This window comes from Lissotriton vulgaris, chromosome 11 (assembly GCF_964263255.1).
Source record: "Lissotriton vulgaris chromosome 11, aLisVul1.2, whole genome shotgun sequence".
Taxonomy (NCBI): Eukaryota; Metazoa; Chordata; class Amphibia; order Caudata; family Salamandridae; genus Lissotriton; species Lissotriton vulgaris.
This window is the reverse complement of record NC_141699.1, coordinates 1,093,259,209-1,093,381,104: the sequence shown is the minus strand read 5'-3', so window position 1 is coordinate 1,093,381,104 and position 121,896 is coordinate 1,093,259,209. Positions and strand designations below refer to the sequence as shown.

At 46.5% G+C, this 121,896-nt stretch overlaps 2 protein-coding genes across 2 annotated transcripts; both read right to left on the bottom strand.

Moving 5' to 3' along the window:
- Positions 1-14,476: 14,476 nt before the first annotated feature.
- On the bottom strand, positions 14,477-78,929 carry LOC147684206 (organic solute transporter subunit alpha-like). The gene is made up of 9 exons (XM_086944608.1): positions 78,789-78,929; positions 60,799-60,893; positions 40,341-40,495; positions 38,492-38,565; positions 35,756-35,914; positions 32,498-32,609; positions 27,942-28,088; positions 22,948-23,053; positions 14,477-14,879 (listed from the first exon to the last, which is right to left on the bottom strand). The coding sequence occupies exons 1-9, from the start codon at positions 78,821-78,823 to the stop codon at positions 14,734-14,736; spliced, it is 1,029 nt and encodes a 342-aa protein (XP_086800734.1). The 5' UTR covers positions 78,824-78,929; the 3' UTR covers positions 14,477-14,733.
- LOC147684207 (uncharacterized) lies at positions 62,141-64,358 on the bottom strand. Its single transcript, XM_086944607.1, has one exon. The coding sequence runs from the start codon at positions 64,266-64,268 to the stop codon at positions 62,757-62,759; it is 1,512 nt and encodes a 503-aa protein (XP_086800733.1). The 5' UTR covers positions 64,269-64,358; the 3' UTR covers positions 62,141-62,756.
- Positions 78,930-121,896: the final 42,967 nt, after the last annotated feature.

The following is a 121,896-nucleotide window of genomic DNA, read 5'->3' as shown; positions in this document are numbered from 1 at the left end:
AGATCGCCACAGCAGGTGCCAGGAGGCAATGACCTCACAATATGAACCAGATAAAACAAAGGCGGTCCCACTGCAGAATGACAAATATCTCTCGCTGCAGACTTGTCTTGCTGGTACAGTGCTTCTTGCTTCTTTGCTTGCATTCACAGCTGCCTAGAGACTTTCCATGCCCATGGTTGCCCAAACTGAGGATGTGTTTGGAGCATGTGTGTACTCACAAGTGAAGAGAAGGCGCATGCGCAGTTAACCTCACTGCCATCTTATGTTGGCACCCATTCAGGATCTGTCCACTAGAGGGTACTGTTCTTGCATCTTCCGAAATAGAGAGGTTTATGGCTGTGAGTACAGAGCTTACTCTGTAGGGATCTCACTTGTTATTATCATACATTTAAAATCAGCACGCTTGAAGCTAGAGTGACTGTGGTTACACTACAGGACAGAAAATAATAAGTAATGTATACCAGTCCCAGAAAGGAAGCACTATCTGTCTAACTGTGCCATTTGATAGGGGACACAGTGCCCCAAATACCCACTCTTTGTGCCCTTTAAATTGTATTTATTTATAAAGTTTTATATAGCACGAACATGATCCCGAAGGATATCAGAGCGATTTACAATAGGGTGGAAGGAAGGACATGCATGCAACATCGATAACCAGTGATAATAAGAAACGAGAATGATTGCATAATTACAGGACAATTGAGTCACGCAGAGTAATACAATAAGCATGTATATAGCGGGCCGCGAAGGGGGGCACCCTCTGCTGTAGAAACTAGCAGTTTTAAAAGATGGTAGAATGGTCGTAGGATCAATGACTTCGAGCAGGTGAACCCAGCCCAATTAAGGTAAGAATTTTTTAATTAAGAATCTTTTGGATTCCAGTTTGAAAGCCTTTGTTGATGAGATTCTGCGTACATCCGGTGGAAGAGAGTTCCATATCTTTGGAGCAGCGCCAGAGAAGTGTATAGTCCCACCGTGTTCAGATCCACTTTGCTTCATGATAGCGGCTGCAGAGCACGTTGTACAAATGCGCCTCTATTGCGAGATGGCGAAGACGAAGAGTTGTACATGGGTGAGCACAACCTCACTTCAGGGTCACACCAAAGTTCAGGAGTTACACAGAAGCCCATCTCGAACCCATCCCTTCTTCCCTGGCTCTCCAGGCTCAGCCTCCATCCTTCCATCTTGTCAGTCTCAAAAGCCAACCTCCTCCTGGGTAAAAGAAGCCGCGAAGTGATACGGGTCCTAACTCCTGAAGATGGTGCCCCAAGGAGAATGTCAACAAAACAGATCCACAGCACCATCTGTAAACAGGTCATCAAACTACAAATGGAGAAGAAAAGGAAAGTCCCTGAGCGCTCTCGACCACTAGGCCACGCAGAACTCTTCGATCCTTCTCAGCATGTCCTGCCTTACCTAGTGAATCTAACAAACTCTAGAGAAAGAAATTCTTTGCACGAGCCAGAAGTGGCCAGCTGCCGCTCTTCTAAGTAAAAAATAGCCTACATCTCTGGATACCACCTCCTGTTGAAAATCTGACCCAGTTTCTGCTCCACCACCCATTGACTATATGCTCCTCTCATCGCACAATTTTTTTCTCTCAGGATTTTCAAAGCCGCAAGTGAAGTATTGAGTCAACGTCATGCTAGTTTAAAGGATAATATGTTACTCAACGCCATATGGATTTTTGTTCTGCGCACACTCAAAACAACAATATATGATGGCTTAATGCACAATGTAACACATAGTTTGTTATTTTATAAAAACTAATAAACAAGTTCTTAAAATAAAGTAAGGGCGACACCTCAAAAGGCATACTTAATCAAGAGAAACTGAATAACTTGGATAAAGTACCTTTTTTCTGCTCATCAATATCTCGCAGGAGATAACAAAACAGAAATTAAGATTGCTTGTAAGAAGTTGGGAATAAGAACTTGAAAAAAATGATGTCCCTATAGCAACATAGGCCATTACTGGTGAGGCAGAAGCGCAGAAGATCTGACCCTCTGTTTAATATAAACAGATTTCTAAATGGTAACCAGCAGCAAACACTAACCGTGATCGCTGCAAGCAAAATTAATGGGAAGATGGCTGTTTTTTTATTTGTGCATGTTTACTTTCTTTTGTTTTTCATATTCATAGTTGTACTCTCATGTGAGAAAGTCTGTTCCTTTTTTAGTTTGAGTTTATTAAGAACAACAAGAAAAAAGAACAGCACTGTAATAAATCCTATTTGACATAGAGATCAAAAGAAAAATAAGAATATACAACGGTTATAACTAACATGCTGTGTACAAAAAAGAAATCATATTGATAATTGGACTGTAGACGGGGAAGGGGGAAGGGGGAGAGGGAACAATATTGAATTACTCTAGAAAATTGAAACTAAGAGATTAAAACACTATAGGCATAATAATACAAAAATTTCAATAACATAGTATAAAATATATAAGCATTAAACAACTTCTAATATGCTAAGAAAAGACAACGTGGCGAGGTTATGGTGGCTTCCGTACATCATCTGATACAGTAATAACTTTAACAGCAGAGGAAGCCGACAAAGATAAGTATGTGGTTAGTGGAAGCCATAAAAGATCTGTTTAAATCGCTAAAGAAATAGGGGAAACATAATTGGTGTCAAGTCTATGATGAAAACATACAGCGTTCCACCAAGCCCTAAAAGTAACTTTATCGGTTTGTTTCCCAGTTAGAGGTTATTAAGTGGAAAGCAACAGCTAACAATAAATATAACAACTTAAAACTCGATGATGATTGAGGCCATTGGGGTGATGAGGATCCTAAGAAAAAATTGTGTAAAGAAAAGGGTGTATGAACTTTAAAAATCTTTTGAATTTGGGACCAAACTAACAGCCAAAACTGATGGATATTAGGGCAATCCAATAACATGTGTTTTAGATCGGCAATAGAACAGGAACAGGACCAACATGTAGAAAGGTGCATTTGGTGAGAAAGATGCTAATGTCGCAGGAGAAAGAAATAAGCGTTGATAAGCAAAACAAGCATTTGCAATGCAATAGGTCTCTTAATAGAAAAGTTTGAGCTTTTGGTGTGTAAAATGTAAAAAAAAAAAAATTGTTTGTTTTTCAAAATATAAAAGTATTAATTTTGTTATTAGAAATGCCAATAGTTATAAAGTTAGCAAATGTTACATCTATACCATTAGTAAAGGTACATGTTTAGTTTTCCCCGGTCTTACATGTATTGATCTGACAAATCACAATGTTTTAACAAGAACAGAAGTGAAAACATTTGATTTAACATCTTTTTATGACATTTGTAATAAAGCTTGAAACATTGACATAAAATATTTGAACCAGTTGTTGTTGAATGGTTGCACAGATTGATGCTGTGGTGGCGCTGAGTGATGTTGTTTTGGGGACAAGTGATGCTGTGGCGTTCAGTGATGCTGTTGTAGTGCATAGTGATATTGTGGTGCCCCTGAGTGATGCTGTAGTGGTGCGTGGTGGTGCTGTGGTGGAAGTGTGCACTGCCGGCTGGTGGTGTGTGTGCCTGGTGGGAGCGTGCACTGACGGCTGGTGGTGTGTGTGCCTGGTGAAAGCGTGCACTGACGCCGATGGTGTGTGCCTGGTGAAAGCGTGCACCGACGGCTGGTGGTGTGTGTGTGCCTGGTGAAAGCGTGCACTGATGTCTGGTGGTGTGTGCCTGGTGGAACTGTGCACTGACAGCTGGTGGTGTTTGTGCCCGGTGAAAGCATGCGCTGGTGGTGTGTGTGTGGCTGGTGAAAGCATGCACTGATGGCCGGTGGTGTGTGTGGCTGGTGAAAGCGTGCACTGATGGCTGGTGGTGGTGTGTGTGCCTGGTGAAAGCGTGCACTGGCGGCTGGTGGTGTGTGCCTGGTGGAAGCGTGCACTGACGGCTGGTGTTGTTTGTGCCCGGTGAAAGTTTACACTGACAGCTGATGGTGTTTGTGCCCGGTGAAAGCATGCACTGACGACTGATGGTGTCTGTGCCTGGTGAAACTGTGCACTGACGGTGTGGTTGTGTGTGTGGTTGTATGTGTGGTTGTGATTGTGTGTGTGCTTGTGTGTATGGTTGTGTGTGTGGTTGGGAGTGTGGTTGTGCGTGTGGTTGTGGGTGTAGTTGTGCGTGTGGTTGTGTGTGTGTGTGTGTGGTTGTGTGTGGTTGTGGTTGTGCTTGTGGTTGTGCTTGTGGGTGTGTGTGTGTGTGTGTGTGTGTGTGTGTGTGTGTGTGTGTGTGGTTGTGTGTGTGTGTGGTTGGGTGTGTGTGTGGTTGGGTGTGTGTGGTTGGGTGTGTGTGGTTGTGTGTGTTTGTGTGTTTGTGTGTGGTTGTGTGTGTGTTTATAAAGACGTTTTAGCTTTCAGAAGTAAGCAGCTCCAAGGCAGAACGCCTTTCTGTATAACAACTGTATCACATGTCGGATATTGAACAACGCAGGGTGTCACATATCTAATATCAACAAGCATGCCTTTAATCGCATTAATTAATGTATTTAATGCAAGGCACAGGCAGTCACAGAGTTCTATATTAACGTCAACACAACAGGGCTGTCAGATAGCAAGGTCCGAGGAAATGTGTTCAAACTAGTGGATGTGGAGACAAACGGGGAATGATGCGTGTTATCACCGATTTAAATGGCACTCACCTGTGGAAGGCACCTCGAGAATGGTGTAATCACTGTGAGAGCTGTGGGTCTTGCGTATCAAAGTGTACAAGATATCTATCTAAGTCTTCAGCTACAAAAGCAAACTAGAATAGGAAACCCGTACAAAATTGTAAATTGCTGTCCCATTAGCTAGCATTCTTTGGTTTTCTGTAATGAGGAATAACGAGAGCACAAGATGACTATATATACAAGCTACATTCACCCGATGTTAAAGATCGGGGCCTTTGAGAGTCAGCATTTTTAATGATCGGTATGCTCTGATAAGTGGCAGGCAGTGGTAGGATGCACCAAAATCGATTCGCCAACGCCACAATTGTAAGGTAATTTAAAAATCCAAAAAGACAGTAAAGCTATTATACAATTATGCTTACATTTACCAGTGTTTTTTTCCATTTCTTGACATCAATGCATGGGTTGCGGTGTGCAGCAGCGGTCCTGCAGAATGTATTGTTTGCATGTATTTGCTGTTGGCCATATTAAGTGTGTTGTAAGTCACCCGGGTGCCTTTGTGTTACCAGAAGCCATTACGATCTACGCACTACAATCGCTGGGTGTGGTGGGCACTGGCAATTTCCTCGGCTCACCTTTGGGTCGTATTACCACCCATCGCTGATGCTCAGTGGCGTGAGTAGGTGTGTGCGCTGGGAAGACGAGGCAGGGACCCGCTTCTGGCACATTGCTGGACAAGAGAAACTAGGGTTTGTACCATTGAAGCGATGTGAAGATATACCCCGGAAGTCCACTCTCGCCCCGACATTAGGACTCTGGCTGAGTGGGCAGCTGTCAAAACGGTAACGTAGGGAACACTGTCTGTGCAGCAGGGGGTGGCGCCCCAGCGGAATGCGTGGGATGTTTACATCGATAAACTGCAGGCTAAAGCACACGAGAGACTCCCTGAGAGCTAGCTTGGTGACAGTACGGAGTGCTAGCAGAAGTGAACATCGCAAGCAATATGGCCGCATATAATGCAGCGATCGTAGTGCATAGCGTATGCAACTCTTGTGTACATGCCGGAGCAACAGGTCAGCAGTTTCAGTGGGTGATGGGTAAAGCACTCACTTGGATATAGCCTTTCTCTTTACGTAATGTGACTTCGTGCGAGTTAAACTAACAGCACTTAGCAGCAGAATAAGGGTGGCAGAATAAGCCGGTTTAGAAAGTCTTAAGGGCATTCTTGTTTAAAGCAAGGTCATTGAGTAACATTTCGTCCAACAAGACATGCATGGGAAGTGGGGGGCGGCCGGGAAACTGAAAGTACGGCCGGCCGGCCGGCCATGAATAATTTTGGGAGGAGAAGCCACAGAGCAGGGCCGGCCGGCCAGCCGGCCATGAATAATTAGGAGAGGAGAAGCCCTTTGATGTGGTGCCACGGCCTTGCAGCCATGAACAAATGCAAGAAAAGAGAACACATGGGAGGGGTGGGGGGGAGCAGGGGGTGAGCCTGAGAGTGGCTGAAGCAACAATTGGAGGGCAGAAGTAAATGGGTACCAGAAGCTAGAGAACAATATAGATGGTGCAGGGAGAGCAAACATGCAATAGCAAGGTGGAGCTTGAGAAGGATGCAGACATGAAAGCAGCGTGGGTTGGGGGAGCACACTAGGGAGAGCGCATCATGGAAGGGCGCAGGGGAGAGCCACACGGGCGAAACAAGGCAGGGAGGAAGAGAAGCATTACTAGGTAGGCAGATAAAGAAAACGTGCGCTTTGGCGAGCTAAAACAAACAAACATGCACTGGAATATTGTGCAAAGCATCGCAGACTGTCAAAAAATAACCACGGTGCACATTATGTGGTGGGGCAAGCTCGTATGTGGTGTGCGAGGCGGGCAGAAAGGACGGCCGTGGGAGGTGGGGGGGGGACAGATGCTGATGTCAGATTAGCTGCGGAGCGGATCTCTAGCTAAAACAAATAGAAACATGCACTGGAATATTGTGCAAAGCATCGCACACTGTCAAAAAATAACCACGGTGCACATTATGTGGTGGGGCAAGCTCGTATGTCGTGTGTGACGCGGGCAGAAAGGACGGCCGTGGGAGGTGGGAGGGGGAGAGATGCTGATGTCAGATTAGCTGCGGAGCGGATCTCTTTCAAGTAGTTCACGGCCTCGAGGCTGTGAAAGTTAAAGCAATTAGGGGGGAGGGGGAGGGAGGCTGATAGGCAGAAGGCTCAGGCAAACTCGTGCACGAGGACGTGCACTTCTCGAAATCCGCTTTTTGGGAGCCTTTTGAGGGCCTTGGGTTTAAGTAGTGGTTTAGCTGCATTAGACTCGCATACTCATTCCTGCGGAATGGAGTAGGCGAGACCTAATAAAGGGTCTGTGAAGTCTTATGAAGTTTAAGCCATAGACTATCCCAAAGCCAAATTGGAAACCAGAAATAAAAACATCCAGTCTTACATTAGTTAGGAAGGGTTCCAACGCTACAACAAACAATAAAGGTGATAAAGGAGCGAAAGGCAGTTTCTAATGCTGAAAGTATCTGTTAAATAAATTCAAATGTTCTACAGTCACGAGTAGAAGATTTCTGCAGTCGGAAAGAGACAGTCTTCTGTGCATTGGCACATATCTCACGTACACTCCCAGTGCCATAAATAATGCATGTCATCGCACACCCTCGGGCTTCTAGTAAAAGTGAATTCTGGTGAAGGCTGTGAATACCTGCACGTCCGCATACATAAACCTGTCTTTCCTGTTCCTGGCAGTACGTTTAGCTGCACATCTTGTAGACTGCTGCCAAAGTGGGGCGGGGCAGAGCTCGCTTTGTATAAAACATAATAAGTGTGATGGCTCAAAGATGGTTTTAGGAGGGGCTGCAGGCACTACCAAGGGCTTGGGTTTGCCGCATACCAGGAGTGCCTCACCTTGATTCCACCAAATACTGCTTTCTTCCACCACTCTATACTTCCCGTCTCTTTATCTCATGAATTCAAAGGCTGCCTGGTCTTGGTTCCATCTCATGCCTCTTTCTTCCACCCCCTACACCTCCCGTCTCTTTATCTCATGAATACAGAGGCTGCCTGGACTTGATTCCACCTCACTCCTCTTTCTTCCACCCTACAGCTCTTGTCTCTTCATCTATTGGATACCGAGGCTGCCTGGTCCTGATTCCACCTTACGCTTCTTTCTTCCATCACACTACACCTCCTTTCTCTTCATCGCAGGAATGCTCAGCTGCTTAGAGTTGATTCTGCATCATGCCTCTTTCTCGCTGCACCTGACACTTCCTGTCTCTTTATCTCACTCTTGCAGGTTCTTTTTCATCCATGCTTTCACCACGTGTCACCGTTTCCCTAACTTCATCTTCCTCCTTCTTTCTTCCTTTGTCTTTTGTTGTGTTTCAAAGTCGTAGTCCCCAATGATAAGTGCCGTCGCCCATGATGTGCAATCACCGACGCATATTAAGCACTGGGGCCCTCCAACTGGAGAGAATGTTAATTTTCTTAATTCCTTGTCATTTATGTGTGCATGTATATTGCGTTCCATTCCAATATTGGAGATTGAAGTCCTCCACTCCCTAGGTGACTTAGGAAAGGAATACTCACAGGTACCTGGACGCAGTGAGTCTGGCTGTACGGAAAGCTTATCTAGCGGTTCAGTTTGGTGGGTGTGTCCATTCTCCATATATAAGATTTAGCCAATGAGGGAACACAGATGTGTTTACTTTAAAAACATTTCTATAAAAATTAACTAAGAAAAATGTGATCATTTAATTGTCCATTTGGAAAGGGAGATGCATTTGTTTGTAACATCTCACAGTCAACACTGTCAGGCCATCATGTGATCAAAAGGAGTTTAACCCCTCCCATGCTGGTGACGGAACCGTTCCGTCACAGCCCGCTCGCCGCGCCTGCGCGGCATGAATTCCGCGCCTGCGCTGACGTTCTAAAGAGCAGGCGGGGCCATAACTGAACCGTTCCGTCACAAGCATAGCTCACCCACGGGCCGTGACAGAGCAGTTCCTTCAGGAGCACAGGAGCGCTGCGAGGCCCAGCCTCCCCCTTAGCGATGCGGCGGAATTGCTGCCGCAGCGAAGGGGTTAAGTCCTGCAGCCTTGGGGTTGACTGCTGATTGAATCTTGAAAGACCTAAGACCTGAATCCCTCCTCCATACCAGTCCAGTCCATCAATCCCAATTATATTGCATTGTATTGCAGCCTTTATAGAGCGCTTACTACCCCTATGTGGGGCGCTGAAGTGCTTGTCTACATTGGTAGTACGATACACCTTGTAGAGTGTGTAGTTGTAAGGTTGTTATGTTGTCTTTGTTATGATCCTATGTGGGAAGTGTTTCCATGTTGTGGGTGCTGACCACCGAGGTGCTGTTCTCGTGTTATGGGTGGCAGCGTGCAGCAGTGTGGTGGATGTTGAACTGTAAAAGACAGGCGTGCAGTTTTATGTTTTTCAGTATGCAGGTAGCTTTGAACAGCTCTGCAGGTCCCTCTATGGTATTTCTTGATATAGTCGGCTTAGCGGGTTACTTGGTTGTCCAATCTGAAATGTGTATAGTTGTGGTTCTGAGCAGACATGCTTGGAGGGAGAGAGAAGGGGAGAGATCTGGTGGGACGCACATTTTATCATCCCATATATGAGTATCTTGGTGAGATGTAAGACGCAGCCAGATGTTATAGATATATCGGGCACTGCAGTTGTGAACTATATTAAAGTCCTTCGAATCATCCATCAATGTGTGACCGATTGCTTCAGTTGTTCCATGCCTGCTCATTTGGTGATGTTTGTTTTTTGGCTGTACCGTGCTGGTGATGGACAACCCTCATAGCAGATATGTATGATGTGAATTTAAGAGGTTTAGGTTACTACTTGCTGCTGACCGCTGCATATTATGGTATTAGCATTTTTGTGTGCCATGAATTTTATGTATGCAAGTACATAACCTTCTAATCAAAAGAGGGGAGGTGGAAAATCGATCCATTCATTTTCCAAATAGATATATGTAATCAAAGGAGAAAGGATCACTTGTCCTGCTCAACCTTAAGTATACAGGACTGGCAAAAGGTGTCCCAGAAAAAAGACCCTCATGCACGTGATGGGTATGGTGGTTTCGAAGCGGTATATCTTGGTTCTCCGCTTATAGATCACGTGTGTGCATAATCATTAGGTCTATTTTGTTATGCAGCCTCCACCCGGAGGTTCTTACCCAAGGTTGGTGCAGTAGTGAGCCAGAGATAAAAATTGTAAAAAACCAAAAACTAAGAGATACAGAATTTTATTCTGTCTGGTTTTGGGTCTGGTAAACTCTATTGTAGTGCATCTTGTAAACTTGATAATGAGTAATAGTTGCACTTAGAGTAACAGAATTGAGAAAAAGGGGGTGATTAAAAAATTGGTCGACATGTTTCTGCCTTGGTTGCCTGGATTCTAGGGCTTACGGGCATTCATCAGGACCGTTAGTGAGATAACGTGAAGGAATATATAAATAAAGTGCTCAAAAGGTGAAAGAAAAAGGTTATTGACCTGTTCCTATGTTTTGGAGGTCTTATGGTACCTGTAACGAGTAAACTCAAGTTTGCAACACGCATACAGGGAGGGGGGTGTGGGGACACACGTTAAGCAGTGATTGCTACTTATTTCTATCAATTGATAGACGTTAAACAACTAAAAAATGGCAATACTTTACAAGACCGGTTTTCATTCATGGCAATGTCAACTCTCTCTTATACTTTCCTTACTCATGCAGTTGACTATGGCATGCTTCTGGGTGAATCAGCATGCATGTGTTGGCAAACGAACGTGGTTTGTGTAGCAATACCTGTGCAATACTAATGTTGCTATCTGCAGTGATTGTGCCTATTTTGTCACTCATTGTGCTGTGACGTTCGCTCAGGTGGCGTAGTCAATAGAGTAGGTCTCGCTTATCAGTGCGTATTCCCCTTAAAGGGACACCTTTTGCCAGTCCTGTATACTTAAGATTGAGCAGGACAAGTGATCCTTTCTCCTTTGATTAGCATATGCAAGTACATAACTACATAATTCCCAGGTGAACTATAGATCAGCCCTTTTTTTTTGCTTATCTGTATTATAAAAGCAGTTTTTTTGTTGAGTTGTTTGCAATTTGTGGGTTGTAAGCTGTGGATTACGCTTGAGAGTGTGACTATTTTCTTGGCTTTGTTGTCAGGATGTGGGTGGTGCCCTTATCTAGGAAAAAGCCATGGTTTCAACTGTCTTCGGAAGTGTATATGCTCTTGGATACTTCTAATGTTGGCTGGTAGTGAATTCCAGAGCTTGGCGGCTTGTACGGAGAAAGCAAGTATTATATTAAGTGGTGCATCCCGGGAGCGCAGTGTTTTGTTTAGATTATACTGCTTGAATTTCAGTTGTAGGTATAGCATTCCTTTTCCTTGGGAGGATCTGTGGACAATGCAGAGTGCCTTTTGACTTGGCCTTCTCACAGGACCGGAGTTGTGTGTTCTCTTGGGTGAAGGCAAAGAAGAAGCCAGTGGCAGCATTTTGGATGAGTTGTATTTTGTGTATAATAAATGCGGGTGCGCCATGTTGCAGGCTGTTGGCTATTGGCATAATCAAGCTTTGAGAGTACGAGTGTGAGGATGGCTTGTAGTTCATGTTGATGTGCAAGAAATGGGAAGGAGTGACGTCCTGTTTTCAATGTGTAGAAGGCCTTCTTTGTGACGTTGTTGGCATGCAGTATCAATGATAGGTCTGAACCCATGGTTTCTCTTAGGGTTCAAACTTCTTTTGATGTTGTTGGAAAGGCTTCAAGATCCTTAAGCCTTATGGCGGTAGACTGGTACTTTTGCCACTGTCCACAATTCATAATCTCGGTCTTTGCAATATTCAGCTTTAGATGGTTAGTCATCATCCTTGTATTTATGGCATGAATGCAGTCGACGAGTTGTGCATTGTGGAGGTCGATCCATTTGCAAAATTATTTGGGTGGAACTGGGGTTAAGGTAGATTTTAAATAATAGAGGGGACTGAGGATGTCACAGTGTTGTGTGTGAGGGGATGATGTGTAAGTTGGTAGGAAGACTACGCTTTGTCTGTGAAATAAGAAGCAATCCTTTTTAGAGCATTTTCATGGATTCCGAGGTCGTGGAGTCTTTGCAGTAGTGTGTGGTGGTGGACCGGGTCAAATGCAGCGAATAAGTCCAATAGCAACAAGTCTGCTACTCGGTTCTTGCACATTGCGAGTTTAGCTCATCCCAGATTGATGTGATGGCGGGCTCTGTGCCTCTGGTCTGAAACTGGACTTTTCGTCTGATATTAATCCATAATATTCTATAAAGTTAGAGCTGGGTAAACTCTGCTCTTACAAACAAAAACAAATTCCTAAGAATGGCCTATTTGATATGCTGGTCCTGCTGGGTTTAGGTTGTTTCATTTTGAGGAGAGGTCTAGTGTAGGAGGTTTTGAGCTCTGGTGGGAATGAACCTAGATCTAAGGACTTGTTGAGTAGAGATTCTGGGATTGCGACCTCTCAAATCTCAGAGAGCTCCCGAGAGAACCGTTCTCCAAAATGTTTGGATCCTTCGGCATATCCAGATCTTGTTGGCGAAGGAACCTACTCGTGCTCCGTATCTCCGGCACTCCAGGGATGGAGATCAGGCCATCCTGAATAGACTATCTTTACTATAGAAGACTCGATGCAACATTTTAAGTTGTAGGAGCTGCAGGGTGGCTTTGATCACCACCTCACGAGGGTGCATTAGGACCGCCTCCCAGTCTATTTTATCCATACTGCCCGCATTCGCCTCCCATGGAGCTCTAAGTGTAAGTTGTCTGTTCTATTGTTTAGGTGTGTGCGATATGCGCTGGAGACCACTTTCCTAGTCAACTCTCCCAGCCATATACTATTTTCGATGATGTTATTATCCTCCAGGGCCTTCTACTCTGTGTTCTGCTTTCACTGCATGCAAGATTTTGAAAACGTGAGATGGGTGAAGATCATATTCTCCCTGCAACTCCCCAAACGACTTCATCCCATCCGCCTCTGCTAGATCTTCCAGGGTGGATTTCCCTACCCAGTCTCATTGTTTCAGATTTGACAAGTTCTGCATTTCCCTCAACATGTAGCCCTTCGACAAGGGGTCACACAGGAGAGCCTACCTCGCTCCCGGCATAGTGTAAGGCCTTGTCTGAGGCCTCTAATGAGACCATAGAGGGTCCCAGTAATGCAGATCGAAAGGGCCTGCAGTAGAAGTAATGTATGTATGTGTTCGGCTCCATCAGGGATCTCTCTAACCTCATCGGCAGATCATTTCTGGGGGAGAATCCCCACACATTTACAGCTTGCAGATGGGAGGCCCAGTAGTATAGATAGAGAGATGCCCCCATAATAGACAGAGCGTTTTGGTATTGCAGTGCTATCCAGGGGACCTCACCATCCCAGAGTAAGGAATTCACCGTACCATATATTTAGTTAAAGAAGGACTCTGGGACAGGCCAAGGAATATTCTGCAGGGGGCATAAGAATTTGGGCAAAGTGATCATCTTGAGCAATACTTTTCTACCCAGATGGCAAACGAAGTCTGCCTGGAAGTCGTGGTGGACAGTCTCTAGGTTTCTCTCCAGGAATCGTGACCGACGAGGTGTCACCTCAATGCCCAAGTAGCGTGAACCCTCTGTCAACATCCTTATCCTCGGTGGGATCAGAATTCCTTCACTCCACCTCCACAATTTGTAAAATAACTATTTATCCCTGTTGATCCTGTAGCCGGCACATTTTTCAACATTGCGAAATTCCACTGATTAGAGCAATAGAATAAGATATCATCTGCATAGAGCGAGACCTTCTCCGGCTCACCGGTCACGTCAGGTAAGCCTGTGACGTTCCCCCCTCCACAACTAAATCTTGTGAATCCAGCTCCATACAATGTCCTTCAGCTTCTGAAATCTTTACATATTATCCCAACTGCACCTTACAATTGTCTTTACAGAAACCTGTGCAAAATTGCAGGACCTTACTTTCCCTACAGTTCGTAAAATGTGTTGGAATATTTTCCAAAGCTGCAAATGTATTTTATTTGTAATTTTTGAAACCTTAAAATTGTTTTTTTGTTGTTAAAGTTTTCTAAAGAAATACTTTCTAGAGCAAATAAAGCATTGGTTTATTTACTAGGAAATAAAACAGCATTTCTCATTTATTTTGGCTAAACAGATATTCTGCTTTATTTTTTTTACCTCTGTAGGACATTTTCGCAAAGCAGCCTATTGTAATTTCTTTTTTGAAAAACATTTGCAGGTTTGCTTCAAGCTCAAAAAGACCAAGAGACATGGGCAGGCATTAGAATGTATTGTAAAAGCATTACACAACTTCCTCGTCCTGTAGTGCCTTGTACCTGGCCAATGCAAACGGTGACACCCTCTCTGCAAAATATACTTTCACCTCAGCCACCCTCTTGTTACAGGTATATTTGTTCTAAATCACTACTCAAATGTATCCTTTAGTCGTTGAAACATCTGAGGATATGTTCGGTGTCTCTAATCTTGCGGTTGAATCTTTTGATGTTTGTTGTATATGTGGTCCATCATCGCTTTGGGGATGGACTTCAAGGAGACTGGAGTTGGGTTAGGGTTCGACACTGCCAGGATGTTGTCGGTGGGACCGTGGAGGAGCCGGTTCATGGGACAGGCACTTATCGAAAAGGTATGTGGTCAGCAGACAGACATTTCAGCTGTAGGGCTTAGAGGTGGGCGTAGTCACCTGACACGTTTGTGTATAAGGCATCTTGCAAACCCTATCCACGTTACTCTAATTCCACTCCTCTGGAACGTGCTCACATTCTCAAATATAATGATTCGTTATCTGAATCCATCAGCAAAATAATCACATTCTCTGGGCATTTAAAGAAAAGACTTTTAATATTTTATCAAACATAACCTAATAAGGAAATGTAAATCTCAAAAACATTGCTAAAGAATTTAAGGCGGGTAGTTGCAGAAAAACGTATGAGACTACATTCTCGATTATTCCTTCCAAACCAGGTGCACAGAAACAGTTTGTCAGCCAAAATAGGGGATATTCTTGTAATGTCTGAGCTCCTTAGGTTATGATTCCTTTATCCAGGTTTATTTACAATCCAAGTGTGATCATGGTCAGACGGTCATTTCTTGGCGAGCGTGATCTGCCCCGGGTTTGGGTACGGCGGCGTAGGATGTGTTGTCGCTGTGTCTTCTGTAGAACACCCTCACCACGACAGACACAATGAACATCTCCACGATGAGCAGATGGTTGTTCATAACTGAGAGAACGATAGAAACAGAAAGTTAAAAATCTCCATCAATGTTCTAGCATAAAAAAAAAATTCATAGCTATTGTGATTCCATTCAGCTAACTCAGGCCCTCAAAGGATAACATATCTAAAAAGAACACATCTAGAAACCTACCACACAAAGTCAAAGTCATATGGTCTTCTATAGCACAACATATCACTGTTAGGTCTCAAGGCGCTTGCGGACACAGTGAGATCAAAAGCTATTAGTTGGGAAATAGCCAGGTTTTTAGTTCCTCAGAAAAGGACATGTGATCTAAAATGGAAGATATATGTGGGGGGAGCTTGTTCCAGAGATGGGGAGCAAGATATGAAGAAGACCGTCCACCTTGTCTCGTGGTGCGCACTCTCAATGGTGTTAAGAGAAATTTAGAGCTAGATCTCAAGGTTCTGTTCGGTTGGTATTTACACAGTTTTTGGTCTAGGTACCCTGGGCCAGAATGGTAGAGGCTCTTATGTATGAGGCAGAGAGTCTTAAATTTGCTTCTCAGCCTAATTGGTAGCCAGTGTAGGAATTTCAAATTGGCACTGGAGGATGATCTCCTGGGTAGATCCAAAATGAGTCTGGCAGCAGTGTTTTGCAGGATTTGTAGCTTGGCATAGAGATTGTCATTTATGCAGGTCAATAGTGCATTACCATAATCCACTCGGCTCATAATTAGTCCCTGGATCAATGGTTTACGAGAATCGATTGGTAACCACTTAAAACTCCTGCGCAGATTGTGTAAGATTCCATAACAAGTGCCCACGACCCAGTCCACATGAGCTTTCATCGACAGTTTATTGTCGATGATGATCCCCAAGTTGCAAACAGTTGATTTTGGTGGTGGGCAGGGGCCCAGTGGTTGTGGTCACCAGTCACTGGACCAATGATCTTCCGCTCTGCCAAACAGAATTATCTCAGTTTTGCTCGTATTCAGTTGCAGTTTATTTTGACCCATCCAGTTATCAATGTGGGTCACACATTTCTTGAATCTGATGATAGTGTCTGAGGGGTCAGGGCCAAAAGTTATCAGCAACTGGGTATCATCGGCATACGATACCGTTTCAAAGCCATACAGTTTGATTATTTTGGCCAAGGGAGTCAGATACAGATTGAGGAGCATGGGGCTCAAAATGGAGCGCTGCGGTACTCCAAAACTCACTGATCTACTACATGATGCCCTAAGACCAAAGTGAATCGAGGTCGATCGGCCTTTCAAATAGTTCTTAAACCAGTCCAAGGCCTTCTCCTGAACCCCCATCTCCCAGAGCCGTTGTAACAAGATGCATGGGAGATGGTGTCAAAAGCGGCCGATAGATCTAATAGCACCAAAATAGCTGATTAGTTCTTGTCTAGGGCAAGCCTGATGTTATCGATCATTTCCACTACCGCTGTCATGGTGCTGTGCGCTGCCCTAAACCCTGATTGAGAGGGATCCAGCAGATTCTGTCCTTCGAGATAGCCGGTTAGTTGTCTATTTACTAAGGCTTTAAGAACTTTCCCAAAGTAAGGCAGCAATGAGATAGGACGATAGTTAGCTAGTTTACTAGCATCTGAGGTCGGCTTCTTCAGGATAGGCCTGACAAGGGCTTTCCACCACCTAGCAGGAACGATGGCTTGGTTCAGAGAAAGATTGAATATCCCAGTGAGCCTTGGTATCAGAGAGGGAGCCAGGATCTTGATCATTCGAGGGGGGAACGGATCTGTAGGAGATCCGGATTTGATTTTAACAATAGCCTCCGTGACCTGCTCCCTAGTTACTGGTTGGAATTCAGTCAACAGGGTAGTTTGTAAATCGCCACTGGTGGTTGTCTGCGCATAGGTCCCATCCTCCGGCGGGAAGGATCGATATATAGCCCTGATCGTATCCTCGAAAAAGAAGGATGATTTATCAACCCACTCCTGGGAAGGCGACACAGAGGATTGAATGGTTTCAGGGGTGGTGAACTCTTTCATAATTTTGTAGAATTCTTTGCTTGAATTCGCAGCATTAATAATCCTCCCAGCTAGAAGTGGGCATAGTTGTCTAACATTTCCACAAACAGACACAACTCATCGCAAAGTCTGATTTTGAGATTGGGAGTAATTAAAAAATCCTTTAAAGAGAAAAGACCAATTTCCCTTTCAACCTATCATGCAGTTTATGTCGGGAACTGCACCTGGAGATCAGGAGACGCCGCACACCACTGGTCAGTACCGGCTACACTCCCTGTCCCTCGTCAGAAACTTCTGGATCTCCCTCCCTCCGAGAACGTGCTGGGGTTCTCCTCCTGGGCAGTCTCTCCTCTTGCAGGGCCAGGCACTCTCCTTCCTTCTGAAGAGACAGGCAGGCAGACTTCCAGAGACTTAGGCAGAACTTCAGCTTAACCAGTGGGTGGCAGAGGTAGGGCGATGCCCCCTCACTCCTGGGAGACTAGTTGTCATGAGGATATCAGACTGATCACACAACAGTCCTTCCGTTTCTCTGAGGGGCACTCCCTTCCTTGGTGAGGAAAACAGTGGAGCTGGAACAAAGTGGGTAATATGAATCTCAGGCCTGAGACTTAGTTGCGTTCTTATTTCAATTTTTCTAAGTGTACAACTTTTTCAGACAGGGGAGGTGCATCCACTGTCTAAGGCTTCAGAACCAGTTTGGGTTGGTTATTTTCTATATGTCATTTCTGGATGTTCCAGATAAACAAAAGGTGATGGGAGGAATTCTCGCAATTTGTATAACCACGGTCAATCATTAGGGGTAGCATTGCAACTGATTATACTTTGCCCACAATGCCACCTCAATTTGGGCCCAGCCATATGCAAATCAGTCTTGAGCAGTCCAGATCTAAGTACGCCAGGCCAGGACCTCTCTGAACCACAACACAACCAACCCAAGACCTGTTCAGCCCTGATTGGCCCTCAGACGAAGCCTTTAGTGCAAGGTAATGGCTCTCACAGGAGGTGACAATGCCACTGGCTTCCAGCAGGTATATCCAACTCAATGGCACAATGGAGTGTGTGATCTCTTGCACCAGCAGTCATCAGCCTTCCTGAAGTGGAAATCATGGACAGGAAAAAGGGAAGGGCCTGCCTAGAAACTTCATCACCTTAACAGAAACTGCAGTCTCCCACCTTGCCCCGTACCATCTACGGACTGACAAGGGAGGCAAGAAGAACTTTCAGCAGCTCCTTGCTAACAAGGCCCTCAATGAATCTATCATGCCAGCACTGTCTCGACTCTTCACTTAAGCGTCTAGATCTTCACTCTCCCACTACAGGAATGCGAGCACAGTTTCACTGCGTGGGGGAAGCTGTCCGTATCCTCCATCTTGAGCCATTCAAAATGGGTCCCATTGGCCCAAATGCTCACTCTCCCCACATGTGTCAGGCACCTTTTGCACACACACACACACACACACCCAACATATACACAGAATGCCAGTGAATGGTTTGGGTTCATATTCAAAGCCTAACTTTAGATGAGAAGGCTCAGTAGACAGTGCTCTTTTCTGACACAGAAGGAGGTCCAGGATTCTTTGAAAGCACCAGATTAGCATGACACCATGGTCAAACAAAAGGTCAGGATAGCAGTTTCACATACAGTTGAGCAGTCAGGGCACGGGTACATACCAGTTCATCATGCAGGGGACATCCCTATCCCAAAAGTAATATTATTTCCAACCATTGGCTTTAATGTTAGGACATATGCCGACAACATAGGGCATGCCTGTGTGTGCATGTGTCCATTCCATAAAGCCATACATATTGGTTTTGACACTGCTTGTTTGTTTTAAGGCTATACTGGGAACATTTTGGGCTGAATCCTGATCCAAACAAAAACATTTGCACAGGGACCAGAATTACAATTTGTGTGATATTTATCAGTTTTCCCCAGATAGATTCCGAAAGATGCTGAAATTTACTGGGGAAAGTGGCCCACCAACTAGTCAAAATATGAAAATTTGATGACTTAAATACCGACTCTGCATGTTATGCCCCATTTTCAAGTCAGAAATCCACAATATGAAGTAGTTACCATATGCGGTAAATACCTCGCCCAGGGGTAGTGGCAATTACCCTATGTGGGATACACCCAACCCTATTTCGCCCAACTTGTAATGAAAGCTATAATGTGCAAGAGATAAACTGCAGCTAAGGGGGGCTCAATCTATTGCCAACAATGTGGGACATGAGGAGGTGCACTTCTGTGCAGAATTTAAGAGTTTAAGCCCATATAACGGATACGCCGACACTATGTCGGAGTAGAGTGGGCTCTCTTGCACCCTATAGTATGTAATATAGCCTTATAGCCCGCCGTTACGGGCTATACCGGCTATTAAAAGCCTGCGGCAGGGTTAAAGGCCCGAGCCGAAGGCAAGGGACTTTAACAAGGCAGCTGGACTTTAATCGCCGGTATAGCCCAGCTACGACCGGCTATAAGGCTATTAGAACATTCTGCCACTAGAGGGAAGAATGGTCTAACAAATTAAACAAAGCCTTCAGGGATCATGAGGGGATTCAAATCTCCTCTGAATCCCTGAAGCCTTTGTTCACAGTCGTGTGAACATAGAAGCATTGGAATGTTGGAACGCTAGGCTTGTACCAACCATTATAAGCCCGGAGCACTCCATTGTTTTTCTAATACGTAACATAAGAGGCTGTTCGGATGCCACCGGTGCGACCACCGAAAATAACCGAGTAGTCTGGAGTGAAGAATGACTAAACTTGGTCAGGCTCATATGAACACTTGGTAACACAGTGTAGCTTATAAAAAAAGCATTGGCAAAACCAGTTTGTCTTGCCTACACTAGGTCTTGGCTGTATCAATGTTTTTAGCCTTGTTGTACAGAAGTGCTGCGTCTGTGCAGCATGGCTGGGCTGGAATGTAAAAATAAAAGTGCAATGACGCAGCCAGCAATGGACGCGTAATAGTGTATTTTTTATTGCTGAGAGATACGGTAAGAAACATTGAGGGATGGCGATGCTCGGGATTAGACTGCACCAGACATGGCGTGACCTGAGGAAGGTTTGCGTCCCTGACCATGAGTCAATGACATGACTTCTTCGGGTCATACAGGAGCAACATTCCTCCCACAGGTGACACTTAAGATAAGCACCGTCAAAGAACCAACAACCAGGACAAGCTCAAAGAAAAAAATAAGTACCTTCGAAAGCACAACCAGTGGAAGGACACACACTGGAGAAGGAAGCAGTACTTCGGCCATGCTCCAGAAGATGGGCAAAACATGAAGAGGAAGTGAAGCTGGGACAAAATAAGAGAGTAGAGCAAGAGATACAAGTGAGAGTGATAGAGGGTGGAAAGAGAGAGGGGAGGGTATGGAGAGTGAAATCAGAATGGGAGGAGAAAGATAATGGATGTATGGGTAAATGGGTGGATGGGTGAATGGATGGACGGATTCGAAGGCCTCATGCTAGAATAGTAACAGGGGAATGCTCCCCTTATGCTCCCTCTCTCAGCACTATGTGGTCTGGCTTGAACATTTTTGTGAAGGCTGTTTTAGTTTCCCAGTCTGGCAAAGCTGCTATGTTTGGGGGTTGATGGGCTGGGAGTGTGATCTTAGATACCTCCACACTGTTGGAGCCCTCGTGCACCTCTCATGCTCTGGGGGACCTGCAGTGCACGTGGCAGGGGAAAAGTGGAGACTGCCCCTAGATAGGCATTCCGATCTCACCTCTACCGAAAGACAGACCGCCATACCTGGTTCGGTGGAGGGTTTAGATTTAAGACCGGAAGAAAATGGTGCTCAAGCAAGTTCGCAATGGAGTTTGAGGTGTGAACAATGAACACGGTGCTGCCTGGTCAGGGGAAACAAACCCAAAAGAACCTCTGCAAGTATGTAGGTCAGGGCCCACACTGTAAATTAGAACCAAGTCCTGTGCACACGTATTAGGGTATTAGTTTTAGAGTAAAAACCACTATTCAAAGTACTATCTGTCCAGAAATTATGAAGGTCGACACCAGGAGTATCTTTATGATGATTTTATAACAGGTTTCTTTGATAAATACAGAAAGAAAAACCAGCCGACACGTGTTTCATCACTAGGGAGTAATCCTGTGACTCTTCAGGGCTGTAGGAAAGAAAATCAGATGTGCGAAAGTCGCTGGACCGGTGATAATTCCAACCCGGTCGTAACATGGGTTCAACACAAATGCTACGATGGAAGGGGAGGACAAATCTGTCCCTCTTGCCCGGTTTTCTCTTTCCAACAAAAAACACAAACGAGCGGATGTGTAAGTCCGTCTGACAGAGAGATCTTCGCTCCCTGGTCTAGCGGGTGACTGTTGTGTCTCGATACCCGGAAATCGAGAGGCAACAGTTGACCGTTAGACTAGGGAGCGAAGGTCTCTCTGCCAGACGGACTTACATGTCCGCTTGTTTGTGTTTTTTGTTGAAAAGAGAACACCGGGGAAGAGGGACAGATTTGTCCTCCCCTTCCATTATAGCATTTGTGTTGAACCGTGCCACGACCGGGTTGGAATTAAGGCTGCAGTACCTGGCTGTGGGTGGAGGAGAGACTCTTAGTGAGCAAAGAATGCACACACACTGGTCGAGAACAGGTATACATCAAATCTGGCTTTCCAAAAAAGCAAGAATCGAATACTGCACTTGCAGTTCTCTGCCTGACACCTGCTCCACTAGAAATTAGGGGCCAAATTTACGGCCAAGTGGCACAGCGCAGTGCAGTAAGTTCGTCGCTGTGCTGCGTTGCAAGGAAAGGTCAGGAATGTAAATAATTAATCCCATTACGGCACATTCCTGTCCTTTCCCCAACACTGTTGCACAATGGGCTACCTAGTTCCAACGCAGGCACCCTTGCACCATGGTGCAAGGGTGCCTCTGCTGCATGCACCGGATCAATCAATGAACTGGGATGCGGACCCTGAGTAAATACCAGTGGCCGAGATTGATTCTAGCTTTCTACCGTCACGTTTTTGTATACTTCGTTGATAGCCTTAGTGGGATATATATGACCAGATGTTGGCCCTGTGCACACTGTGCCACTGGAACCAAGCTATACCTGACCGATGAGCCCAAAAAAGGGCAAAACCGGTCTTGGTTGCATGTGTTTTGGTTCAGGGAGGGCCTGGCCTTTAGGTTCGGGCTGGACTGTTCCTGCTGGAGCAGGGTCAAGACTGATTTGAATATGGCTGGGTCCAAACTGAGGTGGCATCATGTGCAAATTAGCAATGGACTGAGATGCGGCCCTGAGTAATTACCAGCACTGAGATCAATTCAAGCATTTTCTCCATCACTGTTTTGTATTCCTCATTTCTTGGAAATGCCAGTCTTCTGGGGGAGTAGCTGCAACTAGACCTATATCAATGCCTATCCAAGATGGCTACGGCTCCAGTGTTTATTTCTTGAAGTTCCCAATCCAAGATGGTGTTAACCTTTTCTCTGTGATGTAATTTCCTGCTTTTTGCATACAGAAGTCTTTTGGGAGAGAAGGTTGCATCACAGCACATTCTTTCCCCTATTTTTCCCAACATTTGTTGCACATTCAGATACATTTGTGTCCCTAATTCCTCGCTCTTTTTTCCTTCAGCAGGATTCCTTTGGATTCTTCCTTTTGCAAGACCTAATGCTTGGCTTTTTCTCAACCTTGATTCGGGGAGATTTAGGTGCTTTGCTTTTCAATCTCAGCAGTAACTATCAAGGACAATCAAGAATTGCCTATATTGCCAAAGAGTTTTTTTCTGCAGGTTATGGATTTTTCCTCTTAGTTGAGACCCTCTTAAGGAGGCACTTAAGGCCTTTCACATACAGTACAGCATGCGGGGTGCCACCATGACATACAGGAGGTCGAGCCCTTTCCTCGGGCAGTCAATGGAGGAACCAGGGAGACCTTCCCTGCATCCAGGCCTTGACAAATGCATCTCCACCTGGCAAAGATGGACTACTGTTTATCCCAAATGTTTGCAGGAAAAAGTAATTTTCTTGATGCATATATGAACCTTTTAATCCACCTCAGTGATTCATGTAAGGCTGGTGTAGGATACAATTTCAGACAATTATGCCTGGATCATGCTTAGACTTGCCCCTTTCGTATACTCACGCTGTGACCTTGCTTTGGAGGAGTACGGAGGGGCGCAGGCCACTGTGCCGGTGTTGGCCAAGATGGAAAAGATGGAGGTCTGCAAAGCACTGAGAATGAGTTGGATCTATAGGGGCAAAAAAGGTTAAAAAGAGTGTAAACATAGGCTCACTTCATGCATCAGTTTGGATCACTTCAGCAGTCCCACCTTAAGTGATCACTCATTTGAGAATCCATCCACCCTAGCATTCATCTCCAAAACTGTTAATATAACCTTCTTTAAGCACCTGCCACCTTTTTCACCCAGGTCAGTTTCCTCAAATACCAGCTCATACTCTTTTCGGGGTAGCCTCCTTCAAAATCTACCCCCTTACGCACCCATTTTCTATAGCCCCCCGCTTCCTTCAGCACCCACCCATTTCAAAACCCAGCAAATTCAGCACTGGTTCACTTCAGCTCCAGCCCTCTTCATACCAATCAACTTTAATAGCCACCTAGTACACCACTCACTGACAACAGCATATGCTTCTTTTATCTTCTACTCGCTTCCACATCAATGCATTGTCCTCATCCACCCACTTTACCATTTTTTGACTCATTGTCCACTCACTTCATCGTCTATCTGCCCAGAGGCTGACCTGCTCACAGTGTTTGCCAATGCCAGTCCCGCCACCACCACCGCCCGACTCACCACCTTATACCCTTGCCCCTATCCACACCCACCCACCTCGGCATTCACACACCTGATCTTCCAGCTATCAATGCTCACCACGTCTGGGACTCCACACTTCAGTGGTGTGTTTACCAAGATTTAGCACTGTGTTTGCGTCACAAAAGTTATGAAAATTGATGCAAAATCCTTTTTTTTACTTTCCAGTGCAAAACTTGTTTAGAAAAATGGATGGTAGCACAACTCTTGTGTACTTTGTCTATCTTGGATAGGTACTTGCACCTGGCGTGCAGGGAGGACTCGGTCTGCCACGACTGCAGGAACCTCAAGGGATTCCTGCTGATAGTGGACTGCATGACAGGAGGTCTACGAAGCTAACTTGAAGAGTCAGAGGAAGGAGCACAAGCTATGGAGGATCAGGGATGTAACAAGGGTCAGTGGCAGGAACTCAATATTTTATTTCCCTTCTTGTACATGCTCCAGCAGGGCATGCCCATGTCCCTAAGAAGGGGTGTGTGATTTAGCCACATTTCCACTCCTAACCAAGATGGTTGTCATTATAGTTTGTGCTGCTAGAACTCCCCTCTCAAAGATGTGGCCACCATTTTTAAAGATTTCCTATCCTGCCTGACTCATAGAAGAAGAGGCTTTGGTCTGAGAAGGATGTGGTTCAATCCTTTCACATCCTCTACTTTTCATCGCTCACCTTAGACACTTTGGGGCACATTTACAAGCCCCAGGTGCCGCCATAGCGACACTTTTTGTGATATGGAGTAAGGCAAAGCAGTGCAAATCACTGCGTTGCCTTACTCTGTGCTAGAGAGGTGTTCCATGGGCGTTGCGATTGGTGTTTCCACGCAACACCCATGGATTTCGATGCAATCCCAGATTTACAAGACCATGTAACCCTGGGGATGCACAAAAACCTTATGGCTCCTAAGGTGAGGCATAATGAAGAGAAATACCCTTATTTCACCTCCTTGTTTCCTCTTTCTGCATGGACTGCATTCTGCAGCTCGCACAGAACAAGGAAAAAGCCTCCCAGTGCCCCTTCCTGCACAAAAGCAATCCTGCCAACAACTCGGGCACCCTTGCCTCATGGTGCAAGAGTGCCAGCGTTGGCGCTAGTCTGCCAAACGACACCAGTGCAGGGAGAAAGCACAGGAATGCACCGTATATCATAAATACAGCGCATTCCTGCCCTTTCACTTTGAGGCAGCCCAGCAAGATGATTCGCTGAGCTGCCCTACGCCAAATCCCCATAAGTGAGCCCTTCTGTGCGTGACTTTTGCTCTTTCTCTGTAGCTGTATTTCCTACTCTCTTGCCTGGCAGCACATTTGTTGGACTCGACTCTTCTCTGTCTCAGGGTAACTTTGGTGCTTTGATTTTCATCTTCTGCAAAACTCATCATCTTTTTTCAAGAACTACCAACATTGCTAAGGCGTTTTCTCTGCCATTTGTGCGAATTCCTCCAACCAAGGGCAATCTATCGGGGACACGTGACACCCTTCATGTGGCTCCATGAGTACAGGGAGGAATCTCTCTTTTCTCAGGCTATAAAGAAGGCATTCAGAGAAACCCTATTTGTTGTAATTCTTTCATAGACCCCAATGCCAACAACTCTTTAGGTCTTGGTTTAAGCCATGGGTCCTTCCAAGACCTGGGTTAAGAGTTACAACAATTTTGCCTTTAAAATACAGCCCTTACGCATACCCTAGCGTTATGTTTTACTGAGATCCCAGTACCGCCTTCTGGAGCCTCCCATTTTACAGGATTACTCCTGGAATTAGGGGACTTTTTAAAACTTTAGTCCCACCTTCAGATCCACGCCTGGTGAGTTAAGCAACATTTCTACGCACCATCAAGAAAATGTTTGAACTCCCTGATATTCAAGAATCCACAGAGGAGGCTTGTTGCGATATCCTGCAAAATAGTACGGCGGTGCAAACATCACTCATTGTAGCCTATCGGCAGCCTACATCGCCGTGATCGAGAGGACACGAAGGACACTATTTTCAAGAATGAGTCAGTCCGATCTCATCGTTCCATTTCCTTTTCTGAACTCATTGATATGACCCTGTTAATTGAAAATAGACTTCAAGAGCAGCAACATCATAACAGAAAGAAGTGTTGCTTCCTTGCTTGTTTGAGGCTCTACAAGAATCTATCCCCTTCAACGTTTGATTCTTTGGAAAGAATATCCAACCAGTGAACGCTCTTTGGAAGATGCTTCTGAAGATCAGGCCCCATGTTGGTTTATTCTTCCTTCCAATATCATCCCGATACACCCGTAGCGTCCACAGGGTGGCATATAGTTAACCCAGCAGAAACTGAACTCTCTAGAGTGGTTTTGGTTCCATGGTGGCTGAGTGGTCATATAGCCCCACACCCGTAGCCGCACAGGCAGTTTGCCTCTCTTGTTTTCTATTCTCTCTTGGAGGTCCTCATTCCTGGTCCCAGGACCATGAACCAGTGATGGCAAACCCACATCCCACTGTCAGTAGGAAGCCTTGGTGGCTTCCCTTTGGTGGCGGCTGGCTCAGCCCACAGTCTAGGAGGAAGGGCCGAAAGTCATGAGAAGGGGCATGAGGATAAAGGGGATAAGAGCCTCCAAGTTGTTCAAGGGCAGAATGTCACACATTTGGGCCAGATTTACTGATCTTTCACCAAAGCAATGCAGCAAGGGGCCTTCCTGGCTGCGTTCCTTGAAAGGAAGAAAGAAATGCACCCTGTCTACTAAAATATGGTGCACTTTTGCCTCCTCCTGAAGCTGGCGCACTGTGCGCAGCCGAGCAACAACACAGGCGCCCTTGCGACATGCTGCAAGAGTGTCTGCTTTACGAACAGGAATGTTTTTGTACACGAAGGGACAGGACACCTTCCTGCACAAAAACAATCCTTAAAGGCATTTTTCTTTTTCTATGTGTCATGCATTCCACATCGCGGATAGAAAAAGCAAGTAACAAGGAGAAATAAAGATAGTTCTCCTTGTAACACCTGGGTATGGAGTCCCCCATTTTGACGCATTCCCAGTTCTTTGTAAATCTGGAATACGCCACAATCCATGGATGGATGCGTGATAATGCCCATACCCCACACATGGAAGACCTCCCTGGTGGAAGGTAACGCAAGGCAGCGATACCTTTTTTCTACTTTTAATTTACTGAATTACACAAAGCCACACAAAAGGGCTTTGCATGGCTTAGTAAATTCCAGACAAGGGCGTGCATTGCGTTGCAATGACTTGCAGTAAATGTGGACCCTGGTTTCCTTCAGGGGCATTCATACATGGGCAATGCCATGTTCCTGGGAAGGGGAGGGTGGGTGGCCTCAGATCCAGTCCTAACCCAGATGGTTTGCGTTGCTAAAGCTTGCCTTCCCAAGATGGCGCTCAACCCTTTTCCAGCGATCTCATCTCCTGATTACCTCCTAGAAGGTGGCACTGGTCTGAGAACAATCCATCACGATAACTTTCAAATCTTCTATCTTTCATTGTGTTTATCTCCCATTTAAATGCTTTTTGGCACTGATGTTCACTGTTTTATTTCTGGAGCTGTATTTTCTATTACGTTCTTGTGCCAGGAAGAGTATTTTGTAGGACAATTCTCTACTGTGTCTCCCAGCAGATCTGGTGCCTTGCTTTCAAAATCCTGTAAGATGTTCTGCCATTTGTCTCCTTTTACTCCTGAGACTCTCCTAAAGAGATAGGCAACAACTTTCCTATGAATATTAAAAACAGGGTGGCACCATGGCTATTGGGCGGAGTTGCCTTTTCCTCAGGCAGTCATGAAGGGAATGAGAGAGACCTTGACAAAACCAATCTCAGTGCTCACCCGCTTGAATATCACCACATAGTACAGTTACCCACTTCAGCACTCAACCACTTCCACTCTCTTCAAAGCCGACTTACTTTAGGATTTACCCAACTCAACGCTGGCCTCCTTCAGTGCCCAACAACTTCAAAAGCAGCCACTCACTTCAGAGATTACAAACTCCAAAGCAACCCATCTGAACAGCCACCATTCTTTATGCCGACCCACCGGAGTATTCACCCTCTTGTGCATTCGCCTACTCCAGCAGCAACTCTTGTCAACTTAGTGAAGCATCCCTCGCTTGCTCATCCACACATTTTCGCACCAAACATTTTTGGGGTTTTTAGTGTTTAATTCCTTTCCCACTCAATGTGTTTCTGGGCAACTCATCCTTGGATAAACTCAAGAACACCTTTGGTCTTCTCCAGGATTCTTAAGGCATCGACTGTCTCTACAATATGGACCTAGTACTATAGTTTCCATTTCTTAGGTTCTTCGCTGAAATTTGACAAGAAACCGTAATCTTTTGTACCTGAAAACAAGCAAACTTTGCCCCTATGTTTTGCTCAGCCAGATGTAATTTTGCTTCCCGGAACAGGATACCGAGGGGCCAGAGGGCGAAGCAGGTGCTCACACCCAGGGAGGTGTTAATCCACAGTGCGGTACTTGTTGATGAGACCTGGAACACAAGAAGGCGGATGTAATATGTCATGCTCTCTTATAAGCAGTTGGTATACGTCAATCTAACTAATCGCTCCACATAGGGATCACAACAAAGGGGGTGGATGGGGCACACAACAAATTTACTGCACAAAAACTACGGGGCATATTAACAACGGCCAGCGATAATCGTCGCTGGCCGTGCTTAGGGATAATTGTATTATCGCAGGCTATCTCTGGTATTAATCGCTCTGGTTGCGCGTAATTAACGCGTTACTCCAGGGCGATAAAAATTCCAGAGATAGAGAGGTTATCGCCCTTTTGCAGGGAACATCGCTGGTTTTCCAGCGATGTTCCCTGCAAAAGGGCGATAACCTTGCTGATACGACCCACAGGGTCGTATCAGCATAATCCACCCTTTATGTTAGGGATGGCTAAATCAGGATTTTATCAGATGTTAGATTTTGGTGAAAAAATCAAATGTGTGCTAAAATCATGTGGGCTGCCTTGTAAATATCGCAATGTAAACATCAGCGATATTTGCAAGGTAGTCCATCCGGGGTACGCCCAGTAACGCCCACTTTGCATCTCATTGGAGATGCAAAGGGAGGCGTTGAGAAAAATGGTGCCAACATGCAATTATGCATGTTAGCACCCTCTTGTAAATAGGGCGCTGGTTTTATCTCTGCTTTTTTGGCTTTGTAAGCCAAAGAAGCGGAGATAAAGCCCTTGTAAATATGCCCCTCCGTCTGTTCTCAATAATATCCATCAGATCAAGTTTGAAATCTATGAGTCCAGAAGACCACACGTGATTCTTAAAGTATTCTTTATTTCATATCACAAAACAATGGAAAACACCGCCAACGCGTTTCTGTCCTAGAGGACAATTGGGACTTCTTCAGGGCTAAAGTAAGCTCTTCAACAACAGTTAACTTTCATGATTTCAGAAAAATAAATAAAAAAAACATTTCACAAATCCAGCAGTCCCCTTTTTAAATTTCGAACAGCACATCAGATTGTCACCTCAAAATGTGGCAAATAGACGTCATTGTGTTATGTTCACACTGGTATGAGTCCCTGCATGGAAAAACGAAGCCACATGCAATTTAATCAAAATGGCGTTCTAGCTGTGCTTTTCATCATTTTGTCATATGAAATAAACAATACTTTTAGAACCACACGCGGTCTTCCGGACTCATTGATTTCAAACTTAATCTGCTGGATATTAATGAGATAAAACTCTGTCTTGGTGCAGTAACTGTATTTTGGAGCGCAGACACATATGCCACAACCATTCAAAGCAATAGCTCTAAAAAGGTATTTGCTCCACAATGGATTGTCAGTCTTTGGGTTGGAAAACTTTTTTCCTAAAATTGAAGAATGTGTGTAACCTTGCATATTTTGACTGAAAGAGACTATCCCAACTTTTCAGGAATCCTATTGGTTCAGCCCCCAACAATTAGGGACAAGGACTTGAGTGCACACTTTGACCCCTGCTGAAGATCGGATCTGAAACTTCCACCTGCTTGACCCGATCCACTATAACATCAGGTGTTGTTTCAACCATGTTAGTAATCTTCAAGAACTGTTGCATCATCATCAGTGATGCAAAGTTGCGGGCCATCACAGGTTATCCTTTTTACAAAATAAGTAAATACAACATTGAACATGGTTGGCATGAGCAGCAATACATCTGCCTAGCTTACTTCTCAGACACTTCAGTGTCTTCTGGATATTCTGGGGTGCCCATGCCTGGCAGATCCTGGTACCCCCTGTTTCGTGTAACTGTCCTGCCAGAAGGATTTAATTCGGGCACAAGATGAATTAAACAGAATTAAACGGCTCTGCTTTACATGGTGGAGCACCTTCGCTCCGTGCTTGACGCGGGACAAACGGCAGCGCTTGTGCTATTAGATCTGAGCGCTGCCTTTGACACCGTCTCGCACCCGATCCTTCTGCAGCGCCTAGAGGAGGCTGGTGTGACCGACATCGCTCTCCAGTGGTTCCGGTCGTTTTTAGCAAACCGGGCCTTTAGCGTGACCGTCCCACCTTATCAGTCCAAATTCCATCCGTTGAACCTGGGGGTCCCCCAAGGCTCCTCGCTGAGTCCTACGTTGTTTAATCTGTACGTAAGGCCGCTAGCTGAGGTCGTCAGGCAATGGGGTATGACGATGGTGTCATACGCCGATGACACCCAGCTAGCGGTCACGATCAGCGGGGATGCCGAAGTGGACGCCCCCAGGTTTCAACAAGGACTGCGGGCGGTCGCCAGCTGGATGACGTCCAACTGTCTCCAGCTGAACGCTAGTAAGACCGAGGTCATGGTTTTTGGCAGACAGCCGGAGCTCTGGGGAGAGAGATGGTGGCCTGGGGATTTGGGTCCTGCTCCCATCCCAGTCGCCGAGCTCAAGAACCTCGGGGTCTGGCTGGACCCTTCCCTCACGTTTGTGTGTCACACCAAACGCACGGCGGCATGCTGCTTTGGCATCCTGCGCGGGCTCCGTCCAGTGCTTAAGTTCTTCGATGCCCCCACCAGGCAACTCATGATCCAAGCCACAGTCATCTCGAGGCTGGATTATGCTAGTTCCTTACTGGTTGGTTTGAATCAGGCGGAGATTGGGCGCTTACAACGGGTGCAGAACGCCGCAGCAAGAGCGGTGGTAGGCCTTCCAAGATTCTGTCCCACCTCCAGTACCCTGCGGTCACTGCATTGGCTCCCGGTGGCCCAGCGGATCCAGTTTAAGGTCCTCTGCGTCGCCTATAAAATCTTGAAGGGGTCCCCAGCTATGATCTTGATGGCCCTCCTCGCCCATTACACCCCAGCGCGACTTTTGAGATCTGCGACCTAGAACTAGCTGTGGTGCCGCGCTTCAAGCGGAGCAGAGCTGGAGGACGCTTGTTTCGAGTGCGTGCGGCGGTCATGTGGAACTCCCTGCCCCCGGCGATTCGTGCTATGAGGGATCTGTTTTCCTTTCGCCGTGCGCTGAAAACCTTTTTATTCCCTTAGTTTGGTTACACTGTTTGTCTATTGTTTAGTTGTGTTGTGCAGCTGCCTTGTCGGGCGCCAGGACGCTCCTTAGCTGGAGCATCTGTGTGCCAAATAAAAACGCATAACATAACATAACATAACATAACATTACATAACCAAAACATCTCCTTTATAGAGCAATGAAAAGAGTGGACATTCCGGTGAGCAAATGTATTTATACCAACTCCACGTGGAGGGGATTTGTAAAACACAAACACACTGATTTTATAGACAAATGTGTATACTGAAAATTACAATTACATTTTATACTATGCCAGAAGATGTGTTCATATCCCAGTGAAGGTGAACTATTTTGCAAAGCTGAAGGTCTGAGATTAAAGTGAATAAATAATGTAGTGGTGACCTATGTCAAGTCTGGAGATACAAATCAATTGATCAAGATGTCTTTGAAAGGTATGATTAATAAAGTAAGAGGTTTAACTTGTCGCCCACCGGAGATATACCTAGAGTATAAATGACTGTATGAGTTGAGGTGTATTAAAGTGTGGCAATGTATGTGAATATGATCTAGGAATATGATGTTTGTCAAATAATGTTTTCAAATTAAATATTAAGTAGAACAAAATATATAGAAAATATTTTTTTAAATAACGTCTCAGTATATATATATATATATATATATATATATATATATATATATATATATATATATATATATATATATATATATATATAGAGAGAGAGAGAGAGAGAGAGAGAGAGAGAGAGAGAGAGAGAGAGAGGGCGCTGTGTGAGATTTTTAGCACATTACAACATTACAGTTATGGTGAAAGGCCTGAGAATGAGAGTGTTGAAATATTGAAATATCATTAATTACAGAAGAAGCAGCAATATTTCATTCAAATCCTCAGGCATGCAGACATATTCCTTCCTAAGAGGATTTCTTGATATATAGATTTATGGAAGATATTTGCGTGTACTTCTGCAGCATTCCTTATTGTATAATGTAATTATTTCCCTAACATTTAGTTATTACAAAAAAAAGTACTTCATCTGTAGTTTAAACTGTTTGATGTTTTCACTTCTGCATCCTTTAAAACAACTTTACCTGGAAGGGTGCTGCATTGTTGTCTTTTTTACACTTGTAGGCACACATTAGTTGCATTCGAAGGGCATTGATATTTCACTTACTTCAATAATAACATTACACTTTATGTGCAAAATATTTCAGTGTCTGAAAAAAGGCATGCTTCTCTGATCATTTTTGAGAGCGAAAGTAATATTACTCAGCCAAGTTGTGCGCATTTTGTCTTGGTCAGTGCCCACAATTAAATAAAGGGAAGTGGTCAAAAATATTGGCCATGCTTCCTATAACTTTATCGTTTAATATCCTGTTGTCCTGCCATTGTTAAATACGTGCATTTTAAGACCACACTTACATCTTCTACATCGTAGATTCCATCTGTCCACAGTATTAGACCGATAAAGGCACAGAGGGGCTTCAAAAAGGAGAACTGGAAAACGCCAATGATGAAGAGCTTGAGCTTCCACCTGTGAAGATAAATATGTGACTATTAGGCTTCTGGAAAACAGTTTCACATGATCTTGCAATCTTAGTAACCACATGTTCTGTAGGGTCTGGTGCTTCCTTATGTGGCCAAACAACTAAAACGTGATGCCAAATCCATCATGGCCTCTTTGGCGTAGTGAGGGGTAGGTTTCCGGCAAGGCAGCTGCGTCTAAACCGAAGTTAATAGTTTTACCATACCCTCTGCCTGTTCCTCGAAGGAGCCAGTTGACCACCCTAATTGGGTTGGTCTACTTATAAGGTACCCCATAGTTAGGTTGCTTATAGTGCTTGGTTCACATTTGACACTAACATTGGATTTGGAGCCCCACTGAGCATCATTTAAGCACTTCCCACGGGAAGGTGTTGATTCCATGTCTGAAAATACAGCAGCTGATTGGATGGTTATATTACACTGATGTACCGTGCTACTGAACAATAAAGGTTTTTGAAAAATAAAAAAAAGTGCCAATATTGTAATTTACAACTGAAAACCAGTTTCTATTTTGTGAGCTGTAGGTTATTTTTAATTTAAAATACACATATATGCCTATGTCAAAAACAAAAGCACTTCCTGCACAAATCCCTCACACCTTTCACCCACATCTACACCACAAGGCCCTATACCCACACTGCACAAGACGGCTTGGGACAAAAAGATCTCCAATAAAGAGCTCCTCATAGGATGCCCGTCAGGAACTGCAGCTCCGGCCTGACGTGGAGCATGCTTTATGATGAAGCATGCCACCCAGCAGGATGTGTGAGGGCCCCATTTCCCAAATTGTCTCCATCATAGGGTTAGGGTGTTAGAGCGACCCAGTCTCTTCATCTTTCTCTCCAATGAACTGCATACCACTTCTGCTTGCTTTTTACCCTAGGGGCACATATGCTGGACCTATAAGTGCCCCGTGTCCCTCCTTTGTTGAAATAGCATCATAGTCAAAACTGTGGATGGGGCTCCCCTCCTGTGGTCACACACTTGTCAAAGAGTCGGTTCCGGTTGCAACACCAGTCTACTGTATCGTACACGCACTTACGATGCTATTTAACAGTGACACCTCAGATGTGGGTGTCTAAATGGAATAGCACAAGACATGCATGTGAGCCTTACGTCTCATGAGTATGCATGGAATGTATGCAGGAGTTAGGCAGAGAGTTGTTAGACCTTGAAGAAAACCGTTGACCCTTTTGGGCTTAGATATCGCTCAAAACATGTTGGCAAAAGAAGTGGATTAATGAACTACAGCACTTCATCGTAAATCCACCTAGACAATATTTTACCTATACCAAGGGCATCCATCAATAAAGAGAACTCCTAGGGTTTACACTTAGGTATTTTTACTTACCCCTGGATCTCTTCTACAGTCCACGCAAACAATTATTGAGGAAATCTCTACACAAGTTTGAGTCTGCTGTAGTGGCATTCACCTACTTCGGTACGGAGAGGACACAGATGAAGAAGTATGCCACTGTACATGGGTAAGACGTCCTTTCCAATATCTTTTGGATCTCTTCAAGTTTTATTGATTAAGGAAAATTAAGACACAAAAACGTTGCTATGGGACAATTCTCCCCACTCGAGCACCATTTGTGATATTAATTGGAGGTTTTTTGGAGGCCCGCATCCACCAAACTCTAAATGAGACCCCTTTTTCCCTAAAACACCCTTTAAGTTTGTTTTAATACAATAAAACACATTTATTAAACTCAAAATATTTTACACACTTTAAATACATTTTCAAGTCAAATTGTTAAAAATTCTCAATTTTCTTTACATAAATGCTTAAATGTTTTAATATGTTCATTTGACATGTTTAATGCAGCAAAAGTTTGGATTATATTCTGAAAAATAACTTTTTTCCATATTTTGTAAACAAGTGAAATGTTCATACAGTTCCTCTTAAGTTATACCATATCAGATGAGAACAACGAATCCATTCCTGTGTTTTTTTTTACATTGCAATACTTATAACTTTGCACTTTCCATTATAAATCTAGGAACACAGAATACGTTGGTGGAGATGGTACTCCATTGCGGTTGCGACACAGTACCTTCTCTGCCAAGCTCTAAATTTAGCGCTAAATCCTTAACAGTTGATTAACCTTAATAATGCAATAGATGCTACAAGACACTGAAAGAGCGGAAAACTTCACAACCAGTAGTGCCGCTTGAGGAATCAATGATTTGATTGATTTGGGTCAGTCGCTTCAACAAAAACTCACTATGAACTTCGGGCCTGATTATGATCAGGGTAACTCCGTCACAAGCGTGACGGATATCACTTACTCCAAATTACAATTCCATTATATCCTACAGAACTTGTAAAATAGCGGACTGTATATCCGTCCCGTTTGTGACGGAGTATCCCATTCGCCAAAGTCGTAATCAGGGCCTTGGTCACAATAGGAGAACAATCCCAGCCCATGTCCACTTTGACAGATGTTTACACTCACACTCACTACTCTGCTTTACTGCTGTTGAGATCAATATCTTCCCAAACAACCAATGAACTATGAGTGTCAGTAAAGAAGAAAATGCACATCTTTTATCTTTGAAGATAATTGCCTAAACTCAGGGTTAAATAATGGATTTAACATTGATTGAAGAAAGCCAAGGATGAAGAAATTAAGGATTAAACAAGAGATGACGAGAACAACGCAGAGTGCCCTCTAAGGTAACTGTAAGACCAACAAATTATATCCATTATTAAAGGGGAACTATTCCAGACGCTAGAATAGAGTAAATGTAGCAACGACTTCAAGACAAAGCAGTTGCTGACTTGTTTCCCCTGCAGCATCACCGACTGTGGAGGAAAAGCTGCTTCCCTTGCTGCAAATATTGTCATTAAGAAAGACTGGAAATATCAAAACACAAAGAAAAGTAGCAAATATCTAAACACCAAGAAATTCTACAGTGTTGTAATCAGAAATAAAAGCTACAACTATCTGAATAAAATCAACAATAAAACTACCAGAAAGCAAACAGACCACAAATACTATAATAAGATAAAAGAGTACCGTTACTACAAATATTGGAAAAGGCAGGACTGAATGAACCACTCGAGTCTGAAATGGGACAGTGTGAGCTCTCAAGAGGTTCTGTTGGGTCTTAGACAAGGTGCTCACTTACTTGGTCATCCTGGTGGGCGGCAGGCAGGGGCAGCAGCAGCAGCAAGGGCCGGTGTTGATTGGCAACAATTTGTCCTTCAGCCTTTCCACTAGGGCCACCTTCCCGCCAAAGCCCTGGATCATCACGAGGAGCAACAGGTAGAAACAGACTGAAAAATACCTGTGGAAGAAGAGCAGAGCTGAGCACGGCATGCGTGGTGGTCCCCGCAGCCTCCCGCAAGAGAGCGGACGCTGGCCTCCGATTGAGAAGTAGTTAGACTTCTAATTTGCAAGCGTGCAAATGTAAATTTAGAAAATTCACTAACTGATACATTTCAAAAAGCTTCAAAGCAATTGTCCTACCACAATGCATTTATAAAAGCTAATATTCAGAATTCAAAAATATAATTTCATCAGTAAACAGATGGCCAAGTGTGGTAGGAGAGCCGTATGCTGCGGTTAATATGAAAGCCTTATACATACAGACCCAAGATACCAAGCTCTATCGTGATAGTTAGGGATCCCTGTCATGATATGAATCCATCTCATGACAGATAAGGATCTATGTCATTTTATCTACATGCTTTTCGCCAATATGTCTACTTATGGTTCATGCTTTATTGCAAACTGTTTCACTTCAGTGGCGGTTTATGCTATATTTAACTCTAACTGGCGGAAGTTTGAAAATTAATGTAGATTCACAAATAAGTATTTCACTCTACCGCTGATCCATTGCTCTCAAAGAATCATGTGATCTGACCTAGCCCTAAGCCCTAATGTTTGACTTTACCTAACCAATAAATTGACCATGTGCCTGTACCCCAATCTATCCTTAATAGTGGCTGTGAACTAGAGCCGATACCTCGACCTCAAGCTGCACTCTAACCGTGACCTTAGATTCTCACTTTATCGATGGCCCTGACCGGGCTCCCGCTTGGACCCAAACCATAACCTCAGATCTGATTCAATTTTGGCCTCATTGATGACCCTGAGCCTAACTCTAGCCTTAACGCTAAACTACGTCCTGGCCCTTTCACTAAACCTGCCCCTAACTTGGACCCTAACCTTAAACACTTTAGTCCTTAGGTTCAATCTTTATCCCAGATCTGACCCTAACTAACTCCAAACCATAACCATTCAACTAACTCCAAACCATAACCATTCAACTAACTCTAAACCATAACCATCCAACTAACTTCAAACCATAACCATCCAACCAACCTTCAGCATAAACTCTGATCACCACCCACAGAAAAGAAGGGATGGGTAAAGTGATGCATTTGCCGGCCATCAGGCAGTAGTAATCGTTTACTACATGTTCTACCAAGCACTCAATTGAGGGCGACAATTCAGTCCTAAGCCCATTGGCCTTGAAAAAATACATCTCCAGTCCCTCCCTGCCAATCCTTCTTATTAGCTCTGCGCTGTAGCATTTTTTTTTAATACAACACAACTTACTGATGTTTTTCCTTATCTGTGCTTTCAAAATACCATGGGCCATATGTAGCAAAATCAGAAATACCGACTCCTAATTACCGAATTTTACCGATTCGGTAATTAAGAGTAGGTATTTCTAATGTAGGTATCAATTCGGTAAATTTTACCGAATCGGTAAATACCGAATCGGTATTTGCTATTGAATCCTATGGGCCTTGAAGCCCATAGGATTCAATATCAAATACCGATTCGGTAAATACCGAATTTTGCAAGGGTGCAGGGGGTGTCACTTTGACACCCTCTGGCACCCCTGTATTAGGCTTGTGTGCCACATGGCACAGGTGTACATGCACAGATGTGCATGTACACCTGAATCTGTATTTTACCATGCAATTGTATTGCATGGTAAAATACCGATTTTGAAAGCCCTGTGTCAATGTTAAAATTGGCACCTACATACCAAACATGCATTTTCGGTAATTTTACCGACCAGTATATTTACCGATTCGGTAAAATATACAGAATCGGTAATTTATCGAAAATGCATGTTTTTTATCCCCCTACATCTCCATGGCCATTTACCGGTCGGTAACGGCCGTTACCGGCCGGTAAATGGCCAAAATCTCCCACCTACATCTGGCCCCATGTGTTTTCCCAGTTTAGTTCCAGATTAACCGGTATTCCTCGACGGGATATCACTTTACCCAGTTATAACTGGCGTGAACACCAGACCTGGTTTTACTGCTTAAGAATAAGGGGCGAAAAAGTAACCCTGAGACCTGGGTAGAACAAGTAATTAAGACACACGGGTAGCTCTTGACTTCCACTGCAATAGGTACACAAACCTGGTTTTACTGGGCAGAGAGCCGAGCCTGGAAAATCACAATAGGTTGAGATTGCAAACGTAGCCTGGCCGTGACCCCTAGCCCCCACCTGACCCCCTTCGACAGGATGGGGGGGAGCTGACAATGCTCCTATCTGCCAACAATGATGGCGCTGGTCTTTGAATGACATAGCAATACATAACGTTGTTCATTAACAGTGCAAATATCAGTGTAAAATTGTTTGGTACCTGTGAAATGTACACAATTTATCCTCTACTTCCCTTCTTCTCCCCATCGATCAGGAAGCAACAATAGTTTTTGTTCCTCCTGCCGGCTACACCTTTTAGGGGCTTCAACCCATTTTTTACCAATTTTAAACCCACTTGTTTCTTGGTGATTTTTTTTGCTTTTTGTCTTTTTTGTATATTTTTCGCTAAAACCCCAACAATTTGCGCTGCCTTTGGAAAAACAGACAGCAACATTGACATGTTACTTACACACTGATTCCCAATTCAACAAACATCATGGAACGTGGTATCCAGAGGCCAAAACATGAGCAGGCCGCGATCACCTGTGGAGGGAATGACATGGGAGCGTAAACCAGTGACATAGACATGTGATACAAATTACAACTTAATTGACTTTTCCAATCCTTCACAGTTAAAATTGTGGTTATGCCAAAAATATAGGATTTCGACCCAAAGAGAGTCGGACCTGTCCAGATAAGTAATTCCACATCTGAGTCCATCAGGGTCCCACTACACTTCATCCTCTACCAGTCGTCTTCGAACCTTGCATGAGGCCTCTAGGAAACCTTCTGGGTGGTAAGAAGTCCATATCCGCGAGGATACGGATCCAGAAGATTTCATTTGGCCATGGCTTTGACCGAGTTGCCACCATCCAAGCCTGGATGTCTAAGACGTACCTCAGAGCTGCTGTCCAAGCTCTGTTCCTGTCCTTCCTGGGAGGGGGCACAACTCTGCTGGGTGGCCTTGATGATACTTATTTAATACCCCTTCAGAGTTTTCTTCCTGCTTTCATCATCAAAGATCTACAAACTTTTGACAGACGTACATCAACACTCAAGGGTCTGCATAGAAAGGGCAGGAATACAGCATATTTAAGGCAATACATCGCATTCTGACCTTTCCCATGCGCTGGCGCACAACGGGCTGCCTAATGCCAACGCAGGCGCCCTTGCACCATGGAGGTCTCCACCACCGATGGTAAAGTATAGGGAAAAGAATAACGTTTCTTACATTTTTTTTTTTATTAGTAAAAATATTTTCTGATAAATCTTCATGTAAATTTATTTTATACACCGATTTCAAAAGTAGAAAACAATGCCGCAGCACTAATAACTTAATTATTGAATTAAATATTTAATGATTTTAAATGTATTAAATTAAAATATTTTTTTAAAGAATTATCGGAAAACTAACTATAGAAATGCATATCCCTTCCTAAACCCCTCCTTACACCTCCTTTAGTAGCTTGATGCACCTAAACCTCTCTAACCTCCTCCCATTTAGTAGTAAATATTCCCATTTTCCAGCCACTCCATACCACATTTATTACCAAAACGTTGGCATGTGTGTGCGTGAGGATCGCCACAGTCGCGTGAAGAAATCAAAGTCAGGAGAGGCAGAGGTGGAGTCCACCGCACATACGTCTGTGAATAGCATTTTGTAGTATGTCAGTGTACTGTTGTAGTTCTACCAAGCATACTACAAAATAATGTGATGAAATAACAGGCGGAAACACTGAGGATATGACTGGTTGTTCCCATAGACACTGAGGAAGTACTATGTGAGCACTAAAGACATAAAATCACATAATAGAAAATATAGAAAGACTGCCAGTAGCAAAGGCTATTGATTTATTGCTGGAACACAGCTGGCCAGTAGTACTCTGGAGGTAGATGAATTCTGACATTTTCCTCTACATCACATCCTCCTTATCACAAGAGCTCCACTGGTGACCTGCAGATGTGAAATGAACCCAAAAACCCACATTACTCAAATTGAATGAGCAGGGAGTTCCTTCTAAGATGATCCCGCAAAGGCAGAGCGCGTAAGTGGGGTGCACTGAAACGAGGCAGGATGTTTTCAAGGTACCATTTATTGAAGAATGCTCCAATTCCTGCCATGAGGTTCATGGAGGGGCTTCCTTCCAACTGCACTTCATCAGAAATACAGACTCAGATGGTTGTGCTCCACAGCCACGACTGCACAGTGTGGGCCAGTGCACCAGTGATACAGGAGGAAGATGCATTCTACAAAAGGCTGGTTTATAAACTGGAGAGATTCAACAAAATGACACATTTTTTGAATAAAAGGAACTTACCGTGGGTGCCGCGCTGCTCCAGATGAGGGTGTTACTTTTCAGGGGGCCACTGACCTTCTTCGTCAAGTAAAGAGCTTCTTCGATGAAGATGATGAGAGACAACAGTGTGAGGCCAGTCAAGAGACCCAAGATGGTCAGCTCAAGTGTGTCCAGCTCTGCGGTTGGAAATAGCACAGACAGGTTTAATACCAGCAGGGGGCGCTGCAATGATCATTCTCTAGGACCCACTAATCACACTTTGGTGGGTTGCAGGGGAACTACTGCAAGCTGGGGGACATCACAATATAACTCTAAGGGTAGGGCAGCTGAAAAAATGCCCCCATCCGTGACTTTGTGCAATTAGACATGTTTTATGTAAGAGTGAATTTGCCACGCTTTTGGTAGATTTGCAGATCTTAACAAAAAGAAATATATATGTCTAGCTCAAAATCCCAGCATTACAAAATTAAATGATGGACGGAGTGTTAAAACTTTTCAAACGCTCACCAACAATCACAGATCTAGGTTTAATAGATCGTTATTTTGCTTGGCATGTCAGTGACGTCACCCCAGTTTGGTACCAGCCATATGCAAATCAGTCTTGACCCTGTGCCTCATGGGAACAGTCCAGCCCAAACTGCCCAGCCAGATCCTCCCTGGGCCGGAAACAAGCATCCGAGGACTGGTTTCGGGGTATCACCCCTCATCATCCACGCTAGCTTGAATCCAGTGGCACATCGAGCAAGGGAACCATGTCTGGGCATACCCTTAGCCACTTAGGACACACATAGCAACCTCACACAATAAAATGATGGACAGAGTGTTAAAACGTTTCACACACTCACCCCCAGTCATAGATCTGGGTTTGATCCATCGTAATTTTGCTTGCCACGCCATCTCAGTGTGGCTCAAAAACACACCCCAAAGAGGATTAAGCAGCACAAGACACTTTGCAAGCGTTAGTAGTAAACCTTTCAACTGTTAATTGTTGTTTTCAGTCAAATAAAGAGATGACAATTTTGCTCAACTGGTGTCAACGTCTAAAATTGATGTACCAGCAGAAATTTTTGTCGCCAAGACACAAAAAGTTTACTTAATTGTAATTCAAACAAGGTGGAAAGAATGATTTCTTCTTTGTCAATGAATTGTTTTGTTTCACTAATTATCCAAATTCACTTTTTCACCACACATGGTTCTCAAAACAGAAAGAATTTCAAAAGGCGGCTTAGGCTGCATTCCAAACAGGTGCAACCATTTCCAAAGATCCATTATCATGGTTCTAGGGAGGTGTGGAAAGAATTGACAGAATTGTTGATGGGAAAATGTGCATGGTGGGGATGTTTTTCCGAGAGTAACATAAAATAGACAAGGAGAAAGAAGCTTGAGCGGTCTGTGATGTCACTCAGAATCCCAAGGGGGAAAGCATTGCATTCATTCACAGCCATCTCTATTTTTTGTATGTCTGCTCCATCCATTTCATCTCCACCTGCTGATATCAGCTGTGCACGGGCAGAGGATCATAGGAAGTCCTACGTAACATGGCCTCATCGGTGTCCGCCTTTGCCCCTTATTAAATGTGTTATCCGGCGACTCAACCCACCACCCACAGCCCATTCCTACCCTCCACTACTCACATTGTATGAATGCCTTATGCCACCCCCCCTCATCACCCTCTGCGTCTTCACTAGCAACCGTCCATCCACGCACATCACCGCCAGTCCAATTTCTCCCCCTCCCTTGGCTAAATATAAAAAGAAATATTAACTGGCCTCCTGCTGTCAACCCAGACCATGCTCTGCTTCCACACTCCACTTCCTGCACAAATTGAAAAATAACATATGCTGTCCTCTCACCAACCTGCACAACCCTCTCTTCAATTCTCCTCCCTTCCAAGCCAAAGAAAAGTAATATCTAGGAACCTATGGCCAGATTTATCAAGAATTGGCACAGTGGTGCAAAACAGCAAGAGAACTTGTTCCGCTGCGTCAAATGGAGTGGGCAGGAATGCGCTATATTGTGTAAATGTATTGGCATTTATATAGCGCACTACTTACCCGTAGGGTCCCAAGGCGCTTCGACCGCTGCGAAACCCTTCCTGGCTTCCCTGAGAGATGGTCCCTTAATGGGTATCTCCAGGGTGAGACCAGGCATCCCCGGCGGTCTGGTGGGGCCGTTAGTGAAGATGAGGCAAGCTAATGCCCAGAGTTGCCGAGTGTGATCGCTGATCAGAGTGGGCACCGAGGCGAGAGAATTATCGAGTCCGCTGACCCTGGTCCAGAAACCTGCCGCGCCGGGAATCGAACCCTGGTCCCGGGCCGTCCTCTGCTCTCGGGTCTGCCGCCTCTAACCAGTGAGCCACACTACTTCACTGGTATTCTCTCTGTGCTGCTGCACCGGTGGCTGCCAAGCGAGAACACAGGTACCCTGGAACCAATATTGTTTTGTGCAGGAAGGGGCCCCAAGAAAACATGCACACTTTAAACCTCTCAACCCAGCTGTCCTGAGGATGCTGGGTTGAGAGTAAGTGCAGGCCTCCAGTGTGCTAGGGAGCGCCAAGAGAGGCCGCTCGCACCTGGCTAGCATCTGCGGGGGGGGGCGGAAATATTATGTATTAAAAAAACATACCTGGAGACGAACATGACGTCCTCTGGTGCAGACGTTTTCTTCCTTTCACAGCAGCCCAGCCACAAGAAGCTCCCTTGCCCAATCCTGTCGCTGCTCACATGCGCCCTGATTGGTGGGAGTAACCTCTCTTTGCGCTCCCCAGTGCACTGGAGGTCTGCACCTACTCTCAAACCAGCAGCCTTAAGACGGCTGAGTTGAGAGGTTTAAGGTGTGCATGTTTTCTTGGCCGTCGCAAGAAGGCCGGCCAAAAAGACATGCGCACTTTCAAGTGCAAAAGGCAGCCCACCCTTCTCCCTGCTGCTGTAACTCAGCAGCGGCCCCGTCCCTGTCCCGCCCCCGTCCCAACGCTCTGTTTGGGGCAGGGAATGAAAACAAAATGACCATTTTATAAGTCATCTCTAGGGCTTTGGGAAGAATGTGAGTGGCGCCACACTCCAACGGAGGAGCTACCTCTGAAAATAACTTGATTGGATCAGATACACTCTCCTGGTTTTCCTTTTGTACAATGGATTACACTTTTCCACAGCAACCCTCCGCAAAATCTAGTTCCACAGGCTAATATCAGTGTTAATAATAGGGCATTAGGGCCTTCCATACATGGCATTTGGCCCAATTCACAAAGGCAAATCGCGGGGGCGGAGATCGCCAAACAGATCAATTATGCCTATGCCAGTGTGCAAATCCCCACCCAGATGCAATTCAGTAAGTGCAGTTGCAGCTTTATGCCTTGTGGCAGGCATAGTGCTAATAAATGCCTTTGGGAATTGCCCCAACATTATTGTCAGTGAATACTGTTTTAACGGGATCTATTCCTTTCATATAGATCTACATTGTTTTCTTACTCAAGAAACGTATATTTTTAGCCCTGATATCTATTTGTGCCAGTGTGGTAAACTATCTTAAATGGTGAACAAAAGACAGGCCTACGTTTGTGTTGTATTTTTAGACACCAAAATAAAAAAGATCCATCAGAGGGTTCCAGAGATACAGAATTTCAAAGGTATAGTGATTATGCACTTCACTTTTTACTGAACCGTGAATAAGCATTGGCAAATTCCACAAATTTAAGTCATAAACTTTTGAAAGAAAAACGTGGCAAGTATCAATGCGGTTGCTTTGACTCACTTTAGGCGACCAACTTCAGCAGGGAGCCAGTCAGGTGGAAGAGCAAGTTCCACAAAAACAGTTACCTCAAAGGTAGGAATAGTCTTCAGTGAGCTCCAGGCACTTTTAACCCTTTGCTGCAGGTTCCAATTGAGGTGGTCCTGATGCAAGGGATACAGAACACTGAAGATGCCCAAGGATGCTGTGAATGCGATGTGGTTGACGAGCGTCCCTCTGCAGCTACTCCTCTGTCCGTGAACTTGGTGAGGCCATCCTGGCCACAGGGTTGACGTCCTTCGGAGTCCTCTTGGTCCTGGATGAAGTCCACTCCCCTGGTATCACGGTTACAGGGGAACCCTTCCTCATACAACAATTCACCTTCTGGGTGACCAAGCTGCATTTCATTGACTCCCCCGGGTCCAGTAGACTCGGGTGCAACTTTGAGCACTAAATCTAGGTCTCTGGTGCTGCATGGCGACAAGGAAACAGTGGCTTTAAGATTTGGGCTACGAAGTCATCCTAGCAGGCTTCTGCCTCTGTTGTGACCCTGTGCGGCAAAAAAGGTCAGCCAAGCTACCCTTGCAGTCTTTGCCTACTCTGTCCTGCTCATAGAGAAGTTATCTCCAGAGCCAAGCCGAAAGCAGACTCCCCTCTCCTTGGCTAGCCACAAGGTTCAGCAGGTGCAGTCCAGGCCAGTGCAGCCTCTCTTTGCCAATTCCTCAGTGCAGCAGGGTAGTCCTTCTTAGCCCTTCTCCCAGTCCAGTTGAGATCTGACTCTTGGTGTCAAGGTTGCCCTTTTATGCTCAGAAAATTACCTCAGGGTAGGATGCAGTAGGTACCCAATGATCTACCAGGTTATCTCTCTCCTGAGGACCACTTCCTGCAAAGTGTGGCACCTGGCGTTCCCAAGATGCACCATTGTGCCCACTTCCGATATGGCAGAACCCCCAGAGCTCTCCAGCCCAACCCAGAGGTGTGGCTATCATAGGGGGGGGGGGGGGGGGGTCGCACACCCCTGTCCCTAGTGCGAGCCTGTCTACCTAGACAATAGAGAAACCCCTTTCCCAAGAGATTCTACTTTTCCCTTCAAAGGCAACTTCTAATTTGAAGCTTGTCTTTTGGACAACTCCTGTGCTTGGAGGTAACACCTCTTTCCTGTGCAGGCTTCTATTGCAACCTTCCCAGGGAGTCATTTGCACATATCACCATGTACAACCATTAAGGGCCCAGGAGACTAAAGGACAAAGTGACATCTTTGTTAAAGTTGCACACACAACGTGCATTCATTTCAGCTAGAGAAGCAAGACGAGCTTAATGTAAAAGTCCTTTGATACCTTAGAGTATCAACTTTGGTCGCACTGTTCAGAAGTTGGCACATCTGAGGGGTCAGTGTGTAACCCTGTGCTGTAGGGCTCATGAAATATACTGCACCCTGCCTTTGGGCTCGGTAGGTCTGTCACAGGGCTGACTTTTTCATATTGCCAGGGGAGGCATGTCTTTGCCCCTGCTTTAAATGGCAAAGTTGGGCTAGAAGTTTAAAACTGCTTCAATGAGGGACTTGACGACTAGTTTTACCTGGGTCAGACCCGGAGTAGAACAACCAGTGCTACAATCTCCGGGGTGACCCTGTAAGCTCCATGCACTGGGTACCCTTGGTACCATATAGTGGGTACATATAGGTAAGTTAGCTATGCCAATTGGGTATAGACCAATTCAACACACATTTTAGGGCGAGGCCAGCACGGAGGTCTGGTTGGCCGGCCTCAGTGCCTTCTCAGTCAAAAACCAGCAGCATCAGTCAAAAACGTGGGGATGACAATACAAAAAGAGGCCTTTCCTCACAGTGAGTCCCGCACACTCAGACACCATTTTGTTAGAGAATTGAGCTACTTCATTAAGTCATGTGCCAGCCACAGCCTGACATGAATGACTCTGCCCCAGCATGGTAGACTAAGCAGCCCGCTGAGACATTTCAAAAAGTTTGGTGCACTGTGGAGTGAGATGCTGATATGATATGGAAATCATGTGGATACTGAGTGGAGACAGAGCACACATGGGCACCTGAAAACAGTGAGCAACACATGGTTACAAAGATCTTTTGGTAGGAGCTTAAGTTGACTGAACCCTCTGGCCTGGCCCCTTGTGTGAGAACTCCATTGTATAGAGGGTCAGACTGGTTTTATGGGGCAATCCGCCAAAGCTTGAACGTACCTGGGCTTTCATTGCATATTTAGGGGGCCCCATGATAACAGACCTTCAGATTTCGTTGGATACAAAAGGAGGAGAGTACGACTGCAGACCTGAAAACCGAGGAGCAAGACTGACTTCTCACCAACCCCACCGGGCCTGTCTGCTGCACCTGAACTTTAGCGAGAAACCGATTTGTCCTGCCTGTGCAGACCTCAAGAAACCGGAAGGGCTGTCAGTGCTTCACAAACTGCCCAAGGAACTCTCATGGAGTAGAGAAGCTACTCCCCTGCAGCCGCAGGCCCAAAGAAACAAGTTCTGGTATACTGACCTGCAGCCTATGGGGGCTACCAACGCAGCAGCCATCCAGAAAGAGGTAGCAGTGCTCATACAGGACACATCTATCCTCCCATCTAAGTGTGAGGAAGCCAGGAACGATCAGAGCCTTACAGTACAAATCCCTGGGGGGCCTGGCCCCTGGCAGGAGACAAGGCTTGTTGTGCCCAGCCCGGACACCAACATCGAGGAAGATGATATGCACATCAAAGGACTTCAGAGACAGTGAGCCCCACATCAAGAGTGGCCTAGCTGTCCTGTTTGTTTCTCTTCTGCAAAACAAAGACTGAGACGTGAGTCTGTGACCACCGCCACCCGATGCCTAAAAGCACCTAAGCACCTGCGCTCCAGAGCCCAAGGGAGGTGAAGGTGCGAACTGGGTCCCAAGACCCACAAGAGCTAAGCCTATGCCTGGATTTGTCCAGACTGGACTGCCAGCCTCTTTCTACTGGCCTCCTCCAACCATGAGAGACTCTTGCACCGGAATCCGACACCAATGCACACTAGCCCCACAGCCTGACAAAAAGTGAACCAAGGGTGTACCCTTTGTGCCTGACGATCTCAAGGGTTGAGCCCCTCTGTGGGTTCCCACAGACTGGTGTCCCCAACCCTGCTTGCAACCTCTTTGTACCCGGACCGTTCTCCCATTGAAGTGAATGAGACACCGGACGCTGTGACACACCACTGCACTCAGACGCCCTAGAGTCACGTCAAGTCAAGTCAAGTCAAGAAATTTATATAGCGCTCTACATACCCATAGGGTCTCAAGGCGCTTGAGGAAGGGTGGGGAATTATTTGTGGAATATCCAAGTTTTAAGTAGCTTTCTGAATGCTAGGTGGTTCTGGGTAAGGCGAAGGTGAGCGGGAAGTGAGTTCCAGGTTTTAGCTGCCAGGTAGGAGAAGGATCTACCTCCCATGGTGGTTTTGTTGATGCGAGGTACAGTGGCAAGGGCTTGGTTGGAGGATCGTAGTTGACGGGAGGGGGTGTAGAAGGACAGTCGTGTGTTGAGGCATTCGGGTCCAAGTTCGTAGAGTGCTTTGTGTGCGTGGGTTAGGAGGCGGAAAGTAATCCTTTTATTTACGGGGAGCCAGTGGAGTTTTTTCAGGTGAACCGATATGTGTTCTTTACGCGGGATGTCTAGTATGAGCCTGGCTGAAGCGTTCTGGATGTGTTGGAGTTTTTTCTGGAGTTTTGCGGTGGTACCGGCGTATAGGGTGTTTCCGTAGTCCAGGCGGCTCGTGACCAGTGCGTGGGTGACCGTTTTTCTAGTTTCGGTGGGGATCCAGCGAAATGCTTTTTTGAGCATGCGAAGAATGTTGAAGCAAGATGATGAAACGGCGTTGACTTGTCTGGTCATCGAGAGTGAGGAGTCCAGGATGACGCCCAGGTTCCGTGCGTGGTCCGTCGGGATGGGTGCTTTTCCAAGGGCCTCTGGCCACCAAGAGTCATCCCAGGCGGAGGGGGAGGTGCCTAAGATGAGGACTTCTGTTTTGTCTGAGTTCAGTTTCAGACGGCTGTGCTTCATCCATTCGGCTACTTCTTTCATTCCTTCGTGTAAGTTGGTTTTGGCGGTGTTAGGGTCTTTGGTGAGTGAGAGGATCAGTTGAGTGTCGTCAGCGTAGGAGATGATGTTGAGATTGTGTTGGCGAGCGATGGTCGCGAGGGGGCTCATGTATGCGTTGAAGAGGGTGGGGCTGAGTGACGATCCTTGTGGCACTCCGCAGATGACTTCAGTGGCCTCTGACTTGAATGGTGGGAGGCGGACTCTCTAGGTTCTTCCGGTGAGGAACGAGGTGATCCATTCCAGTGCTTTTCCTTGGATTCCTACGTTTCTGAGGCGCTGTAGAAGGGTGCTATGACAGACTGTGTCGAAGGCTGCGGAGAGGTCGAGGAGGATGAGGGCGACTGTGTCTCCCTTGTCCAGTAGAGTTCGAATGTCGTCTGTTGCTGCATTAAGTGCGGTCTCAGTGCTGTGTTTGGCTCGGAAGCCGGACTGTGAGGGGTCGAGGGATTTGTTGGTTTCGAGGAAGGTGGCGAGCTGGTTGTTGACAGCTTTCTCGATGACTTTGGCCGGGAATGGGAGAAGCGAGATGGGGCGGTAGTTTTTGAGTTCGGTGGGGTCAGCTGTGGGTTTTTTCAGAAGGGCGCTGAGTTCTGCGTGTTTCCAGCTTTCCGGGAAGGTGGCGGAGTTGAGGGAGCAGTTGATGACATCTCGGAGGTGTGTTGCTATGATGGAGTCTGCTTTGTTGAGGATGTGGTGAGGGCATGGGTCAGTTGGGGATCCTGAGTGGATGGAGTTCATCAGGCGGATGGTGTCCTCAGTGGAGATTGGGTTCCAGTCGTTGAGGATGTTCAAGGGGGGTGAAGGTCCTGCAGAAGGTTGGGTGGGTTGGTCTCCGGGTCGGTAGTCGAAGCTGTTGTGGATGTCTGCGATTTTGTTGTGGAAGAAGGAAGCTAGGGAGTCGCAGAGGGCTTGGGAGGGGGTGATGTCGTTGGAGTTGGCTGATGGGTTGGTAAATTCTTTGACGATGTTGAATAATTCCTTGCTGTTGTGGGCGTTGTTATCTAGTCGGTCTTTGAATGCGGCTTTCTTGGCCGATCGGATTAGTTGGTGGTGTATGCGGGTGGCGTTTTTGAAGGCGTCCCTGTTGCTGGTGTTTGGGTCTTTTTTCCAGGTCTTCTCGAGGGAACGACAGAGTTTCTTCGATTTCTTAAGATCATCGTTGAACCAAGAGGCGTTTTTGCTGCCTAGTTTGCTTTGACGTTTTTTCAACGGTGCTAGGATGTTGGCGCTGTTGGATAGCCATTGGGTGAGGTTAATGGCTGCTTGGTCGGGGTTTGAGGAGTGGGCGGGGGGGTTTAGAAGAAGCGATGAGGCGATCTGGTCGGTGGTGATTTTGTTCCAGTTTCTTTGTAGGGTAGGTTGAGGATGGTTGTAGATTGTGGTCTTATTGTAGGTAAAGTGAACGCAGCTGTGGTCCGTCCAATGAAGAGCTGTGGTGTGACTGAATGAGACATGTTTGCTGGAGGTGAAGATGGGGTCGAGTGTGTGACCTGCAATGTGGGTGGGGGTAGTGACAAGTTGTTTGAGTCCGAGGTTGGCCAGATTGTCCAGGAGGGTAGTGGTGCTGCTGTCATTGCTCTTTTCCAGGTGAAAATTGAGGTCTCCCAATAGAATGTAGTCCTCGGAGGGGAGGGCGTGTGGGGTGATAAAGTCAGTGATGTCGTCACTGAATTGTGCACGGGGTCCTGGTGGCCGGTAGAGGAGGGTGCCTCTGAGTGTGGTCTTGGGGTCAGTATGGATCTGGAAGTGGAGGTGTTAGGCGCTGGCAAGGTTGACGTCTGAGCTGGTTGAGATGCGGATGGAATTCTTATGGGCGATAGCGATGCCTCCTCCTGTTTGTATGGTGCGGTCCTTACGGATGCTCTTGTAGCCTTCCGGGATGGCAATGGTGATGTCTGGGGCTGAGGAGGCGTTCATCCATGTTTCAGTTAGGAAGGCGACGTCCGGAGAGATGGTGTCTAGTAGATTCCAGAGGTCGATGGCGTGTCTGTGGACCGAGCGGGTGTTTAGCAGGATGCATTTTAGGTGGTTGGTGTCAGGTCTCTGATCGGTGTTGGTGGATGAGGAGTTGGTTTTGGTGCCGTCGAACTTGCAGGAGTTGCACGAGAAGGGTCCATGGGTGTGTCCAGGAGCGGCTTGGACGCAGTTGGGGGAGCGGCCGGGGTTAAAGGCTAGGAGGGTGGTGGCATCGTAAGTGATGCGACTGGACTGGGCATTACGGGAACCAGGGGGTCTGGCGCTGGGCGCGGTCCAGGAGCGGACGGGCGCAGACGGGCTTACCTTTGGCGCACCTTCGGCGTGACTGGGGCGCGGTCGCTGCGCGTGAACGCTGCACGCGATAGCATCTGTCATAAGTGGTTGAGGAGGGGGGAGGGGCAAGGGAGGATCAGATGGGAGGCGGGTGCGTGGTGGAGGGGGCGGTCTCAGGGCAGAACAACAACAACAGAGCAAATGGCGGCTATAACGCGATTTCTGACCGGGTTGGAGGAAGGAGCAGAGGTTTTAGCCAAAAACGATGAGAAATGGTCAACTAATGCAGGTTTAAGCTAAAGGATTACAATACAATCAATAAATGCAGGCACAGTTGAGCACAAGCAGGCAGGCACGTTCGAGCGCTTAACGAGGGCAGCAGCGCTATGCAGGCAAAAGAGAAAGTGAAGTGCAGCGTCAGGAAAGCTCAGCAGCGCAATGTGCACGATACCAGGCAGCTCAGGGCAGGAGTCAGCGAGGGCAGGAGGGAGCGACCGTTCTCAACGAAGTCGAGGTGGTCACAGCGCTATGGTGGACAGGGGTGAGCTTACACACAAAGTGGGGGAAAAGTATTTACCTGAGTCCGATGATCTTGGTATATAAATTTGTTTAAAAGTGTTATTTTTATAAATTGGTGTCCGACTTTTTTTTTTTTTTAGTGTGTGTCTCATGTACTGCCTTTGTGTGTTATAAATGCTTAGCACTGCCCTCTAATATGCCTTACTGCTCGCCCACACTACCACAAAAGAAAGCATTTGGAGTGTAAATTGTGCATCTGTGATTCCTTTGGGGTTTTCCTGGACACTCTGCACAGTGTGCCTCATTTGGGTGCACTATATAGAGCCAGCTTCTTACAGCTTGTCTGACAGATCAGTGTGTGGACCATTTTTTCAGCTGTTTGCCGGCCTGTTTTATGGTCTGATGGGCCGATTTCCTGTTTCGCCGGAGACAGCAGACACACCCTGTCGATGAAATCTATTGTTAACTAAAAAAAAAAGCCCACCCATTACTTACCATTTGTTGGCTTTGATGACACTCGTTTCCTTGCTTTCGATTGGCTAGCACAACCTGCTTCTTCCTCCTGGGGCTTCATTATTGTCTCTGTGGTAGAGCAAGAACTTCGAACAGGATCCTGCATCTCTCCACTAGTCGCAGGCTCTTACAGGTACTTTTATTTTACTTTTTGACATACAGTCTAGAAGAGTCTGCATGCCTGCAGTCTGTCTCCCTCACCCAGCCCATCTCCCTCATTTTGCTAGTCCCCCGCTGTCCATTGTGTGCTACTCCCTACCGTCTCTCCTGCACCTCCTTCGTGTTGCTTGTCCCCCGCCCTCATCCCAAAGTCCCTTGATGGTGCTCATCCCGCACACCCCTCATGTTGCTTCCCTCACCCCCCACTGTCTGTTGTTGCTGCTTCGCCATCCCCCTCCCCTCCCTTGTTTTGCCTCCACCACTATGTCCGTTGTTGATGAGCTTCCCTCCTCCCCCTGCCCCTACCATGTGTTTTTTCCCCTCTGCCCTCATCCCGCTGTTGCCGCTCCTCCCTCCCTCCTCCGCTCACCCCGCTCGTGTGGCTTGGTCCTTACGCTTTTTACTTTTTACATATCGCACAGCACTGCTGTGGAATATGGCTTAACCCCTTCACTGCGGTGGCTATTCCGCCGCAGTGCTAAGGGGACGGGGCAGCCGCGCGGCGGGCACATGCTGGTGACGGAACCGATCCGTCACTAGCCGCGGTTGAGCTGTGCTCATGACGGAGCGGTTCCGTCATGGCCCCACCCGCTCAATAGAACGCACCGCGCAGGCCCGAAATCAGCGCCGCGCAGGCGCAGCGGCCGGGCCATGACGGAACCGCTCCGTCATCAGTACAGCGCCACCGCGTCTGATGACGGAGCGGTTCCGTCATCAGCATGGATAGGGTTAAAGAAAAAAGAACTATGGCGCAATCAACGTTGGCCACTGCTTTCCAAACTTTTTAGAACCACAAAGTACTTTTTAGTATGCCAATTTGCTTTAATAGACCAGAGTCAAGTGGTTTTTTGATGTGACGAAAGCATCGTAAGGCAGCGCACTGTCATATACAGACAGCACATTTTCTATTGATTAGGCAAAATAGATTTGCACAGACATCCAGCTTTACTGATAAAACAGATATGTGAGAAGTTGGCCTGATATATGATATCTCCAATTCTGGGGCACCTTGTATCAGTCCAAACAATCCCTTATGGTGTTGGTTGTAAGTCAACCTTATAGACAAGCTATCCTAAGGGTAGCATGGACTAAGCAGCCTTAAAGGCTTAACTCAAGAGGGCATGTGAAGCCAGCTGTTTTACCAATCACAATCCTGTAATATCAAATGAAAGGACACCACACAAGTTATATATTATAAAAAATATAAGTATTTATTACTAGAATAATCCTCTGTACTCTTTATGAGTGCAGAGGCACAAGAGTTTAAACAAAAGCACAGTTAAACATATAAAAGTTGCACAATTATGGATGAGGCCGGGGTGCCACGCAAATCATATATTAAAAAAGTGGTATAAGTATCACTAATCGAACAGTGGTCAGGCCTAGGGCCTGGGGAATCGCTGGGACCAATCAGGACTAGCAATGCTGAAGTCGGGAAAAGCCGGCGGGAATCGGGTGCAGCGCTGAAAGCACACACATGCACCAATGCAAAGTCAATGGTACGTAAAAGTTATTGAGTTACTGTTTTAAGAGTCTTCCGACTGACCTAGAAGGACAAAACTTTAGACTTACGACACTAGAGGTGTATACCAATACAGGAGCACCGGCGTTCAAGAGTTACCTCACTCACAGGAAGCGGGTGCACAGGTGCAAAGTCGTGTCGGCTTTCGTCGTGTAGATCTATGGAGCCTGTAGATGAAGATGCTGCAGGCGGCCAGAAGCGAAGTGTCCAGTGCGATGCAAGGGTGGATCGAAGCTGAAGGGTACCTGAAAGCAGAGGGGACAGAGTCTGGGTCACTCAGCAGTGACCAGGGTGGAACCAGGCAATGTCGGGCGCAATCAGGTGGTTGTCGAGAAGCTTGTCTCCGCTGCCACGTGTACTTTGGGGCACCAAGGATGTCCAGGAGTGGACCACGAGCTGTCCCACGAAGGCTCTCGCTGTCGGTGGTGTCGGCTTCCGGATTGGAGCAAAAAACCTTGGCAAGCGCAACCCACGCAGGATTCGAAGATCGCTTCTTACTCGGACCAGCAAGGTAAGAGCGGGTGCTCCTTTTCAGGGGAGCGAGGGCCAGTCCAGAGCAACCGGACTGGCAGAGCAAATTCAAAGGTTCGTCGGTACTGGGGCCGCTAGCCAACGGTCAAGCGACCGGACCAACGCGTTGAGCAGCAAAATGCAGAAGGGCCCCACGCAGCACTCGGAGAGTGTGGCGGGGGTAGCTTTGGTGCAAAAGCTGCTCAGGGCTGGGGCTTCTCAAACCCCAATGCACAGCGTCCAGGGAGCCTCGCGAGCTGCACGGTCAGCACTTCGTGTTTTTTCCAAGATGGCCAGCCCCACGCTTCAGGTCGCCTCCACGGGTCTCAGATTCGCTGGGACTGTGGATCGGGCTGTTGGAAGGCAGGAACGCTGGGTCTTGTCGATCTCTGTCGCTCGAGTTCCGGCGGGAACTGCAACAAAGCAAACGGTGAGGCGCTGGATGGTGCCTGTTTGCACAGGGTGGTCACTCCTTGACCACAAGGGAGATTCTTCAGTCTTCTACGTCGAGTAGGATGTCGAAGGGTCCAGAGTTTCGTTTCATAGGTTTCAGTCAGGATAATCTGTGTGCACTAGCACTGCTCCCACTCTTATACCAAATCTGTGGGCTGGATTACCTGCTAGGTCCCTCCTATGAGTGGGACCCAGGAAGGGGGTGGTTACACCCCTTTCCCTTTGTCCAGGGTCGCGCTGGGACTGGGGCTGGAGAGCCCCAGAACCGGTTTGACCGGATTATGCAAGGGGAAGCCTTGTGCTCCCCAGGCAGTGTCTAGTTTCATTCAACCCACCCTGCCCTAATACACGATCTCCTGTCGGGGGAGGTGTAGCCCCTCCCTGCGACAGGAAACCCTTTGTCCAGGCCTCCTCTGTCAAGTTTCGGTCAGCAGCAGGAGGTCAGACTTGTGTCGGTGGCAGAAGCATCCATTTTGTGATGCTGAGGCTCTGGTTAGAATTAACCGCGTTTTAGCAAAGTAACATGTCTTCTCCCTCTAGAGGGGTGGAATGCTACCCCCGTCGCCAGCACTGGCGAGAGGGTAGTATTCCAAATCGTATGACACCTTACACGACATGTTTTGATAAAGCCAAACCAAAGTTAGCACATAACCGCGATGGATTATAATGCACTTAAGAGTATATGGTATGGCAATATCCCGGAACAGCTAAGGGAGTTGGTCCCGACAGCTGCAGACAGGCTCAGCTCATGCTAGAGCACCATCTCACATAAAACCAAGCACTCTGCCTTCAGGATTGTTAAGGCCTGCCATAGGAGTGACTATTAGGTATATATGTGTCCAGACATAGGTTTAGATAAAGGTATACTATATCTAAGCAAGGGGTGATTACACCACCTTGCCCCAGATGAGTGATCAGCCAGTTGTGTCAATTTAAGGACCAGCCAGGGGTGGCAAAAGATATGCTGCAGCCCCTGGTAGGCCTTGGATGCACCTATGCCCTGGGCACCTATAGTGCACTGTACAGGGGCTGATAAGGTGTCCAGTACCAGATTGGTTATGCACTTAGGGTGCATGGAGTCCATTTTATAGAGAGAGCAGATAGCCTGGGACCCTGATTAGCAGGGAACCAGGCCAACTAAGTCGAAAACCAGCTAAACACAAGGCAAAAAATCTGGGGTAACCATAGTCAGGTGTCCACCCTCCTACAAGATACATATTATAATGCATGGAAATTAGGTTTCAGTGAATATTTGTCATTTGTGCATCAGCGAGAAAAGTGTCTTGATTTGTTTTGATCCTAATAACTCATTGATTCCATAACTTCAGAATTACAAAAACTGTGCTTCATTTGTGCTTTCCTAACCTCTTAATGTGTACAGTCCATTTACGGATATTTACATTTTGATGTGTGTTACAAAAAATGGCCTTGTACAGTCTCTTCTTTCACACTCCCTGTACCCACCAAGATTGTCACATAATTCACTTTCATTTTCTTTCTCTAGCTAGTGAGCAGTTTGTAAACACCAATCTCTGTGTTAACCCCTTTGATGCTCATGACGAGCTCAGCTCGTCATGAGGCACGGTGCTCGTGTGCTACAGTAAGAAGCAGCTTGTCAGAAGACAAGCCTGACATTTGGCCTCTGTCTTTGAAGCACAGAAAATGTGACAAGATAAATGCAGAATTCAAATGCATCTTTATTTCTTGCTTGGCGTTTCACGACCTACCAAAAATCACTTCTTGACCCAGAACCCCCAGTTTGGGAAACATTGCTTTAAGCCATGCTGCACAGCAGCCTGCGACGCTGTGCAACATGGCTTAAAGTAAAGAGAGCACTATGACGTGGTCAACACTGACTACATCATAGCATTTCTTTATTTTAATGCCATGTCGCGCAGCATCCAGCAATGCTATGCAAAGTCTTTAAAAAAATAAACATTGACAAAGCCAATAGGTTAACATAGGCGACACCTACTGACTTTGCCAATGCTTGTTTACTGTTGATTTCCCTACTACCACAAAGCTTGCCAGTAACAAGCACAATGCACGCAGTCTTCCATACCTTGCAAAAGGCATATAGAGCAGGTCTTTATTAGTTTAAAAAACTGCGATTTGCAACCATAGCCCACATTTTTAGCTGCATGATTCGTTAATAGGGCCACTTTTATTTTGGTGCCTGGGCCCATTTTCTGTCCCAGCCCGCCTCCGATTGTACACAGCCCATCAGATTGGAGGAGTATGTAAATTTTTTCGCCCTTCAAGATCATGATTTTTGTCTTTCCCAAAGCTGCAATTTCCTTCTTCGCCTTGGCCCCTGCTGGTTTCGCTGCACACGGTGGAAATATACCCCAGCCGACCGGGCCAAGCCAAATACAGCCTGCGTGCGCGATTCACACAGCTTTCAAGTGTGTGGCATAATTCGATGCTGGAAAACGGATGCAGACATGCCCTTTGTAAGTGGACCCGTTTCAGAGCTTTTCTAAGCACAGCAGCACTGCCAAGGTATAGAACACTACCTACTTTCTGTCAAGACTATTTTCACAGAACCTTTTTAGTACTAAAAATGTACGTATCCAGCATAAATTGTCACAAAAGTCACGATTTCAAGCGAATGTCTAAAAATAGAACACACTTCTCAAAATTCATCAAGTTGCAGTTTCCATAGACCTTGCAAATAATATTTTCAGCTTCCTTAGATCCACAGCCCTTTTAGAACACCTGGCATTCCACATTAGGACCACCGTTTCGGTCACGTTATGTGTGTTGTGGTCACCCAGGGCCAGCTTAAGCCCACGCAGGCCAGACCCACAAGTAACAACCAATGACAGGGAAGGAAAGCCTCAGTTGAAGCTACATCAACAGGGACACCCTGAGCAGCCGGGCCCATGGAGAAAGGAAGGAAAGGGCTGCTGTGTGAGTTGTAAAAAGGGCATACATACCTCGACTTCCAAGAGTCTGGGCGCCTGTGGTCACTTACGAGAGATGAGATAAGGGAGAGTCCAGGCGCATGTGGTCACTGGGGAGAAAGAGGAGGGTCCTGGAACCTGTGGTTACTGGTGAGAGATGAGAAGGGAGAGTACGGGCACATGTGGTCAGTGGCGAGAGATAAGGGAGAATTGGGCACACGTGGTCACTGGGCAGAAGGAGGAGAGTCCCAGAACCTGTGGTCTCTGGGGAGAAATGGGATATGGGAGATTCTGGGACGCATGTGGTTACTGGGTAGAGTAAGGACTATGTGGTCCCTGGGGAGAATCCGACGCTTGTAGTCACTAAGAAGAGATGAGATAAACGAGAGTCTGGGTGCTTGTGGTCACTGGGGAACAGAGTTGGGGTATAAGTGGTCACTGGGGACAGTCCAGGTGCATGTGGTCACTGGCTGGAGATGAGATAAGGGAGAATCCTGGCACTTGGGGTCACCTGTGAGAAGGGGTTGAGTCTGGGTGCATGTGGTCCCTGGGGAGAGAAGAGATAAGGGAGAGCCCAGGACCTTGTGGTCACGGAGGAGGAGATTCCAGGTGCTTGTGGTCACTGTGGGAGAGAGGATATAAGTGAGAGTCCGGGTGCATGTGGTCACCGGGGAGAGATGAGATCAGGGAGAGTCTGGGCACATGTTGTCACTGGGGAGAAATGAGATAAGGGAGAGTCCAGGCGCATGTAGTCACTGGGGAGAAAGAGGAGGGTCCTGGAACCTGTGGCCACTGGTGAGAGATGAGATAAGGGAGAGTCCGGGCACTTGGGGTCACCTGTGAGAAGGGGTAGAGTCTGGGTGCATGTGGTCCCTGGGGAGAAAGGAGCTAAGGGAGAGCCCAGGACCTTGTGGTCACTGAGGAGGAGGAGATTCCAGGGGCTTGTGGTCACTGTGGGAGAGATGATATAAGGGAGAGTCCGGGTGCATGTGGTCACTGGGGAGAGATGAGATAAGGGAGAGTCTGGGCGCATGTGGTCACTGGGGAGAAATGAGATAAGGGAGAGTACGGGTGCATGGGATCACTGGAGAGATATGAGACTGTCTGGGCGCATGTGGTCACTAGGGAGAGATGCGATAAGGGAGAGTTGTGCGCATGTGGTGACTGGGGAGGAAGAGAGTCTTGATACTTGAGGTGACCGGGGAGAGATGATATATGGGAGAGTCTGAGTGCTTGTGGTCACTGGGGAGAGATGAGAAGGGCGAGTCCAGTAGCATGTGGTCACTGGGGGGAGAAGATATAGAGGAGAATCTGGGTGCATGTGGTACCTGGGACCAAATGAGATATGGGACAGACCGGGCGCATGTGGTCACTGGTGAGGAGAGTCCGAGAACCTGTGGTCAGTGGGGAGCAACGAGATAAGGGAGAGTCCAGGCGGTTGTGGTCACTGGGGAGAGTACAGGCATATCTGGTCACTAGGGAGGGATGAGAAAAGGGAGAGCCCGGGCACATGAGATCACTGGGGAGAGATGAGTTAAGGGAGAGTCCAGGCGCTACTGGTCACTGGGGGGGATATGAGATAAGGGAGAGTCTGGACACTTGTGGTGACTGGGGAGAGATGAGATACGGGAGAGTCCAGGCACTTGTGGTCACTGGCAAGATGGGGTGGGAAGAGTCCTGGCGCATGTGGTGATTAGGGAGAGATGAGATAAAGGAGTCTAGGTGCATACGGTCACTGAGGAATTGGGGGAGGGTCTGGGTGCATGAGGTCATTCGGGAGATGAGGCATTCAAGCGCTAGTGGTCCCTGCGATAAGAGAGAGTCCTGGAGCTTGTGGTCACTGGGGAGAAGGGGGAGAGACATGTGCATGAGGTCATTGGGGAGAGATGAGATAAGGGAGAGTTTGGGCGCTTTTGGTCACACAGGAGAGATGCGATAAGGAAGAGTCCGCGCACTTTTGGTCACAGGGAAGAAGGGGGAGAGTCGAGCGCATGTGGTCACTGGGTAGAAACTAAATATGGAGAGTGGGCGCATGTGGTCACTAGAGAGAGATGCGATAAGGGAGAGTCGGGGCACATGTGGTCACTGGAGAGAAGAGTCCTGAAGCTTGTGGTCACTGAGGAGAGAAGATATAAGGGAGAGTCTGCGAACATGGAGCATGTGGTCACTGGGGGTTGAAGTTATTAGGGAGAATCTGGGTGCACGTGGTACCTGGGGCAAAAAGAGAAAAGGGAGAGACCGGGCGCATTTGCTCAGTGGGGAGAAGAAGGAGAGTCCGGGAACCTGTGGTCAGCGGGGAGAGATGAGAAGGGAGAGTATGGGCGCTTCTGGTCACTGTAGACATATGATAAGGGAGAATCCGGGCAGTTGTGGTCTCTGGGGCGAGATGAGGTACGGGAGAGTAGGGGCGATCGTGGTCACTCAGGAGATGGAAGCAGTCCAGGAGCATGTGGTTACTGGGGTGAGATGAGATAAGGGAGAGTCAGGGAGCTTGTGCTCACTGGTAAGGAGAGTCGAGTCGCATGTGGCGATTAGGGAGAAATGAGATAAAGGAGCGTCTAGGTGCATATGGAAACTGGGGGAGGGTCTGGGTGCATGTGGTCATTCGGGAGATGGAGCAGTTCAGGTGCTTGTGGTCACTAGGGAGCTGGGGGAGTCTAGGCGAATAGGGTGAGATAAGATCACAGAAAGTTCAGTGTGCGTCTGGTCACTGCAGATAGATAGGGGAGTCTGGTTGCATGCGGTCACTGGGGAGATGCGGCGCATGTGGTCACTGGGGAGAGTACAGGAGCATGTGGTCACTGGGGAGAGATGAGATAAGAGAGAGTCTTGTCACATGTAGTCACTGGGGAGAGATTGCAGAGGGTCCAGGTGGTCACTGGGAAGAAACCAGATCAGGGAGAGACAGAGCGCACATGGTCACTAAGGAGAGTCTGGGAACATGTGGTTTCTAGGGACATATGCGATCAGGGAGAGACGAGGCATACATGGCACTGGGGGCAAAATGGGAAAAATATGAGGACTGGTTAAATGCATAGCCGAGATGGCTGTGGATAGAAATGGGGCTTACAGGAGAGATGTGCAACATACGGGCTGAGGGGTGCAATGAAACACACATGGCAGCATGGTGAGGTGGGCACACGGGCACTGGTAAAAAGCATAGCAGGGATGGCAGAGCAGAGCTGTGACATAAGGGCATCAGGGAGAGATGGGTGACACAGACTAAGGGGTGCAATGAAAAATGCATGGGCACCTGAGTGAGATGGAAAACAAATGGCCACCAGAGTGCAATGGGAAACACACGCGCTAAGGGGTACAATGAGGCACGCATGGGCACCTGAGCGAGATGAAAAGCACATGGGCTAAGGGGTGAAATGAAGAACACTTGGGCACCGGAGTGAGATGGGAAACACATGGGCTAAGGGGTGCAATAAAACATACATGGGCACCAGAGCGAGATGGGAAACACATGGGCTAAAGGGCCCAATGAAGCACGCATGGGCACCGGAATGAGATGGGAAACTCATGGTAACTGGGTGGAGATGGTGCACACATGGGCTCTAAGAAACAAAGAGAAACCCATGGGTACAAATGGGCACCGAAGAGATATGTGGCACACTGCAATAAACAAAAACCCCAAAGTTAACCTGAGCACATGTTAAAAGGAACCAGTGGCGAAGTTCTTTCAGTCAGAGCGTAAATTAACAGAACCTCCCAGCATCGCCCTTTTTGAGTCCGGTTTACAACACCCCATAATGTACAAAATCAGATAAAGCTGGGACCCAAGTGTACAATGGCTGTAGCATCCTTTGAATATTTCACAAACGTACGTTGGAGAAGGTCTGCCGACTTGGGGGGCTGTGAGAAGCAGGCGATGGGCACGCTGATGTTCTTGATCAAATGTTCAATGAGGCGTGGAGGGAACCTGTGAGGGAGAGAGACATGTTAAGAATTTAAGAGTTAGCTGATAGAACCCAGAAGAGAGCTAGGGCTGCTGCCAAGGAAAAGAGATTTAAGTATTGGATTCTAGAACTCCGAATAGAGCAGTCACTCCTGCCAAGGAAAAGAGAAATTTTAGGTATGTATTAAGAGCTGATGCAACCCAGCAGAGACAAAGAACTCTCCTGATACCACACATCGTTATCTTGAGAATTCGAGTTTTCTAACTTTTGTTGGGTGAAGATGAGGCAGTGGCCCATGGCAGGACTATAAAACATTTCAGACAGTGAGCTGCCATACAGGGGTGTGGGCAGTACCTAGGTCCTTGTCTGCAACAATGCCATAGCTTTAGGGAATCTGTACCATCAGGCTATGGGTAAGAGAAAGTACTGTTGTGCTGTGGGCTCTGATATGCTCCCTCGAGGCCTAAAAAGGACAAACTATGGTAAACAGTGAAATCTTGGATCACCTTTGGTAGCCTGGCTCAATAGCAAGGGCAAACCCCAGAGAAATGTATTAGGTGATATTAGGTCAAAGGTTCAAAATAAATAGCCAGAAAGTTGTAATTGTATTTATATAGTGCTTACTACCCCTGATGAAGCATCACAGCGCTTTTCCGCAACTAGCATGCTGCTCTGGATCCCAAAAAGATTCATGGCACATTAGTATAGGAAAATAGAAATGAAAGTAATGAGAGTCTGTTAGTTGTATTGAATAGGATAAAGGAGGTATAGAAGAGGGAAGAGTCTAGAAAATGTTATTTGAGAGATCATAGCAATAAGATGAGGTTTGGGATGAGTAAAAAGGAGAGAGAGTAGGGAAGAGTCTCTAGAAAGGGATTAGGGAGATCATAGTAGTAAAATGAGGGCTGGGGTGAGTCAAAGAAGGGATACATGATGGAAGTATTTAGAAAGAAGGTTAATTGGAGATCATAGTAGTAAAAGGAGGTTTGGGGTAAGCCGAAGTTGGAAGAGTCTACAATTATTATTTTGGAGATCATAGAAGTAGAATGGGGTTTGAGATGAGTCAGAGAGTGGAGGTAGATGATATATTGAGAGAGGTATAGTGGGAGACAGAGTACTGCATTTGATAGAGTGAAAGTTTTTTCAATGTATTCTTTCTTCTACAGTAGGAGTAAAGTAATAAATGTATAGATACAAGACTACATGGTAAGGGTATCTATGTATAAGGAAGATAAAATATTGAGATTTAAAGCAGTATTGTATAAACACAGACCTTCAAGCTAATTTATTTGTGTATTTTTATAATTCACTTTATTTAAAATAAAAAAATTGAAAAAAACAATGATATGAAAGCAAAAACGTTTTTTAAATAAAAAATTGAAAAAAACAATGATATGAAAGCAAAAACTTTTTTTTAAAGACTGGAGAAAGTCCCAAAATCAGACATCACTAGTTCAATTCCTTACTAAACGACTTGTGGTAGGTTTGAAAAGTTATGAAGAGGGCAGGCTTTTCTCAAGCCCAAGGTCATGTCTTTGCTGGAATTATGTACTTAGAACCACTCACTTTTCAAAACTCTGTAAATGTGTTTCCCATTAAACTGGGCCCCATTACATCAGTATAGCATGAGACTGTGCATTTAATCAACAAAAAGTACAAAATTACTTTATGAAAACACACGTTCAACCACCACTAAAATGCTTAAATAGAAAGGATTGGTCATCGCGTTTTAAATCGCCAGAGTAATGAAACATCCTCTTTACAGGCTGTCATCACATTTTTCAGTCCTTTAATGATCCAGATTTCTGTCTTCATTACTGTCAAAACTGCCACTATAAATTAGAGCCACAATTCTGCAAACGGACAGCAATTTATGAATACGTTGATTATGGATTCTCGACTGAGTGGGCCAGTCGTGCCGAAGAGATGGCCCGAGTGGAGAATTTGGCTACTGCATTTCCCTCACATAAGCCGTACGAGGCGATCACAGACTGAAGAGCTTGGGTGTATGCCTTATGATTTCTGTAGAAACAACAGTTGTTGGCACAGGTATCAGGGTGAGAATCCCAGAAATCTGTCCCACAGCAGCACAGCGGTGGCAATTCAATATTGTGCTGCTGGATCTTCTCTCTCGTCTGAGCTCTTAAGGCATCAATATATCGACTATTTTCTTTGTTTTTCCGTTTTTTGTCTTGGGTAACTTTCCACTGTCGCTCTTCCTCTTTAAGCTGTGCTACTACTTTGCTTTCACTCTCCCCAGAATGGGTGTCTTGCAGTTTGGCAAGGGTCCTGATCCCCTGCTCCTCTGCATGCCGATGAAGCTCCTTTTCTATCTTAATCTTAGCTATTCTCTTTTCATGACGTTTTTGCCTGCGAATTTCCTTTACCTGCTCCCGCTCAATGTCCATAAAAAGCCGTCTGTACATCAAGTACTGATATTCACGTTGTTTTTTGTTATCTTCTAGATCTGTGCTTGGTCGCTGTACAAGTGCGGCCCGATAATCAGTGCTGAATGCTGGTGCTGGGCCTGTGGGGTAGGGTTTTTTCAACAATCGATTACAAATTTGTACAGGCTCTGCTCTACTTTGACAACCATCCTCCTTCCCCATCTGACTTTTAAACAAAATCTGGTTGTGCAATTCAGCTGGCAGGTCATGATGTCCTTCCACAACGTCCTCCTCCTGACAAATTCGATCTGGTGAACTGCGAGACATGGGTTTATCTCTGGTCGGAGAAACCTTCCAGATCCCACCGGGAAGCTCCGATGGGCTTTCTCCTTCGGGGACAGTCTTACAGGCCACAAGGCTGCGCCGCACATGCTTCATGGTTTTGCTGAGAGCTCTGGCTTGCTGCTGAAACACTTCCCTGCCATCTTGGCTGCCCTCTTCTGCACCTTCCTCCATGTGGCCCCCCAGCCGCTGGGCATTCACCCACTGGGCGCCAGGACTGCAGATGGCCAGATCCGCATTATTTCGGTACAGACACGTGTTCCTCTTGGGGGTCAGGTGCCCAGCAGCCTCTGAGGACTGCTGCACGACCGTCCCTTCCTTCTGGGCCGCAGCATAGGACCTCAGCAGCTGCTGCTCCTTCCTCAGCTGCGCCTGCTGGTTCACCCTGAGCTTCACCTCGCTCTGGAACCGCCTCAGACGCTCCTGCTTCTCCTTCTCCTGCTGCTTGAGTTCCTCCTCCACGTACAGCGCGGAGAGCACGGCCCGGCTCTCTCCTTCCTCCTCCCACCGGTCCCTGCCGCTCTCCACCCAGGCCCCGACGGGCTTCACGGCCTGGGTGCGCCCCGCGAGGACCTGCTGGTTCACCACCAGCGGCAGGGCGCGGGGTTTCACCTCTGGGGGGCCCTGGAAGTCATGACAGCGGACATGTCTGTCTGGTCCGGGGGACATTTTCAGTTCCAGACCGGAACGAACGCTCCAAAACCGGAAACGGACTCTTCAAACCACGCCGTGCGTGTCACCATGACTGCACGCACGGCGTCCTGGAGTCGTCGGTGGGAGAACTACCGCGAAGGGTGACCAATCAGATCATAAGGTGTGAGGCTGATCACCATGGCAGCACGCACAGCGCGCGCACGCAATGCGTAGTGGGAGAACTATTGCGAAATGGTAACCAATCAAATCTTACGGTGTGAGGCTGATCACCACAGCAGCACACACAGCGTCCTGTATTCACAGGTGGGAAAACTACCGCGAAATGGTGACCAATCAGCTCATATAATCTTGAGACTGATTATTTAGAGTACTGGGTATCAATTTCGGTAATTTTTCCCATTAAATTGCTTACAATGCCTCAGTGTATGTACTTTTTATACCAATCTGAAGTAATCATCCTGTTCTTGACTGTTCAGAAATAGCATTTATACTTATATACAAAAAATATTACCTATAAAAACAAATATATTTGCTTAAAGTATACTTACACTTGAAAGACTGAATTCATTAAATACAACTTAATTCTACACATATTACCTTCCTTATACATACCTTTCATGTACTTGTGTATCTTTATATTTATTAATCTACTTCTAATTCTGCATGTCTAATGCACTACCCTATTATCTCACCCTATACCTCTCTCAATATATCCTCTACCACCACTCTCTGACTGATCCTAAACTCCATTCTACAACCACGACCCCCAAAGTAACCCTTTCTAGACACTTCCCTCCTCTACCCCTCCTTGAACCATCTCAAACCTCTTTTAATATTCAGATCTCTCAAACAGGTCTTTCTAAACCCTTCCCTCTGACTCTTCCCAAACCTCTTTTACTGCTATGATCTCCAAAAAAACACTTTCTATACCCTTCCTCTTCTATCCCTCCACTATCCTTTTCAAACTAACTAACAGACTCACAAGTCTGGGGAGAGGATGTGGTCCGTCGGCTAGACTGCCGACTTTGGTGCTGGAAACCAGGGTTTGAGCCTCAGGGTTGTGTCCACATCCTGTGATTCTGGACAAATCACTTAATCTCCCTATGCCTGAATGTGTAATGTAAATACAGTGCTCATGTAAAGCGCTCCAATACCTTCTGGTCGAGTTTGTGTGATTTAAATATGCAAAAAAAAGTCCACTGCTCAAATTAATTTCATATTTCCCTTTACTAATTCACCACGAAGGCTTTTTGGGTTCCAAAGTAGTGTGCTACTCACCGAAAAACACTTTGCCGCCTCATCTGGGGTAGTAAGCACTATATAAATGCAATTACAATTACAGTGTCTGATGTTTTAACACACTGGAAAAAAATGAGCACCACAAGAACTTCAAAAACCTAGCAGTAATTTACTTCCAAACTTTAAGCACAGAGCAGACATACAGAGTAGTATGAAGGACAACGACAATGAGGGACTTTCGGTGCTGACTCCACCCTACGGATGGGAAATCAGCCACACACAGAAGACCTTCCATGATCAAATAGTTAATTAGGTGTTACATGAAATGTGATTGGTAGCCTAGCTTGAGGTGGGCTGTAGGCAGCCATACCCTTCCCACCAGCAAAAGACTAGCACATTATGGCTGGCACATTATGGCTGGCCTTCAGGAAAAACATCAAATCCCCACCATTATGTTTACCCCCTGGCACCAGAGCTCCTGAAAATCAACAATAGAGATTTAGAGCTTCAGGACACTTTTGGTGTTTGACAGGACAGCATCCCGTGTCAGAGCTCTCAAGCTCTTACGTGGCACGTGTGAGCAGGTCATCCAGTTCTCGTTTTTACTTTGCATTCTGGTACTTGAAAACAACCTGGTTCACCCATAAAGCCAGATTTTTCTGTTTTACTAATGCTAGTGTATAACTGTGTCACAGCCCTACACAGAGGTACTCAAGTGGGTGCTACAAACACTGTCAGGAACCTTGATTCGGGGATTCTGGGGAAACAGAGAGGAGTAGAAACAATAATACTGAGGCTCGTTATGTCGCAACAACACGAGTCCTTACATTGCCCGGTAAAATGGCTGGACCTCAATGGAACTACACGTCCCATGAGTCAGAGCGGTTTCAGGAGCATAAGTGACTTCATTGCGAAGGAAGGGTAGAGCCCATCTATAAAGGCATTTCCGCATTATGGTACCACACGCTACCGATTATTTGTTTTGAAGCAGCAGTCAGAGTTTTACAGTAGCGCGGTGCAGTGGCGGTAAGGGTTTTTGAAGCATTAACCATAGTTCTGCATGTGTGCTGTATGAAGGTGCTCTGTTCTGCCAGGAGTGTGACACTGTCACCATACTTTGTGTGCAACTGTGTGTGCTGTGGATCAGGAATGCAGTTCCTTTCTGCTTTAGGAGATAATTTCTTTCTTTCCGTTGGTGAGTCCTGTGTTTCCCTGCAGCCTTGTGAGGAGGAAATGAAGAGCTCTTAGCTTTGAGCGAATGATTCTTTTCAACCCATTTTGATTGTTATCTGAAGAGGATCAGTACGCTGTGATTTCATCAGTATTTCTTTGGATATATTACGTTTCAGAAGATGTTTGTTTAAAGGGAGACTAGTGCCACATGCACAGATCCTTCAGATTGGAAGGCAACAGATATGGGTTTTAGTATTTCTTGAATAACATAACTTTGTGGCTTTGCCAATTTCAACAAATCCTTTTCTTTTCCCTTTGATAAGAATATGCAATGCATTGATAGTCGAAGGAGCAGTGATGTAGCTAGCCCTTTGGCCTCTCGTTGCAGTCTTTGGGTTTGCCGCCACCGAGGGCCGCAGTGTAGACGGGTCGGGTGGGGCAGGGGGACGGGGGTGATTGCCGCCCCAAGACTGCAGGTAAGGTGTGGGAGGAGGTCGGACCGCCCCCAAAACTCGTGCTGATTGGGGCAGTCTGGCGGACTGCTCCCACCCCCTTGCTACTTCACTGGGAAGGAGTGGTAAAATTCTGCTTGCTTTGTTTTGCCACCTTAACAAGGGTTTCCATGATAGTTCCTGGGTAATCTCTTACCCTGTGACCCGAGGCGGGTGGTATGTTATGGTAGGTGCTTGAACCGTATTATATAACAATATCATTATTGTCTGAGGGTTAAAAAAAAGGTAACAAGAATCCTTTATCTCATGTTCTTCCAGAGAAGCATCATAATTGACATTGTGAAAGCCCACAGCCCACATATGTCCTCTACGATCTTCACAAGAAGCTGGACACTTGATTTTTATTGTTTTCTTTCAGGTACTATCTATTGGTATAAACATAATATATTTGTTGTGCTAGAAATACAAATCACTGATCCTGTATTTTTTTTCTCTATAGATCGCCCTCCCACCTGCCCCCCCCCCCCCTTCCCTCTCCTCGCTGGATCACATCAATAAACTACACTATCATAGCATACAGACTTGAGGCTATCGAGAGGTGGACCATTCTGAGCACTTGATAAGCTACTACACTGAATCTTAAGTGTTCCAGCAAGTGTCATGCAAGTCTTCCTTGAAACCTTACAAAAGATTTCTGCAGTAAAAATAGAAAACAACAAGCATAGACAATGCCAATAATTCTTGGTACCGAAACCTAAAGGCTGTTTCAATGTTTTTTTGCTTTAGATATCCAACACAAATGTGAGTATGTCCACAGCTGCCATCTCTGTTTTAAAACATTACTAAATGCACTAAAAGATGACTTTCGTGGATGCGCATGCACACGCTGCGGCCATTTTTTGAATGCATTCTAAATGTTGTAAGAAATGCTGTTCCAAGATGGCCACAGTGGACATGTATGCTTTCAAGCAGCCATCTGGACGACAAAACGTTTTTTTAAAAAGGAGTTCAGAAGCAGGAGTATGTGTGCAGAGGGATGAAAGGATGTGGAAGAGAGGAGGACTTGGGGTGGGTGAGCAAAGGGAGAGAAGGAGAGAAAATAGTCCCTCCCATGCAATGCAAAGGAAGGTCTGATGTCAGCAGCGGAAGGCTACCTCATCCAATTAAACACTGTGAGACCCTAGGATGGTCAAATACAAGCAAATGGAGTAAAGCCATTGATCCAAGAGCAGGGAAGTGAGACAGACAAAACAATCTATCCCGGGAAGTCAAAGCTTACTCTACATGTATTCTAAAAAAATGGTAACAAGAGATGTTGCAGCGAGCTGTACTCCCAGACAGGCCAGCCCAAAAAAAAGCCAGGATAAACTTCTCACACCCGACGCAGGAATACCTGAAACAGCATTGATATAATAATACTGAAATTAAATTGCTATTTTATTAAAATGTTTTGTTGAACTAATCTTGAATCTTTTTAGAATTATGGATGACTTTTCTAGAATTTCTGGCTTTATAATTAAAAGGTAGGACAGGTGTGGCTACTATCCCACATATACAAGCACATAATCAATTATGTTTATTGTGAAATTCTTAGGATCACTTACAGAACAAAATCTGTTAGGTCTGAAAATAGGATTGTTTGTACACTTTGGAAGCTCACCAGCCCCAATGTAAAGTGGCCTTTAAATGTTATCAGTCTAAGATGCTGAAACGGTGCTTACAGATGTGCCATTTATCACTGCATCTGCTATCAAATCCTTGCACTGGAAGTCATCAACTGCTACTTAAAGTAATCTTTCATCCTGTGGAGCGAGGATATTGATTTGATGTGTACATAAACGCACAGCTGCTAGTACATTCCCCAAATGTTCTTTGTGCAAGAGCCAGGCCCTCCTTCTGCAGGGTAGTCTTTAAGTTTTACAAATTCTTGACAACTATTTCTATCCTAACTGTAGGAATGCTGTGAGTGAATGTTGCATGTGGTATGGAGTAGAATTTAGGTTAGCGGAACCATTGGGGTGGAAGGAGCAGTGACAGGACCTGCCTGCTGTTGCGGTAGCCAAAAGGCACAGTGGTACCTTGCGATGAGAGACACAAGTGTAGTACTGTGTGTGTTTGTGTGTGCGGACTGGGTAAGGAGCAGTCCCTGCCGCGAGTAGTTAATGTGGGTAGTACCCCATGGTATGTGAAGTTGAGGAACAGTAGTACCCTGTTGTGAGTACTTGTCTGGTGGAGTACGTCTTGGGTGAGATGTGGGGAAAGAGTACTACTATGTCATGAAATGTTGCAAGTGGAAGTACCTCGTGGAGTGAAAATGTGAGGAAGTTTAATACCCTGTGTTGTTGTAGGTGATAGTCACACATTTCGCCTGAGTGTTGTGGGTGATGCCACGAGTTTCGCAGGAGTTGTCATTCTGTACAAATGGGAAGCTTTGACCGGTGTGTTTTGCAGGATGTGGAGAACATTTGTGATGTTGTTGTCTTATCCAGTTCCCATGTAATGGAGGTGGTCACTATTATGTTTGAATGGTAATATTTGATGTAGCTCTAGTGCTTTTAGCTGAGTGCTTCTTTACCTGCTGACATGGTCAGGAGTAAATGGTTGTGTTGTTGGAGTGCTCTAGAGTTTGATATTTGTGTTATGTCAATAATTGTTCTGCCGGAGGCTGTCATCGTTCATTTTCCTGAGGCTTGGGTGACTCATTAAGTGCATACTTCAGCCTGGATCCTCTTCATTTGGGTCTGGACAGTTAACATGACTGGTTTTTGGGCGTGTGGGAGTGACAGGCTGCACTTTTGTGCATGAGTGTGTAGAGTGTGGAGGAGTGTGTTGTCCTTCTGTTCTATATGTTGCTCATCGAACATGGAGAAAGTGGGGGGAGTTTGTTGTGTCTGGTTCAGCTGTATAGTTTGGTAGTGTGATATGTGGACTCTGCATATGAGTGTTGTTGAAAGGACAGGTTTTTAGATATAGTCTGGTCAATAGAGTTTAGAGATAAAGTAATATATGGTTAAACTTTGCTTTTTTTTATTTTATACCTATCATCTGTAGACTTACGGATGACAGAGAAACTCCTTGAAGTGGGCTCCAATTAGCACTTTGGTTACTTGATTGTAAGGAATTTTTTGGGGTTGGGTTGAGTGACCCGATGCGCCCATGTCTCAGGGACTTAACTTTTCCAGGCCTGATCCTTTGTTTCACAAACCCATGTTTTGAATTGGTCCGCCCCAAGACTACAACTCTCAGAATGCACTCATTTGTTGAAGAAAAGGACACAATTAAAGGTACGCCAGTGGAATGGAATCATCAGGTAGTCCTAGGCCTGTGGTCTGTGGAAAGAGTGCACGTTTTGGTGCTCCACATATCTAGGAGCATTTTACAAGAATGGCTAATTTATAGATGGAACCAATGTCAATTTTTGGGACTCACCATCTCGTGCACATTTTTAATTTTATAGCTGGGGCTTGATACTTTTTACGGTGCCAGGGAAGGTTATCCGAGGAGGTTGGATTGCAGTCATAAGAGCTCTTGCTCAACAGGTTTGCCTGGCTTGTAACTTCTCTCAGCAGGAAATGGTACATAATCTGGGCAAGCCTTGTCTTTTCTGGAAAGGCGCGGCTGGGATACCTCAGCCCTGTCTTTCTCCATTTGTAAAAAGACGATGGGGTGGAGCTTGCATGTTAGAAGCAGCATTGCCTTGATCAGTAGTCTTCAAACTTTTTTATGACCCCCCTATGGAAAAAAGTAATAATCGCCCCCCCCTTAGAATTTTTCACAATTAGTCTATTAAATTGTCTATGTTTAAATACGTCTAAACTTATTTTACTATTGCAGTTAAGTTCTGTTTTAAAAATGCAATCAAATATATGATTGACAAACATACTATTCTGGTCAGGCAGGCCTTACTAACGTGTAGAAGTATCCGCAGTGTGATTATTATAAATAGGGGTGGGAGTTTGAAGGAATATTTGAAGTCCCTTCCTTACTTCCAGCCAGGATATAAATGCCAAAAGATGTTATTGATGGCTCATTACAGAGCGGCTTACTGCCGCTCATATTTTGCCTCTTAAAACAAAGTACTGTTATCAGCACAATGCTTCTTTTGGCCAGAGCCTGGTGCCCCCCTTAGATCACTTGAGGACCGCCTAGGGGGGCCTGGCCCCCAGTTTGAAGACCCCATGCCTAGATGATGCAGAGGGACAATTCAACACTGGGTTAATACTGGATCAAAAGATCTCAATCCCCTTGGGCACAATTTGTGAAGTATCCCCAGGGTCTGTGAAACTGATCCAAAAGTCTACAAGAGATGTTTTTTGTCAAATTTTTATCAGTCAAATCAGGGAAACCCCAATGATTGCAGGTCATGGAGTTGTGCCACATCACACAGGACTATGGCGGGAGTTTTGCGTGTTCCATTGCACTTCTTTCTAACAGTGTATTTTTATTGCAGCGTGAAAGGGGTATTAGTAGGGAGTGCAGGTGGGGCAGACGAATGAGATATAGACTCACTTTATTGTTTAGTACGGCTCCTCCTGAAGCTGAGTACAAGGAGAACTGTACAGCGTGGTCACGTCTCCAGTGTGTCACAGACCATCCGCTCAGAGGTTGTTTCTATTAGATGAAACAACCATCCCTCACTAGTTGTTTACGTGCCATTGTTCAGTTGAGAAAATAGACATAGCAACACACCAAGGTATCAAACCCAAGGATGTGGATTATTTCTATATCGTCTCTTACATTCACATTGCAATATTTACATTTTGGCGAAACCTATATAACGATCGCCTTCAAAATCAGTGACACCTACAGTAAGCAGCGAAGTGCAAAACTGCTCCATTTCACACCAGTGTGTATGATATCCAACTCAGCGTCATCCGACTTTAAAAATCTGGTCAAGTACCAAAAAACGTACGTTTCCAATGTCGAGGTAGCTAACTCAAGTGGCTGTTGGATACCTCACATCCTCTCTGCCCTAAATATTTGCACAAATATTGTCTCACTGGGTATAGATTTTGTATTGCAATCTTGAATTATCCAATATTTAAAAAAAATAAATTTAGGACGTCATATTTCAGTCAGACAATATTTTGGTCACAATATTCTGGTACCCATTCCAAGAGGCCCAACAGTGCCTAATTTGTTTATTTGGCCGGTACCACCACTCATTTTGGGCGGACCAATCTTGTATTGCATCATCAGACTTTGACCCAGAGCAAGACAGAAAGGCAGAAAAGAGAGAAAGAAGGAGGAAGAGGAAGAAAGGGGAACAGTGACAAAATGAGGATATTGGGATAAAAAGAGTCTGCAACAGTGAGAAAAATAGACTAAAAGTGTTGGATGGTGGAAGAAAGAGTCAAGAGGTACTGCCAAATCTAGGCAGTTTTGGTGTGTTCATCAGTGTGTTTGGAAGCACTGGTGGTAAACTTCTAAGAAAAACTTTGGGCCAATGCACTTATTAGAAAGGAAGCAATGTGTCTCCAGACAGCTCTTGCTATAGCTGTCGGGCCAGACCTAAATAGTCAGTAGACGAGAACAGTCTTCTAGGCAAGCAGAAAGCACAAGAGCTCATGCCGGATGGAAGGTATTTGGACAGAAAGGAATGGTTTGCAACCTTGGGAGTTTAATCCACATCATTCTTATAATTATGAGTTATAAATAAAGCAAAGCATCTAAGCTTACCCACGGATTTAAACAATATTTCTGCTGTGTCAAGTTTCAAAATATCCATAGGAGACTTTTAAATAAGTGTAAACCAAAACATTCTCCTTATGACCTGTAGTTGCTGGTCCCCAGAAGAGACTGTAAAATACTGTTTATAAACACAAAGGGCCCCCCATTGTTAAGGATATTTTTTTAACTAAACACAGAAGAAATATTGCTGGAAGCCTTGAAAAAGCTTACATGATTCACTTGCAGCCCTGTGAGCAAAATACGTGTCAGCTGTCCAATCCCGGAGAAGAAGGGAAGAGTTCTATCCAAGTGCTTGGTTATCGAGAATGTTGAATTCTGGGACTTACAACACTTGCTGGAGAAAGAAGAAGCATTGGGTTTTCTCACCAGACTACTGTGGATTCATAATTACATATCTGGTGAAAACATGCAGCTACACCCTGAGTTGTAAACAAGCTCCAATCAAAATAAAGTGTTTTGCATAAACTCAAGGGGCTTTATTTATGAAGGCCTTGCGCCACCGGTGCGTGTCTTTTTCCCATTTTAAAAGTCACGTAAAAGTGGCGCAAGTCCTTCATAAATAAGGCCCAAGGACTTTTATATATTGAGTAATATTATCTGCTTAGGCAGCTACTAGCCTTACAGGTTACTCATTTGGTTCACCTCCTGCTTTACTGATAAGTCTTGTTTTGAAATCAACAAGGACAAAGACAATGACACAAAGAAAGGACATTATTTTAGGTCATTTTCCACTGTGGTGCTCAAAGTTCATCTTGCAAAGTTTTTCCCTTCACTTTGATCTTGAAGTACAATTAAACTCATCTTTTTACTAAGGTTCCTTAGGAGATATTTTAGATATATCTTTTAATTAACATTTGAAGGTTTTCCAAGGTTAAGAAGAGAGCATTCACTTTTAGATCTGGCCTAAAAACAGCTTTAGCTGTTCCCCAGCCTCAGCTAAAAAAAAAAAAACATGAATAAAAATTACATCTATTAAATCAACCATAGATGGGTTTTGGGTCATCACCCTCTGGTCTGTTCACCTTTCATTCACAATTTGCTTCTGCCTGCCAGAGCAAACAGCATGGATCAATGGGTCATCCCTTTGCAGGCGTTAGCTCCCTTGCACCGCGGGTTACAACATTTTGCCTTATCACATTTGCACATCTGCCTAAAAAGAAGCACACGTCAGTGTCACGGTTGATTGGCCAATAGTTTACTTGGCCAATGCTTTTTTTTCATTCCATTTTTTAAAATTCTTCTTTTGGTCTTGCCCACAAACAGCTTTCCACTGCCTCTCAAAGATTTCACGTGGACCCTACTAAAACTTACAGGGTGCACATGGCTATCTTGTTGCTTACAGCTTACTACTGATCTGATTGGCCTTTTGTCAGTTTCCTTTGCATGATTCTTATTGGATAGCTTTCTTTCCTCCCATTTTGCTTTGCCCCCACCCTTCGAGCATGCCTTCTCTATCTTCCTTTGATTGGATGGCCATGAGTTGTAGCCATTGCTCACTTCCAATTGACTCTTTTTTCGATTTCAGCTCTTCGTGAGAGTGTGTTTTCGTGCTCTTTCTCTTATATGCTGCTTGCCCCCTCCAAATACCACCCCTACCTCTCCTGCTCCTTGTTGGTTCTTCCACCCCACCTTGCCCAACACTTCCCCCACCACAACTTTTTTTAAATGTTATTTATTATTTTTATTTCTTTACTCCTCTCTGCCTTAAGCTGCTCTGTTGCTCACCCATGTTGGCTTCTGCCCAACCACTCCTGTTGTGGTCGACTAGAAAACCCCCCGTCTTTTTTTAGGGTTTTTTGGGAGCCCGGAAGATGCCAATGGATGCTGGGCTCTTTGCTTTTGACCATATTATGGAATCTCCCATCTTGGATTGGTAAATTAGAAAAAGAAACAAAATGGCGCCTGTGTCATGTTGTATCTACGCTCATCCATGATGACGCGTGCAGAGATACATCATCCCACTGGAATACCACTGCATCATGGTGCATACATGCACACTTGTGCGTATCTGTCATTGTAATTTTTTTTGCCTAAAATCAATTTTTGCTGATGATGCACAGCTTTGCCAATGCTTGTTTTCTTTTTTTTAATTATCATGCGTGTTTTACCTAAGTTTTTAAGTTACAATAGTTCCATGCAAATAGTATATTTTCTTTGTGGCAATAAGAATTATAATTTCAAGTGTTGTGCATTTTAAAATTAAAAAAAGGTTTCTATATTCATCCCACGACATTCACATACTGTTCTACTAAAATTATATGAGATCCCTTTTCTTACTTAAAATATTTATTGCAAGCTTATTGCCATCACATTGAGGTATTGGCAGGTTTCCTTTTTCCTTCTTTTAAGATTTGTAACATATGCGTCCAAAAATATGCTTTAAAAATACATTATGAAGCAGCTTGCTGAGGCAAGGACTATTAGCTTTGCCAATGCTTATTCATCATCGTGATGGGGTGCTGCTGCCAATGCATTCTTTCAGAATTTTCAAGAGAGCATTTCCTATTTCTGATTTATATGACCAAAGTGATATATTTACTGTCATTTGGGGCTGAACTGCATTCACTGTTCATTTCTTCAAGAACCAGATTGGGTGGATATTTAGGTACTTTATTAGCACAGGCCAATGACCTTTGACCCCTGCTCGTTTCAGTCCAATATTGACAGTGAAGTGCAAGGCTGGCCCAGCACACGGCAGGCTCACGTGGCTCTATATAGAATCTGCACTCTGGTCACTCAAGGAGGAGCCCCTGAACTCTGGGAGTGACCCTGAAAATCAGGGACAAGCAGTGGTCTTGGGGCCACATGCATGGGGAAACATCCTTTACGACGCAACTTTTACCACGCAGTACCTTTACAACGCAGGTTTTTCAACGCAAGTCATTACGATGACTTGCGCTGGGGGGCGCTCTAGGATAGAGTTTAATTTACTATCCAACACCTTCCCTACTATCCACGGGGACTGGAGTTGGAATAGTAAATTAAACTATTCACTATCCAGCACCCCCCGACGCAAGTCGGTGTAACGATTTGCGTTGAAAACCTGCATGGTAAAAGAATGCGTTGTAACAACGTACATCCCATGCATGAACACATTTTCCCATAGACACAGAATGGGCAAAACCCTTAGATGCATCTGGCTCTTAATGCGTGTAGTTTCTGCGTCAGCAGATTTCAGGAGCACTGCTCGTGCGCTCGGCAGCTCGATCCGAATCTGTATACTGCACCCTACTCACTATTTAAATTAAGCTGGGGTCCGCGGACCCCTGGGACTCAGGGGGTCCGTGACCGTTTAGAAAATAAAATAAAATAATTTTGGAAGATAAATAATGATTGAAAAATTGAGAATAGACAGTTTGAAAACACCAAGGGCCATATTTACAAGGGGATTGCACCACCAGAACGTCACTTTTACTGACTTTCCAGTAGCGCAATGCCCGGTACCATATTTAACCCTTTAAGTGCTGCCGTCGGCCAACGGTCGTCACAAGCACTACCTTGCCAGTGCTGCGCACGACCGTTGGCCGACGGGTCAGTATTCGTTATTCGAACGTTCAGCACTGGGCGCTGAACGTTCGACGCTCCCAAGGTGTTAAAAAAGTGGTGTTGAGTCACTTTTTGTGGCTTATGGCCACTTTGTAAATATCGTACCCTTTCATGCAGGAATCTGCGTGAAAGGGGCGTGCAATGGGTGTTGCTGTGGGCGTTTCACCTCCATACCCGTTGCTTTTTGACACTGCCCCAGATTTACAAGGAAATGTAAGTCTGAGGCAGCGCCAAAAACAAACACCATTCAAAAGCAGATGTTAGATTGACGCAATGAGGAGAAATACACTTTTTTCTCCTCGTTTGAGCTTTTTCTATGCGGACTAAATTCTGAAAGAGCAAAACACCATTAAAGATTGTCTATGTGAAGGAAGGTGTCCCCACGAGCCAGGAAGCCATTTCGGAATCCTTAATTGAGTTTAGTAAATAAAAAAAAAGTGTTTTAGTGGTTGCAAACTCTCCAATCTACTGAGTCTAAGAGTTTGTGACTGTTAAAACATTTTGTAAGCCAGGCCCATATTTACTATTCTAATCACTATATATATGTAATTTATAATTACTATTCCTAAATCCACAACTAATGACCTTGGCAAAGTAGATGTAGTTGGTGTAGTGAATGGCTGCTCCCCACCCTGACTTTAGACAGCACCACCCCCCCTTACTCCCTCTAAAGACAATTTTGGCCTCTCGCCCATGATCGTCCGCTGTTACTCTACTGACTGTCTCTGAACAGATGCATCGCTGTGGCCACAATGGCTCCTACCCTTCATGAGCAGAAGGACCACAGCGTCCGGGGTACCGGTGGCGATAGGTTTGCACCCAGAGTGTCTCATCAGAAATGTAGCCCTGGCTGATGTATGTGCCCCTGGCCAACTGTGTGCACTTGTACAACCACAGGGTGGGACCAAAACCCATAATGAGCTTGCACCTATGGAGTGGTTTCAGTACTGCCGAAGGGGCCACGTCCTCATGAAACGTATGTGTTATGCACCACTCGCCACCACTGCACTCACACGTGTAGCACAACCTCTTATCTGCCTCCTGGAGTAAGGCCAATGACCAACATCGTCAACTATGGGATCCATGCCCTGACATGGGGCATGCACCACTTGCCACCCCTTTACCCACTCATGCATCACCGGGTAGTCTCCTCTGGCACGGGGCCCATTAAGGACGCGTACCTGAGGTCTGGATTCTCTTCTGCCTTGGGGTCCCCATTTCTTGACTTTTAAGGATGCACCTTTTGCCACCACAACCTCCACCGCAACAACCCCTTAGCCACCTCTGGTGCGGTCCACGAGGAAGAAGGGCATGGAGTCTGCTTTTAACTCTGCCATGTGTTAACCTGAGGTATGCTCCACGCGCCAACTCTGTCCACCCGTGTGCCACCACCGTGCAGCCTTCTTCAGGCGCCAGCCTCATCGGATCAGGAATGCGTTCCTGTGTCTCCATGGGGTCCATGTCCTGAAATTAGGAATTCTCCCTTTGCCACCCCTCTCATCGCAACTTCCGCCAGTTCCTCGCCTCCTCTGCGTGATGCCCATGATAAAAACTCACCCAGGGTCTGGTTCCTTCTCTGCCATGGCTTCACCTGTGGAAAGCTCACTTGACAAACAAGGACCTGGGGGTCTGGTTCCTTCTCTGCCATGGCTTCACCTGTGGAAAGCTCACTTGACAATCAAGGACCTGGGGGTCTGGTTCCAGCTCTGCCATGTCTACACCTGAAGTAGGCACCCTATGCTACCCCATGTCCACAACGACAGCCATTTCCTAACCTACTCTCCGTGAGGCCCATGAGGAAGGCTTACCTAGTGTCTTGGTTTCATCTTTGCCAAGTCTTCACCTGCAGCATGCTCCTCTGGAGGAACCAAGACCTAGGGTCTGGTTAATGTCTTCATCTGAAGAAGGCACACTTTGCCACCCATGTGCCCACAAGTACCACCACTTCCTCGCCTCCTCTCCGTGAGGCCCATGATGAAGGCTGACCTAGGTTCTGTTTCCTTCTCTGCCATATCTTCACCTGTGGTAAGACCCACTTGATGAACAAGGACATGGAGATATGGTTTCACCCGAAATAGTCACCCTTTGCCACCCTGTGGCCACAACTACTATCCCTTCCTCGCCTCTTCTGCACGAGGCCCATGATGAAAGCTCACCCAGGGTCTGATTTATGTCTTCACCTGAAGTAGGCATCCTTTGCCACCCTATGCCACCCTATGCCCAAAAGTGCCACCCCTTCCTCGCCTCCTCTGCGTGAGGCCCATGGGTCTGGTTTCATCTCTGCCATGTCTTCACCTGTGTTATTCCCCACTTGAGGTACAAGGACCTGGGGGTCTGGTCGCAGCTCTGCCATGTATTCACCTTTGCCACCCTGTGCCCATAGGTGCCACCCCTCCCTCGCCCCCTCTGCTTCAGGCCCATGAAGGGGGCTCACCTGGGGTCTGGATTCAGCTCCGGTGTGGCCTCCATGTCTTCTCCCGGGGTGCCCTCTCGCTCTGGCGTGGATGGAGTGTCTCCCCGGCCCCTCTCTCTCACAGAGTGAGCCCTCTGGGGCCGGGTGGGTGGTCCAAGCACGCGCAGAGCCCACTGTTTGCTCGGCCGGGTCCACGGCTGGGAGTTCATCGCCCCTGGGAGTGAAGCCATGACCCCGGCCCGCCGGGCCTTCCATGAATCCTGTGGTGTGCAGCGGCCAAAGAGCAAAGTGCAGGAACTCTACCGCCGCCTCTTACGCATCAGCAAACAGGTCACCCATCTCCCCCCTCCCCCCCCCCTCCTCCACTGTCAATGCCACCGCTGGAGGGGCTCAAGTTCAGAACACACTCATACACACACACCTCAGACATCACAAACACACATAAACATACACACTGCTCACGTAAACCCCACGTAGAAACAATCACGCAACACAAAAACAACACACATACTTGTGACACAGGCACAAGCACTCACACAACACAGAGAAGACCACACACAATGCACTCATGAGACATGCTAGCACTCACACAACAAACACAAGCAACAGACATACACTCATGACACACGCACAAGCACTCACACATCACAGACAAGACCACACATAATGCACTCATGAGACATGCTAGCACTCACACAACAAACACAAGCAACAGACATACACTCATGACACGCGCACAAGCACTCACACAACACACACACAAACACCACACATAATGCACTCATGAGACATGCTAGCACTCACACAACAAACACAAGCAACAGACATACACTCATGACACGCGCACAAGCACTCACACAACACACACACAAACACCACACATAATGCACTCATGAGACATGCTAGCACTCACACAACAAACACAAGCAACAGACATACACTCATGACACGCGCACAAGCACTCACACAACACACACACACAAACACCACACATAATGCACTCATGAGACATGCTAGCACTCACACAACAAACTCAAGCAACAGACATGCACTCATGACACACGCATAAGCACTCACACATCACAGACAAGACCACACATAATGCACTCATGAGACATGCTAGCACTCACACAAGCAACAGACATACACTCATGACACGCGCACAAGCACTCACACAACACACACACAAACACCACACATAATGCACTCTTTCGGCACCTAGACCGGCTGACCCTACCATCGAAACTCAGGAACTCTGTAACAGCTTAGCGAGTTTTTTCCATGATAAGATTGCGGATATCTATAGTGTGCTCGAAATTAGAAACCAAGAGCTTAACGCTAAGGCACCAGAATCCTCCCTTTCCATCCCTGACAGAAATGAAAAGACTGATGTTTTGCTGAAACCTTTATTTACATGTTTTCCCTCTTTATCTATAGAAGATCTCAATCTTTTACTTGATGCCACAAAGTCCTGCTCGCCTCTTGACCCCTGCCCGCTAAAAATCTTAAAAACTTGCAGAGGGTCGGTGCTTCCCCCGCTACTGGAAGTTATGAACTTGGCGATCCAAGAGGGTATTTTTCCCTCTTCCTGGAAAACCGCTATTGTTAGGCCTCTGCTTAAAAAACCTTCCTTAGACCCAGGGATCTTGAAGAATTACCGCCCTATTTCCTTACTCCCGGCCCCAGCCAAGATTCTGGAATCTCACATAAATCAACATCTGTCTACTTATATTGAAAATTTCAACATGCTTGATAGCTCCCAGCACGGTTTTCGATCAGCTCACAGCACTGAGTCTGCCCTCACTGTTGTGACAAACAAAATTCGATCTGAGGTTGACAAGGGACACCCTTCACTGCTTGTGTTGTTAGATCTCACAGCAGCTTTTGACACCCTGTCCCCGTCAATACTGATCTCCAGGCTCAAAGATATCGGATTAGGAGGTTCTGCCCTCAGTCTGCTCTCCTCCTTTCTCCATCACAGGGAGCAGAGAGTAAAAATGGGCAACTTCCTCTCCGATCCCCAAAAGGTGCAATGTGGGGTTCCCCAGGGCTCTTCATTGAGCCCTTTACTGTTTAACATCTATGTTACCCCACTTGCACAGGTAGTAAGATCCTTTGGCCTGGACGTGCTGTCATATGCTGACGACACACAGATCTTGGTATCCATCACCCAGCCAGTTTGTGAGATCGCCTCCAAGTTTAGAGCTTGTATGGAGACAGTCTCCAATTGGATGACATGTAACTTCCTAAAATTGAACGGTGAAAAAACCGAAGTTATGGTCTTCGGAGGGAGCCAAGATCTCTGGTCAAAGGACTGGTGGCCTCCATCCCTGGGCGATTGCCCGACTCCCACTCCTATTGCTAAGAACCTTGGAGTACAAATTGATCCGCCCTTTCCTTCGACCCCCAGGTAAATAGGACAGTGTCTACTTGTTGTGGCACCATTAGAATCTTAAAGAAAATTGCCCCTTACCTGTCCTTGGCAGCCCGGAAACAAGCAACAGCTGACCTAGTACTATCGAGGCTAGATTATTGTAATGCCCTTTACGGTGGCATCAATAAAGGCTCTATCCATCGCCTCCAAATGGTGCAAAATGCTGCAGCAAGATTGGTTCTAAGCCTCCCTAGGAGGACGTCTGCAACAATGGCCAGAAGAGACCTTCATTGGCTCCCAATTCCATCTAGGATCTCCTTCAAAATTCTCTGTCTGGCCCATGGTGCTATCCATGGCTCAGGATCTGAAAGCATTAGATCTCTTCTGTGTGCCTACACCCCCACTAGAATGCTTCGTTCATCTTCAAAGAATAGGCTGGTAGTCCCTAGGTTTGCTAAGGTTAGATGGGGAGGTAGAGCCTTTTCCACCTTGGCTCCCAAACTGTGGAACTCCCTTCCCCTTGAGCTTACCAGTCAATCCTCCTTGACAATCTTCAAAAAACTTCTCAAAACCTGGCTTTTTTCTCAAGCATATTAGATTCTGGCTCTCCCAATGGCCTTTGGTCTAGTTATCTGGAGTCTGGACTTTCCATGTCTGTTCGTATTGCGCCTTGATGCCCCTTGGGGCTAAGTTTTGCGCGGTATAAAAACGCTATTCATTCATTCATGAGACATGCTAGCACTCACACAACAAACACAAGCAACAGACATACACTCATGACACGCGCACAAGCACTCATACAACACACACACAAACACCACACATAATGCACTCATGAGACATGCTAGCACTCACACAACAAACACATGCAACAGACATACACTCATGACACACGCACAAGCACTCACACATCACAGACAAGACCACACATAATGCACTCATGAGACATGCTAGCACTCACACAACAAACAAAAGCAACAGACATACACTCATGACACGCGCACAAGCACTCACACAACACACACACAAACACCACACATAATGCACTCATGAGACATGCTAGCACTCACACAACAAACACAAGCAACAGACATACACTCATGACACGCGCACAAGCACTCACACAACACACACACAAACACCACACATAATGCACTCATGAGACATGCTAGGACTCACACAACAAACACAAGCAACAGACATACACTCATGACACGCGCACAAGCACTCACACAACACACACACAAACACCACACATAATGCACTCATGAGACATGCTAGCACTCACACAACAAACACAAGCAACAGACATACACTCATGACACGCGCACAAGCACTCACACAACACACACACAAACACCACACATAATGCACTCATGAGACATGCTAGCACTCACACAACAAACACAAGCAACAGACATACACTCATGACACGCGCACAAGCACTCACACAACACACACACAAACACCACACATAATGCACTCATGAGACATGCTAGGACTCACACAACAAACACAAGCAACAGACATGCACTCATGACACACGCACAAGCACTCACACATCACAGACAAGACCACACACAATGCACTCATGAGACATGCTAGCACTCACACAACAAACACAAGCAACAGACAGACACTCATGACACACGCACAAGCACTCACACAACACACACACAAACACCACACATAATGCACTCATGAGACATGCTAGGACTCACACAACAAACACAAGCAACAGACATGCACTCATGACACACGCACAAGCACTCACACAAACACCACACATACGTGCCCCCAGGCAATAACCGCAGCCTTTGCGAATGACCTTTGCGAATGACTACACATACATACAATTTTTTTGATAGTGTGAAAAATTATTGTTCAGTTAATAAAAACTTACAATATGATGCATTTGAAACTTACAATATGATGCATTTGTACACATTTCATACATAATATCACTGTTAGACAACTTTATACAAGCACAATTAAAATAAGGGTTATTCCTGTGATAAAAACATCAACATCATCAAGTTAAAAAAACACCTAATAAACCTACTGGTAAAGTACATTTACAAGACACATGATCCATCTACCACTTCTGCTTGGCCTAAAGTACCCTGTTTCCTCTTTTGATTGCTAATCATGCTCCGCGCTATGGGTAATCCCATTCAACTGGTATGGTGTGGCCTACGGAGAGTCTTGGCCAGCTTATTATTAGCCCCTGGCATTAAACAATGTGAGCTTACCACACATAAGGTTTTAAAGTGCAAAGTGCCTTATGTGAAATCATCCCAAGGCTTGACAGTGCTAAGCCCTAATTCATACACATTATTCCAGATGCTCATTTAATGAAGACGCAACTCAACTCTTGGAGTATTTTTCTGCCCTTTGCAGGTTTTTTGTTCCTAAATTAATAGGATGATAAGAAGGGAAAGCCCTTGACTGTGCACATTTAGCTAATTTCCCCTCTGCAACATCTAAAAATTTTAAGAATCTTCCGGTATATTGTAAATCTTCTCCCTTCGCTTTGTGTCAAAAATCATGTGTGTGGCAGTGTGGGAAAACCCAAGGAACGCCCCTTTGACGCAAAAGAGCACAGCGCTGCACAAAGCGCTATTTGTGTTACTTTAAAAAACATTGTGATTAGAAATTAATATATTAGAAAGACTTTCTGCCACTGTGCATCACTTTGTGTAATTCTGGACTAGAGCAAAGTGCTGATACATCATAGTTTTGTGCAGCTGTGTGCGTGGGGTAAAGACTGGGCAAAGGCGTGTGTGTAGTCGACTGGTGAAATTGCTGACTGCTTCAGGGAGAAACCACAAGCTCCAATCCAGGCTTCCTCCCTGGGCCACTAATGAGTGACTGTGGGCGAACCACTTTCTGCCTCTCTATACTTCAGCCCTTTTCAGTTACATCAAAAAAACGGATCATGCTCTGAAAAGGAGTAGACAGCAGAAGTGCGTATATGAACATTCTCTGGCGCAGCACCCAAGATCTGGAACTCTCTCCCACCGGAAAATCGCAGAATCCCCTACACGGTGGTGTTCAAAAAGGAAGTAAAAACAATCCTAATGAACAAGTTCCTGCCTTAATTTGTCCATGGGTCGTTTGTTTTCGAAGTGTCTGTTTCTTATTTGTTGTTTTTTAAAATCAATTATTAATGTCTTTGATTCATTGCCTTGCCTATTATGTAATGTTGTGTCTTACAGTTTTGTATTTAATTATTTTCTTTTGCTCACATTTCTGTACAATCGTATCTAGCTTAACATGTTAGCCTCCCTTACCTCAACATTCCCCTACTTTGTTTCCCCTTCCCATTAATGTGAAGCGCTCTGATACCCTTCGGGGTCTTGTTCCCGCTATACAAAACTTTTAAAATAAATAAATAAATAAGCATTAAACACACAAAAGGTGATGGGAGGATGACTGAAATATGTCCAGCAGCTCAGCTGGCAATTGCTCAGGGTAGCATTCCAACCCAAATGTTCCTTTTCCCACCATGCCACCTCAGTCTGGATCCAGCCATGATATGAAAATCAACCTTGACTCTGCTCCAATAAGAACAGTCCAGCCCGAACTGCCAAGCCAGGTGCGCTCTGAACCAGAATAGAGGCAAACCAAGATTTGTTTCGTCCTGATTGGAGCTCGTCTGTAAGGTGCAGCTTAGCTCCGGCGGCCGAGTGCACACGGGACCCATGTATGGTCATTCCCTCGGCTACTTAGGGCGGTACATCAAACACACAAAAGGTGATGGGAGGAATGCTTGCAATTCGGCCGCTCTGCGGTACACCATGACTACCACAGAGGCGTTCTGAGGCTAACAGAGCTCTCACATGGCTGACATAGAGATGATCGATAAAAATAAGGGGGGCTGGATTGCACTCTTTTGCAGGCTTGGGGTCTCTAAGTAGGCATTCTCATAGGGGTTGCTCTTATTTTTTTAGATTTACTGAACCAAGAGTAAAGAGCTGCAGGGAAGGCGAGGTCACCTGGCCACCAGCACCGCAGAGATGGCCCGACCAGACCTCGGTTGCACAACTGTGTATTTTTCTTTGAACTATATCTCTGAGGCCACCTCTGCTATCTACAGGGCTTGTCGCGTAGCATCGCTCCTCCTAGCCATGTGGAGGATATGTCTAAAGGTTCAACATGGTTAGTCTAATCGACAACTTCACTGACGAAGGCAACAGACTTCATCGTAGAAAATATTTGACACAACTTTATTTAATACACAGTTTGGATGAAATTTCAGTGACCCATGTGTCAGTGGTGGCTTAATGTAAAACAGTTGCACCCATCCAGAGAAAGCCAGATCATTATGACATCTGGGCTCATTATAATGTAAAAGATTTTAAACCATTGTGAATATCTCTCCAGGGTGACGCAGACGGTCCGTACACCAGCCCCACCATGTCTTTGGATCCATATGTCCCCAAAGGGTTAAAGAGCACCGCCTCAAAGCCCTGCTTCATGGCTCCCTGTGACTTGAGGAACATACTATACTGTCTGGAGGCAGTGTGTGTTCCATGAAGCTGTGGGACTCCCATGTAATTCCAATCAACAGCTCTGAGAAAGTTGCTAGAACCAACAAGGGAACTTTAAACCTCAGCTTTAAATGCTAGGCCAATGGTGGGCCCTTTAAACAGGCCATGCGGGTCCCACCAACCTTCCTTGTAGGGGTGCACCAGGAGGCTGGACGGGGGATCAGGTCTGAATCAAGATGGTTCCCTCCATGCTTTGGGGTACACCTCCTTCTCTTCCTTCTTAGGGCAGCAGTAGGTCCTGTCCTCAGCCCTGGGGTTCACTCGCTACCTCTTCATGGAACACAGACAAAGATTCTGCCTCTGGTTCCACCCTTCCTCTACAAGGGTGGAGTGAGCGGGGACAGAAATAAGCACCTCTGTTCAAGGGGGCAGAAAAGCTTTTTCTTGAGTGTAGATAATGACCCTATCAAGGATTCCAGGTGAGCAGAGTGGCAATGTTATATCCTAGCCCCCCCCTTCCATGAGGGTGCTCTGCATATTCTACTGTTGATGCTGAGGCTGTACAGGGGTTTTACCATGGGAAATGTCTTTTAGGACGAAGCCGGAATCACGTTGTGTTTTCATAGTGTTGGCAACAGAACAAATGCGTCTTTAGCACACAATCGTTCTGCATGCAAGTTGTTACAACAACTTGCTTTAGGGGGTCACAATGGCGGAGTGGTGTTGGAATTAAAGTCCAGCACCTTCCCTACTGTTGCACAGACTAGAGTTGTAATAGTAAAATTAAACTATTCCAATATCCAGTGCCCGCCTACGGAAAGTCGTGAAAACAACTTGCGTGCAGAACAAATGTGTGCTAAAGACGCATTTGTTCAAATGACGGAGTTCCTGAGACATGGTCTTGTGTGGGGTCAGTTATCCTCTTCCAATCAAACTTTGGTGCTCAGAGCACTTCCGTTCAAATAGTGCTCGCTTGTGTCTTTTTTGATCAAAACACTTTTCATCTACTCACCAGGCACCCTGTAGTCACCTGAAGCCTCCGCACCTACCTGGGTCTGTGGCCCTTGAGGGCTCAGCGCCTGGGCTGGGTGACCAGTGTGTTAGAGTCTGAGCAGAGGCTTTTGAAGGCCTGAGCAAAGTGGGCAATTCACACCGCCCCTATCTTCCAGGGGGGCCCCTGGGATACTGAACTTTTTCTTTACTTGACCTCTGTCTATTGCACTTCTCCAGCTAAACCTCTCTCCCTACTGTTACCTACATCTCTGTCCCTCAAAACTTGTGTCACCTTAAGGAATTTTGGGGTCTCTGGCAAGACATACTTCAACTGGTTTTGTATGACATTGATCAAGACTTTTATATAATGTAGTATTTTTTAGTGTCATATTGGCTTGAAATGTGTATTAAATTCCAAAGTATTCTGTACAGCAGAGCCCAAAATCCTTAAAATGACACTGTGTCTGTGGACAGTTTTTGAGCCTCTCCGTAGAGCTCCCGTAGTAAAAAAAATTAAAAATTGCTTTGCCCTCAGGGATGGTTTCCAGGTCGCTGCAGGAAACAAGTGCAGGCTTAATCGGAAGTGGGTAAAGTTCTGCCCAGTCAGACAAGGCACTTCCGGCTGTTATTCACTGGTAATTCCCGGGACCCATCGCAGGTGGGTGGAGCTCTTCCAAGTAAGACAGTGAACACTGGATAAGCCAAAGGTGGCGGCTTGCATCTGGTACAGTAGCAGTTGGCCTCTTGCAAGATGGCCACTCAGATTCAACGTTGACTCCTAATTTTTAAGTGGAGTCAATCCAGTCAAAGAGCTTTTCCTTCAGGTGTTCTCCGCACTATGGCAACCAAGCTACCGGGGAACTGTTAGTCTGTTTTTGTGGACTGGGGTCAAAAAGACCACTGGCCAATCAAGTAACGCTGCTGGGTCATGAATTCTGCAGAACAAGACACTGTAAGAGTTGACTGGCTGCTAGCCCATCTTTGTGTATATTAGGGGGCTTATTTATGAGGGACATTTTGCTCCACGTAAAGTGGCACTTGTGTGACACAGGGCTCTCATTTCGATTTATGATGCCACACAAAGCCATCTTGCGTGGGTAGCTTTCAGTGGCCTCATCAATCATGAGTAAGGTGGCACAGTGCAAATCGATGCGTCATCTTACTCTGCACCCGCTTCCCGGGGTATGGCGTAACAAGGAGAAATATGTTTATTTCTACTCGTTCTTTCCTCTTTCTATGTGTGCTGCAGTCTGCAGCACAAATAGAGAGAGTAAAACACCTCTTAGGATTGTTTTTGTGCAGGAAGGTTCCAAGGAGAAATATGCAGCTTAATATATATATGCAAACTACAGCTCTCTGGATAACTGGGCAAACAAGCACATACATCTGAGGGACCCTACAGCTACACCATATTTTGGCTCCACCAATCAAAGACGAGATAACATCACTGGGGTCAGATTTACAAGCCCCTTGCGCCTCTTTACGCCACCGTTGTGTCACTTTTTGTGACACAACGGCGGCTTAACAATGCGGCCTATTTACAATGTGACTCATCTAGGGAGATGCGTCACATTGTAAAGCCCTGCGTGACATTATACCTGCGTCAGGTATAATGTATGCAGGGGGGTGTTCTTACGCAGGACAGCCTCGTAAAAGTGAGGCAAGATTTCACTGCTCCACTTTTAGGACACCACTGCATCAAAACCTTTAGGACTGCTTGAAGCAGGCGTAAGGAGTGACGCAGTGTAGTGGGAATAGGCCACAGAACGCATTGCTGGAGTTGCGTCATGCTTGCGACACGACTCCTGCAATGCATGACTTTTGCCCCAACAGATGCGCCCGAATTTCTGATGCATCTGTCAATCCTTCCGCCATGGTGCTCCGTATTGGAAATACGGCGCATCCATGGTGGCGCAAGCATTTTTATGGTGCTGCAAGGAAAGTGACGCATCTCTATAGATGCGTCACTTTCTTGTAAATCTGCCCCCGTCTCCTCACTCATCATCTTCTCCTTCCCTAGTGGTACCTACTCTGAAGCGAGCGACGCCTACATTTGACTGGTTACAAACTGAAAGGTGTGAGGGCCACAAGGAATTGATAGCGGGGGTGTGGTCAGTCAATGGGTGAACCTGGACAACAGATGCCCTCTCCAGAGCATGAGATGTCTGTCCATCTCTGGACCAATCCATGAGCAGGTCTGACTCCCTGGGCTATGAGGCGGGAACCCGCGCGGTGCCTTGGCCTATAGGATGACAGTCCATCACTCCTTCTTCATACAAAGCTCATTCCCTACTTATTGTCTTCAAAGGAGTTAGTGGATCTGGGTACCAGCTGCTCCCCTCCATCCTCTGTGCCTCATGTTTGCGATAGGGCTCTCCATGGAACCTGCCTTCCAGTGGCCCAGATGTGCCCAAGAGCACACCGTCCAGCACATCAGTCCAAAAGGTTCTAGTGCATCTTCAAGAAAAAGGCCCCTTGGCTGTCAAGATCCCGCCAACAGGAGTTGTTCTCTGATCTCTGCCGCCCAAGGCTCACAGTTTTGGTCTTGTCCAAGGGATTGTGGGGCATATTACCAAGGGGGGGGCGATAGGCAATTATCGCCAATTTAGCGACCGTTTTCTGCCGCTAAGTGGCGATAATTCTATCGCCCTATTAGCAAGCTGTCGCCAACTGATGTTAGCGACAGCTTTTAGGCGATAGCGAGTGGTTTGGGGCCCGCTTTGCATGTCAGCGATGTTTATCGCTAATGACATGCAAAGTGGGCGTACCCAACCAGTTAGCGACTGAAAGCAGTCGCTAACGTCGCTATCGCCTATTAGCTAGGCAGGTGTAGCGTTGGAAATATTTGCGCTAAGCGCGAATATCTCCAAATACTAACACCTGCCCAGACCAGTTCTTAGCCATGTTATCCAATGGGAGGTGGATAACAAGGCTAAGATCATTTTGTCGCTAATGCGTGAATATCGCTGTATTCTCAGCAATATTCATGCATTTCGCCGCTATCGCTGGATATTTTGGCACAATGGAGAAAAACGTTGCTAATAGCATGTTTCTACGCTAACATATCCAGCGATAGGCAGCGATAAAAAAATCGTCGCTAAGCCTATTTAGCAATAAATATCGCTACTTGTTGGTAATATGACCCTGTATCCCAAAATATCATACACCCAAATATTGTCTCACATAAATAGTGTGCCCTGATTATCCTTCGTAAAAATACTGCCTCATTGGGTGTGGATTTTCTGCTATTAACTCAAACGGGGGATATTTTCGTACATGATATTTAGGACACAATATTTATGTCAGACGATATTTTGACAACGATATACTGGTAAGAAAACCTCCTGTAACTGTACCTCAAACTACCTCTTTGGAAAATTCCAGGACTCACACATTCATCCACCAGTCACTTCCCTCTCTGCGAAACATCACATCTGCCGGACCCATTGAATCACTCATATCTCACCCAGGGTCACAAAGTCTCACAAATCTAAAAAAAGGTCCTGCACAGGGTAAATGTAAATTGTAAATGTAAATTGATACTTGTATAGCGCACTACTCACCCGCAACGGTCTCAAGGCGCTTGTACGAATACCGCTGTGGAACCCATCCTGGCTTTCCCTGTGAGGCGTCCACTCCTGGGCACCCCCAGGGTGGAGGCCAGGCATCCTTAGCGTTGTGGGGGCTGTTGTGGAGATTAAGCAAGCTATTGCCCAGAGTTGCAGAGTGGGACTCCATGATTGGAATAGGCACAGAGGCGAGAATTATCAGGTCCGTGGAATTTTGAGCCCAAGACCCGCCGAGGCAGGGAATTGAACCCTGGTCCCGGGCTAGACTTCTGCATCAGGGTCTGCCGCTCTAACCATTGAGCCACACTTCTCCACTCATGGGTGACTCATGGGCAAGGGTGCTGAGCATCAACGCTGCTGACCATGCAACAATTGAATGTTGAGAGCTCCACTGTATCAGTAGCGGTTCGTGGAGGGAGTGCTGTGGGGCGGTGGGGTGGGGCAGGGCGGGGGAAGGGCAGGGTGGGGGTAGCATTTGGCATTTCAGCAAGCGCAATGAAATTCGTTTTATTTATTTATTTATTTACATTACTCCGGTCGGCCGTGAGCCAGAGTTTACTACCCCCCGCCATTCTGCCCCGCGGCATTCCCTCCACGAGCCGCTACTGCGTGACTGTATACAACGGAGAGACAGAGGAATGCAGGAATGATGGGAGCTCCACTGTACACAGCAGAGTGACAGAGGAACGCAGGAAAGTTGAAAGCTTCACTGCTCACAACGGAGAGAAAGAGGAACGCAGGAATGTAGAGAGCTCTACTGTATACAACCGAGAGACAGAGGAACACGGGAATGTTTAGAGCTCTACTGTATGCAACGGAGAGATAGAGTACCGCAGGAATGTTGAGAGCTCCACTGCTTTCAACGGAATGACAGAGGAATGCAGGAATGTTGAGAGCGCCACTGTACAGAACGGAGAGACAGAGGAACACAAGAATGAATAGAGCTCCACTGTATACAACGGAGAGAAAGAGGAACACGGGAACGTTTAGAGCTCCACTGCATACTACAAGTGGCAGAGGAACCCGGGAAAGATGGGAACTCCACTGTACACAGCAGAGTGACAGATGAACGCAGGAATGTTGAGAGCTCCACTGCTTACAACGGAGTGACAGAGGAAGCAGGAATATTGAGAGATCTACTGTATACAACGGAGTGACAGGGGAACACAGGAATGTTGAGAGCTCCACTGTATACAATGGAGTGACAGAGGAACGCAGGAATGATGAGCGCTCCACCGTATACAAAGGAGTGACAGAGGAAGCAGGAATGTTGAGAGCTCCACTGCATACAACGGAGTGACAGGGGAACACAGGAATGTTGAGAGCTCCACTGCTTACAACGGAGTGACAGAGGAAGCAGGAATATTGAGAGCTCTACTGTATACAACGGAGTGACAGGGGAACACAGGAATGTTGAGAGCTCTACTGTATACAATGGAGTGACAGAGGAACGCAGGAATGATGAGCGCTCCACCGTATACAACGGAGTGACAGAGGAAGCAGGAATGTTGAGAGCTCCACTGCATACAACGGAGTGACAGGGGAAGCAAGAATATTGAGAGCTCTACTGTATACAATGGAGTGACAGAGGAATGCAATAATGATGGGAGCCCCACTGTATACAACGGAGTGACAGTGGAGCGCAGGAATGTTGAGAGCTCTACTGTATAAATGGAGTGACAGAGGAACGCAGGAATGATGAGCGCTCCACCGTATACAATGGAGTGACAGAGGAAGCAGGAATGTTGAGAGCTCCACTGCATACAACGGAGTGACAAGGGAACACCGGAATGTAGAGAGCTCTACTGTATACAATTGAGTGACAGAGGAACGCAGGAATGATGGGAGCGCCACTGTATACAACAGAGTGACAGGGGAACACCGAAATGTGGAGAGCTCTACTGCATACAACAGTGTCAGAGGACCGCAGGAATGTTGAGAGCTCTACTGTATAGAACGGAGAGAAAGTGGAACGCAGGAATGTTGAGAGCTCCACTGTATACAACGGAGTGACAGAGGAATGCAGGAATGTTCAGAGCTCCACTGAATACAACAGAGAGACAGAGGAATGCAGGAATGTTGAGAGCTCCACTGTATACAACGGAGCAACAGAGGAAGGCAGGAATTTTGAGAGCTCCACTGTATACAAAGGAGCGTCAGAGGAAGGCAGGAATGATGGGAACTCCACTGTATACATCGGAGCGACAGAGGAAGGCAGGAATGATGGGAGCTCCACTGTATACAACGGAGTGACAGAGGAAGGCAGGAATGATGGGAGCTCCACTGTATACAACGGAGTGACAGGGGAACGCAGAAATGTTGAGAGCTCCACTGTATACAAAGGAGTGACATAGGAACACAGGAATGATGGGAGCTCCACTGCTTACAAGGGAATGACAGTGGAACGCAGGAATGTTGAGAGCTCCACCGTATACAACGGAGTGACAGAGGAACGCAGGAATGTTCAGAGCTGCACTGAATACAACAGAGAGACAGGAATGCAGGAATGTTGAGAGCTCCACTGTATACAACGGAGCGACAGAGGAAGGCAGGAATGTTGAGAGCTCCACCATATACAACGGAGTGACAGAGGAATGGAGGAATGTTGAGAGCTCCACCGTATACAATGGAGTAACAGGGGAACACAGAAATGTTGAGAGCTCCACTGTATACAACGGAGTGACAGTGGAACACAGGAATGTTGAGAGCTCCACTGTATACAACGTAGTGACAGAGGAACACAAGAATGATGGGAGCTCCACTGCTTACAACGGAGTGACAGTGGAACGCAGGAATGTTGAGAGCTCCACTGTATACAATGGAGAGAAAGAAGAACGCAGGAATGTTGAGAGCTCCACTGAATACAACAGAGAGACAGGAATGCAGGAATGTTGAGAGCTCCACCGTATACAACGGAGTGACAGAGGAATGCAGGAATGTTGAGAGCTCCACTGAATACAACAGAGAGACAGGAATGCAGGAATGTTGAGAGCTCCACTGTATACAACGGAGCGACAGAGGAAGGCAGGAATGTTGAGAGCTCCTCCATATACAACGGAGTGACAGAGGAATGAAGGATTGTTGAGAGCTCCACTGTATACAACGTAGTGACAGTGGAACACAGGAATGATGGGAGCTCCACTGCTTACAACGGAGTGACAGTGGAATGCAGGAATGTTGAGAGCTCCACTGTATACAATGGAGAGAAAGAAGAACGCAGGAATGTTGAGAGCTCCACTGTATACAACAGAGTGACAGAGGAACACAGGAATGTTGAGAGCTCCACTGAATACAACAGAGAGACAGGAATGCAGGAATGTTGAGAGCTCCACTGTATACAACGGAGCAACAGAGGAACGCAGGAATGTTGAGAGCTCCACTGAATACAACAGAGAGACAGGAATGCAGGAATGTTGAGAGCTCCACTGTATACAACGGAGCGACAGAGGAAGGCAGGAATGTTGAGAGCTCCACTGTATACAACGGAGCGACAGAGGAAGGCAGGAATGTTGAGAGCTCCACCATATACAACGGAGTGACAGAGGAATGAAGGAATTTTGAGAGCTCCACTGTATACAGCGTAGTGACAGTGGAACACAGGAATGATGGGAGTTCCACTGCTTACAACGGAGTGACAGTGGAATGCAGGAATGTTGAGAGCTCCACTGTATACAATGGAGAGAAAGAAGAACGCAGGAATGTTGAGAGCTCCACTGTATACAACAGAGAGACAGAGAAACGCAGGAATGTTGAGAGCACCCATGCTACGCCCATGGAATGCTTACCCAGGCCAGAGTAACGCAACACAGCGATTTTTGTTGCTTTGCATTACTCCATATTTTTTAGTCACACAAAGCGGCTTTGCGTGGCTTCATAAGTCTGACTTAAGGTTTGCGTCGCTCTTGCACCTTGTTGCATGGTGGAAGACCGGCACACATCCGGGTCAAAAATGTGAACTGTACTGTCCAGTTACAACCATATCTTTAAAACCATACATATATGTACATGTAAGAATGTTCCAGGTGATATAAGGATATTCACAAGAAAACAAAAAGTCCTAGCACCTTCTGCGGCTGAGATTTGATCCCTGATACTAAAGTTACTTTTCCTTATTAGTTGCTACAAAATCAGAAATCCTGGGTCTCTGTGGTCAATGATTGACGGCGTGTGTGTAGGGCACAGGGTTATCTCTGTCCCGAAGATACTGTCTATTTTTAAAATAAAACTCTGGTCACTGTAGCAGAGCTGCCAAATTAGATACAATAATCTAGTTTGTGCTTTGCCTACCCTCTGCCTTGTGTTTTACTGGCCTGGGTGCAAGAATGCACAACTGAATGGGATTTAGCTTACATGGCCTCATCTCCAGGGAAACACTCCTAAAATCTAAATAAAACACAACAATCCATGAAACAAATTGTAACAGTGGTCCACCCAATTCCAAAGTCAAAATGTATTCAGAGGCCAAGGCCAGTTCACAGCAGTAACAACACATCCCAAGTTTGAAAGAAAGGGCCCTGGACTCTGAGCTTCTCAGAGCAGGGAACAGCTGCAGGGCTGCAGGGGTTTTGGAAGGACACACTTTAATGCTGGAGTAATGAAGTGACAGGCAGTGTAGGGCGGGGGGAGAAAGAGGCGTGGGGGGGGGGGTTCAGAACCAGGCAGCCATGGTATTAAAGAGATAAAGAGATGGGAAGTGTAAGGTGGAGATAGAAAAAGGCGTAAGGTGGAATTAAGGCTACTAGGGGCATATTAACAAGGGCATTATCAGCGCTTTTTTGGTTTTAAAAGCCAAAAAAGCGGAGATAATGTTTTTGCTCTATTTACAAGTGGGTGGTAACATGCAGAATCCCATGTTAGCACCCTTTTACCCGACGCCTCTCTTTGCATCTCTAAAGAGATGCCAAGTGGGTGTCACTGGGCAGTACAACCTTGCAAATATTGCTGATGTGCACATCGTGATATTTACAAGGCTGCCCCAGAATTTAAGCAGACGTTAGTTTTTGGAGCAAACCTATGTGTTCGCCAAAAACTAACGTCTGCTAAAATGCAGACTTAGCTATCCCTAACATTGGGGTGGATTATGCTGATACGACCACAGGGTCGTATCAGCAAGGTTATCGCCGTTTTGCAGGGAACATCGCTGGAAAACCAGTGATGTTCCCTGCAAAACGGCGATTCCACCGCTATTGCTGACATTTTTATCACCCTGGAGAAACGCGTTGTTAATAAGCCGCTACCAGGGCGATAAATTCCAGAGATAGACGGCGATAAATAAAAAAGCGCTAAGCTCGCTTTGCGTTATTTATCGCCGTCCCTTGATGATATGCCCCAACTTTGCAAACACGCACTGATCATTCAGCTCGAATGATGCCGCCTTTCACAGCAGCTGCAGACTTTAATTTATCGAATATATTTAAAACTTGATTTGTAATTGTAATTGTAATTGTAACGGTATTTGTAGAGCGCGATTGCTGCCCGTGGGCGTCCAAGCGCTGAGCTGACCAGAAAGTGACGGAGGAGGTGCTATGGTACAGTGGGTTTGTCAAACAGCCATGTTTTTAAGTTTTTGCGGAATGAGAGAAGATCTGAGTTGGACCGGAGTGAAAGGGGAAGGTCATTCCAGAGCCTGGCGGTATTCAGCGAGAACATTCTTCCCCCTGCTCTGGCTCGCTTTACTCTGGGAATGAAGGCAAGGAAGGCCTCCTTTGATCGTAGGTTCCTGTTGGGATGATAGGGGGTGACAAGATTCCTGTTGATCGCTGGGCTTGTGTTCCAGAAGGTGCGGTGCGCCAGGCACAGTGCTTTGAAGGCTATCCTCTGCCTCACTGGCAACCAGTGGAGATTTTTTAGAGCAGGTTTAGCAGACTGAGTGCGCGGGATTTCTAGCAGGGAACGTGCTGCACAATTTTGAACAACCTGTAGTTTTCGAAGTGTAAACTCAGGTGCCCCCATGTATAGGGCATTGTTCGAGTCAAGGCGAGACTGGATTAGCCCTTGGACCGCAACCTTTTTGGCTTCTAGCGGCAGCAGCGGAAGAACCTTCCTCAAGGTTCTTAGTAGGCCAAGGCATGTGGCAGATAGTTTTGTGGCCTGGGTGGAGAAGGAGAGTTTGTTATCCAACCACACTCCCAGGCTCTTCACGCTTTCCTTTGGGGTGGGGGGGGGACCCAGTGCATTGGGCCACGGGGAGGTGAATGGGACTGGGGAGGGTGGGCCTAGGAGCATGAGCTCCGTCTTATCTCCATTTAATTTAAGGGAGGAGTTGGTCATCCAACCCTTTATGTCCTCTAGGCAGTGTAGCAGATCGGCTGGGGAGCGCTTGCTGTTCTCGGTGGCCAGCGAGACCACCAGCTGGGTGTCGTCGGCGTATGACACGATTTTAATGCCATGCGGTTCGACGACACTTGCCAGCGGCCTCATGTAGACGTTAAACAGCACAGGGCTCAGGGAGGAGCCCTGTGGTACTCCGCAGCTCAGGGGTTTGCTGGAGGATACGGTTACAGCGTCGAAGATCTGAAACGACCTCCCAGACAGAAAGGATTCAAACCACCTTAAAGCGTCACCTGAAACTCCGATGTTATGGAGACGGTCCAGCAAGGTGGAATAGCTGACCGTATCGAAGGCGGCACTTAGGTCAAGGAGGATCACTGCCACTGATCCTCCTTGGTCCAGAATCCTTCTAGTATCTTCGGTGACTGCTAATAAGGCGGTTTCTGTCCCATAAACATATCGCTTTCTTGTGACAGGTAACCTAATTTCTTTTCCATTTCTTCTGCTGTACCCAAATATTTTACTCCAAATTGTATATTTAACATTTATTCTCTTCAGCACATTTCAGACCGCAGCAGGCCCATCTTCAGAAGGTAGGGCACTTGCTTCACGAATAACTTCTCATGTTACCTGAGTCCCCAGTTCTCTGAACTCGACCCACCAGCACCCAGATGTGTGTCACCCCTGGAATTCTGCATGGCCATCGAAGAAAATGTCTGGGGAACCGAATTTATGTTTCACAATGTAAAGAATTGGGCTTAGTAAATATGGTCATATGTAGATCATGTGAGTGAAGCACAGATGGGGCATTAGAGGACCTGGGAAGAGCTGGAACCCCCCCCCCCCCCCCCCTTCATCCTTTCTAACCCCCCCTTACACGTCATCAATAGGTACACATTACAGAGGGAGTGAGACAATGGAGCCCTTATGGCACAGTCCTCCCCCTGCATTAAGTGGCAGTGGGATCAGCCATAATGGGCTGAAAGGAGCTATTAATACCCCACAATTACACAGGGTTTAGGCAGCTCTGGCTGGTATGGAAGGCTCAGGGCTGTAAGCACCCCTCAGCTCACAGGGGCCATGGGGAGTCTGCGGGGAACAGGGCAACAATCCGCAAGTAATCCTATATAAACACCTGAAGCTGGTATGCTGAAGAAAGAAGGTAAACAAAACGAAAAGACGTGCATACACATTGGGGCTAATTTACAAGCACCTTTGCGCCGCCAGTGCGTCACTTTTATTATGGGAATAAGTGCCGTACCGGCGGCGCAAGGGGCTTGTGAATACGCTCCATTGTGTTTTCAATTAAAATTATTTCAAAAATATTTTATTCTGAGGTTTTTGAACACATTTTATGATTGGACTTTAAAAATGTATTTAGAATGAACATGGCACACGGACACCTCCATTTTCGAATCCAAACATACATTTATCTTGTAAATGTATTTCTTCAGACGTAATGTTCCATCGCAGTGATAGAACATTAGGGGCCTCATTCATGAAAAGTGTCGCATTGCTGTGGTAAAACAGCGATGCAACACGTTTCAGTGCGCCCTGTTTGCGACACCATGGATGCGCCATATTTACTGTACTGCGCTCCGTGTCGCAAGGAATTACAGATGCATCTGGTGGCGCAGTAATGACGCATTGCTGGAGTGTGTTGATCACTTTGTAAATTGGGCGCCATATGGCGCATTGATTACGCCGCCACAGAATCACTGAAAAGTGACACAGCGCCGGTGTAAGGCCTTCGTAAATAATGCTGTAGGTGTGAGAAAATCTGTTCCGAGAGTCATGTTATGGCCGTCGCTGGGCGTGATGGGTGCCTAAGTAAGGGACCCCCACAAACCCGCAAGTTTGGGGGTCTTCACAATCTTTTGTAAGACACATTCCGACCCTCCCCAGGAAACAGCATATTCTGACCCTGGATAAGGTTGGAGATTTACCCTTACCAAGAGCAGGAGTAAATCTCTATGTAGGGGAAAATGGGAAGGGAATGACCCCACATTTGTTGGGGTGCTGAGAAAGAGGCTCTCCTCATGGGAAAATGTTTCCCTGTGGAAAAAAACAGAAAATAGGGCAGGCAAAATGTATCTTAACACCTTCGCTGTGGTGCAAATTCCGCCGCTGTGCTGGACATTCCATTCTTGGGCGTGTTTCGGATGGCCCCCGGCCGTCGTGCGCACACGTCCACTGTGACCCATTACACCGAAGTGGTTAAGGGGCAATATGGTCATTGAGCGATAAGGAATAGGGCTGCATAATGTTTTGGGGGGGGGGTTTCACTTAATGGGTGCAGTGGTTGGTTGGTGGCATGAAAGACAGTCATGAACAGTGACAGCCGATGACATGTATCGTGGTTTGTGGGGGGAGGGGGACGGCTCAATGAGAAATGTTTGTAAAAATAGGGGCGAATAGCACATGTTACGGCAAGATGTGTGCAAAAGGCTGTGGATTCTAGAGAAGCATTAAAGTTTGTTTTTTTAAGCATTAATTATGTGTCACACAAGCTCAAACCAGACCAGTTATGTTTGTGATTCTTTCTTGCCAAGAAAACTCTGAAAAACTGTGTCAAAACTGCATTTTTCAGGGCATTGTCATTAAACATTGCCTAAAAAGGCATAGGTATTGGAGGCAGTTCAAAAGAACCGAGAATAAAATTTCCCATGGCCTATTACTTTAAAACATATTTGGAACCTTTTTCACACCCAGACTCCACTTCCTTCCATATCATCATCTTACCCTTTCCGCGTCGGTTGTTGATCGTGAAACGTTATAACTGACAATGTACTTGGAAGGGACATATTAGAAGCTACACAGAACTCAGGGGCTCGGATAGTCAGCCTAGGGCCCTTCTTGGATGCTCATATGGCAGACACACCACTACCAAGCAGTCATAATGCCACAAAAAGCTAAGACAATATAGATGATGAAATACTTCTACCAATCATGGAATACAAGCCACAGCAGCCAGTGCCCTCTGGCACCAAGGAAACAGCAGCCAGAGGCCGTATGATTTGCACACTTATCAAATACAAATTTTCCGTTTTGGATAAATAAGCTCGTGTGTGCTAAAAAGCATGACATTTTCATGAAAAACACTGTTTCTTCCTGGAATGCTACCTTTACTTTTTAGCAAATACAAATACCAACCCGTCACGCCTGAACACAATCAGCGGAACATGTATCACTTTAGACATGATAGGAAGGTCTTTTGCACGCCACCGCTAGGTTGGGTAGAGACACCATCATGCCGCGGACCCACGTCAGTATGCCAAAAAATACCACCGCAATGCCAGTGTGCACCCTGTGGACGCCATTGTGGCATGCCATGGATACCCACAATATGCCAAGGGTTGCCACCGTTATGACAGAGCCCAGGTGTGCGCCTCATGACACTCTAGACTAGAGGCAGAAGGGCAATAGTGTGGACGTGAGTTACTGGACCGACCCCGGCCCAGCTGCCCACTGCTGCTGCAGCTCGAGCCCTCCATTCGAGCTCACACATTCAACCGTTTCTGCCAACTTTCAGATCATTTTTGCCTTCTTCTAACTTTTTTTTTCTCCCCCTTCCTGAAGGAATTCAGAAAGGGTGTGAAAACCCGGCTGCTGGACTGACTACACCCAGCAGTAAAAAACCCCAGTGCCTGGATGCCCTCACGGGTGAAAAGCAGAACATAAAGACATGGATCATAAAACATCACAACTTAATGGTCAACTTAGACAGTGGCGAGGGCCCTGTGCCCTGCCTTTTGACCTCTCAACTGCCACGCCCCCTTCTACTGGATTGGGCGATTTGAAGCACCCAGCCAATCGCCTGCGTGCATTTACGCGGGCTTCACCGCCCCATTCCCCGGTGGCCCCGCCCTCCGGCGGCGTTCCTCGTGGGCCCCTATCTGGTCCGGCTTCGCTTCTCTGCCCCACGTTACTTCTCTTGCAAATTTTGTTTGTTTTCTTCCGCTTTTCTGTACTTTCTTCCTTCCTAACTTACCTCTCCACTCACCCCCCCACACACACCTTCCGTCTAGTACCATCTCTGGCTTCTGAAATAGAACGGGGAGTGATGTGGAGGGGAAACAAAAGAGCAAAATAAAAAGAGGGATGATGTGGAAAGAGAACTAGAGCGAAATGTGGGCAAAGTAATGAAAAGGGACCACCAGAGCAAAAAAGATGGAAGGAGGGAAGAGTGACGTCGAGGGGGAAAACTAGGGTAAAATAAATAGAAGGGCAGTCCTTTACATGGAAAAACGGAAGTGCAGGGACTCTCCCATTGAATGTATTGCAGCAGTGCTGAGAAGTGCAGGTACTTACTCTCCCATTGAATGTATAGCAGCAGTGCTGAGAAGTGCAGGCACTCTCCCATTGAATGTACTGCACCAGTGCTGAGAAGTGCAGGTTCTCTCCCATTGAATGTATAGCACCAGTGCTGAGAAGTGCAGGTATGCCCTCATTGAATGTATAGCAGCAGTGCTGAGAAGTGCAGGCACTCTCCCATTGAATGTACTGCACCAGTGCTGAGAAGTGCAGGTACTCTCCCATTGAATGTATTGCACCAGTGCTGAGAAGTGCAGGTACTCTCCCATTGAATGTATAGCACCAGTGCTGAGAAGTGCAGGTACTTACTCTCCCATTGAATGTATTGCACCAGTGCTGAGAAGTGCAGGGACTCTCCCATTGAATGTATAGCACCAGTGCTGAGAAGTGCAGGTACTCTCCCATTGAATGTACTGCACAAGTGCTGAGAAGTGCAGGTACTCTCCCATTGAATGTATAGCACCAGTGCTGAGAAGTGCAGGGACTCTCCCATTGAATGTATAGCACCAGTGCTGAGAAGTGCAGGTACTCTCCCATTGAATGTACTGCACAAGTGCTGAGAAGTGCAGGTACTCTCCCATTGAATGTATAGCACCAGTGCTGAGAAGTGCAGGGACTCTCCCATTGAATGTATAGCACCAGTGCTGAGAAGTGCAGGTACTCTCCCATTAAATGTACTGCACAAGTGCTGAGAAGTGCAGGGACTCTCCCATTGAATGTATTGCACCAGTGCTGAGAAGTGCAGGTACTCTACCATTGAATGTATTGCAGCAGTGCTGAGAAGTGCAGATACTCTCTTATTGAATGTTTTGCAACAGCAGTGCTGAGAAGTGCAGGTACTCTCCCATTGAATGTATTGCAGCAGTGCTGAGAAGTGCCGGTACTCTACCATTGAATGTATTGCAGCAGTGCTGAGAAGTGCCGGTACTCTCCCATTGAATGTATAGCACCAGTGTTGAGAAGTGCAGGTACTCTCCCATTGAATGTATTGCAGCAGTGCTGAGAAGTGCAGGTACTCTCCCATTGAATGTATAGCACCAGTGTTGAGAAGTGCAGGTACTCTCCCATTGAATGTATAGCACCAGTGTTGAGAAGTGCAGGTACTCTCCATTTGAATGTATTGCAGCAGTGCTGAGAAGTGCAGGTACTCTCCCATTGAATGTACTGCACCAGTGCTGAGAAGTGCAGGCACTCTCCCATTGAATGTATAGCACCAGTGCTGAGAAGTGCAGGTACTCTCCCATTGAATGTACTGCACCAGTGCTGAAAAGTGCAGGTACTCTCCCATTGAATGTACTGGACCAGTGCTGAGAAGTGCAGGGACTCTCCCATTGAATGTATAGCACCAGTGCTGAGAAGTGCAGGTACTCTCCCATTGAATGTATAGCACCAGTGCTGAGAAGTGCAGGTACTCTCCCATTGAATGTACTGCACCAGTGCTGAGAAGTGCAGGTACTCTCCCATTGAATGTACTGGACCAGTGCTGAGAAGTGCAGGGACTCTCCCATTGAATGTAATGCACCAGTGCTGAGAAGTGCAGGTACTCTCCCATTGAATGTATAGCACCAGTGCTGAGAAGTGCAGGTTCTCTCCCATTGAATGTACTGCACCAGTGCTGAGAAGTGCAGGTACTCTCCCATTGAATGTACTGGACCAGTGCTGAGAAGTGCAGGGACTCTCCCATTGAATGTACTGCACCAGTGCTGAGAAGTGCAGGTTCTCTCCCATTGAATGTATAGCACCAGTGCTGAGAAGTGCAGGTTCTCTCCCATTGAATGTACTGCACCAGTGCTGAGAAGTGCAGGTACTCTCCCATTGAATGTACTGGACCAGTGCTGAGAAGTGCAGGGACTCTCCCATTGAATGTACTGCACCAGTGCTGAGAAGTGCAGGTACTCTCCCATTGAATGTATTGCACCAGTGCTGAGAAGTGCAGGTTCTCTCCCATTGAATGTATAGCACCAGTGCTGAGAATTGCAGGTTCTCTCCCATTGAATGTATTGCACCAGTGCTGAGAAGTGCAGGTTCTCTCCCATTGAATGTATAGCACCAGTGCTGAGAAGTGCAGGTTCTCTCCCATTGAATGTATAGCACCAGTGCTGAGAAGTGCAGGTTCTCTCCCATTGAATGTATAGCACCAGTGCTGAGAAGTGCAGGTATGCCCTCATTGAATGTATAGCAGCAGTGCTGAGAAGTGCAGGCACTCTCCCATTGAATGTACTGCACCAGTGCTGAGAAGTGCAGGTACTCTCCCATTGAATGTATTGCACCAGTGCTGAGAAGTGCAGGTACTCTCCCATTGAATGTATTGCACCAGTGCTGAGAAGTGCAGGTACTCTCCCATTGAATGTATTGCACCAGTGCTGAGAAGTGCAGGTTCTCTCCCATTGAATGTATAGCACCAGTGCTGAGAAGTGCAGGTTCTCTCCCATTGAATGTACTGCATCAGTGCTGAGAAGTGCAGGTACTCTCCCATTGAATGTATTGCACCAGTGCTGAGAAGTGCAGGTTCTCTCCCATTGAATGTACTGCACCAGTGCTGAGAATTGCAGGTTCTCTCCCATTGAATGTACTGCACCAGTGCTGAGAAGTGCAGGTACTCTCCCATTGAATGTATTGCACCAGTGCTGAGAAGTGCAGGTACTCTCCCATTGAATGTATAGCACCAGTGCTGAGAATTGCAGGTTCTCTCCCATTGAATGTATAGCACCAGTGCTGAGAAGTGCAGGTTCTCTCCCATTGAATGTACTGCACCAGTGCTGAGAAGTGCAGGTTCTCTCCCATTGAATGTACTGCACCAGTGCTGAGAAGTGCAGGTACTCTCCCATTGAATGTATTGCACCAGTGCTGAGAAGTGCAGGTTCTCTCCCATTGAATGTACTGCAGCAGTGCTGAGAATTGCAGGTACTCTCCCATTGAATGTATTGCACCAGTGCTGAGAAGTGCAGGTACTTACTCTCCCATTGAATGTATTGCACCAGTGCTGAGAAGTGCAGGTACTCTCCCATTGAATGTACTGCACCAGTGCTGAGAAGTGCAGGTACTCTCCCATTGAATGTATTGCACCAGTGCTGAGAAGTGCAGGTACTCTCCCATTGAATGTACTGCACCAGTGCTGAGAATTGCAGGTACTCTCCCATTGAATGTATAGCACCAGTGCTGAGAAGTGCAGGTTCTCTCCCATTGAATGTATAGCACCAGTGCTGAGAATTGCAGGTACTCTCCCATTGAATGTACTGCACCAGTGCTGAGAAGTGCAGGTACTCTCCCATTGAATGTATAGCACCAGTGCTGAGAATTGCAGGTACTCTCCCATTGAATGTATTGCACCAGTGCTGAGAAGTGCAGGTACTCTCCCATTGAATGTACTGCACCAGTGCTGAGAAGTGCAGGTACTCTCCCATTGAATGTATAGCACCAGTGCTGAGAATTGCAGGTTCTCTCCCATTGAATGTATTGCACCAGTGCTGAGAAGTGCAGGTACTCTCCCATTGAATGTATAGCACCAGTGCTGAGAATTGCAGGTACTCTCCCATTGAATGTATAGCAACAGTGCTGAGAATTGCAGGTACTCTCCCATTGAATGTATAGCACCAGTGCTGAGAATTGCAGGTACTCTCCCATTGAATGTATAGCACCAGTGCTGAGAAGTGCAGGGACTCCTCCATTGAATGTATTGCACCAGTGCTGAGAAGTGCAGGTACTCTCCCATTGAATGTATAGCACCAGTGCTGAGAAGTGCAGGTTCTCTCCCATTGAATGTATAGCACCAGTGCTGAGAAGTGCAGGTATGCTCTCATTGAATGTATAGCAGTAGTGCTGAGAAGTGCAGGCACTCTCCCATTGAATGTACTGCACCAGTGCTGAGAAGTGCAGGTACTCTCCCATTGAATGTATTGCACCAGTGCTGAGAAGTGCAGGTACTCTCCCATTGAATGTATTGCACCAGTGCTGAGAAGTGCAGGTTCTCTCCCATTGAATGCATAGCACCAGTGCTGAGAATTGCAGGTTCTCTCCCATTGAATGTATAGCACCAGTGCTGAGAAGTGCAGGTACTCTCCCATTGAATGTACTGCACCAGTGCTGAGAATTGCAGGTACTCTCCCATTGAATGTATAGCACCAGTGCTGAGAAGTGCAGGTTCTCTCCCATTGAATGTATAGCACCAGTGCTGAGAATTGCAGGTACTCTCCCATTGAATGTACTGCACCAGTGCTGAGAATTGCAGGTACTCTCCCATTGAATGTACTGCACCAGTGCTGAGAATTGCAGGTACTCTCCCATTGAATGTATAGCACCAGTGCTGAGAATTGCAGGTACTCTCCCATTGAATGTACTGCACCAGTGCTGAGAAGTGCAGGTACTCTCCCATTGAATGTATAGCACCAGTGCTGAGAAGTGCAGGTTCTCTCCCATTGAATGTATAGCACCAGTGCTGAGAAGTGCAGGTATGCTCTCATTGAATGTATAGCAGCAGTGCTGAGAAGTGCAGGCACTCTCCCATTGAATGTACTGCACCAGTGCTGAGAAGTGCAGGTACTCTCCCATTGAATGTATAGCACCAGTGCTGAGAAGTGCAGGTTCTCTCCCATTGAATGTACTGCACCAGTGCTGAGAAGTGCAGGTTCTCTCCCATTGAATGTACTGCACCAGTGCTGAGAATTGCAGGTTCTCTCCCATTGAATGTACTGCACCAGTGCTGAGAAGTGCAGGTTCTCTCCCATTGAATGTACTGCACCAGTGCTGAGAAGTGCAGGTACTCTCCCATTAAATGTATAGCACCAGTGCTGAGAATTGCAGGTTCTCTCCCATTGAATGTATAGCACCAGTGCTGAGAAGTGCAGGGACTCTCCCATTGAATGTACTGCACCAGTGCTTAGAAGTGCAGGTACTCTCCCATTGAATGTATTGCACCAGTGCTGAGAAGTGCAGGTATGCTCTCATTGAATGTATATCAGCAGTGCTGAGAAGTGCAGGTTCTCTCCCATTGAATGTACTGCACCAGTGCTGAGAAGTGCAGGTTCTCTCCCATTGAATGTATAGCACCAGTGCTGAGAAGTGCAGGGACTCTCCCATTGAATGGACTGCACCAGTGCTGAGAAGTGCAGGTACTCTCCCATTGAATGTATAGCACCAGTGCTGAGAAGTGCAGGTTCTCTCCCATTGAATGTATAGCACCAGTGCTGAGAAGTGCAAGTACTCTCCCATTAAATGCATTGCACCAGTGCTGAGAAGTGCAGGTACTCTCCAATTGAATGTATTGCACCAGTGCTGAGAAGTGCAGGTACTCTCCCATTGAATGTACTGCACCAGTGCTGAGAAGTGCAGGTTCTCTCCCATTGAATGTATAGCACCAGTGCTGAGAAGTGCAGGGACTCTCCCATTGAATGGACTGCACCAGTGCTGAGAAGTGCAGGTACTCTCCCATTGAATGTATTGCACCAGTGCTGAGAAGTGCAGGTATGCTCTCATTGAATGTATAGCAGCAGTGCTGAGAAGTGCAGGGACTCTCCCATTGAATGTATAGCACCAGTGCTGAGAAGTGCAGGGACTCTCCCATTGAATGTACTGCACCAGTGCTGAGAAGTGCAGGTACTCTCCCATTGAATGTATTGCACCAGTGCTGAGAAGTGCAGGTATGCTCTCATTGAATGTATAGCAGCAGTGCTGAGAAGTGCAGGCACTCTCCCATTGAATGTACTGCACCAGTGCTGAGAAGTGCAGGTTCTCTCCCATTGAATGTACTGCACCAGTGCTGAGAAGTGCAGGTACTTACTCTCCCTTTGAATGTATTGCAGCAGTGCTGAGAAGTGCAGGCACTCTCCCATTGAATGTATTGCAGCAGTGCTGAGAAGTGCAGGTACTCTCCCATTGAATGTACTGCACCAGTGCTGAGAAGTGCCGGTACTCTCCCATTGAATGTATTGCACCAGTGCTGAGAAGTGCCGGTACTCTCCCATTGAATGTATTGCAAGTACTGAGAAGTGCAGGTACTTACTCTCCCTTTGAATGTATTGCAGCAGTGTTGAGAAGTGCAGGTACTCTCCCATTGAATGTAATGCTGCAGTGCTGAGAAGTGCAGGCACTCTCCCTTACATATTGAAGACGTGCAGACAGTACCTGCCCATTTACAGCACTTGGGAGGAGGCTGGGGGTCGCATGAAGGGGGGAGGCACAATAGTTAAATAGAGAGAGCGACCGGGGGAGGGGGCTTCCTAGGATTCACAGTTTTCGCAGAGAATAAATTTAATAGTGAAAGAGGAAGATGATGAAGAGGGAGAAATGAAAGAAAGAGGCGAGGCGGGCAGCAATGGGGGGAATGAAATGTGTCAGGGATAGGACACAGCCACCCAAACTATGGTTCTCATGCCTGGGGCTGAGCCTGGATTGTGAGATGCCACGTGCCTGACTGCTGATCCTTGCAGAGGGGAAAGGGGGGGGGCTGTCCTGTGCCGTGTGCAGTCCAACACACAAGCCTCCACTGGCACAACCCTTCTGTCTCCTGAGTTCAGAGCAGGATTGCCAGATGACTCCATGTCACATTACTCGCCAATGAGTGTTAAACTTACCAACTCTTGCATTCTGGGAGCTGTAGACAAATTACCTAACAAAAACCTACCTTGCAATGCTTTGTAAAATATAAAAGTCTGTAAAATAAGGCAAAACATGGTCGTAGTATAGCGTCCGCAGAGACATACAGCCATCCTGTAAGGCGAGCCCCGGGTTAGCTGCCCTAGGGAACAGCATGAGGTTATTAGATAAAGCGCCTGTAAACATCATGTACGTTTCTTGGTGCTATAGTTCGTTTTGAAGCACTCACACTCTTCTTAGAGACACAGATAACTAGTATGTTGTTCCTAGAATCACAGAATTAGATGGGTAGATTCATAAGCCAGGGGTAGACATCTAGGGGCAGATTTTCAACAAAGTGACGCACAAGGTACAAGTCCTAAAAAAAGAAGTGGGGGGACGCTGACGTCACGAAAGGAAGTGACGTCACGAAAGGTGGCTTTCACCATCGGACTCATTGCCTCCCCTGGCTCACCACTTTGACGCGATTGCATCAGAGAAGCCAGCGCGGGAGCAGCGCTCTGAATGGGCTCTGATCTCATCCCAGGAAGCCAAAGAGTGAATGTGTGGCTCCATTTGCTCCAGTTATCGAGCTCCCCGTAAAATAAGTGGGGGGACGCCGTCCACCCGCGTGGTACCCTGACTCGAGCCTTGGTGCCGGATCAGTGAAGATGTGTCACTTCCCCTGCGCCACCACGAGAAACCCATGCATCTGTTGGCGCAAAAGTCACGCATTGCTAGAGTCGTGTCGCAAGCACGACGCAACTCCAGCAATGCAGGGGAGGCCTGTCCTCCCTGTGCTGCGTCACTCTTTATGTCTGCTCCAAGCAGGTGTAAGGTTTGGATGCAGTGGCGTCCTAGAAGTGGCGCAGTGAAATCTTGTAGATTTCACGGCGTCACATTTATGAGGCCTCCTTGCAATGGAAGGCCCCCCGCATACATTATACCTGATGCAGGTATAATGTGACGCAGGGCTTTACAACGTGACACATCTCCCTAGATGCATCATGTAGTAAATCGGCCTCATTAGGTCTCGCCTGTCGATGCGCATGCGCATCGAGCTTGCGAGACTATGGGGGCTTATCCACTCTTTATCCAACTTGCAAGGAATCGTGGTGATTCCTTGCAGTGCACGAGACATTTTAGCTCAATGCGCATGCGCAATGAGCTTAAAAGCGCGTGCACAAGCCCCCAGCCGCCTGCATTCCCTGCTCTCTCTGTTACAGCGTCCCCCAGGCTCCGCCTCCTCACTTTTTGATTGCACGGCCGTTAGGCCGTGCCTCCCCTACTCTACTCCCCCCTCCTTCTCCACTCCCCCTCACGACGCACCTCCGGATCCGCCCCCTCCCCATTTTCTCTACCACCGTGAAACTGTTTGGTACACGACTTCCCCTCTCTGTTCCTGCACACAGCCAGGCTCTCCGAACACAAAAAAACTTCAGACGCATTACAAGCTACATTGTAGCAATGCACCTAAACAGTTAAGATTACAACCCACAAACGCCAGAACGTCCCCCCTCTGTTCCCGTACACAGCCAGGCTCGCAATTCAACTCCCCCTCTCCAGACGCCAGCACCTCCCCTCTCTGTCCCTAGCCAGGCTCTCTTAACACGCCAGCACCTCCCCTCTCTGTTCCTGCACACAGGCAGGCTCTCTGAACACAAAAACACTTTAAACTGAAATCATCGACAAAAACAAATAATGACAGACGCATTAGAAGCTACATCGTAGCATTGCACCTAAGAAACAGTTAATATTACAACCCACAAACGCCAGAACCTCCCCCCTCTGTTCCCGTACACAGCCAGGCTCGCAATTCAACTCCCCCTCTCCAGACGCCAGCACCTCCCCTCTCTGTCCCTAGCCAGGCTCTCTGAACACGCCAGCACCTCCCCTCTCTGTCCCTGCACACAGGCAGGCTCTCTGAACACAAAAACACTTTAAACTGAAATCATCGACAAAAACAAATAATGACAGACGCATTACAAGCCACATCGTAGCATTGCACCTAAGAACCAGTTAATATTACAACCCACAAACGCCAGAACCTCCCCCCTCTGTTCCCGTACACAGCCAGGCTCGCAATTCAACTCCCCCTCTCCAGACGCCAGCACCTCCCCTCTCTGTCCCTGCACCCAGCCAGGCTCTCCGAACACAAAAACACTTGAAACTGAAATCGTCGACAAAAAGAAATAATGACAGACGCATTACAAGCTACATCGGCTTGTACATTCCCCAATCAGCAGGCCTACTATTCCCATCCCTCCCTCTACAGCGTGCTACGCCCAAAATAGCGCTTGTATCTCTAGCATTGCACCTAAAAAAAAAAAAGAAAATTTGACATGTTTCTAAACGAAATGAAACACACAGAGTCAGTTCAATTCAACGGGCCTACTATTTGCCTCGTCCGACACAGCGTGACCTCACAGAGCCTCTAGCACATCCACGTGACTAAACAGTCCTCGCAACCCGCCATAACCCCCAACAATACGCCGGACCTGCTGGGACCATTCTTTAATACCATTTACATGAACACAAAGCCAGGCCACAGACTCCAAGGCTTTCGTCAACAAAACTACAGGATGCTAGACTACTTTAAGCGCCGTCGTCAAGATTGTAATCACTTGTGAAGTTCCTTTGGGGATGTGCTAATTTAGAACAGCAGGATGCGAGCCGTGTGTTAGCTCGATAACAACAACAAATGCCCCCCCAAAAAAAAACCACTGAAAGAAAATACTTACACTAGAAACGTGATACTTTTTTGCAAAACGTAAACAATCCCACTGAACGCAAATACTAACATTAGAAACGTGAAGTTTTTTTAACAATACTTATTTACTTTACCTAACCATGCCTAGTATTTTACAACTTCCCTCTACAGCGTTTTATGTTCCCTTCAGTGAAACATTTCCGATGTTGCCTTCTTTTGGATAACCACCATATTTCTGATACATACACATTAAGGGAGGCATCCGCAGCAGCCTCACCCTCACTCACCCTCAACCTCTCTTGCTATTTTGTTAAGGGTAACTTGCAGCACACATTTCAAGACGAATTACAGTAAGGGAGGAAATGGCGTCTGGAAACGTTATGTTTTTTAGATCAAAACTCCTATACTTTACATACCATCTACCATCTTCTAAATCGCCCACTGTATTTTAACGTTCCCACACACACATTAATGGAGGCATGCTATAAAAATAACAACACAACTTTGATGGCAAATACATCAGTTCTAAACAGTTCGCCACACCTGTCTCTAGATTTATTTATTGCCAAAGAAAATTATCTACCATCTTCTAAATCGCCCACTGTATTTTAACGTTCCCACACACACACATTAATGGAGGCATGCTCACCCTCACCTACCCTCACCCTCACTCACCCTCAACCACTCACCCAACACATCACTCTCAATCACCATCAACATCTCACTCTCAACACCTCACCCTCAACCACTCACCCTCAACCACTCACCCTCAACCACTCACCCTCAACCACTCACCCTCAACCACTCACCCTCAACCACTCACCCTCAACCCCTCCCCCTCACCCTCACTCATCCTCACCCTCACTCACCCTCAATACCTCACCATCACTAACCCTCAACCCCTCACCCTCACCCTCACTCACCTTCTCTCACCCTCAACCCCTCACCCTCACTAATTCTCAAGTCCTCAATCCCCCTTACCCTCACTCACCCTCAATACCTCACCCTCACTAACACTTAACCCCTCACTCACCCTCACTCTCACCCTCACTCACACTCAACACCTCAGCCTCACCCTCCTACAGACACATTCAAGGGCCTCATCCAGAGCAATGATCACTATTTTTATTGTACCCAAAAAATGGTGGCAAGTACATCAGCTCATAACATTTCGCCACACCTGTCTCTACATTTTTGTATTGCCAAACAAAATTATCTACCATCTTTCGAAATCGCCCACTGTATTTGAACGTTGTCACACACACATTAATGGAGGCATGCTCACCCTCAATGACCCTCACCCTCAACACCTCACCTACCCTTACCCTCACTCACCCAACACCTCACCCACCATCAACATTTCACCCTCACTCACCCTCATCCTCAGTCCCCATCAACACCTCACCATCACTAACCCTCAACCCCTCACTCTCACTAACCCTCAACCCCTCCCCCTCATCCTCACTCACCCTCACCCTCATTCACCATCAACACCTCACCATCAGTAACCCTCAACCCCTTACTCTCACTAACCCTCAACCCCTGCCCCTCACCCTCACTCACCCTCACCCTCATTCACCCTCAACACCTCACCCTCACTCAACATCTCACCTTCACTCACCATCAACATCTCACCCTCAACACCTCACCCTCAACACCTCACCCTCAACACCTCACCCTCAACAACTCACCCTCACCTCACCCTCTCTCACCCTCAACCCCTCACCCAACCCCTCAACTCGTCACCCTCAACACCTCACTCACTCTCAACACCTCCCCCTCACTCACCCTCACCCTCACTGACCCTCAACACCTCACCATCACTAACCCTCAACCCCTCACCCTCACTCTCACTCACCCTCCCTCACCCTCAAACCCTCACCCACACCCTCAACTCTTCACCCTCAACACCTCACTCACCATCAAACCCTCCCCCTCACTCACCCTCACACTCACCCTCACTCACCCTCAACACCTCACTATCACTAATCCTCAACCCCTCACCCTCACTAATTCTCAACCCCTCAATTCCCCTTACCCTCACTCACCCTCAATACCTCACCCTCACTAACACTTAAACCCTCACTCACCCTCACTCTCACCCTCACTCACACTCAACACCTCAGCCTCACCCTCACCCTCCTACAGACACATTCAAGGGCCTCATCCTGAGCAATGATCACTATTTTTATTGTACCAAAAAAAAAAAAATGGTGGCAAATACATCAGCTCATAACATTTCGCCACACCTGTCTCTACATTTTTGTATTGCCAAACAAAATTATCTACCATCTTTCGAAATCGCCCACTGTATTTGAACGTTGTCACACACACATTAATGGAGGCATGCTCACCCTCAATGACCCTCACCCTCAACACCTCACCTACCCTTACCCTCACTCACCCAACACCTCACCCACCATCAACATTTCACCCTCACTCACCTTCATCCTCACTCCCCATCAACACCTCACCATCACTAACCCTCAACCCCTCACTCTCACTAACCCTCAACCCCTCCCCCTCACCCTCACTCACCCTCACCCTCATTCACCATCAACACCTCACCATCAGTAACCCTCAACCCCTCACTCTCACTAACCCTCAACCCCTGCCCCTCACCCTCACTCACCCTCACCCTCATTCACCCTCAACACCTCACCCTCACTCAACATCTCACCTTCACTCACCATCAACATCTCACCCTCAACACCTCACCCTCAACACCTCACCCTCAACACCTCACCCTCAACCACTCACCCTCAACCACTCACCCTCAACCACTCACCCTCACCTCACCCTCTCTCACCCTCAACCCCTCACCCAACCCCTCAACTCTTCACCCTCAACACCTCACTCACTCTCAACACCTCCCCCTCACTCACCCTCACCCTCAATGACCCTCAACACCTCACCATCACTAACCCTCAAACCCTCACCCTCACCCTCACTCACCCTCCCTCACCCTCAAACCCTCACCCACACCCTCAACTCTTCACCCTCAACACCTCACTCACCATCAAACCCTCCCCCTCACTCACCCTCACTCACCCTCAACACCTCACTATCACTAACCCTCAACCCCTCACTCTCACTAACGCTCAGCCCCTGCCCCTCACCCTCACTCACCCTCACCCTCATTCACCCTCAACACCTCACCCTCACTCAACATCTCACCTTCACTCACCATCAACATCTCACCCTCACTCACCCTCAACACCTCACCCTCAACACCTCACCCTCAACCACTCACCCTCAACCACTCATCCTCAACCACTCACCCTCAACCACTCACCCTCACCTCACCCTCCCTCACCCTCAACCCCTCACACAACCCCTCAACTCTTCACCCTCAACACCTCACTCACTCTCAACACCTCCCCCTCACTCACCCTCACCCTCACTGACCCTCAACACCTCACCATCACCATCACTAACCCTCAACACCTCACCCTCACTCACCCTCCCTCACCCTCAAACCCTCACCCACACCCTCAACTCTTCACCCTCAACACCTCACTCACCATCAACTCCTCCCCCTCACTCACCCTCACACTCACCCTTACTCACCCTCAACACCTCACTATCAGTAATCCTCAACCCCTCACCCTCACTAATTCTCAACCCCTCAATCACCCTTACCCTCACTCTCCCTCAATACCGCACCCTCACTAACACTCAACCCTTCACTCACCCTCACTCTTACCCTCACTCACACTCAACACCTCAGCCTCACCCTCACTCACCCTCAACCCCTCATGCCATTTTAAGGGTACCTTGGAGCAGACAGTTCAAGTCGAATTACAGTAAGGGAGAAAATGGCGTCTGGGAATGTTTTTTTTTAAAACAAAACTCCTTTAGTTTACATACCATCCCGTACACACACACCAACATCAATCCCAGCATTTAAAAATACCCACAGACACATTCAAGGGGCGCATCCTCAGCAATGCTCACTATTTTCATAGTAAAAATAACAACACAACTTTGATGGAAAATATTGTATCCAGCCTTTGACCCATTCAGCAACATACATCAGCTCATAAAAGTTCGCCACACCTTTTTCTACATTTATGTATTGGCAAACAAAATCATACACCATCTTTCTCATTCGCCCACTGTATTTTAACGTTGCCACACACACATTAATGGAGGCATCTGCAGCAATGTTCAGTATTTTCATACTAAACAAACGCCACAACTTTGAGCCTGGATATTACAAGACTTACATTACGGAACGCATCCGCAGCTAAGTTCTGTATTTACAACACGTACACACACAGCTAAAACTATCATAGCATTTAAAACTATCCACAGACACATTTTCGGCCCGCTTATGCAGCAAGGCTCACGATTTTCATACTAAAAACAATAACCCAACTTTTATGTTAAATATTGCATCCGGCCTCTGACCCATTCAGCACCATGCATCAGCTCATAACATTTCCCCACACCTGTATTTACATTTATGTATTGCCAAACAAAATCATCGACCATCTTTCTCATTCGCCCACTGGATTTTAACGTTGCCACACACCCATTCATGGACGGCTCCACAGCAATGTTCTGTATTTTCATACTAAACATAAACGCCACAACTTTGAGCCTGTATATTACAAGAGTTGTATGTTTAAAAGTGAAAGTTTGTATACTTTCGAAGCTTTATATATTCCATTTTTAAGGGTAACTTCTAGCAAACAGTTGAAGTTGAATTACACTAACGTTACAGACAAAAAAAAAAAAGGCCTTTGCTTTGTCAGTTCCGAGCTAACTCTTATGTGCGCTTAAGGGAGTTGGCCAGGGAAGTCTACAGGCGCGCCAATGTTGAAACTCCATCTGCATACACATTCAAACATTCACACTTCCAATTCGCGCACAGCAGCTAGTGTGACTTTTCCTTGGGGCAAGGGAAGCACTGCGAGCCTGGTGTTAGCTCGAGAACAACAACAAACCCCCCCCCCAAAAAAAAACCACTGAAAAAAAAAACTAACAATAGAAACGTGATGCTTTTTCGCTAAACTTAAACAATCCCACTGAACGAAAATACTAACATTAGAAATGTGTTTTTTTTTTAACAAAACTTATTTACTTTACATAACCAAGGCCTAGTATTTCACAATTTTTCTGTACAGCCTGGTATGGAAAATCGGCCTATTCTATGTCGACGCTTGTACAGACTAAAGATTTTCGATGTTGCCTTCAGTGAAAAATTTCCGATGTTGCCTTCTTTTGGATAACCACCATATTTCTTATACACACACATTAAGGGACGCATCCGCAGCAGCCTCACCCTCACTCACCCTCACCCTCACTCACCCTCAACCCCTCATGCTAGATTTAAGGGTAATTTGGAGCAGACAGTTCAAGACGAATTACAGTAAGGGAGAAAATGGCGTCTGGAAACGTTATGTTTTTAGAACAAAACTCCTATACTTTACATACCATGCCTTACACACACCGACAACAATCCCAGCATTTAAAATTACCCACAGACACATTCAAGGGCCGCATCCTCAGCAATGCTCACGATTTTTATAGTAAAAATAACAACACAACTTTGATGGCAAATACATCAGCTCAGAACATTTCGCACACCTGTCTCTACATTTATGTATTGGCAAACAAAATTATCTACCATCGTTCTAATTCGCCCAATGTATTTTAACGTTGCCACACACACATTAACGGAGCCATGCTCACCCTCAATCACCCTCACCCTGAACATCTCACCTACCCTCACCCTCACTCACCCTCAACCCCTCACCCTCACTAACTCTCAAACACTCAATCACCCTTATCCTCACTCACCCTCAATACTTCACCTTCACTAACACTCAACCCCTCACTCACCCTCACTCTCACCCTCACTCACACTCAACACCTCAGCCTCACCCTCACTCACCTTGAATCCCTCATGCCATTTTTAAGGGTAACTTGGAGCTGACAGTGCAAGTCGAATTACAGTAAGGGAGAAAATGGCGTCTGGAAACGTGATGTTTTTTAAACAAAACTCCTATAGTCACTCACCCTCAACGCCTCACCCAACACCTCACCTTCACTCACCATCAACATCTCACCCTCACTCACCCTTAACACCTCACCCTCAACCCCTCACCCTCAACACCTCACCCTCAACGCCTCACCCACACTCACCCTCACCCCCTCACCCTCAGCCTCAACACCTCAACCTCACTCACCCTCAACACCTCACCCTCACTCACCCTCAACAACTCATCCTCAACACATCACTCACCCTCACTCTCACTCATCCTCAATACTCTCAACACCTCACCCTCAACACTTCACTCACCCTCAGCCCCTCACCCTCACTCACCCTCAACTCCTCACCCTCAACACCTCACCCTCACTCATCCTCACTCACCCTCACTCACCCTCAACACCTCACCCTCATTCACCCTCACTCACCGTCAACACACTATCACACTACAACCACACACAAACACTTACAACCACAGCAACACTTCACTCACCCTCAACACCTCACCCTTAACTCCTCACTTAACGTCACTCTTACTCATTATCAATCACCCTCAACACCTCACCCTCAACACCTCAACCTCATACTCACTCACCCTCAAAACTTCAACCCTCATTCACTCTCACTCACCCTCAACACTTCACCCTCACTCACCCTCAACACATCACCCTCAACACATCACTCACCCTCACTCTCACTCATCCTCAATCACCCTCAACACCTCACCCTCAACACCTCACTCACCCTCAGCCCCTCAACATCACTCACCCTCAACTCCTCAACCTCACTCACCCTCAACACCTCACCCTCACTCATCCTCACTCACCCTCACTCACCCTCAACACCTAAACTTCAACACCTCACCCTCACTCACCCTCAACACCTCACCCTCAGTCAACCTCAACACATCACTCACCCTCACTCTCACTCATCCTCAATCACCCTCAACACTTCACCCTCAACACCTCACTCACCCTCAGCCCTTCACCCTCACTCACCCTCAACTCCTCACCCTCACTCACCCTCAACACCTCACCCTCACTCACCCTCAACACCTCACCCTCAACACCTCCCCCTCACTCTCACTCACTCTCACCCTCACTCACTCACCCTCAACACACTATCACACTACAACCACACACAAACACTTACCACCACAGCATTACTTCACTCACCCTCAACACCTCCCCCTCAACCCCTTACTCACCCTCACTCTCACTCATCCTCAATCACCCTCAACACCTCACCCTCACTCACCCTCAACGCCTCACCCTCACTCACCCTCAACGCCTCAATCACCCTCAAAGCCTCACCCTCACTCACCCTCAACGCCTCACCCTGATTCACCCTCAACCTCACTCACCCTCAACGCCTCACCCTCACTCACCCTCAACACCTCAACCTCACTCATCCTCAACACACTATCACACTTCAACCACACAAAAAAACACTTACCAACACAGCACCACTCATCACCACTGCAGCAAACAAAGGTCATACAATAAAAAAATGTACGCTTTTAACAGTCACACACACAACAACAGATATCAATGGGCACTTTCACCAGGCATACACACACAACACTCATCAGTACTGCAGTAGTATGTATAAATGAGACTGTTGGTGTGCAAAATACGGATGTGTAAGTGCAGAGTGATGCTGTGTTGTTGCTCAATGGTACTGTGGGGATGCAGAAAGATAAAGTGGTATTGCTGCGTGTTGCATTCGTGGACATCAGTGATGCCATTGTTGGGAGAAGTGCAACTGTTGTGGTGCTGAGTTATGCTGTGGTGGTAATTATTAAACACCAACACAGCACCACTCATCACTAGCACAGAACAACATATCACAACAACAGCATTACTAAGCACCACATTAACAGCACTCAGCAACACACCAACATCACTCTGCACCACCACAACAGCATCATTCAACAACAACACACTATCACACTACAACTACACACAAACACTTACCACAACAGCACCATTCATCACCACTACAACATTACTCAGCAGACAAACGTCATACAATAAAAATATGGACGCTTTTAAGAAGCACACACACCAACAGCTATCAATGGACTCTTTCACCAGGCGTACATACACAACAGTCATCAGTACTGCGGTAGTATGTATGAATGAAACTGTTGGTGTGCTAAATACTGCTGTATTGGTGCAGAGTGATGCTGTGTTGTTGCTCAATGGTACTGTGGGGGTGCAGAATGAAAAAGTCGTATTGCTGCGTGTTGCATTCGTGGACATCAGTGATGCCATTGTTGGGAGAAGTGCAACTGTTGTGGTGCTGAGTTATGCTGTGGTGGTAATTCTTAAACACCAACACAGCACCACTCATCACTAGCACAGAACAACACATCACAACAACAGCATTACTAAGCACCACACTAACATCACTCAGCAACACAACAACATCACTCTGCACCACCACAACAGCATCATTCAACAACAACACACTATCACACTACAACCACACACAAACACTTACCACCACAACACCACTCATTACCACTACAGCATTACTCAGCAGACAAACAACATACAATCCAAACATGTGCGCTTTTAACAGGCACACACACCAATAGCTAGTAATGGCCACTTTCAACAGGCGTACACACACAACAGTCATCAGTGCATCCTTTTACCATGCATACACCCTCACAAACAGGCATCAGTCCACGCTTTCAACAGTCACACACACCACCAGCTGGAAGTGCACGCTTTAGAACAACTTTTTTAACGTTGCACACACAATTACAGCTATACAAGCATGCTTGGGTGCTGTACAGTACTGCAGTACTATGTCTAAATGAGACTGGTCGTGTTCTAAATACGGCTCTAGTGGCCAAGAGTGATGATCAGATGTTGCTCAATTGTAGTGTGGGGGTGCCGAATGTTAATAATGTGCTACTGCTGCAGAAATGGACATAAGGGATGCCGTGGAAGAGGAAAATACTACACACAAGGCAAGTGCGACCGAAAAACACGTACGGCAAAACGGAACTCAATCCATGGCAAAAAATAAAACTAAATAGCAGCCATTGATAAAATACAAAACACACTCTAATGAGAGGAGCCAGACAGAAAGTAAGTGAGAGCAAAGCAAGACCGAAAACAATAATTACATTAACATCACAATAAGGAAATGCATAAACAAAAGTATAAGAACTCACAATAACACTCTTTAATAATAAGAAAATGAAATTGTCATTACCTGTCGATCGTAGCAGCTCATTCCCTGAAATGTAGAAAATATAAAAAAAACACACACAAAGAGAACATAAACAGTGCATACATAATACTTTTAACTACAACAAGCAACGAACACAACTAAAAATAATAGCAGCGGCGAAACAAGTCACATACGGGTACAAATGACACAATAAAAAGACAAGTCAGAGGAAAAATAAACATCACAGTGCCACCTCAGGCGAAACGAAACTACAGAAACTACATACCAGGAAGACACTAGCAAAGATTAGTCAATGCATGGCGAAAAATCAACTTAAACACGAGCCAACATTCGCATAAAGAACAAGAAAAAATCAAAACACAAGGAAAGTGCGCGCGAAATAATAACGGACGCAATTTCAAAGACCTAACACATACCAAAAAAAACATTGCTTCATGTTACATTTCAAAAGATTCCCATCATTCAAACATCTATCTTTTACAACAGTACTAAAGGATATTGTAACTCAAAAGTCGATAATACACAAGGCGCAATACAAATAAAACACTCATACATCCTAAAAAAACATTATTAATTATACGTATATACACACAAGTATTAATACATTCAAATTCATGTACTCAATGTTAAAAAATGTACATCTTACCAGTCAAACGACGCAGCAACAACCACGGAGGAATAACACACCTTTACCGCACGAACATTCACACCAATGTAGAAAAGGCCCCGTTGACGCACAACAAATGCAACGCTACGTCACACAACGTAGAGCTGCGATTGGCTAAAAATTACGTAACGCTAAACATTACATCACCATCAACACAAAAAATAGAACGCTAACATCCCTTACGTAACAAACGTAAAGGGAAGACATAGCGTACTACTCTTTACCAAAACAGAAATTAAACACAGTTTAAGTAAATACACTAAATACTTAGAAATCGTATACACATACTAAAAAAAAAAAAATACATTATAAGCAACATTAACACATGCTAAATACTCACATATGACAATCACACCCTCAGTCACCCTCACTCACATCCACTCAACCTCACTCACCCTCAACACCTCACCCTCACTCACCCTTAACACCTCACCCTCACTCCCCCTCAAAACTTCACCCTCACTCACCCTCAATACCTCACCCTCACTCACCCTCAACACCTCACTCGCCCTCAGCCCCTCACCCTCAACACCTCATGCTCACTCACCCTCACCCTCAGTCACCCTCAACAACTCACAATCACTCACCCTCAGCACCTCACCCTCACTCAACATCAACACCTCACCCTCAACAACTCACTCACCCTCACTCACCCTCAACACCTCACCCTCACTCATCCACAACACCTTACCCTCACTCACACACAACACCTTACCCTCACCCTCACTCACACGCACTCACACTCAACAACTCACCCTCACCTTCACTCACCCTCACCTTCATTCACCCTCAACACCTCACCCTCAACACCGCACTCACTCACTCTCACTCATCCTCACTCACCCTCAAGACCTCACACTCACTGACCCTCAACACCTCACCCTCATTCACCCTCAGCCCCTCACCCTCAACACCTGACCCTTACTCACCCTCACCCTCAACACCTCAACACAATAACTATCCCTCACTCACCCTCAGCCCCTCACCCTCAACACCTCACCCTCACTCACCCACAACACATCACCCTCACTCAACTTCAACACCTCACCCTCAACAACTCAATCACCCTCACTCACTAACGCTCAAAAATCCTCACACTCACTCAGCCTCAACACCTCACCCTCACTAACCCTCAACGCTTCACCCTCAAACAGACTCACGCACCCTCACCCACCCCCACCCTCACACACCTTCACACCCTCAACCTCACACATCCTCACTCACCCTCACATCCTCACACACCCTCACTCAACATCATGACCTCAACCACAACCTCACATGCCCCCACCCTAACACACCCCCCACCCTTACACACACCCGCACTCACCCACTCTCACACATCCTCACACACCCACACACATTCTCAATAAGAATCACACCCTCACCCTCACCCACAATCACTCACCCTCAACCTCACACCGTTACCCTAACACCATCATCCAATAACCCTCAATCACCCTTAACGTCATTAACACTCACTCACCCACACTCACCCATAAAACCTCACCCTCACCTTCACTCACCCTCACACTCATTCACCCTCAACACCTCACCCTCATTCACCCTCAGCCTCAACACCTCACCCTTACTCACCCTCACCCTCACTCACCCTCAACTACTCACCCTGACTCACCCACAATACATCACCCTCACTGAACCTCAACACCTCACCCTCAACAACTCAATCACCCTCACTTACTAACGCTCACCCACCCTCACCCTCACTCAGCCTCAACACCTCACCCTCACTCACCCTCAACGCTTCACCCGCAATGACACTCAGGCACCCTCAACCACCTCCACCTTCACACACCTTCACACCCTCAACATCACACAACCTCACTCACCCTCACACACCCTCACTCAACCTCATGACCTCTACCACACACTCACATGCCCACACACTCACACACCCCCACCCTCACACACATCCACACTCACACATCCTCGCACACACACTC

What these genes read in the sequence shown, in the direction of transcription:
- LOC147684207 (XM_086944607.1), bottom strand. Translation starts at nt 64,268, where the DNA reads ATGTCCCCCGGACCAGACAGACATGTCCGCTGTCATGACTTCCAGGGC.
- LOC147684206 (XM_086944608.1), bottom strand. Translation starts at nt 78,823, where the DNA reads ATGGAGGCCACACCGGAGCTGAATCCAGACCCCAG. An exon ending in GAATCTACGATGTAGAAGAT is followed by an intron (nt 28,089 to 32,497) that starts GTAAGTGTGGTC and finishes CTTGTGTTCCAG; the next exon opens with GTCTCATCAACAAGTACCGC. An exon ending in CTCCAAAGCAAGGTCACAGC is followed by an intron (nt 14,880 to 22,947) that starts GTGAGTATACGA and finishes TCGTTCTCTCAG; the next exon opens with TTATGAACAACCATCTGCTC.